Raw genomic sequence first — 144,179 nt, forward strand, 5'->3', positions numbered from 1 at the left:
TTAATTAAGTAGAACGTGTTTATATTTAAAGTTGCGCATTTTTATATGACGTCACATTTCTCAACCCCCCCCCCCCTCGTCACACATCGTCACAAATGTCTGACCCCCCCTTAGGTGCGTGACGTCATTTATGGACGGCCCCTAAGATAAAATAAACTTTATAAAACACGTACGTGCGCTGGGTAACACTTCACCAACGTACTGATGGAACAGATGGAGCAAACATCTTTTTAAAATCCTTTATATTAAGTTCGCTTGCGCGCTTACGACCGTGCAAATCTTTCGGTCGTTTTTTAACCCACTTCCCGTGATCCAATCGAGCTGACATTTTGCACACAGACTCGTTGTGCGTGACAATTAATGTTCGTGAATTTTTTTTTTCCAAAATGTTACACTTTTTAGGTAAATTTTTATTTTTATTTTATTTAAAATACCAATGTGATAAAAATGAAACTTACTCAAGAAAAACAGAAATGAATAATAAAATAAAACCGATGCCACGCATGTAAAGGATTTATAGTGAAAAACTTTTACGGGTTAGTTTTTTTTGCTCTAAGGCCACATTTCGGCGAGCCCAGGGTTCACGTCTCCCTCCCTGCTCGACTCACACGGGAAGGGAGTTTAACGTAATTTGTTTAATCCACAGTGCCGACTCACGGCGAGAGAGGCATTGCCGTGTCTGTGTATCAACAGGAGTTTAAACCACAGTGCTTGTAAGGGGCAATCCGTTTAGTGGAGGGGGGTTAACCCAAATACGTAGCTTGCGTATGGGGCGTGATGCCTCGATAATAATTTGTCTACATTGGCCTTTAAATTAGTTAGATAGTCCGACGGTGGACTATCTGTTTGCTTAAACACGTTAATATTATTAATCCTTGATCGTTTCTGTGTGGATTAAATATCGACCGTTCTATAGGATTCGGGGGGGTAGGGCTCAAGTTTTAAGATATTTTTTGCGATCGTACGAAAAGGATTGCCCCTAAGCACTTGTAGTATATGTACACAGCCCTGTATTTGTATTGTGCTTACTCATCCGTAACAAATCAATCCACCAGGCAGCGTTTTCTTATCAGGAGTGTACTTACTAAAGGCTTTGTTACTAACCTCTGTAGGTAACATCACCAAGTAAACATGCAACATTGGATGTGTACAAGGCACATAAGCCGATTTTAAAAAAAACTTGTCATCAGAAAACATTCGACTCTCTCATCAGGGCCTCCCATGGTGTAAACTTCAGTCTCATAAGTGGTATCATCATCATCATCCACCCGGCCTCTCTGGCATCTATATTTACGTCCTGTGAAGAAGGCCCATTGCCTGAAACGTCACCTATTTATTGTTCTTATCAGCAGGGGTTAGGAAGGCGAGGGCAACTGGATAAATAAGAGCCACCACACACATTGCACGCCGTGCAAACGACCTCACAACACCAAACTGATGTCACCATCACATCACCGCCACATGCGCACTACGCACACAAATGAGGTCATCATCGCACGTGGCCATTGAAACTCAAACGTGACAGACAAGCTACTTACACATGTAGTGACTTGTGCTACTAGGATAATCCGGCACTGATGTTAAGTTGAACAAATGCTGCTGGAAAATATTTCCCGTGGCAAGGTTAATATTGAAACCGATGCACTCAACATTTATGTACGTGCCACTGAATTTGCGTGAACACAAGTAGGAGAGCAAAAAAAAGTTGGCAATAAACACCCACGCACCAATAAACACCCACGCACCAATAAACACTCACGCAGCTGCATGCAAATGACTCGGACGTGAATGGACGAGACCGTTACATCATCGGTGTCCACTGACACCTCCAAATAGCACCGTTGGCTACGTACGTTGCGAAATAAGTACGACATACATAGACTCGCAGAGAGACCCATAGACTCACACAGAGACACACATACTCACATAGAGACTCATAGACTCGCACAGAGACCCATATACTCACACAGAGACCCACAGACTCACACAGAGACCCACAGACTCACACAGAGACCCATAGACTCACACATAGACCCATAGACTCACACAGAGACCCACAGACTCACACAGAGACCCATAGACTCACACAGAGACCCACAGACTCACATAGAGACCCATATATTCACACAGAGACCTATAGACTCACACAGAGACCCACAGACTCACACAGAGACCCACAGACTCACAGAGACCCAGAGAGATGCTACGCCGAGGCAGCCGTACGACCGCTTATTCCGACACACACTCAGACGCGTTATATATTTATAATAAAAAAAACTGTCCCCCTAATGCATTCGTCGCATTACATCATATCATCAAGGGGATGATGAAGAGCCCTGGCCAAGGAGAATCCAAGGGCACGAAGAGAATGAGCGACTAATTAGTTCAAAGTCTCAAGTCCCTTTGTTGTGTAGAGTGACGCAATTGCGTTGGATGCTTAATCGTCTGCGCTCTTTCAAAGGAAGAGGAGGATTATCGTCACTACTACGCAACGAACTCCCGACCCCTCCTCCCTCTCTCTCTCTCGAAGGCATCTGTCTCGTCTCGTCGTGACCAGCATCAGGACCTGGACATTGGCACTCAGCTAAAAACTGGGATTAACACTGCAAATTCGGAGAATGCGCAAGCAATGATGGGCATTGTTACTCTGAAAACGTGGCCGGGACCCACGTGTAAAAACGAGTCGCGAGACTCGGTAAAGCCTTCCCTGGGTAAAAAAAAATTTAACCCGTAAAAACAAAGTTTTTCACTATAAATCCTTTATATGCGTGGCGGCTAGAGTCTTCTCGTCCTTTGGCTTGAGATGGCTGCCACCTATGGGTCAGATGATTGCATTGCACCATTAAGCAATTGGTAATTAAATATAATATTTTTGTCCTAAAAAGTGTAAAATTTTGGAAAAAAATTTTCACGAACATTAATTATCACGCACAACGAGTCTGTGTGCAAAATGTCAGCTCGATTGGATCACGGGAAGTGGGTTAAAAAACGACCGAAAGATTTGCACGGTCGTAAGTGCGCAAGCAAGCAAGCAAGTGAACTTAATATAAATGATTTAAAAACGAGTCGCGAGACTCGGTAAAGCCTTCCCTGGGTAAAAAAAGTAATCAAATAATACAACTTTGTAACGAGATCGACGTTCTATATGTTGCGTGCGTGTCAGTGTAAGTTGGGGCTCGATAGATGAATAGTGGAGAGCGGTGGCGCAGTGGTGAGCGCACTGCGCCAGTAACCCAGCGACCCGAGGTCGATTCTCTCTCGTGGGCACCGGTGACGATTATCTGACCGGTCCATGGGTCTCCCCTAATCACTAACGTCCACTAACGTCTCAAGGCACCTTAAGTCGGCTCGGCCTCAAATGAGTAGCTGGTGGGGGGGTGTAAACATTCCCAGTGAGGAGACAAAGGCGGTCGGGCGTGGTGCTGGCCATCGACTTTGTAAAATGTAAAATAAAAGAGTTAATTTTGTTTTAGAATGCATGGAGAGGGAGGTCTTTGACCCTTGAATTCCGAGATTAGGCCCTTGTAGACTTGACGTCACCCACCAGGTAAAAGCCACCTGGTTGCCGTGGAAACGCAGTAATATTATGATCTTTTAAAAGCGTCTCCCACATTTTTTTTTTACCGTGTGAACAAAAAAATAACTTGCTTCATTTTTTGAAATTCAACGAATTTGGGAATGGATATATTAAATGTAAATGCAGTAAATCGTCGCACATCCGTGTTCAGACATTCAAAACGCCAAATAAACACCGAGGCTTCTTATTCTTAGGTTATTTCGGTAAAGTCACGTAGGTAAAACATTAGCCGCACACGCATGTGGTAAAACATGCGAACAGGCGTGCTTGGATGTGTGTTGTGTTTGAAACTGATTGACCCACACCAGAGAGACAATGCTCCCCCACGACCGTGTCTCGTCACCGGTGTTAGGTCACAGAACGAGGTCAAAACGGTGAACATCAACAACAAAGGCAATGCGGAATATCTGAGCATTTGCCGCTAGTGGCGAGCAGTTAATGAGAGGCCAGCTCCAATCCACTCTCGTAGTGTCAGACGAAGGCTGGATTCCAAAAGGGATCGATGTTAATTCGGGAGGTTAGTGGGGCCAGAGGAAGGCTACCACGTTGTTTCGGCGTTTAGAGTTTGAGAGTCGATTTTGTTTTATCCCGTTGAGCGCCACTCACACGGCTACTTTACACGGAAGATCCGTGTGGTGCGTTAGTACAGCAGCAAGCGATAAAAGCATCGATATTGCAGAGAACGAATGGGTACAGCAGGGTCCTTTACTGAATAGTGCACAACTAACTTCTTGGTTCTTTCGGTAAAGTCACGTAGAAGGGAAGTAATAAAATAATACAAATAAAAATAATTATGTTTTATTTTTATTATTTTAAAAATAAAAATAATTATGTTTTATTTTTATTATTTTATTACTTCCCTTCTACGTGACTTTACCGAAAGAACCAAGAAGATGAATCCCTGCAGTCGCGAAAGCTTTAAATCGAAAAGTGCACAACTAACAAAATGAAATAAAAGTAGTGGAGATCTGTGAAAAAGAGCATTAAAGCTCATCGGATTCCTCGAGTATAAATACGCATTTTTTTTATTCCCGATTGAAACACATACAAATAATAATAAAAATGCAACTCTTATACGAGAGTAATATGCGCCGTAAACATTTATTTACAGGTGCAAGTAAGCTGTGTTTCGTTCAAGTAGGAAAATAAACTGGGAGGACTGTATATTCTAGATTTGAAGCTTTCGTGACTGCCAGGATTCATATTCTTAGGTTTTTTCGGTAAAGTCACGTAGGTAAAACATTAAAATTAATAAAAGTAAAATAAAATAAAAATCACGACGTTTCGGAGGCAACACAACGAATGGGTACAGCAGGGTCGTGGCTGTGACGGTTCCACCTGAAGACGGAAGCTTGTGTTGCCTCCGAAACGTCGTGATTTTTTATTTTATTTTACTTTTATTAATTTTAATGTTTTACCTACGTGACTTTACCGAAAAAAACCTAAGAATAGGGCTGTATATTATTATAATGACGAGGCTACACTTTGACTGACCATTGCCAAAAGGAATGTGGTGGGATAATTCCCTAGAATACCTTGGGGAAACTCCCAGACGGATAGGAGGGGCAATTTGTGGGGCATTTCACGCAGTCACCCACTCCCTGGATTGCGTCATAGCCCTGCAGGCGGGGAGCCGAAACCAGACGATGATCTTTGCGTGATCCATCAATCCCGTCTTCACAGATTCTAAATTGCACATTGCATTGTACACGTTTGAACCCCGTTCATTTAAATTCTTGAAAGAACTTGTCATCAGACGTGGTCAATCCACTGCTTAATATACAAAGAGTATCGATTGAAAGCTTTCGTGACTGCAGGGATTTATCTTCTTGGTTCTTTCGGTAAAGTCACGTAGAAGGGAGGTAATAAAATAATAAAATAAAACAATACAATCATTCTCACGACGTTTCGGCCACAACGCAAGCAGCCGTACTCAGGTGAAGAACAGGTCTGTCGAGTAGACAGAGTCTGAATGTCGTCTCGACAGACCTGTTCTTCACCTGAGGACGGCTGCTTGCGTTGTGGCCGAAACGTCGTGAGAATAATTTTATAATGTTTTATTTTTATTATTTTATTATTTCCATTCTACGTGACTATACCGAAAGAACCAAGAAGATGAATCCCTGCAGTCACGAAAGCCTTAAATCGTTGGTTGTGTTCAAAGTTTCGGAACTCGCGATTCAGTAGACAGACAAAAAAAGTAAACAACTTGTGGGCGGAGCTTAAACAGCTAGGGGCGGAGCTTGAGTGGGATGACGCGAGATGGGCGGGGTTTAAGTAGGCGTGGGCGGAGCTAATTTGCAAGCGAACGCGCTCATTGGCCAGTCGCAACTAGCGAGCCACACCTTTTAACGGACGCGCGCGCTTGAATGCGGCCTATATAAGGCGGTGGCGCCACACGTGTTTACCGCTGAACGTCGCGATAAGTTTCAGAGTTTTAGCTGCGCGTTCTGGATGTTTTCCGGTACAGACAGTGGTACGTTCTCATTCTCTCTGGTAGCAGGAGTGGTTGGCAGCATTGGGGTGGGTGGGGAGGAGCTGATTACAACAGTTAGCGGTTTGTAAACGTGTGCTGTAACGAGTCCGGGTGAGTCGGATAACATTTGTGTGCGTATACTGCATGTGCAACATAATTGTGCATGTACAATATCTTGCAAGAGGTGTGTGTGTGCGTTGCAGCTAGTGCGTGCACGCCACTTGGCATTGTGCAAATGCACGTAGCGTAATCTGTGTGTTCGAGTGCGTTCTTAGATTGTGTGCATGCAGTCGAAAGAAAGTAGGTACGTACAGTACGTAACTTTGTAACCATTACAGTGTCGACTAATAAGTTGCGTGCAACTTTTGAACTACTTTGCTTGTCGTAGAAGTGGAACCCGGTGGGGTGGTGAGTTCTGCAATTCCTCACGGTTTGTCAACTGCCAACAACCCCAACTGGCGGAGAGAAAAGTGGCAAAGTAAATGATATCTTGCCGGGGCAGGCTGACTAACAAAGTTAATATTACATCTTTGGGGGAGGGCTGAATTGCTCCGGAAAGATTTGTGAAACTTTTTTTTAAGTTTTAGGACAATTTATAGGGTGGTTAATAGTGTTTTTAAGACCGTCACGGTGGGTATCTCGTCTGATATTTTTTTTTACGAGCCAGCCGGTTTAGCACGATTGACAACCTACGTACGGTGCGAAAGAAGTTCAACAGAAATTTTAGTAGTAGCATCAGCAGCATTTTCTGGTTAAGTTTAAGTAGAGTTGATACGTAACAAGAAGGAAATCATGAGTTACAGGGCCAGGCGTCAAATTTTGCGGCACATCATCAACAACAGCAACAGTAGCAACAACAACAGTCGCATCAACAGCAGCAGCAGCAGGTCTAACCCCAGCACCAAGTCGACTTGCAACACCAAGGGAACTCCCAGCAGCAAAGTGACCGGCAAGATTTCTAGCAGCAAAGGCAGCAGCAACATCACCAGATCCGACAGAATCAGCAAGAGCAGCAGCCCCAGCAGCAGCAACATCACCAGATCCGACAGAATCAGCAAGAGCAGCAGCCCCAGCAGCAGCAATATCACCAGATCCGACAGAATCGGCAACAGCAGCAGCATCAACAACATCACCAGATGTGACAGAATCAGCAACAGCAGCCCCACCACCACCCCCAGATCCGACAGAATCAGCCCCACCACTACCAGCAGCATCACCAGATCCGACAGAATCAACATCAGCAGCAGCAACATCCCCAGATCCGACAGAATCAACATCATCAGCAGCAGCAAGATGAGATCTGGTGGCAGTAGCGGCAGCAGCAGCAGCAACACGGTTGTGGTGGCTCGGAGGTTGGACTGGAGTCAGGATGAGGACAGCGGCTCCTCCACCGACGACTCCGCCTTCAACGAGGACAGTTTCTGCTCCCCTCCTGCAGCTATCCCACCACCACCTCCACCACCAACACCACCATCGTCTCCTCCTTCACCACCACCATCAGCAGCAGTAGCAGCAGCACCACGCTCGGCAAGCCGCGCCGTCGTCCACCATCCACACCACCAGTGGCGTGCTTTCGACCCTATGCCGGCTGTGCCCTCTTCACCCGAAGATTCGCTGCTGAGCGGAGGCTCTCCCCCACCATTCTCCCGCGGTGGCACCGACGATGACGACTGTGGTGGTGGCGGCGGTGGTGGCACAGATTACGGGGGCGACGACTTTGCCGCAGCTCGTCGACTTGACAATTGTGGCGCTGGCGAAGGTGGCAGTGACGACGGTGGTGGTGGTGCCACCTCTGCTGGTACTGCTATTGATGATGATGATGATGGCGGTGGCGGCACTGCTGATGAGGACGACAAGGAGAATCGCACCCCGCGTCGGCCCCGGCCCCGATGGGGGTTCCAGGGTGTGGGGGGCAGTCCCGGTGAGGTGGGGAGGTCAATGCGCCCCGAGTCGCCTCCACACAAGACGATGCACAAACTGCGACTCATGGACTCGCCGCATTCTCCCAAGGTAAGCGACGCCGGTGTTGGTATTTAGACATCTGGGCAGTGCATTGCTTCAAGCGAGGCTGACTGCTGATGAGACGCTGCATGTCAAAACCGGTGTCTGCATTTAAACATCTGGGCAGTTCATTGCTTCAAGCGAGGCTGACTGCTGATGACACACTGAATTTCAAAACCGGTGTTTGCATTTAAACATCTGGGCAGTCCACCATCATTGTTGGTTCATGCGAGCCTGCCTGCTGATGAGACGCTGCATGTTGAAACTGGTCCACGGTTTTCGCTTGTATTGAATGCAATGCTGCCGAAATTATGCACTCCCACAAGGGTTGCGTTGCTGATGGGATCTGTAAGAAATGCTTGTATTTGTGTATGTGCATAGAGAAAGTCGTATGCTTACGGCTTGCTTAAGTGTGTACAGACTGGTGTGAGTTATGGGTGCTCGCTGACAGCACTTTCCCCAGCAGTCTGTTTAGGCTTTATGGGGACCTTTGTCTTTGTGTGTTCGTACAGACTGGTGTGTGTATGTATGTATAGACTGGTGTATGTGTACAGACTGGTGTGTTACAGGTTGTGTGTGTGTGTACAAACTGGTGTGTGTGTGTGTATGTACAGACTGGTGTATGTGTACAGACTGGTGTGTTACAGGGTGTGTGTGTATGTACATACTGGTGTGTGTATGTACACACGTGTGTGTGTATGTTACAGGGATGTGTGTGTCCGTTTGCTGTTTGAATGGAGAGCTCCCGTCTCCCGCCGTTGACTGCAGCCGACGCGGGTAGAGGCGGCACGCTGACACCCCCACCCACTCGGCAGCCTCAGATGCACCCACCTACCCCTACACCCAGACACCTACACACTCGGACACCAACACACTCAGACACCAACACACTCGGACACCAACACACCTGTACACCCACTGACTCGGCCACCCACCACACACTCAGACACCAACACACCTGTACACTCATTGCCTGACTTAGCCACCCACCACACACTCAGACACCAACACACTCGGACACCAACACACTCGGACACCAACACACTCAGACACCAACACACTCGGACACCAACACACCTGTACACCCACTGACTCGGCCACCCACCACACACTCAGACACCAACACACCTGTACACTCATTGCCTGACTCAGCCACCCACCACACACTCAGACACCAACACACCTGTACACTCATTGCCTGACTCAGCCACCCACCACACACTCAGACACCAACACACCTGTACACCCATTGCCTGACTCAGCCACCCACCACACACTCAGATTACAACACACCTGTACACCCATTGCCTGACTCAGCCACCCACCACACACTCAGACACCACCACACCTGTACACCCATTGCCTGACTTAGCCACCCATACACCAGCCCACCTGTACACTCATTGCCCGACTTAGCCACCTATCACAGACTAATTGACCTGTGCACTCACTCACTGGCGAAGACACCCCATACGCTCACCCATACACAAACTCACCTGCTCAAGACTCTGCCATGCATCCGCCCCACCCCCTGCTGGCCATAACGTGCAACAGTGTATGACTTGTGCGCTCTACTTTTCACCAGCGTGGTGAAATATGGCCAAATAAGCCGCACGGCATGGGAAGGCACGCATCCAGCAGTGCATTGGCAACACGGGCCGTGCGTGTCCATTCAACCACCAATGCACCGATCCACCCATACACTCACCGGCTGACTCACCCACTCGCCCACAACACTAACCCATTGACGTCTGCTGGCAGACTTTAACCAGCCATACACTCACCTGTCTGTACACCTGCGACACAGTTACGCATTGAACCGTTGACTCACCCTTCTACCGTAAAACTTACAGCCCCTCCCGCAGACTCGCCTACGGAAAGTTTTGTCATTTTGTTATTTATAACCGGGATGAGTCTCATGTGCAAGGGTGACCTCATTGCTGCTGCTGCTGTGTGCGAGTGTAAATCCCAGTTAGCCGCTCGCTAACAGCACTTGCCCCCTATACGTCAGTTCCGGCTATACGGGGGATCTTTGTAATCTCAGTCGAGTAATTTGTACGAACATATTTTAGTATCGGCGCATTCGCCCATGCATTTAGAAATTTTAAAAAAGTGTTTCTATGCAGTCACCGACGATTGCCCACGATTTTGGGCTCGTAACACTTGCATTCACACAAGCCGTACTGCGCGGTCAATTTGTCGTCGATTTGTCCAGGGTTAAAGCTTGTGTGTAAAATATCAATGGGGGCGACGTGCCCTCCACCACCCGGCGATTCAAGTCGTCACGTGGTGGACAAACTAGCCCCATTGATTTGGGTTTATTGAGCGAAAACCGGTAGCGTTTGGAAGCGAGTGGAATTCTTTGAAACATTTTCTAAACGACGTTTCGCTGGCGATTGCGCACCCAGCCGCCGTCGGGTTTTGAGCCAAGAGCTGATATTTGTGGGGGGGGAGTGATTTAAAAACGTGTGACCAGGTTTGGACCTAAATGGAATTGTTACTTCGGCCTCCTGGGTCTCGTCCTGACGATGCTCGACGTAGCCACACACACGAGAGTCGTTGTATCCCATCACTACATTTGTGAGAATTGTTCGTGAACTTCGCGGGGAGCTGGAACGATGAATGCTAAGCTGGAGCGTTGTTTTAAACGCTCGTACAAAGTGCCGATTTGAGTTCGTTTTTTTTTTGCTTGCGTGGTGCGGTGGAGGGTCGTGACGACACAACTTTGGTCAAAAAGAAAACCCGACACGTTAATCATTAGCGCTGCCTTGAAAAGAAGATGATGCGAGTATGCTGTGGCGTTTCGGGGAAAAGGCCCTTCTTCATAGCATGCAGTCAAATGAGGCCAGATCGATACAAATGATACAGTAGTTCAGCGAAGTGGCTTATCGCGTGGACATTTATAGCAGCCATATTCTCCAAGCGCGTGTTGATTCGAAACGTGGAGGGGAAAACCGGAGGACCTGGAGAAAAATCCACGCGGCCACAGGGAGAACATGCAAACTTCAAATATATAGGCGTCAGGGTATGGATCAAATACACGACCTCCTGTATTCCAGGCGAGGTAATCGTTATTACTATGCAGTGGCTGTGAGTGTACGTCTATGGACTCTTAAGTATTTCTATGGGTCTCTATGTATTCCTATCGGCCTCTATGCATCTCTATGTATCTCTATGGGTTTACTATAAGGTCCATAGTTTTGGTTGTATGTCTACGCCACCCCCACGTGCGCCGTGCCGGCCTTCACAGGTGCTACTCGCCAATGGCTCCCGCCCCAACAGTCGGTGTGTCTCTGCGTCTCTGTGTCCATGTCGCAGAGCCTGAGGCAGCTGGCGCGCGCGGGCGCCGGGTTCCGCTTGGGCGCCGGCCCCACGCGGTCCACCCCCAAGGCGGGCCCCCGCATCAACTTTAACCCTTTCACGCCGGACTCCGTGGACGTGCTGCGGTCCTGCCTGCACAGAAGCCGCAAGAGGGAGTGAGTGGCTCGCAACGCACAGCTCTTCACATTCACCCCCCCAGGCCCCGGCTCCTCTGTCTGATCGATTGTCTGTCTGTGTTTGTGGGTTTGCACTGCTGATACCAATGACCGGTAGCAGTGGTGTTAAGATCGGCCTCTGTGGAGGAGGAGGCTCGTGAAGGACGCTGCTGGGAAGTTGGAGGCAGTCGCCCTCCAGCAACAACGGAGGGCGGAGGAGCGACGCTCACAGCAGCGAGCGCAGCGCCGTGCGGCTAAAACGCAGCGAGGTGGCACAGTGGGGGGCACAGGTGGTGCATCGGCCGGTCATCTCACTCGGTCAAGCCATGGCAGCTGGGTCTGCTAGCGGGCGTTGTGCACTTCACATAGCCTGGCGCCATGTAGTGGCAAATGGCGGTTTGTTGTCGTGGGCTGTGGGGAGCTGTAGTGTTGCGGTCCGCGCACTGCGCTTCGAACCCGGCAGCCCCCCGTACACAGAGCCCCCCCCTCCTACCCTTTGTGAGTCGCACCCGACTGCAGAAAGTCGATTCGGCTAATTTAGTTTTGTTGTCGAGTCCGCTTTAATTGATGAGGCCATGCAGCTGCTTCGTGCAGATTCCAACACCTGGCCGCCCTCTTCCTCACACTCGTGCCACTGTGGGTGGCGGGTGGGTGGGTGGTATGTGGGTTGGTGAGTGTGTGAGGTCGGTGGGGATGGGTTTGGTGAGTGAGTGGGTGGTTGGGTTGGTGAGTGTGTGTGGTCGGTGAGGATGGGTTTGGCGAGTGGGTGAGTGGGTTGGTGGGTGGGATAGTTGTAGTTTGATGAGTATGTGGGGTGGGTGTCGATGGGTTTTGGTAAGTGAGTGGGTTGTGGTAAGTGGTTGGGTGAGTGTGTGGGTGTATTAGAATGGATGTAGATTGATTAGTGGGTGGGATCGATTGTGGTTGTGAATTGGTGAGTGGGTGGGTATAGGAAATATATGGCCTGGCGGGTGGGTGTGTGGGTGAGTTGACGGAGTGGGAGACCTTGGCCAATTATAATCGTAATTTCGCGTATGATTCTACAGGGAATTGCAATGACAATGTTGTTTGTAAATTGAGCAAAACATTTGCTACAACCGTACTTATAATTGACCCCGGGTCTGTATGTGAAGGACGTGACTGGTGTACGCGGTGGGTTTGAGTGGGTGGGTCGGTGGGTGGGTGTTTGTGTGTTGGCAGGGGGGTGGATGGCTACTGCCAGGCGCTGGCAGCTGTCACATGTCGCACCCCTGCACCGCATGTCGCACGTCCTGGCTAATCGCTAACACGTGGCCTCCGACCCCTTGCTGCAGGGCAGGGCACGGGCCTTCAAATGAGCTCCCGGGCATGCAAGGGCAGCACATTCACTTTGTTTGCCCGCGACCGTTTATTGATCCCGCTAACGTGGACTAACAACTCTGATCCTCGCTGACGGCCTTTGAACCGGACTTGGTTTGCGGGTCACCGGTTCAATTCCTCGCCCCCCAACGAGGGGGGGGTCAAGGGGGTCAAGGTTGGGCCGTGTTTCCGTGCAGGCTCCGCGTGTGTAAGAAGTGAAACGTCGGAGCCTTCCCGCACGGATGATAAATAGGAAATCAAAAAAGTCGAGCTTACAATGCCGTTCTATTTTTTTTTTCTCTCTCTCCCAAATCCAATCGCAGTTGAGCTCTCGGCGTCGTGTCTCCTTTTTGCGGTTTAACACGCCCCGCCGGCGTTTACCAGGGCGGCCTGCCGGGGGTTCAAACCGCGGAACTCCTGCAGCTCGCGCGCCGGGAGGGGGACTTAGCGCGTTCCGTGGAGACTGTTGCGCCCGCGGCGTACCGTGCGCGCCCCCCGTACCACCTGCACCCCCTCTCCCCATCTCGTTTGCACCCCGCGTCACGGTCCCTCTCCCGCTGTACCGTCCGCAGGAGCGATGACGACCGGATGGAGAGAACGTCACAAGACGAGTGCCCGAATCCACCCAAGGTAACCGATGAATATAACTCTTGCGGGCCGACAACCCGAACCTAGATTGCATTCATAATACAGGTTTTTTTTTGGGTTGGATCACGTAAATATGTAAATGTGTCGTGAAACCCGCCACCACCCGACACAGCCAATTAGTAAGGTTTGTCACGTAAGCAGAACGTGCCAATTCGTTACGAGTACAGCACTAGTGTATAGTGTAGTGTATAGTGTAGAGTGTAGTGTATAATAGTTGTTTTGTATAGTGTAGTATACTAGTACAGCACACCGGTGTGTTGGAGAGCCAAGCCACAACATTTACGATCGGAGTACGACGTTTCGCCAGTCATTATAACCAGCATCATCAGGCGGACAGCCAGATTTGTGGAGAAGTCAATCTGTGTCGGGTGGTGGAGGGTTTAACGACACATTTATATATTCACGCGATCTAACCCAAAAAAACTATTATGGATATTGGTAGCGAAAGCCTGCTGTTTAACGAGATTTCATTATTTTCTGCGGCAGAACAGGAAGTTGATTCGTAAACCGATTTTGACCTGGTTTTGTCTTGTAACTGAGCATGTATCTCTCTTGATGCCTTTATCACCATCATCATCATCGTGGTCTATCTACTGCTGGATGAAGAGCAACGTGACGTTTCTAAGCCTGCGTTGGTTTTCTGACGCACGCGTTTTAAATTCCGCTCGTGCGTCTCCACCACCGCACTTCGCCGCCTATTTAGGTTTTGTTCCATTTTCTATTTTACTTAATTACTTTTCGTGATTTGCTTGACTTCTCTATACTTTGCACTCGTATCGTGTTGGTTTATTTTTTGGCCCGCCCATACTGCATGGCGTGCTTTCGGATGCGCTTCTGCGGCTGTCTGTAACCCCTCCCTTCTCGTATTAGGAATCCACTGCACTTTTAAATCATCTAGATTGAAAACAAATTTCTGCACAACTGCTTTTTGTCTTTCGTTTGTTGTCCTTCCCCCGCTGCCGCGCGTGTGCAGCGCATGATGAGCATGCGGGAGGCGGAGATGATGTCGCGCTTCTCCACCGAGTTCCACGAGCTGGGCGCGCTGGGACATGGCCACTTTGGCTCGGTGTCGCGCTGCGTCAAGCGCCTCGACGGCTGCGTCTACGCGGTCAAGCGATCGCGCCGGCCCGTCGCACGCTCTGCCGACGAGTAAGAGGCCCTTCGCTCGATCGCCCACGCGCTCGCTCGCTCGCCCACACGCTCGTTCGCTCGCTCGCCCACACGCTCGCCCACACGCTTATTCGCTAGCTCGCCCATTCGCTCGATCGCCCACGCGCTCGCTCGCTCGCCCACACACTCGCCCACACGCTCATTCGCTCGCTCGCCCATTCGCTCGATCGACCACGCGCTCACTCGCTCGCCCACACGCTCATTTGCTAGCTCGCTCATTCGCTCGATCGCCCACGTGCTCATTTGCTCGCCCACATGCTCGTCCACACGCTCATTCACTCGCTCGCCCACACGCTCGCCCACACGCTCCTTCGCTCGCTCGCCCATTCGCTCGATCGCCCACATGCTCACTTGCTCGCCCACACGCTCGTCCACACGCTCATTCGCTCACTCGCCCATTCACTCGATCGCCCACACGCTCATTCGCTCGCTCCCCCGTCCATCCAGTCGTTCAGATGCCCACATGCTCGCTCACCCGTTCTCTCATCCGCCGCTCGCTCACTCGGTGAAGGTGGCGGTGGTGTTGATCATGGTGGTGATTCTGGTGGCAGTGACGATGTTGGAGTGGTGCTGACTGTGGAACGGTGGTGGTGGTGGTGGTGGTGCAGGCAGAGTGCGCTACGTGAGGTGTGCGCCCACGCGGTGCTGGGGCAGCACCCCCACGTGGTCCAGTACTACTCGGCTTGGGCCGAGGAAGACCACATGTACATCCAGAACGAGTACTGCAGCGGTACGCACGCATACCACACACACCGCGCGTACCACACGCACCACACGTACCACACGCACCACGCGTACCACACGCACCACGCGTACCGCACGTACCGCATGTACCACACGTACCACACCACATGTACATCCAGAACGAGTACTGCAGTGGTACGTACGCATACCACACGTACCACACGTACCACACGCACCACACGCACCACACGCACCACACGCACCACGCGTACCACACGTACCACACACACCACGCGTACCACACGTACCACACACATCACGCGTACCGCACGTACCGCACGTACCACACACACCACACGTACCACACACACCACACGTACCACACGTACCACATACCCCACGCGTACCGCATGTACCACACGTACCACACGTGTGGCACCTCCGATTAGCACGGTTGGCTGTGTATGGTGCCATAGACGTTCTACAAGCATACGCATGCGCACACACACACCACGCGTACATCCAGAACGAGAGTACTGCAGCGATTTGTAAGGAAAGGCGCGTATCACACATACCATACATACCACACATACCACGCTTACACACGCGCTCACACTCCACGTGTACATACGAAAAAAGTACTGCAGCGGTATGCACGTACCACACGTACACACACATGAACATCCAGAATGAGCACCGCAGCGATGTTTTTCTGCACCAACGCCAGTGACGATTATCTGAACTGAGCCTGGACCTCCCCTAAGTCGACTCGGCCTCAAATGAGTACCTGGGTGTGTCGTGTAAACATCGCCACTGGGGAGGCAAAGGCGGCCGGGAGTGCCGTGCCGTCCGTCATAGGTGCTGCTACTCACTGACAGCACTTGCCCCAACAGTATGTTGAGGCTATACGGGTGGGGATCTTTGTCTTTACTTACACGTGTGTGCGTTCCGCATGTAGGTGGGAGCGTGACGGACGCCCTGCTGCGATCCCCGGGCCACGCGTTCCCCGAGTGGCGAGTGCGGCGGATGCTGCTGCACGTGGCGCGGGGTCTGCGCTACATCCACAGCCTGGGCCTCGTGCACATGGACATCAAGCCCAGTGAGCCCAGCCGCCCACCCCCCTGAGTGGTGCCTCCACGCCCTGCCGCCTCGTCAGCGAGCCACTTACCCACCCAGCCAGTCAGGCACTCGCCCACCGAGTCAGCCACCCACCCAGTCAACCAGCCAGCCACCTATCTGCCCACTCACCCATTCACCCAGCCAGCCATCCACCCACCACCCACCGACCCATCCACCCAGCCAGCCATCCACCCACCACCCACCCACCGACTCACTTATCTACCCAGCCAGCCATCCACCGACCCATCCACCCAGCCAGCCAGCCATCCACCCACCACCCACCCACCGACCCATCCACCCAGCCAGCCAGCCATCCACCCACCACCCACCTACCCACCACCGACCGATCCACCCACCCATCCATCCACCACCGACCGATCCACCCATCCATCCACCACCCACCCAACCAGTCAGCCACCCAGCCAACCACCCACACAGACTTGGTAGTCGTAGTCGCACCGTGGGATGGTAGAATGCCGCATCTGCAGCGTGATGCTGTGGTTACTCAATAATGGTGGAGCCTAGCTCGAGATGAGTTTGACCGGAGCGTTTCTCTGTACACCCCCCCCCCACTCCGTGCGGCGCCAGGTAACATCTTCATCGCCCAGAGGACGCTGTCGTCCGAGCTGGAGGAGGGGGAGCCGCAGAGCGACGCGGGGAGCGTGGGAGAGTCTCGAGACGTCTACAAGATCGGTAGGGACACGCACACGTGGACACACAGACAAAGACAAAGACCCCATCCCCCCCCCCCCCCCGTGTCGCCTGAATGGAGACCGTCGGGCAAGTGACGTTAGCGAGCACCTACGAAGGCCGGAACTGCACGCGTGGTCCGCAGCCATTCCCGGCCGCATTTGTCTCCCCAGTGGTGATGTTTACACTCCCCACCAGGTACTCATTTGAGGCTGAGTCGACCTAGGGGGAGGTCCGTAAGCAGGTTCTATATTCCTCACCCGACGTTGGTCGCGAGCGGAAATCAAACTCTGGTCACGGGGGCGGGGGGTGCGTCGCGACACGACACCCAGCCTGAGTGACGTCACCACCGGGAGGGACCACGTCGCCGCAGCCGCTGTTGTCATCACCGAGCGTCCATCATCGCCGTGTCCCCCTCCTTCCTCCGCCACCACCCCCCTATCAGGTGACCTGGGTCACGTGACGCGGGTGAACAGCCGCCACGTGGAGGAGGGCGACTCGCGGTTCCTGGCGCTGGAGGTGCTGCAGCCGGTGAGCGCACGGACGATTCGATTCGACGGACTTGTCGCCTGCCGTACATCCGCAACTCCGATAAGCACGGTTGGCAGCGTACGGTGCGAAAATAAAATTGACGTATGTACATCCATCTTAGCCATCCTCTCACGATCCTCCACCCCTCCCCCCTTACCCCGAGCAGGACTACTCTGCGTCGCCGCAGGCGGACGTGTTCGCGCTGGCGCTCAGCGCGGTGGTGGCCGCCGGCGGAGGTCCCCTGCCCCGGAACGACGCCGCCTGGAAACGGATCCGGCAGGGGTGGCTGCCGGAGGGGGCGGCCGTGGCGTCCCTGTCGCTGGAGCTGCGCACCCTCCTCACGGTGAGAGAGCGAATGAGAGAGAAGCGACGCGCGGCAGAGGTCGCAACCGGGTACCCGATACCCGTACCCTACCCGATACCCGGCTACCCGTACCCGGCCGGGTACGGGTACCCGTTTGTGACCCTGGTGCGGCCGGGTACGGGTACAAGTAAGGAATCAAAACCCGTTTGCGACCTCTGACGCGCGGGCGCGGAGACAAAGATCCCTCGGCGTGGCCTTCAGCGGACCGTTGGGGCGAGCGCGGTGTGGTTTTTGATCAGTTGTGTGCGGTTGACCAAGCGCCACGCACGCTCGCACCAGGTGTCAATTTGAAGGCCGTGTACCGTCTCTCCCACTGTGTGCCCCCCCCCACCCCCCGTGTACCCCCCCACTCACGCAGGCCATGGTGAGACCCACGGCGGGGGAGCGCCCCTCCACGGGGGAGCTGTGTTGCCACCCGGCGCTGTGCGGCACCGCGGTTTGCAGCGTGCGGTCGCTGCGCCGCGCACTGTCGTGCGAACGCCTCAAGAACGCGCACCTGCGCAGGTGAGCGAGACCAAGGATTTGCACGCCCACGCTTCTTCCCCTGGCCTTCGTACTCTCTCCACTATTTCCTCGCGCTCTCTCTTTCCCCGCTCTCCCTTCCTCGCTCTCTCTCTCTAGTGCAGAGGTCGGCAACCTGCGGCTCCGGTGCCGCCATGCGGCTCTTGTTTGTTAACGACTGCTCGTCTCGTATTGACGTGCATCGCGGCTCTTAAAATGTATATGGTGTGGACCAATCCGTTTCAAAGACAATGCACCATATACTGTCAGAGCATGTTTTTTGTTTGTTTGCATGTTCACCACAAGTATATGTGGTTAATGCAGACATGATTCCTTGCAAAGGTTTAAGTTTGGTGTTTTAACATCTTAACACCTGTTTTATTGCCAGAAAGGGGGATAACCCTATTATCATATATATTTCCATTGGTGGAAACGTTCCTTTGACGGCAGGATGGGGGCGGTGGGGGCGAGTCTCGCCATAGGCCAACCGCTGTTGATTTCCATGCAGATTGGTACTCGTTTTATGGGAATGATGATGATGATGATGGGTCCAGTCAAACCCCAACCAGGATTTGAACTCGAAATCCTTGCGATTGCAAGGCGCTCGCTCTGCCGGCCGCTGAGCAGGCCCCCGACATCGGTCTGTGAATGATGTCCCCATTGAGTAACCGTCTCCCCCACCACTTCTCTCTCTTTCTTTCTTTCTCTCTCAGAGAGCTGCAGTTGCTGATGTCCAAGGAACGTTGCCCCAGCGACCGGAAGGGCGTCGCGGGCAGATTACGCCGTTCGAGCAGCCTGACTCCCTGACACTCGTCCACGTGTTCCAGCAGACGGGAAGTGACAGAGACACGGATTCTGGCACCGTGGAGATCGTGGGTTCGGAGGCGTTTTTTTACGTGTAATATGTCTTGATAAATATGTACATAATGTGTTCTTTTTCAACAATTGAGAGTACCTAGCAGACGTCGAATTCCACACAACAGATAAGTAGACCGCACAACTGCTTTTAGAATCGTTAGTGCGCACGCGCGCAGTCTCCGATCGCGCGCAGATCAATCGGCGTGCGTGTGTAGTGTTCCGTTCGGGAGATGTTTTTAGTTGATGTTTTAATTTAATTTATTTAATCTGGCTTAGCCTGAAAGTCTGGCCTCGAGTTTTGTTTTACTTTGGCCCGTTTTCCCGACGTAATGTGAGTGCTCACCTGACGGAGGTGTGTAAATAGGTCTCCTTTTGACCTCTTGAAACACTGAGCAAACAATTGCACAGTGAGAGAGAAGTTTGGTTTCAGATTCTGGAAAGAGTTGTGCCTTCGTATATATGCGAGAATCAATTCCCGAGGTGCCTTCATTCGGCAAGGGCTGGTGATATGGGGTGTTTTATGCTTTTTTTAAAGTGTTAATGTCTGTAGCGGCTGAGGTGGGTGGGTAGGGTTATGATAATTCCCGTAACGTTGATTTATATCAATGAAAAATATTTTGTTGTAACGTTTGCGTTGCTGTTCCGGGGGGAACTTGTCCTGAGATAAAACCGGCCATGTTGATCAAGGCAAGGCCGCTATCCAAGTCCCGGTGGGTCATCTCCCGCAAACTCAAATTTGCGTGGTTGGCTACGTACAGTGGGAAAGAAATTCAATGTACATACATCGCGGCCTACCGCTTTCCATGAGCCTGCCACGAGCGCTGCCGTTGTTATTACCGTTGGACTCGTGTTGGAAAGGGTTGCAGAATCCATGCGTACGCCCGGTTGTTATTGCCAAACTCGTGAGAAGGCCCGGTGCGTTATTAACGCCGCCAAACCTTTTGAAGCGAAGTTTGCATTTTGATTTTGTGTTTTTTCTTTGTAATGTAATTTGTGGAACTCTCTCCCGACAAATGTGAATTCCGCGGGGGGTGGTTTAGATGAGAGGCTAGCCAACAGCTGACGTCAGTGTAGGGTTGCCCGCGGTGTTGAACAGTGCGATTTATAATAATGTCCTGTCTCGCATTTTCCAAAATAAATTCGTACCGCGATTATCGTCGACGCGGCGCTGACCGTATGCCGCTGGGCGGGTTTCGACGCCGGCGGCCGCCCTGATTAAAACTCCTGGCGGGGTGCCGCCGCTGCAACGGCCGTCAAAATATGCACCGTCCAACTCGCGGTGAGCGTTTAAAAGGTCCCGTGGCGTTCGCAAAAAGAGATGGCCATATGTGCGTCCGGCGACGTGGCACGCGTTTGGAAAATTGGCACCGCAAATTACTCGGGTAGAGACATCGCCCACCCCTATTGCAAGAAATAGACTCGAGTGAGACTTTCCTCGGTAGGTAAGTCTCGTCGCTCAAATTTACTTTGTCGTGAAGATTACGGAATTGTAAAGTTGCAGTGATTTAGAAGATTGGTGGCAGGCTTTTGTTCATCTTCAGTTAAGTGACCATCCTCACTGGAGGTCTGGCAAAACGCAAATGCGATGGACATTGTGAAGCACAGTGACAAAGCTGCGGGAGATTTGACGTCACGATCATCTTCACGCCATCAATCGTTTTGTAGCCTTGAGCCTAGCTTTTTATTGTGTTTTTAAGGGCGACGCGCGCGATGTTTTGCCAAACGGGTGCTGGTGATTGCAATGACAATCGTCTGAAAGGAGTGTTGCGTTGCATTGGTGTCGTTTGTTTGTTCGCGTTTTCTGCCGTAGCCTCGCTTTGTTATTTATTACTTGGCCCTTGTGGCCTTGAGCTGTTATTTAACGAACGGTGTTGTGTTGAGGTTGTGCACTGCGCAGTTTATTTTCGCCCCCTCGTTCGTTTTTGCACATTGTGAATTTTCACCGCGCTCCGCGGGAAGTTGGCTCTCGTTGCCGGATTGCCAACGGCGGCCGCTGCCGAGAGAGGTGACGAAACGTTGCCGCACGGCTTCGGTCGCTGTGGTGCTCGTCACACGCCGCGTCATTGGCACCGCAGTGGCTATGAGATGTTAACTGCTTCGCCTGGTATGGAGGAGGTGGTGGGTTCGATCCCGACCCTGACACCTGCTGCATATTTGGAGTTTGCTGTGTCTCCCTTCCCGTGGTCGCGTGGACTTTTCTCCAGTTCCTCTGGTTTTTGCTTTCGTATTTCGAATTTTCACGTGTTGTTGAACTATCACGTGTGGCAAGGTTGCTTCTGAAAAAGAGCTGCGTCGCTCAGTGGGCCTTACCTGGTGAAATAAAAAGTTTAGTTTAACAAGTAAAATGAATTTCCTACTCAAATGAGCGTGAAGGCATTGGTGCTCGTGTAGCGTTTACAGCCCCGCAGAGCCAGCGGTGGGAATTCTACATTCCTGGTTCGCCCGGTTCTGCAATTGGTCGATCGGCAAGTCGCATGCGGTGGGTTAAAGTGTGGGTAATCCCCACATCTTCTTCCAAGGCAGTCTGGCCAACGTTGAAGCGTAGGCCAAGATAAGCTCTCGATGGGCTCTCCTTTAACTAGCGAGGGGCTGTACCTAGCTAGCGCTGTGCCTTTAGCTAACTAGTGCTGCAAAAAAAGTACCGTTCGGGACTTCAAATGCTGATGATGGTGATGATGATTTTGAATGCGTTTGAAATGGGCACGGTACGAATCGAAGCCCTTGACGTTTTGCAACTGATCTGCAAGTGACTGAAGTTTACGCCGTTCTCCTGCAATGTGCCTTGACGAACTGGAGCCAAGAAAATTCTTGAAAGGGTTGTTTGACGCCCGGTCTGCAGACGTCAAAGCCACGTGGCCTTAAGTGCAAGTTGTACGGCGTTCAGATTTAGACGTTTTTGAATGTGGACTCAAAGAGACACTGTCCCTTTCGCGAGCTGCCGATCAAAGTCGATGTTTTGGTCCGTTGTTTTTCTTGTGGACGTATTTAGAATAAATCATCTTATTACAGTTGTGTCTTGTTTGTGTTAAGACGACTTCAACGCACTTCTCTTGAGATGGTTTCTTTATTTAAGGACTCACGTGCTCACCCCCGAACCGACGAAGACCCCACCGCAACAGCCCCGAGTCTCCCGCGCATCTCCCTTTTATATACGGTCTGAGGCCATACCCCCATTCCCAAACCTTCTCGCTTGTTCGAGACCGCTCGCTCTACCAGCAGACTCCACCGTCCTCTTCCGTCACCTGGCCACGCTCCTATTCTCGATCATTCCCATAGCCACCAGTCCGTTCATACTCCAGGCTGACTCCCCTGGCATTACCTAATGTGGCAACTAATCCATTCGCACTGCAGGCTGACTTCCCTGGCATTACCTCCCGTGGCCACTAGTCAATTCACACTGCAGGCTGACTCCCCTGGCATTACTTCCCGTGGCCACTAGTTCATTCGCACTGCAGGCTGACTCCCCTGGCATTACCTCCCGTGGCCACTAGTCCATTCGCACCGCAGGCTGACTCCCCTGGCATTACCTCCCGTGGCCACTAGTCCATTCACACTGCAGGCTGACTCCCCTGGCATTACTTCCCGTGGCCACTAGTTCATTCGCACTGCAGGCTGACTCCCCTGGCATTACCTCCCGTGGCCACTAGTCCATTCGCACCGCAGGCTGACTCCCCTGGCATTACCTCCCGTGGCCACTAGTCCATTCGCACTGCAGGCTGACTCCCCTGGCATTACCTCCTGTGGCCACTAGTCCACTCACACTGCAGGCTGACTCCCCTGGCATTACCTCCCGTGGCCACTAGTCCATTCGCACTGCAGGCTGACTCCCCTGCCATTACCTCCCGTGGCCACTAGTCCATTCGCACTGCAGGCTGACTCCTCTGTCCATTACCTCCCGTGGTCACTAGTCCACTCACACTGCAGGCTGACTCCCCTGGCATTACCTCCCGTGGCCACTAGTCCATTCGCACTGCAGGCTGACTCCCCTGGCATTACCTCCCGTGGCCACTAGTCCACTCGCACTGCAGGCCGACTCCCCTGGCATTACCTCCCGTGGCCACTAGTCCATTCGCACTGCAGGCTGACTCCCCTGGCATTACCTCCCGTGGCCACTAGTCCATTCGCACTGCAGGCTGACTCCTCTGGCATTACTTCCCGTGGCCACTAGTCCATTCGCACTGCAGGCTGACTCCTCTGGCATTACTTCCCGTGGCCACTAGTCCATTCGCACTGCAGGCTGACTCCTCTGGCATTACTTCCCGTGGCCACTAGTCCATTCGCACCGCAGGCTGACTCCCCTGGCATTACCTCCCGTGGCCACTAGTCCATTCGCACTGCAGGCTGACTCCCCTGGCATTACCTCCTGTGGCCACTAGTCCACTCACACTGCAGGCTGACTCCCCTGGCATTACCTCCCGTGGCCACTAGTCCATTCGCACTGCAGGCTGACTCCCCTGCCATTACCTCCCGTGGCCACTAGTCCATTCGCACTGCAGGCTGACTCCTCTGTCCATTACCTCCCGTGGTCACTAGTCCACTCACACTGCAGGCTGACTCCCCTGGCATTACCTCCCGTGGCCACTAGTCCACTCGCACTGCAGGCCGACTCCCCTGGCATTACCTCCCGTGGCCACTAGTCCATTCGCACTGCAGGCTGACTCCCCTGGCATTACCTCCCGTGGCCACTAGTCCATTCGCACTGCAGGCTGACTCCTCTGGCATTACTTCCCGTGGCCACTAGTCCATTCGCACTGCAGGCTGACTCCTCTGGCATTACTTCCCGTGGCCACTAGTCCATTCGCACTGCAGGCTGACTCCTCTGGCATTACCTCCCGTGGCCACTAGTCCATTCACACCGGAGGTGCAGCGTGCACCCCAAGTGAAGAAGAAGAATAACCGCTGGTCTCCTGCTCTATACGAACTCCTCATTATCCTCCAGCCTCAACATCATCAAGGACTGAGACTCAACACGTTGCACAAGTCTCCCTGCGAGACGCGCACACGATGCTGATAATCGACTTTGTTGAGCTGTCGTTTGCGATCGCCAGGTCGCTTATGAAAAATAATCTAATTGCTCGGTAGTGGGCTTTGCCGGGAATAGTTACAAGAGCTTTGTAGCTCATCGCATTCATCCTGCAGTGTCAATACATTTTATGATATTTGTTAAAGGAGATCGCATTACATCATTGGATTACAGCTTGACGTTATTGTATCACAGCATGACGACATTGTATCACAGCATGACATCATTCCATTACAGCATGACAGTTGCATTACAGCATGACATCATTGCATCACATTATGACGTCATTGCATTACTGCTTGGCATTGCATTACAGCATGACGTTCTCACATCGCAGCCATTACATTTTATCGCAGCATGACATTCCCTCGCCATGACGTCATCGCATCGCAGTATGACCTCATTGCATCGCAGCATGTGCATCGTATTACGTGACGTCATTACGGGCGGCGGGAACTCACGTCGAGACCACGTGGTTTGTGGTGGGGGGGGGGTGTTGGTCGTCCCCACAACCCACGTGGCCTCCTTGAACCCAGTACAGTGGCTGTCAGGGCAGCAGTAGTTCACGTCTCCCGCTCTTCGTGCTCCCAGCTCGCTGATCGTGACGGGCTCGAGAGGCATCGGGCGGTGACCACGATGGCCGAGGGAGGAGGTGACCCGGGCCGACCCAGCCGCATTAGCGACCTCCCGGGGCTGCTGAGGCTCGCGGTGGAGGCGGGGAGCGAGGAGGATGCGGCGCCGGGCCCGCAGGGTCCCCTGCCGATGTCCATTGAGGTACGGACTTAGCCGGGCCTCCCCCGGCCTTCCTCGGGCTTTCCCCCGGCCTTCCCCCGGGCCTCCCCCGGCCTTTCCCGGGCCTTCACCGGCCTTTCTCGGGCCTCCCCCGGCCTTCCCCCACATCATTCCCTGATCTCTCCTGGCCTTCCCTGATGTTTACAGTAATGTCTAGGCCTTCCCCGGTCACTCCGGCCCTTCCCTAATAACGGCCTTCTCTTGTATGATCTTATCGCCCCTGGATTTTCCTCATATTCCAACACACTCTTTGGCATTCTCCGGTCTCTTCTGCCCGTCTCGTGGCCTTCCCCGATGTCATTTCCCGTCACTCGCCGGCCTTCTCCGACTTTCTCGAACGTTCCCCAATGCCCCTCCCCCCCCAAAGCCTTCATGGCCTTCCTGCCACCCGCCCGTGCCGTTCATTCCTCCGTCGTTCAGAACGTCGCAGACTTTTCTTGAAATGGCGCGGGCTTCCACGACCTTCTTTGAAATTCTGCAGCCTTCTTTGGCATTCCGTGGCGTTCCCCGGCCTTCTCGGCCATTACTAAAAATGCAACGCGACTGAACTGACATTTGTCCACCCGTGTTGGGATACAGACTGTGTCGTCTCATCAACCACACTCTGTTCAACCACCCACACAGCACTCACCCACCCACTTAACCACTCGTTCACTCACTCACTCATCCACTCACCCACCCACTTAACCACTCGTTCACTCACTCATCCACTCACTCACCCAGCCACTCATTCACCCTATTATTCATCCACTCACCCACTCATTCACTCACTCACCCAGCCACTCATCCACTCACCCACTCGTTCATCCACTCACCCAGCCACTCATCCACTCACCCACTCGTTCATCCACTCACCCACTCGTTCATCCACTCACCCACTCGTTCATCCACTCACCCACTCGTTCATCCACTCACCCACTCGTTCATCCACTCACCCACTCGTTCATCCACTCACCCACTCGTTCATCCACTCACCCACTCGTTCATCCACTCACCCACTCGTTCATCCACTCACCCACTCGTTCATCCACTCACCCACTCGTTCATCCACTCACCCACTCGTTCATCCACTCACCCACTCGTTCATCCACTCACCCACTCGTTCATCCACTCACCCACTCGTTCATCCACTCACCCACTCGTTCATCCACTCACCCACTCGTTCATCCACTCACCCACTCGTTCATCCACTCACCCACTCGTTCATCCACTCACCCACTCGTTCATCCACTCACCCACTCGTTCATCCACTCACCCACTCGTTCATCCACTCACCCACTCGTTCATCCACTCACCCACTCGTTCATCCACTCACCCACTCGTCCATCCACTCACCCACTCACCCACCCACTCACACACTCACCCACCCACCCATACACTCACCCACCCACCCATACACTCACCCACCCACCCACTCATCCATCCACTCACTTATCCACTCACCCACCCACTCATACACTCACCCACCCACTCAATTATCCACTCACTCACCCATTCACTCATTCACCCATCCATTCACCCACCCATCCACTCACCCACTTATCCTCTCACCCCTCTATCTCGACTACTAGTTAGTAGTGTACCGTGGGTACCGGTTCCAGTAAAGTTCACGCGCCGACTCGGTCTTACAGACACTCACTGTGTTGCGTCTCCCCAACCATACTGTTCGACAAACTGCAAGTCACAACAACAACAACTCACTCATTCACTCACCAACTCACCCACCCACCCCACCAAATGACTCACTCACCCACTCACCCCCAATGCAGATCGCAGCTTCTCCCCCTCGTCCCATTACCCCGAGCTCGTACGATAATAACCGCGTGTGAACTCTCTATTACACCTTCAGCAGTGCTGTTTGTTCCTGGCCTCTTGGCGTTTTGAGCCTCAGGTGTTCATCAATTGTGAGCTCAAAAAACGAATGATACGTTTCCCTTGACGATCAGCCTTCCACGCTGGGTCTTCTCTCCGCGGTTCCCCGTGACTTTCTCTGACCCCCTATGAGTCACTTGTAGAATTTGCATTCAGCTTCTCAAACCTTCCAGACGTTTCGTAACGACACCCTTAACCACAACGTGCACGTCGGGAGTCGCGGATAATCTGGTTACGGTTATTGTTCTAGGTCTATTTGAACTTGGGGCGTCTGATGGACCTAATTGAGTTGTCTGACCCGTGTGTGATAGGTAAAGAAGGGACATTGAACGAAACGTCGCCTTTTAAATTTAATTGTTTTCTATAAAGGCGACAGTGTTATCGACGCGTGTGATGGGCAGGTAATGGCAAAGGCGCCAGCCCTTTAACTGCTTGCTCAAGCCACTGCTAACAGAAGGGCCTTGGAATAATGAGGCACTGTGAATCTATATAAGATCTGAGAGGCAGCTTTAGACAGCCGTTCTAGAGAGTACAGCAGAGATCGCAAACGGGTTTTGATTCCTTACCCGTACCCGGCCGCACCAGGGTCGCAATCGGGTACCCGTACCCTACCCGATACCCGGCTACCCGTACCCGGCCGAGTATCGGGTAGGGTACGGGTTCCCGATTGCGACCTGTGGGATGAAGCCATGTTGCAGGCGCGGGTGGGTTGATTCTAGGAACTTGAATTGTGAGAAGAGGCAAGACGTTGGGAAATGAGTGACAAACGGTGACTCACCAGTGACTCACGGCCTACCCGTACCCGGCCGCACCAGGGTCGCAAACGGGTACCCGTACCCGACTGGGTACGGGTAGCCGGGTATCGGGTAGGGTACGGGTATCGGGTACCCGATTGCGACCTCTGGAGTACAGTTATGGTCTAGACATCCCGTGAAATACTGGACATCTATGAAAAAAAGAGCTTTAAATCTCATCGGATTCCTCCAGTATAAATAAAACATTCCGATTTTGAAAGGGGTGGGGGTACCCACACTTTGCCCCCACCACGTGGGACATGCCACGATCGACTGATGGGTGGATAGAAGCGAGGTTGGGGGATGTGGGGGGCAGGCAGTGCCGGATTATCCCAGTAGCAACAGTAGCTACAAATGTTGTAGCTACAAATGTAGTAGCTACATATGTAAGTAGGAGCTACGGGCCCCGCACTTTCAAGGGCCCCGCGCTAAATGCTTTCAAGCTTGTCAATTCCGGTTCGGCGATTCTGCACTTGCTCTATTACTATAGCACTATACCACCTTCAACTTTTATGAACGACCGGGTGTTTAAGCTTAGCGATTTGTCTTATTATCTGGCTGTATAGAAAATGAAAAAATACAATTTAATATATAGTAATAAAATTGTGTTTCAATATTTACATGTTTTTTAATATTTAGGGCCCCTTTATAACATATGCTACAGGCCCCGCACTAGCTTAATCCGGCACTGGGGGGAGGGGTTCAAGAATCTCTGTCGGGGATTCAACTGCCGAGTGATAATCGTAACACCTACAGGGCAGCAGTCCGTGCGATAACCTCCTGCTCATAATTACCTCCCGCGAGAACAGGTGTCATTGGGTTTTTTTCGTTGTGAAAATCTGAACTTAATACTGGAATGCAACGTGTATCATCCCAGCACGTCGTCAGAAATGACTTGTCTTTAGACAACAGGGACGTTTGCAAGCACGTGTGTAGCTACGTTGAACTTCTTCCGCACCTCGCGTAGCCAACCGTGCTAATCGGAGGTGCGGGATGCTGACGGAGACTATGGAAACACAAAACTGATAAGTGCGCAGAGTAGCTTGGCGAGGGTGGGAGCGTACTTGCTCGGAATAATAACACTGAGACCACGGAGAGAGAAAGGAACACACGGGTCATGGAAACGTACATGTCCTTCTGCACCCTCCTCCTCTCTTGCTTCTCTTCCACTCTTCTCTCCCCTGCCTCCTCTTCCCCCCCTCCCCATCCTCATCTCCCCTCTGTCTTCCTCCCTTCTCCTCCCTCCCCTTTCCTCCCTTCCTCCCCCCCAACATTCTCCCCCCCCACACCCCATTCATGCCGTCATTCTCCAACCTCACTCCTCTCTCTCTCTCCGTCCCCGGCAGAGGAGGCAGTGGCTGCAGGAGGCCCTGTCGGTGTCCATGAGCAGCGCTCAGGACGACGTTCAGCTCATGAAGCAGGCCCTCGACATCCTGCGGGCCGGGCCGGGGGGTCATTCAGAGGCCCACCCTGGGCCGCCGCCACCGCCGCCAGAGCCCGACGCGGAGGCCCCGGAGGATCTGCCGGAGGTGACGACGCGGCTGATTAACGCGCTGGACGCTCTGCTTGACGTCACCGACAACATCGACAACGCTCAGGGTGGGTGGGCGCACACGGCTAAGGCCCCGACCCCCCCCCGCCCCTCTCCCACCCTGGTTTCTCGCTCGGGATGTTGCAGCGGTCGGCCGGTGAAGGCCCGGTCAGGCGGCCCCCGTGACCAGCAACCGCGGCTCGCGCTATGCCTAGAGGAATACCGGATGTGGAAGTGTCCTCTAGATTGAATACAACATTGCATGTATGAGTGTGTACTTGGTGCGCTACTCAGCGGGCAGCTGTCTCTTCTGGTGGTTGCGCTTTGTGCGCCCCTGTGTTTTTTTAGAACGCGTCAACTGCTACTGCCGTCGCACAGTGCGAGGAGGGACACCTGCATTGCGCAATAACCCCGTTACTCTCACGCCTTGCACCTCTCTGTCCCCTTCTTCACCCTCCTTCCTCTCCTCTCCCGCTCCCCCCCCCCTCCCCCCGGGCCAGACTTCTGCAAGCTGGGCGGCATGGCGCTGGTGGTGCAGCGCTACCTGGACGCGGACTGCGCCGAGCTGCGGTGGCGCGCCGCCGAGCTGGTGGCGACGTGCGCGCAGAACGCGCCCCGCGTCCAGGAGGCGGCGCTGGAGCTCGGGGCGCTGCCGCGGCTGCTGCGCCGCGCCGACGCCGACGCCGACACGCGCGTGCGCGTCAAGGCGCTGCTCGCCGTCTCGTGTGAGTCCCTTCGTCCGGGCGTCGTTCGCTGTGGCTGCGGGATGTTGACCACCTCGCCTGGTGCGCAGGAGGTCGTGGGTTCAGATCTTCACCCTTGGCGCCTGCTGTATGTTTGGAGTTTTGTGTCTTTCATCATCATCATCATCACGGTGGCGAGGTGATGTTAACTACCTCGCCTGGTGTGCAGGAGGTCATGGGTTCGATCACGACCCTGATGACACCTGTTGTGTTTTTGGAGTTTGCGTTTCTCATCATCATCACGGTGGCTAGGAGATGTTAACTACCTCGCCTGGTGCGCAGGAGGTCGTGGGTTCAGATCTCCACCCTTGGCGTCTGTTGTATGTTTGGAGTTTGCGTCTCTCATCATCATCATCACGGTGGCTAGGAGATGTTAACTACCTCGCCAGGTGTGCAAAGGGTCGTGGGTTCGATCCCGACCCTGATGATGCCTGCTTCTATATTTTGAGTTTGCGTGTCTCTCTCTCTCTCCCCGTGGTCGCGTGGATTTTTCTCCAGGTCCTCCGGTTTTTCCCTCCACATATAGAATCAACACGACGCGTTCAGAGTACTTGACTGCTATAAATTTCCACGTGACGATGAGCCGCTGTCATTTGTGATGTCCAGGTCGCTCCTGAAAAAGAGCTACATAGCTCAGTTGGGTGCCTTACCTGGTAAAATAAAAAAGCTTCATCGTTTTAGTCCGTCATCGTCAACGACGACGACGGACGGGCTACATGCACATGCTGCAGGTCCTCTCGCGAAGCGTCGTAGACTCGCTGGCTGGCAGGGGTCGGAGGTCGCGGGACGGACGGTGCCGCGTGTGGGTTGACCGACCGACTGAGATGTCTGGCAGATCCACCGCCTGCACTCTCCACCGTGCCGGCTCGCCACCCCGCTGCGTGTTGATTGATCGACTGAGAGAGATGATAATCTTCTCGCTTCTTTTTTGGGATGCTGCGGCCGCAGTGGCTACACCGCCGCCCCCGCCGCCGCCGCTGCTGCTGCTACACGTGGCTACCGGTAGTCCAGTCCTGTGTGGAGGTGGCAGCGAGGGTTGGTGGACCGCCGCGTAGATATTGCGAACCTCATTCTTGCGCGTGGGCGTGGAGGAGGAGCGCGTAGCCCTGGTTCGCCAGGAGAGGGGGCAGTACAGCAAAGTGCGGATGAATATCATCTGTCTCTTTCGGATGGGATAGAGTGTTGGCCCGTCGCACGCGTGCATTTCCTCACATGTAATAACCACTTGGCCGAAAAACATCTTCATATATAGAGGACCGCAGAGTTTGGGTAATCGTTGGCACTGGCTGCCCACCGCCTGGGTGCCGCCCCCTTAACCGCTCGCTTGCGGTTCCTCCTCGGCGACCGCGACAGTTGCGGTTTGTCGCGAGCGGCGACAGCGTTTTGTTTTTGTTTACTTGGTTTTACTTTTCGTCATTTTTTTATAAATAATTTTTTTGGACTTTTAAAAAAGTGAAAGAAAAATTTCTTTCTTTAACTTCATAAAATTTGCTTTCTATTTTGTACTTATTTTGACTTAATTTTTGCTTAACTTTTTTCCCTAATTTTCCGTTTTTCTCCCCAGGCCTGGTGCGCGAGCAGCCGCTGGGTCGCCGCGCGTTGGCGCAGGGAGACGGCTTCTCGGTGCTGCTGCGAGCCATGCAGGACCCCGGCGAGAGGCCGCGGGCCAAGGCCGCCTTCCTCCTCCACAGCCTTCTCATGGCCGGCACCGAGAACCACGGTGGGTTTGGCGCTGGGGTGGCGAGGCGTCTACTCCCTCGCCGGGTACGCAGGAGGTCGTGGGTGGTGCTCGATCGCGACCCCTGACGATGCCTGCTGCTGCTGCTGTATATTTGAACTCTTCTTTGGTTCTTTCGGTTAAGTCACGTCTAAAAATAAAATAATAAATTAAATTTATTTTTAGACGTGACTTAACCGAAAGAACCAAAGAATAATTCCTGCAGTCACGAAAGCTCCAAAATTAAGATTTGAACTCTTCTTGGTTCTTTCGGTAAAGTCACGTAGAATGGAAATAATAAAATAATAAAAATAAAACATAATAAAATAATTCTAACGACGTTTCGGCCACAACGCAAGCAGCCGTCCTCAGGTGGAGAACAGGTCTGTCGAGAAGGCAGAGTCTGAATGAAACACCACCAGGCTTGGAGCGACTATTTAAGCTGGGATGGAGGGGCGAAGAGCGCCTTGACAAAAGAATTTGCATATCAAGAGGAATTTAGCATATTTATGGGAAATGCAGATATGCGATTAGTACTACTTGTACTACTTAAATCGAAATGTATATTTGAAGTTTGCGTGTCTCTCTCTCTCCCCGTGGTCGCTTGGATTTTTCTCCGGCTCCTCCGGTTTTTCCCTCCACACTTAGAAACACGCGTTTAGAGTATTTGGCTGCTAATTAATTCCCACGCGATGATAATAAGCCCACTTCGTTGAGCTATCATTCGTGAGAGCCAGGGCGCTTCTGAAAAGAGCTACGTAGCCCAGTGGGGCTTAGCCTGGAAAAATAGAAAGTTTAAAGGTTCCCGCGGCACTACTGCCACCACCGCCACAATGGCGGCAGCAGCGGCAATAGCGGCAGGCAAGCGGCCCACTCGCCACGGTGAGGGTGGTGACGTCGCCGCAGCATTCGTGCCAGGCTAGGTGCACTTGCGGGTCGTCCCGTGAAGTGTCCAAGGCTTGCTTGCTAGTGGGAGGTCATGGGGGACGTACCCAGGTGGTGCCGTGCGTGGGTTGACCACGCTAGCCGAGATGCCTGGCAAGTGCACCGCCTGTGGTCCCAACTTGCGCCAACTCGCTGCGTGTTAGCCGCACACCAGAGGTCGCAAACGGGTTTTGATTTCTTACCCGTACCCGGCCGCACCAGGGTCGCAATCGGGTACCCGTACCCTACCCGATACCCGGCTACCCGTACCCGGCCGGGTATCGGGTAGGGTACGGGTACCCGATTGCGACCTCTGGGATGAAGCCATGTTGCAGGCGCGGGTGGGTTGATTCTAGGAACTTGAATTGTGAGAAGAGACAAGACGTTGGGAAATGAGTGACAAACGGTGACTCACCAGTGACTCACGGCCTACCCGTTCCCGCACCCGGCCGCAAACAGGTACCCGTACCCGTACCCGGCTGGGTACAGGGTAGCCGGGTATCGGGTAGGGTACGGGTATCGGGTACCCGGTTGCGACCTCTGCCGCACACATACAGACACGCAGGTGTGACATCCAGACGCATACGGGCGCAGAGAAAAGACAAAGGTTCCTCCGATAGGCCTTCACAGACTGGTGGGGCAAGTGCTGTTAGCGAGCACCTATGAAGGCCGGCACAGCACGTGGGTGGGTAGGTGGCTAACGCCACGCCTGGCCACCTTTGTTTCCCCAGTTGTGATGTTTACACGCTGCACCAGGTACTCATTTAATGGCGAGTCGAGTTAGGGTCGAATCAGCCTCAAATGAGTACCTGGTGCCGTGTGTAAACATCGCCACTGGGGAGACAAAGGCGGTCGGGCATGGTGCTGGCCACCCACCCCCTCGTGTGTCGTGCCGGCCTTCATAGGTGCTCGCTAACAGCACTTGCCCCTACAGTCTGTTAAGGCTATACGGGGGATCTTTGATCTTTGTACACGTGTGCTCATATGTGAATGTTTACACCCGTGTGTGTGTGTGCAGAAGAGCTGTGCGCGATGGGCATGGTACAGCAATTGGTCGCCCTGCTGCATGCCCCCCATGAACCCTTCCACGAGCACGTGCTCGGAGCACTGTTCAGGCAAGTGCCTGCACACCTACACACCTACAACATGCATGCACACCCACACACCTACAACATGCATGCACACCTACACACCTACAACATGCATGCACACCCACACACCGACAACATGCATGCACAGCTACACACCTACAACATGCATGCACACCTACACACCTACACACCTACAACATGCATGCACACCTACACACCTACAACATGCATGCACACCTACACACCGACAACATGCATGCACACCTACACACCGTGCACACCTACACACACCGACACAAAGATCCCCCGTGTCGCCTTAACAGACTGTTGGGGCAGATGCCGTTAGCGAGCTCCTGTGAATGCCGGCGCGGCACACGAAGGGGTGGGTGGCCAGCACAATGCCCGACCGCCTTTGTCTCACCATTGGCGATGTTTACACACCGCACCGGGTCCTCATTTGAGGTTCTGTCGACCTAGGGGAGGCCCAGGACCGGTTCAGATGATCGTCACTGGTGTTGGCCGTGAGTGAGAATCGAATTCTGGTCGCCGGGTTCGTAGCGCAGCGCGCTAACCGCTACACCACCGCTGTACTCACCTCGACAAAGATCCCCTGTGTAGCCTTAACAGACTGTTGGGGCAAGTGCTGTTAGCGAGCTCCGTACACACACATACACAGACACACGCACACCTGAACGTGCACACTGCATCAGCATCAACAACCTTCAAGCAACGCCTCCCACACACACAGAGCACCGTGCGCCGGAGCGGAAGAGTAACGCCCGCGCGCGTGCACCGCGCCTGTCACCGCAGCCTGGTGTCGGGGCACGGAGCGGCGCTGCGCGAGAGCCGAGCGGCCGAGCTGCGCCTGCGGGAGACGCTGCTGGAGAGGATCGGCCTCCTGGAAGGCTCCGAGCAGCACCTGGTATGGCGCCTTCCCCTCCCTCCCATCGCTCGCTCCTCCTTGCTGTGGTGTGGCAGCCTCTCCCCGCCCGCGGCGTGAAGAGCCGTTGTATTGCACTCGCACTTGAACTTTTGTGATCCTTGATAACACTGGTCAACACACTTTTTCTGGCATAAGGTATATCCAACGGTTTTTATAAGGTAAAGTTTTCCATTCTACGTGACTTTACCGAAAGAACCAAGAAGATGAATCCCTGCAGTCACGAAAGCTTTATATCGAGGTTTTAAGGTAATTTTGGGGTGCCGATTCCAAATCTGGCATCGGTTTTTGTCTATCACATCGGGTTTTTGAGATATCAAATATTGCATTTTCAATAAAAACTGCAGAAGAAAAATATTAAATAAATGTGGATATCTACATAAAATTATATTATAAACACACTATCCTAAAAATACAGCACCATATTTTAACACTAAAGTAGTTACGGACTCGCAACAACTTGCAATCATAAGTGACAGAGTTAATTTCGGGTAAAATCAATGAAAATGGGGTATGCCGATAGCATAAAAATGAGATGTGATAGAGCAAATCTGAGATCAGATTTGGAATCGGCACCCTGAAATTAGTCTAGAACAGCTGCAAAAGTCCAGGCCAGAATTTTTTTTTTTTTTGACCAGTGTAATAGTTGGTTTCAGGTGAGGACATAGACAGCAGAACTGTAGGCGGTTTTCAAACCTTTGGGCAGCAGCCGTTGAATGTTCTTGAGCCAAACTGCACACACGCACCGAATCTAGGAAACTGCTAAACGGCCGAATCAGACGCGCGCCGCAGAACTTTTTTTGGATTGCGCGACAAAGTCGCACCGATGTCGTGACGAGCCGCTGTGTGATGCCCTTTGTGACTCACTTTGTGACGAGCCGCTGTGTGATGCCCTTTGTGACTCACTTTGTGATGCGCCGGTGTTTGCGCATTGTGTAACGCGCCGGTGTGCACGCATTGTGTAACGCGCCGGTGTTTGCGCATTGTGTAACGCGCCGGTGTGCACGCGCGTCGCACCCGCAGGAGGCACTGGAATTTTGCCGGACACTGCTGCAGCTGACGGAGGCGCCGGGCGAGGAGGTGGCGATGGACCGGTGACTCCGGTGACGCCGACGTCGGCGGCGACGACCGGGAAACGCTCCCCGCGATCCTCCCATGAAATGGGCGCCGAGTTCGCGACCGCGTCTTGACGCCGCGCGTCTCCACGCACGCCACTCCCTCTTTGCACCGTGCCGCGCGCGGGCAGTGGGCCAGGTTTCTTAACCCCCTTTTCCCAGGCGGTGAGGAGAGCTGGCGCTAACGATTTCCCAAGCTCTGCGGTCCTCCATGCACGAAGATGTTTTCGGCCAATTATAACCCTCTGCCGTTTCTGAGACCGTCTTGCAAGTTGCAAGGGGCGGGCGGGTGCCCCGTTCACCGCCGACTCTCGGAACGCGGCGCGATGCGGCACGGCGATTATTTTATTTGGGGAGGCGTAGCGCCCCGTTGTTATGTTAAAGACGTCGCGCTCGCCGCAGAGAACCCAGCGACGCAGCCGCAACTCTCCGATAGCCGGCGGGCGAAACTGCGACGCTGGAGGTTTCGTACGTCTTCCAACCTGAAGACGTTGACCGGTAAAGCTTACCGCGTTTTAGTTGCACGCGCTTCACCGGAACGGAATCTGAAGAAAAGCCGACGACGTGCACGTACGTCGCGTACGTCGTTGGAACGAAGGGAGGGTTGCATCCCTCCGGCCCTTGACCCACGCAGCCGCGGTATGAACGGGGTCCACCCAGTAAAGACCGGGCAACGATCCACGCTTAACCGGCCACTCGGTGGGGAGGCCCTCGTCCAACGGCGGATGCACGCGAGGGCTCGCGTGGTGCTGCACGCGCAGACGATGGCGGCTTCGTGTGGCGCAGATGCGGTCCGAGGTCTTTGCTTGCAACCGGAAGAGAAACCGCGTGGAGAAGTTGAGGGGGGAGTGGGGGGGGTCCGTGTCAAAGTTACGCCCCTGGAGGTTCCGATTGATTTCACTCGCGGCCGGGCACACAGGGTCAGCCGACAAGCTCCACGTTGCTCATGGAACCCCCTTGTCACTGAACGTTTCCAAACGACGACGATAAATATTTTTCGTTCTGCGTCGTCGTCCGTCGACTTTCACGCGAATCGCATCGCTCGCAATCGCCGAGGAGCCGGCGTTACCAACAGTTCAGTTGCCCGAGCTCTGCATGCCTCTATATATATGAAAAGATGTTTTTCGGCCCGTCGGCAGGGCGAGTGTTTTGGACGTGCGAGAGGAAAGCGGGGGAATACCCACGCTCGCCCACGAGGAGGCAACGCTCGTATCCCCGCACGGATGGGACCGGTGATATTTAGTCCGCAATTTGCTTCAGCGCCACCGCCACCAGGCAGAGCCCCCGGGCACGGCGACCAACCCTCGCTGCTGCCTCCCAGACAGAGGTCGCAACCGGGTACCCGTACCCTACCCGATACCCGTACCCGGCCGGGTACGGGTACGGGTACCCGTTTGCGACCCTGGTGCGGCCGGGTACGGGTAAGAGTTTGTCACTCATTTCCCAACGTCTTGTCTCTTCTCACGATTCAAATTCCTAGAATCAACCCACCCGCGCCTGCAACATGGCTTCATCCCAGAGGTCGCAATCAGATACCCGATACCCGTACCCTACCCGTACCCGGCCGGGCACGGGTAGGGTACGGGTATGGCCGGGTACGGGTACAGGTACCCGTTTGCGACCCTGGTGCGGCCGCGTACGGGTAAGGAATCAAAACCCGTTTGCGACCTCTGGTGCAGGGTAGCCACCAGTACCACCACCATCTCCGGCACCCCTCCCATGAATTCGTGAACCAAGTAAATGTGCCGCCTGTGGTGTGTTGACGCTGAAGTAATCCCGAGTGCTGAACTGCGCGTGTGTTTATGTAGGGAGCGGTGGTGCAGCGGTTAGCGCTACGCTGCGCCACCGACCCGGCAGAGGCCCGAGTTAAATTCCCGCTCGCCAACACCGGTGACGATTTAACTGAATCGGTCCCGAGTCTCCCCAAGGTCGACTCAGCCTCAAATGAGTACCTGGTGTGTTGTGTAAACATCGCCACTGGGGAGACAAAGGCGGCCGGGCGTGGTGTTGCCCCCCCCCACCCCTCGTATGCCGTGCCGGCCTTCATAGGTGCTACTCGCTAACAGCACTTGCCACTACAGTCTGTTAGGCTACACGGGGGATCTTTGTCTTTGGTGCAGAGAGTGACCGCCCCGTGAAGAATTTCTCAATGGGCTCTCCCAACTGTAGATAACCGGTTCATTCATAATTCACAACCGCCCTTCCCTCCCCTATCCCCCCTCACCCCGCACATTCCCAACCGCCCTCCCCCCCATCTTCGCGTGTACGAACGTGGTATGGTCCACATGGCCCGTGTTGTTTCTCGAGCACTGTCATGCCTGTGGAACGTACCATTATTTTAACGGGGGTGATCCCACATTTTTGCTTGTCGGCATTTCTAAGCATCCACATCGCACACCGCGCACAACGCGAATGTTAATGCCTTTTCCCTGCCCTCTGTTCGAACTTGGACGCAGCCTGCCTTGTCGCGAATGTGAATCGTCACGTTGCAGTAATGCATGCAAGGTTTTCACTGTCGATACCTGGTTGAAGGCGGTGTCAAAATATATTATTTGTATCCCTCCGTTATCGATTACACGCCGTTACAGTCACTGGAGGTTGTATGACCATACTTCACCGCTTTGGTCAGAGGAGGTCGATGGGGGGTGGAGGGGGGGTGCGAGAACCGATTGAGATATCGCAATAACTCGCGTCGTCGTGGTAAAGATGAAATAAAATGCCTCCTTCATATCCAGTATCCGTGTGTCCGGGTGAAAGAAAAATACAATTTATTTAGTTTAATCATGGGACCTCCTTTGCCAGTACCAACATGTGAGAATAGGTTTTTCACCTTTTTTTCTGGCAACAAAACAGGTGTTGAGATGTTAAAACGCCAAACTGAAACCTTTTACAAGGAATCATGTCTGCAACACATTCCTGCGGAGGGAGCTGGTAGGAACGTTGGGTTGCTCGGTCAATGGCCAGGGTCAACGGCGGCGTGGTGTATTCCGCAAATATGGACGACTGTGAGGGTGGGCACAAGCCGGCGTGAGTAGGTTAAACGTTGAGTTTTATAAGGGCACCACGGGGTTACCAGCCTCTCCCCACCCAGACCCACCCCTCCCCACCCAGACCCTCCCCACCCAGCCCCTCCCTGCACGACGGACGGACACAATAATCCCCTGTGGGCTGGTGTAACCAGGAGGTTCCTAACAGTATTAACCACAATACTTGTGGTCAGAATGCAAACAAAAAAACACTGATAATCAATGCATCGTCTTTGAAACTGATTGGTCCACACCAGAGACAGCTTTCTTTGAGCCTCGTCTCAAAATGGTGTTTGACCAAAGTGGAAAACCTATTCTCATGTTTTTGGTACTGGCAAAGGAGGTCCCATGATGTAGTTGTTCCCCCTGATCCCACATTGCTCTGATCGTGCGTTGTCTTTGAGCTGTGTACGCCTTTTGGCGTCCTCTGGTCTAACACCGTTTTGAGACGAGGCTCAAAGAAAGCTGTCTGGTGTGGCCCAATCAGTTTCAAAGACAATGCATGTATTAATTTGAAGCTTTCGTGACTGCAGGAATCCATATTCTTTAGTTTTTTCGGTAAAGTCACGTGGGTAGAAAAAATTATAGATCATGACGTTTCGATCGCAACGCATCAGACGATTGCTTGCGTTGCGATCGAAACGTCGTGATAATTTTATTGTTTTATATTTTTATTATTTTATTGTTTCCCTTCTACGTGACTTTACCGAAATAACCAAGAATATGAATCCCTGCAGTCACGAAAGCTTTAAATCGAATTTTGGTGTTGAGATGTTAAAACACCAAACTGAAACATTTTACAAGTAATCGTGTCACTGCATTAACCACAACACTTGTGGTCAGAATGCAAACAAAAAACACACTGATAATATATTCATTATACTCTGGTTCTTTCGGTGGTAAAGTCACGTGGGTAGAAAAATTATTGATCATGACGTTTCGATCGCAACGCCATCAGACGACTGCTTGCGTCGCGATCGAAACGTCGTGATCTGTTATTCTTTCTACCTTCGTGACTTTACCGCAGGAGAAGGTGGTACTGTACAGCGAAGTGTGGACTAATCCCCATCTGTTCTTTCCTTCTGTACGGGGATAGAGTGTTGCCCCCTCGCACGTTGCTTGGGTTATCTATGCGGTGTCCCCGTTTCCTCCCACACGTGTAGAACAACAACAACAACATTAAACACTGGTCATGGATTTGGCTGAAACCCGCTTTAATTTAAACGCCCCCTAAACGTAATGGCAGGACCCTGCTGAAAACGTCCCACGACTCGGTGTGAATCTCCTGGCTAAACAAGTCAACGTGTAAACGACAACGTGGATTTCCGCTGCTTCAACACAAGGGACACGCACAAAAAACAAGAACGGGACTGGCTTGGACACGTGGTGGTCTCATCGGGCCGGCTTTTAATCGATGTTGGATAACTGCCCAGATGTTCTAAGGGTTCCTGGTTTCTACGTCAACTTATATATTTTTTTTAAAAACGTCACTCAAAATAATCGACAGCGTCGCCGTTTAAAAATCAAAAGAACATTAATTAATGAGAAATGTGTGTTTGGTGTCTGCTTCATACGCAACAATCCACGCGCTGTGTGGAGTCGATATAATGATAGCCGGCACTGTGGCACACGAGGGGGTGGGTGGCCAGCACCACGCCCGACCGCCTTTGTCTCCCCAGTGGCGATGTTTACTACGCACCGCACCAGGTACTCATTTGAGGCTGAGTCGACCCAGGGGAGGCCCAGGACCGGCTCCCGTACTGTATTCGTCATCGGTGCTGGTGGCCGTGAGCGCGCTAACCGCTGCACCACCACTCCCCACAGCACACAAAGACAAAGATCCCCCGTGTAGCCTGTAACAGACTGTTGGGGCAAGTGCTGTTAGCGCTGCACCACAATACACTCACAAAGACAAAAATCCCCCGTGTAGCCTGTAGCAGACTGTTGGGGCAAGTGCTCTTACCGCACCACACACATACATCACACACAGACACACGCACAGACATACAGCACACACACACATACAGTACACACACATACAGCACACACGCACACACAGACGCGCACACAGACACACGCACACACACAGACGCACACACACACATACAGCACACACACACAGACAGTACACACACACATACAGCACACACGCACACACAGACGCGCACACAGACACACGCACACACACAGACGCACACACACACATACAGCACACACACACATACAGCACACACACACAGCACACACACACATACAGCACACACACACAGCACACACACAGACGCACACACACACAGGGTGCAACAGCCTCGGCCCGTGATGACTTATTCATGCTAATGCGAGTCGAGCCAAACGGCGATCAATAGCACACAGCGGGGACTGCATCCAGAACGGCCCCGTCTCGCAGTGGGGGGGGGGGGGGCTCTGTTAGAACAGCGACGCACGTGGCGAAGAGGCGGGGAACGGAGCGGCATTGCAATGCGCCGGTGTGGGATGTGAGTTCGTTATAATTGGGGCATCGTTGTTTGTTTTTTTGTGTGTTGGCAACTAATTTCAGGCATCTTCTTGGTTCTTTCGGTAAAGTCACGTAGAATGGAAATAATAAAATAATACAAATAAAACATAATAAAATAATCCTCACGACGTTTCGGCCACAACGCAAGCAGCCGTCCTCAGGTGGAGAACAGGTCTGTCGAGAAGACAAGAGACAATACACTATACACTACACTATACACTACACCATACACTACACTTTACTCTGTCTTCTCGACAGACCTGTTCTCCACCTGAGGACGGCTGCTTGCGTTGTGGCCGAAACGTCGTGAGAATTATTTTATTATGTTTTATTTGTATTATTTTATTATTTCCATTCTACGTGACTTTACCGAAAGAACCAAGAAGATGAATCCCTGCAGTCACGAAAGCTTTAAATCGAAATCTTACATCTTATACTTGCAAGTCCTGAATAGAGCAAACACTTGCAAATTAAATGATTACTCATCGATTGTACAATTACAATAACCCCGCCTCCTCCGCCTCTGATCTCTGCACCTGCTGGGTTCTGTGATGACGTCATCTTGCTCTGTTTAAGACCGGAAGTAGGTGGATTGCTTCACCATTCTGGCAAATCGCCTGATGATGCTGGTTGTAATTACGAGTGAAACGTCACGGTACTCAAATTGTCAACGTTGTGGATTTACTCTCCGACATACCGGTGGGCTGAAGTAGTACACTACACTATACACTACACGAAACACTACACTATACACTACACTATACACTACACTATACACTACACTATGCACTACACCATACACTACACAAAACACTAGACTATACACTACACCATAAACTACACTATACACCACACTATACACTACACCATACACTACACTTTACACTAGCACTATACACTACACTATACACTACACTATACACTACACTATACACTACACGAAACACTACACCATACACTACACCATACACTACACTATACACTAGCACTATACACTACACTACACCATACACTATACACTACACTATGCACTACACCATACATTACACAAAACACTAGACTATACACTACACCATGAACTACACTATACACCACACTATACACTGCACTATACACTACACTATACACTAGCACCATACACTACACACTACACTATACACTATACTATACACTACACTATACACTAGCACTATACACTACACTATACACTACACTATACCATACACTACACACTACACTCTCCTAGTAACTAATTGTCGCGTTTTGTCTACGTGACAAATCCCTTGCTGATTGGCTGCGTCGGGTGGTGGAGGGTTACGACGCAACATTTATACTCACGCGATCTAACCCTCCAAAAAAAAAACCTTGACTGTGAACAGAATAACTCAAACTCTTTGGTTCTTACGGTAAAGTCACGTAGGTATAAAAGAAAATAAATCACGACGTTTCGGGCGCAACACAAGCAATCATCATCAGGTGGGGAAGCATGGCCTGCTTGCTGAGGCAGACTTTTAGGTGCCTGTTGAGAACTCAGTGTAAGGACCGCCCTGGATTGGAACCACATTGGGACTGCCTTCGCGAGCATCTTGTGGAGGCTATGAGATGGGAACTCCCTCGCCTGGCATACACGAGGTCGTGGGTTCGATCTCGACCCTGACGATGCCTCTTGCATGTTTGTGTCCGGGACCACCGGGGTTTTCCCCCTCCACGTTTAGAATCAACATCTCGCGTTTGGAGTATTTGGCTGCTATAAAGTATCTACGTTGAGCTATTCATTTGTGGCGGGGCTTCACCTGGTAAAATATAACAATACAGTGAAATAATTCCATCTACTCTGCGTGCTGTTTGGTATAGGCGATGTTGAATAATCCTTGCCAGGATCTTCCCCAACACACAATTGAGAGAAGAGACGAGCCTGGTGATTGCTACAATCAATGCACACGACCTATTTAAATATTTTTTTTTAAAGTGTAATCACCGGGGCATCCTTCCAATCCTGCGGAACCCGTCCCGTGACCCAGCCGGTTATAATTGCGTCACACAAGGCAGACCTGCACACACACAATTGCCACCTTCCCTCAGCAGTTCACTTGGAAGGTCGTCTCATCAGCCAGCCACACACACGCCCAGGGGATGGCCACTTCCTCCAATGTTTGAGGCGGCACTGCTCCGCCAGGGCTAACGCCACATTGCCACGTGATGACCTCTGAGCAGAGGGATTTCCCCTCCCATGAGAGCTCATAGAAATGCTCGGCAAGTCTGCAAAACATTGCTCTTGGAGGTCAGAGATCACGAGATCACCCCTGGTTCTCCTAAGGATGGTAATAGACTCGGGTGAGGCAAAGCCATTTGTGTTGATGGACTTAAAGGATCGGTTGGGATCGCGTGCTATCCAGGCATTTTTCATCTCATCGTCAAACCGCGACCGCCACTCATCCTTGCAGCGCCGCACGGCTCTCCGAACCTCTGAGCGGAGGCTGCTGTGGGCCTCCTCGTTCTTGGACGTGGGATATTGTGGCCCAGTGGTTCTCAACCAGTTGCTGCAGCCTTGCAGCACGGGTTAAAGCAATGTACAATGTTAATAACTACTTATTCTTAGGTTTTTTCGGTAAAGTCACGTAGGTTAAAAATAAAATAAAAATCACGACGTTTCGGAGGCAACACAAGCTTCCGTCTTCAGGTGGAACCGTCGTGATTTATATTTTATTTTTTATTTTACTTTTATTTTTTTACCTACGTGACTTTACCGAAAAAAACCTAAGAATATGAATCCTTGCAGTCACGAAAGCTTCAAATCTAGAGTTAATAACTACATCGGGTTCGATGAAACAAAGGAAGATGTTGCTGATGTGCTCGTGTTTAATTTTTTTTCTTTTCGATGATTTACCTTCAAGAAAAACTAATTTGGTCACAAATCGCAGTGATGCACCACCAGGCTAAGAAGACGAACCGCTGTTGTAGACGGTGGGATGTGGGCCTGCCTCGTTCTCCCAGCTGGCTACAAGACCTTCTCCATCAGCCAGGGTCTCTAGCGAGGCCCAGATCTCCACGGGTACAATGCTGGTGATCCCAGCTGCAAGCGACGATCAACTCATATCGTGCTAGTTTTTTATTTACACGCTTTTTATTGAACTCACTCTGTCTGTTGTTGTTGTATCCTCAAATATTGTAACTCAATTTTAACCCACTTCCCAATGTGGTATCAACTGCAAACTTGGTATACTTATGTCATACTGATGACAATACTATATTCTATCATTAAAATAAAATGAAATATTTTTAAACATTATTTTTACGCGCTTTTATTTAACTCACTCTGTTGTTGTTGTCGTATGTTCAAATCTTGTAACTCAATTTTTACCCACTTCCCAATGTGGTATCAACTGCAAACGTGGTATACTTATGTCATACTGATGACAATACTATATGCTATCATAAAAAAATACATATTTTAAAACATTATTTTTTATATGTTATGTTTCGGCTTGGGTCTAATTGTCCATGCTTAACTAACGTTGCCTGTAATTCGCTATGGTCCCTTACATTGTGGCAAGCCTCGGGGCCACTTCCTGGAGTCGTGGAGTTCTGCCATTACTAGTACATTTCATTAAAGCGTGTTTTTAAAAAAGTTTTTTAAAATATTACTTATTTTTAAATCCTTTATATTAAGTTCGCTTGCTTGCTTGCTTGCGTGCTTGCTTGCTTGCGTGCTTGCTTGCTTGCTTACGACCGTGCAAATCTTTCGGTTGTTTTTGAACCCACTTCCCGTGATCCAATCGAGCTGACATTTTCCACACAGACTCGTTGTGCGAGACAATTAATGTTCGTGAAAAAAAAATTCCCAAAATTTAACACTTTTTAGGGAAAACAAATTAAATATTTAATTACCAATTGCTTAATACTGGCAGACAATTATCTGACCCATAGGTGGCAGCCATCTCAAGCCAGAGGACGAGAGGACTCTAGCCGCCACGCATATAAAGGATTTATAGTGAAAAACTTTGTTTTTACGGATTTATCTTGTTTTAGTTCGAATGGTAGATGCCCGCCACCACCGCCACCACCATAATGGGAGAACGGAAGGCGCGTCTCACAGATTCCGTCACCACGTAGCCCAGCAGATGTTACGAGAATAGGTTTTACCCTTTCTGTGAATAAAACAGTTGTGTTAAGATGTTAAAACACCAAACAGAAACATTGCGCAAGCAATCATGTCTGCGTTAACCAAACAGAGTACTTGTGGTGAACATGCAAACAAAAAACGTGCTTCATTTGAAGCTTTCGTGACTGCAAGAATCCATACTCTTTGGTTCTTTCGATAAAGTCACGAAGTTAGAAATAAAATAAATCAAATCACGACGTTTCGATCTAAAGGCCTTTAGAGGCTGACTCCTTTGCCTGGTAACGACCGCTTGTGTTGCGATCGAAACGTCGTGATTTATTTTATTTTATTTCTAACTACGTGAATTTACCGAAAGAACCAAAGAGTATAAAAACATGCTCTGGTAGTATATGATGGCGCGTTGTCTTTGAAACTGATTGGCCCACACCAGAGACAGCTTTCTTTAGAGCCCAGTCTCTAACAGCCTTAGACCAGAGGACGCCAAAAGGCGACACACAGCACAAGCACAATGCCACTTATCAGGACATCCATCCAGCTGATGTTCTTGCCCTGACCCGGCATGCCTCCGTGATGCGGTGCATCAATGTTTGTGGCTCACGTTGAACTCCTATCGCCCCGTTTCGTAGCGGGCGGGGGGAGGGCGACAATAAACTAAACGCCCACAAGTATAACCCGTAAAAACAAAGTTTTTCACTATAAATCCTTTATATGCGTGGCGGCTAGAGTCCCTCTCGTCCTCTGGCTTGAGATGGCTGCCACCTATGGGTCAGATGATTGCATGGCAGCATTAAGCAATTGGTAATTAAATATAACATTTTTGTCCTAAAAAGTGTAAAATTTTGGAAAAAAAATTTCACGAACATTAATTGTCACGCACAACGAGTCTGTGTGGAAAATGTCAGCTCGATTGGATCACGGGAAGTGGGTTAAAAAACGACCGAAAGATTTGCACGGTCGTAAGCAAGCAAGCGAACGTAATATAAAGGATTTAAAAAACCCACGTGGATGATGCGCTGGTGATTCCACAAGGCCATGGGGCTGCACAGAATTCGAGCTGCCTCCTGCTGCCCGTTGTAGAGCTGATCTGGCCCAGATGCTAGCGTCATGATGCCACTCAGACCCAATAAGATGCCTCCGTCCCGAGGGGCCACTTTAGCCATCGCTTGAGACGGGAGGTCCATACAACGGCATCCGAATGATCGGCCCTGCCTCCCTGCATCAGCGTCACACAGCGGGGAGCGGTGGCGTGGTGGTTTGCGCACTTGTGCTGCGAAGCCGCCGACCTAAGTTCACACACACACACGTGTGTACACATCTTCACGCACACAGTCACACACGGACACACAATTACACACGCACAATCAGTCTTACAATAGACATAAACAAAGATTCCCCGTGTAGCCTGTAACAGACTGTTGGGGCAAGTGCTGTTAGTGAGCAGCACCTATGAAGGCCGGCACGGCACACGAGGGGGTGGGTGGCCAGCTCCACGCGATGTTTACTACACACCGCACCGGATACTCATTTGAGGCTGAGTCGACCAAGGGGAGGCCCAGGACCGGTTCAGATAATCGTCACTGGGTGTTTGTGGCCTTGGGCGGGAATCGAACTCGGGTCTCTGGCGGGTTCGCAGCCCAGCGCCGCTAACCGCTGCCCCACCGCTCTCCACACACACAGCCACAACAACAGCCACTCGCCACTAAGTGTCGGTGACGTTACCACGGCGTTTGTGCCAGGCTAGGTGCACCTTGAGGCCACATGAAGTGTCGAACGCCCGCTGGCTGGAGGTCACGGGGCAGACCCAGATGCCACGGGTCGACTGACTGAGATGACTGGCTGATGCACCACCTATGCCTCCCACTGTACCAACTTGCTGTGTTTTAGCCGCCCGGCACTCCGCTCGTTGTTGTGAGCGTCGCTCCTCCGTCCTCCGTTGTTGTTGGAGGGCGACTGCCTCCAACTGCCCAGTAGCGTCCTTCACGAGCCTCCTCCACAGAGGCCGATCTTGACACCGCTGGTACCAGTCATCGGCAAGTCCACTCAGCTCCACGTCCTCTTGTACCACATCACTCCATCTCTTCTCTATCCCGTGCTGCGCCCGTTTAGCCCCCTCGATCCGGCCGAACAAAATCTGTTTTGGCATGCGGTGGCTGGGCATGCGGGCTACATGGCCCAGCCAATGTACGCGTGTGTGGCTGGACTTTGTCCAGCCACACACGCGTACATCAACAAAACAAATCATCACACACACACCGGGCAAACGCCACACCACACGCACACATGCCCTGATTGAGGAGTAAACGCATGGTGTCCAGGGAGAGACAAAGGCGGACGTTGTCTCACCTAGAGACGAACGAGGTGATACGAGGAGACTGAGATAGAGACACACGCGGAGACGGAGACACGCAGATGAAGACACTGACACGGAGAGACAGACACACGGAGACATAGAGAGAGACACAGAGAGACAGAGACAGAGAGACAGAGACACACAGAGAGACACACAAAGAGACACACCGAGACAGAGAGACACAGAGAAACGAGCCAGAACACCGAGACAGAGAGACACACACAGATGCATAGCCGCGCAAGACCTGGCGATAGACGCAGAGACACACAGAGACAGATAGAGACACACAGACACAGGCAGAGACACAGAGACACAGACAGAGACACACAGACACAGACAGAGACACACAGACACAGACAGAGACACACAGATACACAGACAGAGACACATAGACACAGAGACACAGACAGAGACACAGAGACACACAGACACAGACATAGACACAGACAGAGACACAGACAGACACAGACACAGAGAGACAGGCAGAGACACAGACACAGACAGAGACACAGACAGAGACACAGGCAGAGACACACACAGAGACACAGAGACACAGACACAGAGATACAGACAGAGATACAGAGACACAGACAGAGACACAGACAGAGACACCGACAGAGACACACAGACAGAGACACAGAGACACAGACAGAGACACACAGACACAGACAGAGACATAGAGACACACAGACACAGACAGAGACACAGAGACACAGGCAGAGACACACAGACAGAGACACATAGACACAGGCAGAGACACACAGACACAGGCAGAGACACAGAGACAACGACAGAGACACAGAGACACAGACAGAGACACACAGACACAGACAGAGACATAGAGACACACAGACACAGACAGAGACACAGAGACACAGGCAGAGACACACAGACAGAGACACATAGACACAGGCAGAGACACACAGACACAGGCAGAGACACAGAGACAACGACAGAGACACAGACACAGGCAGAGACACACAGACACAGGCAGAGACACAGGCAGAGACACAGAGAGAGAGATCGGACACAGACAACGATACACTCAGACTGAAAAAAACCCCGAAAAAAACCGAAATGATGAACGAAGCGAAGTGCCGACTACACCGAGCATCTTCTTGTTTCCTCTGATCGTAAAAAGAAGAGAGAGACCGGGTGGAGAGGTGGAGGAGGGGCTGGGGGGGAGAGAGAGGGGAGAGGGAGGGAGGAGAGAGAGGGGGCAGAGGGGGAGAGTGGGTGAGAGAGAGAGGGGGGAGGAGAGGGAGAGGGGGTGAGAGAGAGGGGGAGGAGGAGGAGAGGGGGGAGGAGGAGAGGGGGGAGAGGGGGGAGGAGGAGGGCGGTGAGAGGGGGGAGGAGGAGAGAGAGGGGAGGGAGAGAGGGGGAGGAGAGAGGGGAGAGGGGGGAGGAGGAGGAGGGCGGGGAGAGAGGGGAGGAGGAGGGCGGGGAGAGGGGAGAGGGGGGAGGAGGAGGAGAGGGGGGAGGAGAGAGGGGAGGGCGGGGAGAGGGGGAGGAGGAGGGGGGAGGGAAGAGGAGGGCGGGGAGAGGGGGGAGAGGGGAGAGGAGGGAGGAGGAGGGCGGGAAGGGGGGAGGAGGAGGGCGGGAAGGGGGGAGGAGGAGGGCGGGGAGAGGGGAGAGGGGGGAGGAGGAGGGCGGGGAGAGGGGAGAGGGGGGAGGAGGAGGGCGGGGAGAGGGGGGAGGAGGAGGGCGGGGAGAGGGGGGAGGAGGAGGGCGGGGAGAGGGGGGAGGAGGAGGGCGGGGAGAGGGGAGAGGGGGGAGGAGGAGGGCGGGGAGAGGGGGGAGGAGGAGGGCGGGGAGAGGGGGGAGGAGGAGGGCGGGGAGAGGGGGGAGGAGGAGGGCGGGGAGAGGGGAGAGGGGGGAGGAGGGGAGCCGCTGTGGAGGGAGACGCGGGGAGGAGCGGGAGAGCACGGGGGCCCCAGGTCGCCATGGAGTCGCTCTCGGCGAGGAAGGAAATAGCGGACGACGAGGCCGCGGCGAACGTCCTCGCAACGTCGCCCGGGCGATCGTGAAGAGGGCCCGGTACCCCTCCAGCTTGGGGTAGCGAAGAGCGGCAAAGGAATAAGAAGAATAAGGGTGGACACGCAGGGAGGGAGACGCGGGGAGGGAGACTGGGAACCGTGGGCCGCATGTAATTGCATCAGCATCTTCCGTTTCATCATCATCACCACCATCATCATCATCAGCATCTTCCGTTTCATCACCATCATCATCACCACCATCATCAGCATCATCATCTTCCGTTTCATCATCATCATCACCATCATCATCACCACCATCATCATCATCAGCATCTTCCGTATCACCACCATCATCACCATCATCGGCATCTTCCGTATGATCATCATCATCACCATCAGCACCCCCATCATCATCAGCAGCAGCACCATCAGCACCCCCATCATCATCACCAGCAGCAGCATCAGCAGTGGGATTCGCGTTGCTGCTGCTGCTGCTGAATCGGAATAACAATGTCTTCGGTGCGGGAGACGGGCGGGGTGCAGCAGCAGCAGCAGGCGCAGTTCGTGGGACCTTACCGCCTGGAGAAGACGCTGGGCAAAGGGCAAACCGGTGAGTGCCTCGCCGCCTCGTCGACTCCGCGTGTCTCTCGACAGCTCTCATCATCATCATCATCAGCAGCAGCAGAAGCAGCAGCATCATCATCAGCAGTATCATCATCATCAGCATCATCAGCAGCAGCAACATCAGCAGCAGCATCATCAGCAGCAGCATCATCAGCAGCATTAGCAGCGTCAACATCATCATCAGCAGCATCATAATCAGCAGCATCATAATCAGAGGCAGGATATTTGACTTCCATTACTAACATCATCCCAGTTATCAGCATCAGCAGCAGCAGCATCATCATCAGCAGCAGCATTATCATCAGCATAATCAGTAGCAGCAGCATCATCATCAGCATAATCAGCAGCAGCATCATCATCAGCATAATCAGCAGCAGCAGCATCCTCATCAGCATCATCAGCAGCATCATCAGCAGCAGCAGCAGTAGTATTCTTGTCTACCATGAGCATTATCCCAGTCATCTGCATCGGCAGTATCTGCAGTATCATCATCATCATCACCAGCAGCAGCAGCTTCATCATCACCAGCAGCAGCAGCAGCATCCTCATCAGCATCATCAGCAGCAGTAGCATCATCAGCAGCATCATCAGCATCATCAGCAGTGTAATTATGATCCCTCTATTCCGCTGTCTTTCTGCTCATACCTATGACAATCTCGCATCTCCATCATCATCATCGGCAGTGTCATTGTTATCAGCAGCAGCAACACAACGATCTTCATAAGCACCACCAGCAAAGACAAAGATCCCCCGTGTAGCCTTAACAGACTGTTGGGGCAAGTGCTGTCAGCAAGCACCTATGAAGGCCGGCACGGCACACGCCCGTCCGCCTTTGTCTCCCTAGTGGCGATAATCACCCACCGCAGCGGGTACTCATTTGAGGCCGAGTCGACTTAGGGGAGGCTCCAGGACCGGTTCAGATACTGGTACTAGTGGCCATGAGCGGGAATCGAACTCGCCTCGCCAGGTTCGTAGCGCGGACAGTGCGCTCACCGCTGCGCCACCGCTCCCCAGCACCCCCCCCACCCACCCACTCAATGTCTCTCTCACTACCACGGCCTCGTCTCATAGCCCAGCACCAGCACCGCCGTCGTCCTCGTGATCTCCACCGCCTCGCCGCATTTCCATCATCCCCCGTCACGTTGTGTCTCCCCTCTGCTACAATCTCCACCACCACCACCTCCTCCTCCCTCCGATGGCTCCGCAGTGTCTCTCTAGCGCCAGCATGTTCCTGTCACAGCGACAGTCATCTGTGAGCGTTCCCTCCACCTCAACCTCTCGTGTCTCCACGAGTCTCTCTCTCCTCCCCCCCTATAATTTGTGCACCATTAAGATCTCCACCACCTATGGCTGTGCGTGTGTGTGTCTGTGAGTGTGTCAGTGTGTGTGTTACCTGTGTGTGTCAGTGTGTGTGTCAGTGTGTGCGTTACCTGTGTATGTCTCTGTGTGTGTCTGTGTGTGTCAGTGTGTCTGTGTGTCTGTGTTTGTGTTACCTATGAGTATGTCAGTGTGTGTGTTACCTGTGTGTGTCAGTGTGTGTGTGTGTCAGTGTGTGCGTTACCTGTGTATGTCTCTGTGTGTGTCTGTGTGTGTGTATGCTTCGTGCGGAGAGAAGCAGGATTGGAAGGATGCCCTGGTGGTCCCCCTCTTTAAGAAGGGGGACCGCACAGACTGTAACAACTACAGGGGCATCTCACTCCTCAGTGTGCCGGGAAAGGTCCTGGCAAGGATTATTCAACATCGCCTTGCTAGGCACGCTGAGGAGAGGCTTGCGGAGCCCCAATGCGGTTTCAGGAAAGGGCGGTCCTGCACGGATGCCATATTTTCTGTCCGTCTGTTACAGCAGAGGTGTAGGGAATTCCAACAAGACCTACATCTCTGCTTTATTGACCTGGTCAAGGCCTATGATACCATCAGTAGGCCTGGAGTCTGGGTTGTTCTTCGTGCTTTCGGAGTCCCTGACCCTCTGCTTACGATCATTAAGGACCTTCATGATGGTGAGCGGGCCCAGGTGAATCTACGTGGCCGGGAGTCGGAGCCTTTCCCTGTACACCTTGGGGTGCGACAGGGATGTCATCTGGCTCCCACATTATTTAACATCTATTTTGACCACGTACTTCGTGAAGCCTTCAATAGCTGTACCGGGGGAATTTCCATTTGGTACAGATATAATGGGAGGCTGATCGATGCCCGGGTGCGATCAAGGGATGGCTCTCTATTGGTCAACCACGTTATGTATGCCGATGATTTGGTAATAGCTGCTCATTCATAGGAGTTTGAGACGCTGCTGCTGAGACTGGAGCGTGCCACTAAGAGGTGGGGCCTTGCCATCAGCCCCACCAAAACTAAGCACCTGCCTGGGTATTTTGTACCATCGGGCACTCCACCCCCACAACTCCCAATCGGTGATGGGGCAGTAGTGGAGAGAGTGGAGAGTTTCCCATACCTGGGCAGTATGCTTATGACCGGCTCCAGTTTAACAGCAGAGGTCTCATTCCGAATCAGTCGAGCGGCAATATCTTTTCATCGGTTGCGTAACGCTGTGTGGAAGCTACCTGGTCTGTCGCTCCGCACGAAGCTTCAGGTCTTCTCGCCCACAGTCATTCCCTCCCTTCTCTACGCTTGCGAAACGTGGACCCCCCTAATGGAGCATCTTCGCCGGTTGGAAACATTTAGGCTGGCCTGCCTACGATCCATCCTGGGTTTAACCAGGCTGGATTGTGTGAGGAGCTCACAAATCCTTGAACGATCTGGGCAAAGTCCCATCGGTGAGCTCCTCCGGCAGGCAAGGCTGCGTTGGCTGGGTCATGTAGCCCGCATGCCCAGCCACCGCATGCCTAAACAGCTTTTGTTCGGCCGGATCGAGGGGGCTAAACGGGCGCGGCACGGGCTAGAGAAGAGATGGAGTGATGTGGTACAGGAGAACGTGGAGCTGAGTGGACTTGCCGATGACTGGTACCAGCGGTGTCAAGATCGGCCTCTGTGGAGGCTCGTGAAGGACGCTACTGGGCAGTTGGAGGCAGTTGCCCTCCAACAACAACGGAGGGCGGAGGAGCGACGCTCACAACAACGAGCGGAGCGTCGGGTGGCTAAAGCACAGCAAATTGGTACAGTAGGGGGCACAGGTGGTGCATCAGCCAGTCATCTCGGTCATCTCAGTCAGTCGACCCGTGAAACCTGGGTCTGCCCCGTGACCTCCTGCCAGCGGGCGTTCGACACTTCACGTGGCCTCAAGGTGCACGTGGCCTGGCACAAGCGTCGTGGTGACGTCACCGCCACTTAGCGGCGAATGGCGGTTGTTTTAGTTGTGTGTCTGTGTGTGTGTTTGTGTGTCTGTGTGTTTGTCCCCGCGTTCGTGTGTTCTGGGCATCCCCTAGATCGATTCCGCCTCTAATGTGTAGCTGGTATAGTGTAGTAAACATCGCCACTAAGGGAGACAAAGGCGGCCGGGCGTGGCACTGGTCACCCACCCCCTCGTGTGCCGTTCCGGCCTTCATAGCTGCTGCTCGCTAGCAGCACTTGCCCCAACAGTCTGTTACAGGCTACACGGGGGATCTTTGTCTTTGTCTGTGTCAATGGGCATGCGAGGGAGCGGTGGCGCAGCAGTCAGCGCACTGCGCTAGGAACCCGGCGGCACTTGCCCCGCTTTCCATGGCCGACTCAGCCTTAGAGGTGCACCTTGCCGCAGTGTGTAAAACAACGGACCCCCCCCCCCGTCACCTCACGTCCCATGCCGTCCTCCTTCATAGGCGCTTGCTACTCCCTCACGGCACTTGCCCCGACGTACTGTGTAGGCTACCTGGGGGACCTTTGTCTTTTGTCAATGACGTGCATAGCCACGAATCCCCGTGTCCTCCTCCCCCCTCCCCCGCGTGTGACTCTCTCGACCTCTCTCAAAGTCCCACTATGCTCCATCCCCACCCCACCTCTCTCTTCATGATCTCTCCCTCTTAATCTCTCCCATCCTCTTGTCTGTGTCAACATCTCCTCTCTCACATTCTCCCGATCGCTCTCTTATTATTATTATTATGTTTGCACGCTTTCTATTAACTCACTCTGTCTGTCTGTCTGTCGTTGTTGTTGTTGTTGTTGTCGTCGTTGTTGTATCCTCAAATCTTGTCACTCAATTTTAACCCACTTCCCAATGTGGTATCGACTGCAAACTTGGTATATTTACGTCATACTGATGACAATACTATATTCTATCATAAACAATAAAAATATATTTTAAAACATTCATTTGTACATGTTATGTTTCGGCTTGGCTCTAATTGTCCACGGTCAACTGACGTTGGCTGTAATTGGCCACGGCCATTTAACGTTGTGGCAAGCTTCGGGGCCACTTCCTGGAGTCGTGGAGTTCTGCCGTTACTAGTACATTTCATTAAAGCGTGTTTAAAAAAAAGTATTTTTAAATATTACTTATTTTATCGATCAAAGGAAACGAGAAAATGCTCGGTTTAGTCGGCACTTTGCTTCGTTCATCATTTAGTTTTTTAGTTTTTTCCATTGCTTTGCTTTATGTTTTATCATTGTGCAACCAAATCAATCTGTGCTACTTTCTTCGTAGACACACAAACATCAAGAAGCACGCTCTGCTCATCCTACTCCCTTCCCTATCTCTCTACCCCCCCTCTCTACCCCCTCTCGCTCTACCCCCTCTCGCTCTACCCCCTCTCTCTCTACCCCCTCTCTTTACCCCCTCTCTCTACCCCCTCTCTTTACCCCCTCTTTCTACCCCCTCTCTCTACCCCCTCTCTCTACCCCCTCTCTACCCCCTCTCGCTCTACCCCCTCTCTCTCTACCCCCTCTCTTTACCCCCTCTCTCTACCCCCTCTCTCTACCCCCTCTCTCTACCCCCCCTCTCTACCCCCTCTCTCTCTACCCCCTCTCTACCCCCCTCTCTCTACCCCCTCTCTCTCTACCCCCCCTCTCTACCCCCCCTCTCTACCCCCTCTCTCTACCCCCCCCCCCCTCTCTACCCCCCCTCTCTACCCCCTCTCTCTACCCCCTCTCGCTCTACCCCCTCTCTCTCTACCCCCTCTCGCTCTACCCCCTCTCTCTACCCCCCCTCTCTACCCCCCCTCTCTACCCCCTCTCTCTACCCCCTCTCTCTCTACCCCCTCTCTACCCCCTCTCTCTATCCCCTCTCACCCTACTCTCTATCTCTCTATCTGTGGCACACGGTCACGGATCACGTTTCTCTCTCCCCGTGTCGATCACCGCCCACCCCCAGCCTCCACCCTTCTTTCTCAATGTCCGAGCCCCGTGTCTATCTCTTGAATGGCTCTGGTTGCAACACCCCCCCTCTCTCTCTCCTCAATCGATCTCTAAAACTGCCACGTGTTCACATTTCTCTATCGCCATGTCTCTCAGTGTCACAGATTCTCTCAAACTCTCTCTTTCTCTCTCGCCATGTCTCTCAGTGTCCCAGGCTCTCTCAAACTCTCTCTTTATGCCACGTGTTTACATTTCTCTAATCGCCATGTCTCTCAGTGTCACAGATTCTCTCTAACTCTCGCTCTCTTTATGCCACGTGTTCACATTTCTCTATCGCCATGTCTCAATGTCCCAGGCTATCTTCAACTTTCTCTCTCTCTATGCCACGTGTTTACATTTCTCTAATCGCCATGTCTCTCAATGTCCCAGACTCTCTCTAACTCTCCCTCCGGGTGTAGTATCTCAATCTCACGGTCACCCTCTCAATGTGCATATCGCGTTTCTCGATCTCCCATCCCCTCGTCTCTCTATCTCTCTCAGTGTCTCTCCACCTCTCTCCCTGTCTCTCGCTCGCCGAAATGCATCTCAGTGTCCCCGTCACTCCCTGCCGTTTCTCTCATCACCACCACCACTACTACCACTACTACCACCTCCACCACCACTACCACATCTGTATATCTCTATGGCAGTCACTATACATCTCCTCCCTCTCTCTCACACAAATCCCGACCCGTCACGCTCATCCCATTTGTATCTCTGTGCAGCGAATATCGCCACGTCTCTCCTCGTCTCGAGGTGCCGATGCCTCTCCAGCTCTCCCCCGGATCTATCTCTTCCCAGGTCCTTATCTCCATTAGTCGACACGGTGGCTATGAGATGTTAACTACATCGCCAGGTGTGCAGGATGTCGTGGGTTCGATCCCGACCTTGACGCCTGCTTCTGCTGTATATTTGAAGTTTGCGTGTCTCTCTCTCTCCCTGTGGTCGCGTGTATTTTTCTCCGGGTCCTCCGGGTTTTCCCCTCCAAATTTAGAATGAACGTGATGAGCCACTTCGTTGAGCTATCATTTGCGATCACCAGGTCGCTTCTGAAAAAGAGTTACAAATCTCAGTTTAAAAAAAATAGTTGAGTTATTAGTTATAGTCTCGCCCACTCTCAATGGCCTTATCCCTATCTCGAATCTCACTTCAACTCAATCTCCTCTCAATGCATCCACGTCTGACTATCTGATCGCTCTATACACAATGGCCCCAACCACTTCTTACCCTCTCGGCACCCTCCTGCCCTTCTCTCTCTCTCTCTGTGTCTCTCTCTCTGTGTATCTCTCTCTGTCTGTCTCTCTCGCTATCGCTCCCTCTCTCACGATCTCTATGTATCTCTCGCGATCCCTCTCTCTCTCGGTCTATCCGTAGCAGGCTTCGCGTCCGAACTGCGACCTGCTTGGCACGACCCTCCTGCAAGGGAGTCTTGAGACTCAGGCGATATTTTTTTTTGCTGAGTAACAGGAATCGCCCCCCCCCCCCCCCAATTTTCCCCACTTTAGTGGTCATGTGATTGGGGTGTTGCCCCCCACCCCCTCCACCCACCCCCCCACAGTCAGCAGAGTCACCACTAAAAATAAAGACAAAGCTCTCCCGAATAGCCTTGAATAGCCAGTTGGGGGCAAGTGCCGTTAGCGAATACCTATGAAGACCGGCACGGCACACGAGCGCAGGGTGGGTAGGTGGCCCAGGACCACGCTCGGCCGCCTTTGTCTCCCTCGCTCCGACGGGTACTCATTTGAGGCCGAGTCGACCTATAGGGCCAAGACCAGGACCAGGACCGGCACGGATACTCGTCACCGGTGGTGTTGGCCCTGAACGGGAATCGAACTCGGCTCTCTGCCGGGTTCGTAGCGCGGCGTGGCGCTAACCGCTGCACCACCGCTCCTCGCGCTTGTAACCAAACAACCAACAACAACTCAGTGACGACGACGTCACCCACGGCGACTTGTGCCAGGCTAGGTGCACAACAACAACAACCGCGGTTCACCACTCAGTGGTGGCGAAGTCACCCATGGCGTCTTGTGCCAGGCTAGGTGCACAACAACAACCGCCGCCGTTCGCCGCTCAGTGTCAGCGGCGGCGTCACCCACGACGGTGCCTTGTACCAGGCTAGGTGCACGTCAAGGCCACGTGTGCGTCTCGGCCTCGGATTGAAGGCCCCGCATCGAAATCGCATGGCGTGCAGTCACTTGGATTCGCAGCGGAATTGAAAATAAAATAAATATTTATCCTCGTCCCCTCCTCCCACTCGCCGCCCCCACCACCAACGTGTTGATGTTTTGACAGACTTCCGCAGCACATCTGGAGAAGATGCGCGTTTGACTTTATTTAGAGTGAGCCGCTGCAGTGAGTTACCATCACGCGGATCGGCCATTTCGTTGAGCTATCGTTTGTGATCGGTCAGGTCGCTTCTGCAAAAAAGAAGGGCATGCCTCAGTGTGCTTTGCCTGCTAAGATAAACACAATAGTTTTATATTCTTAGGGTTTTTTTCGGTGAAGTCACGTAGGTAAAAAAGTAAAAGAAGTTATTGGAGCAATATTTATTTATTTACTAATTATGATTATTTTTATTTAGTACTTTTATTTATTTATTATTAATAAATAAAAAATTTGACTTTTATTAATTTTAATTTTTTACCTACGTGACTTTACCGAAAAAACATAAGAATATGAATCCTTGCAGTCACGAAAGCTTCAAATCTAGAAAAAAAAAATAGTTATGTTTTATTTATATATGTTTTAAAAGTGTTTTGTTTACCTTCCCTTTGCTTTGCAGTGCTGTCGTGTTTTTGTAACGTCCCCGACCACTGCCTCTCTGTGAAAAAGAGCTTTATATCTTATCGGATTGCTCCAGCAAACACACAACATTCTGATTCTGACTCTGGCGGCAAGTGCTGTTAGCGAGGTGACGGGTGGCTAACACCAACATGAAGAATAGTATGATGATGATGATGATGTCAGTACGACGCTTAGTGCTCTGTAACCCACTTCTTATTCTCTCTCTCTCTGTAAAACTTCAGCATCGCGATCAATCGACTGCCAGGATGAAGATCGATGTTGATGATGTCCTTAGCCCGAGTCTCTTCTCTCATACACGTGTTCCTGCTCTTCCTGTCTCTGTTCACATTTCGGTTCTGACCCCATACGATCACCAAACAAAATGAACCGATGCTTTAACAACAACAACAATCATTTTCATTGCGTTTATCATCACGCTGCTTTTGAGGGTTTTGTTGATCGATACGAGTCGTCATCCGAGACGTCTGGCGGTTAAACCCGCGACGTACAGAGTTTTTGGAGTCGCAGTCAACTGCGTTACGCGTGAGAATGACGACTTTGCGTTCAGAATTCGTAATGCGCGCGCCGATTCGGCCCCTGGCTGCTAATGCATTAGAAGCACTCCGGGCGCTGTCCGCGGTGCTGAATCATTCAGGCCGCGCGGTATTAAGAGCGCAATAGCGCCCGACCAATTGCGTTGACGCGTCTTCTTCCAAACCTCGTTATTATTTCTTATTCTTCTTCTTCCGCGACTATATTACCCTTCCTCTTCTTGGTTCTTTCGGTAAAGTCACGTAGAAGGGAAATGATAAAATAATAAAAATAAAACATAATAAAATTATTCTCACGACGTTTCGGCCAAAACGCAAGCAGCCGTCCTCAGGTGAAGAACATGTCTGTCGGGAAGAAAGCGTCTGAATGAAACACCACCAGGCTTGGAGCGTATATTTAAGCTGGGTTGGAGGGGGAAGAGCGCCTTGACAAAAGAATTTGCATATCAAGAGGAATTGAGCATGACGACTTTACCGTGTATTTTCAGTATTTGTTCAATATTTTTCATCGTCGTCGTCGTCGTCAGCCGTGATCGATCCAGCGCCGGATGGAGGTGTCCAGAATTTGGATGCCTTCATCAGATTTCATCGTCACTCCGTCTCGTCGCTCCATCTCCTCCGCGGTGGTCATCCTCTCGGAAACGTTCTGTCCTCTGCCTGCCACGGTGGCTATGAGATGTTAACTATCTCGCCTGGTACACAAGAGGTTGTGGGTTCGATCCCGACCCAGACGCCTGCTGTATATTTGGAGTTTGCGTGTCTCATCATCATCACGGTGGCTAGGATATGTTAACTACCTCGCCTGGTATACAGGATGTCGTGGCTTTGATCCAGACCCTGACGCCTGCTGCTGTATATTTGGAGTTTGCGTGTCTCTCATCATCATCACGGTGGCTAGGAGATGTTAACTACCTCGCCTGGTATACAGGATGTCGTGGCTTTGATCCAGACCCTGACGCCTGCTGCTGTATATTTGGAGTTTGCATCTCTCATCATCATCACGGTGGCTAGGAGATGTTAACTACCTCGCCTGGTATACAGGAGGTCATGGGTTCGATCCCGACCCTGGCACCTGCTGTGTATTTGCAGTGTCTGTCTCCCAGTGTCGCGTGGATTCTTCTCCAGGTCCTGCGGTTTCCCCCTCCACGTTTAGAATCACCACAACGCGTTTACAGCATTTTTGCTTTTATAAATGTCCACGTGTTAAGCCCACTTCGTTGAGCTACCATTTGTGATAACCAGGTCGCTTCTAAAAAGAAGAGCTGCATAGCTCAGTGGGGCCTTACCTGGTCAAATAAAAAATGTGTTTAGCCTCGACCATCGATCATAATCACCATCATCACCATCATCACCATCATCACCATCATCACCGCCATCCCTTCTGGCCGTGACGCATCCTACCCAGGCCCCACTTACCTCTCCTAGCAGAGTGGATGACGATGTCATGAACCCGTGTGCTTTATGTAGCCCACGTGTTCCTCTCGCCGTCTGTCAATGCAATTCCATAATATCTCTCCACACTGTGTTCTGACTTCATGACATAGTCACACAGTGTGGGCGGAATGACATTCAGAGTTTCGGCGGTGAAAACAAATCGTGCTTAGAATGAATGCAATATATTTATACGAAGTTGTAAAACACTGCCGCACACTGCTCTGTGCAAAGACTGAAACGTGAACGCGGAGCTCCGGGAAATATGTCTATTTTGCTTCAACAATAAACACATTCCTGCGGAGGGAGCTGGTAGGAACGTTGGGTTGCTCGGCCAATTGCCAGCGTCAACGGCAGCGTGGTGTATTCCGCAAATATGGCCGACTGTGAGGGCGGGCACAAGCCGGCGTGAGTAGGTTAAACGTTGAGTTTTATAAGGGAACCACGGGGTGACCAGCCCCTCCCCACCCAGCCCCACCCCTCCCACCCCACACCCAGAGGGTGGTGGTGGTGATGATTATGAGAGGGTGGTGGTGATGATGATGATGATGAGAGGGTGGTGGTGATGATGAGAGGGTGGTGCTGATGATGAGAGGGTGGTGCTGATGATGAGAGGGTGGTGATGATGAGAGGGTGGTGATGATGATGAGAGGGTGGTGGTGATGATGACAGGGTGGTGATGATGAGAGGGTGGTGATGATGATGAGAGGGTGGTCGTGATGATGAGGGTGGTGGTGGTGGTGGTGATGATGAGAGGGTGGTGATGATGATAAGAGGGTGGTGATGATGATGACAGGGTGGTGATGATGATGACAGGGTGGTGGTGATGATGACAGGGTGGTGATTATGATCAGAGGGTGGTGGTGATGATGACAGGGTGGTGGTGATGATGACAGGGTGGTGGTGATGATGACAGGGTGGTGGTGATGATGAGAGGGTGGTGGTGATGATGAGAGGGTGGTGGTGATGTGATGAGAGGGTGGTGATGATGAGAGGGGAGAAGGGAAGATGGAGAGACGAGGAAGCAGCGAGCAGTAAACGTCTGTCAAGGCTCGTACGAGAAGATCTTGGCTTTTGCTTCCCAGGGAAAGGAGCGGGGCTATGCAGCGGGGGGGGGGGGCGTAGTCAAACATAATAACCACGCCCACACACCACGTGCTTTGTTGCGCAACTTCTCGCCCAAATGTGAACCTGGGAATCTAACCCAGCTGCTGTTCCTGTCATTCCCACCCACACCCCACCCCCCACTACCCCCCACCACCCACCCACTACCCTCCACCACCCACCCACCCACACCCACCCACCCACTACCCCCCACCACCCACCCACAACCACCCACCACCCACCCACACTCACCCACCACCCACTCCACTCACCCCACTCACCCACACCCCACCCACACACAACACCCACCCAAACCCCACTCACCCCTACCCACATCCACCCACCACCCCACCCACACACAACACCCACCGACCCCATACTCATCCCTACCCACACCCACCCACACCCACCCACACCCACCACCCACCCACACCCCACACACACCCCACCCACACACAACACCCCACACCACCCACCACCCATGCACACCCACACCGCACCCACACCCACCACCCACCATCCACCACCCCACACGACACCCGCGTGCGTGTGCAGGGCTCGTCAAGTTGGGGATCCACAGCGTGACGGGACGCAAGGTGGCGGTGAAAATTGTGAACAGAGAAAAACTCAGCGAGTCCGTGCTCATGAAGGTAGCCTCCCTGTGAATCATTCCCTCTCATTCTCTCTGTGAATCATTCTCCTCTCATTCTTTCTCTCCCTGTGAATCATTCTTCTCTGATTCTCTCTCTGTTAATTCTTCTTCTCTGATTCTCTCTTCTCTGATTCTCTGTGGATCCTTTTCTCTCCCCGTGAATCATTCTCCTATCATTCTCTCTCTGCGCGGATCATTCTTCTCTGATCTCCCATCTCCCATCATCGCCCTCCAAGGCCGTAGCCATGTAGTCAACATTGGGGGGGACCAAATCTTCCAGGGTGTCTGAGGGTCGCCCCTCAGAAAATAAATCTAAATTTGAAAACGAATTTCCTACCTAAAATATTAAAAAATTCACTACCACATGGGATGGACTTTTTTTTTTACAATAATGTCTAATAGTTGTCTAATACATTGCTCTGTTTTAACTTTTTTACTATTTCTTGTTTCATTGTATGTAATGGCAGAGATTAGGGATTAATAAAGTACAACCATAACCACAAAAAAACAGAAATCGATTTTATAGCAATATATTGGGGGGGGGGGGACATTTTGAGCATATTTGAATATTGGGGGGGAATGTGCCCCCCCCAATATTTATTATAATACGAGCTTTACTACCCGGCTTCGCCCGAGACTTGGAATCTTGTCTTAGATTAATACACGGCCTACGCGGAGTGGGGGGGGGGGGGGTGCGTGACGTCAGCAGGCACACTACGTGACGTCATCAGTAACACTGCGTGACGTCACCAGGCCCACTGCGTGACGCTGCTGCATGCGGGTGACATGACACAGATGTGACGTCACAGCTCACTTGCCGTGCAAAATATATCCATTATTGCGCCCCCCCTCCCCCCCAAAACAACAAAAGTGTATTTTTATAATTTGTGCATGGTGTACAGTCTGGAAAGTACCCACATGGCAAATTTTAAGCTTGTTTCATGTCGGGAAGTACGCTAAAAATTTAGAACAGACACATATTCACAAATTTTTCTTTTTACATATTTCCCTCTTATATACAGTATATCGATCACGGCCTTGTCGGCCTCTCTGTGCGTCCGTGCGCGGCAGGTGGAGCGCGAGATCGCGATCCTGAAGCTCATCGAGCACCCGCACGTCCTCAAGCTCTACGACGTCTACGAGAACAAGAAATACCTGTGGGTGGCCCCCCGCCCCCCTCCCACCGTGACTGCGGCTGACTGTGGCTGACTGTGACTGACTGTGGCTGACTGCGGCTGCGGTGCAAGTACCTGGAACTGGAGCACGTGTCTGATTAGCTGATTGTGACCAACTGCGACTGACTGTCACCGACTGCTACTGACTGTGACTGACTGCGGCTGACTGCTACTGACTGTGGCTGGATTACGACTGACTGTGGCTGACTGCGGCTGCGGTGCAGGGACCTGGAACTGGAGCACGTGTCTGACTAGATTGTGACCAACTGCGACTGACTGTCGCTGACTGTGACCGACTGCGACTGACTGAGGCTGACTGCTACTGACTGCGGCTGGATTGCGACTGACTGTGGCTGCGGTGCAGGTACCTGGAACTGAATCACATGTCTGACTAGCTGACTGTGACCAACTGCGACTGACTGTCGCTGACTGCTACTGACTGACTGACTGAGGCTGACTGCTACTGACTGCGGCTGCATTGCGACTGACTGTGGCTGGCTGCGGTGCAGGTGCCTGGTACTGGAGCACGTGTCTGTATGTGGCTGACTGCTTGCGACTGCTTGCGACTGACTGCGGCTGTACCGCGACTGACATAGCTGCGGCTGACTGCGGCTGACTGCTACTGACTGTGGCTGCATTGCAACAGCTTGTGACTGACTGCGGCCGCTGTGCAGGTACCTGGTACTGGAGCACGTGTCTGGCGGGGAGCTGTTCGACTACCTGGTGAAGAAGGGGCGGCTCACGCCCAAGGAAGCGCGCCGGTTTTTCCGGCAGATCATCTCGGCCCTCGACTTCTGCCACAGCCACTCCATCTGGTGAGCGAGCGGCTCGCCCCAAGTGCCGGCACCACAACGCGGTTTAAACGATGATTATGTGCATGCCAGGCGAGGTAGTTAACATCTCCTAGCCACCGTGATGATGATGATGATGAGAGAGAGACACGCAAACTCCAAATATACAGCAGCAGGTGTCAGGGTCGGTATCAAACCCACGACCTCCTGCATACCAGGCGAGGGAGTTAACATCTCCTAGCCATAGTGATGATGATGATGATGAGAGACGCAAACTCCAAATATACAACAGCAGCAGGCGTCAGGGTCGGGATCGAACCCACGACCTCCTGCGTACCAGGCGAGGTAGTTAACATCTCCTAGCCACCGTGACGCCCCTTCACAGGTCGCCACCACCAGCGGTCAGCACGGTGGTCCGGATAGTTGAGCGCGATCATCGCGAATGAACGATGATACACACACACGTGTACACACACGTGTACACACACGTGTACACACACGTGTACACGCACGTGTACATGCACACGCTAAACAAAGTTCCCCCGTATAGCCTCAGCAGACTCGTGGGGCAAGTGCTGTTAGCGAGCACCTCCTGAAGGCCGGCACGGCATGTGTGTACACGTGTCTGTGTGCACGTGTGTGTACATGTGTATTGTGTGTGCGTGTACACGTGTGCGTGTGTGGGGTGCGGTGGTGTAGCGGTTAGCGCTGCGCTGCGCTACGAACTTGGCGACCTGGGTTCGATTCCCGCTCATGGCTAACAACGCCGGTAACGATTATCTGAACAACCGGTCCTGGGCCTGCTCACCTAGATCGACTCAGCCACAAACGAGTGACCTGGTGCGGTGCGTGGTGCCGGCCAACCCGCCTTCGTTAGGTGCCGCTCGCGAACGGCAACTCGCCCCCAAGGGTCCGTTGAGGCTTCACGGCTGGGGGATCTTTGTCTTTGCCTTTGTGCCAAAAGCCACAGGGACCTCAAGCCGGAGAATCTGCTGCTGGACGAGAAGAACAACATCCGCATCGCCGACTTCGGCATGGCGTCGCTGCAAGTCGGGGACAGCCTGCTGGAGACGAGCTGCGGGTGAGCCCTGCGCGGACTCGAAGGCGATCCGTCTCCACGGATGAGTCCCCTTGACCCGAGCCTTTGGGGGGCGAGTGCCGCCACGAGGGTGGCGGTGGCGTGGTGGATGGCCGCGATGCCATCCACCACGCCACCGCCGTCGACGTTGGGGAGGCCCGGTGTCGGATCATCGCCGACCTGCATCAGCATCGTCACCGCCATCTTCATCATCACTGCCATCGCCTTCATCATCATGGCCACCTTCATCATCATCATTGTCACCGCCATCATCATCAGCATCTCCGCCACCTTCATCAGCATCATCACCGCCATCATCATCAGCATCTCCGCCACCTTCATCAGCATCATCACCGCCATCGTCACCTTCATCAGCATCGTCATCGCCACCTTCATCGTCACCGCCATCACCACCCTCATCAGCATGGTCACCGCCGTCGCCGCCGTGGCCTCGTGTTGTCGCTGCAACTGCCGCCCCTCTCGTTGTCTGTGTGCAGGTCCCCCCACTACGCGTGCCCTGAAGTCATCCGCGTGAGTATCCCTCTCCTGTGTAGTGGCTGTGGTGGTGGCAGTGCGGTGGTGGTGGTGATGGCTGTGGTGGTGGTGGTGGCGGTGGTGGCGGCAGTGGCGGTGGTGGTGTGGTGGTGGCGGTGTGTGGTGGTGGCTGTGGCGATGGTGGCAGTGCGGTGGTGGTGGTGGCGGTGCGAGTCAATGTCGTTGTTATCCGTCGAGAAACGAGAGGGGAATCACGCGCGGCCTTCTCTGTGTGGCGGCGGTGGTGGCGGTGGTGGCGGTGGTGGCGGTGGTGGCGCCCACAGGGGGAGAAGTACGACGGGAGGAAGGCCGACGTCTGGAGCTGCGGGGTCATCCTCTTCGCCCTGCTCGTGGTGAGACCCCTCACCTCGCCGCGACCCCTCACCTCGCCGCGACCCCTCACCTCGCCGCGACCCCTCACCTCGCCGCGACCCCTCACCTCGCCGCGACCCCTCACCTCGCCGCGACCCCTCACCTCGCCGCGACCCCTCACCTCGCCTCGACCCCTCACCTCGCCTCGACCCCTCACCTCGCCTCGACCCCTCACCTCGCCTCGACCCCTCACCTCGCCTCGACCCCTCACCTCGCCTCGACCCTTCACCTCGCCGCGAACCCTCACCTCGCCGCGACCCCTCACCTCGCCGCGACCCCTCAGCGCTTGCCACCCCCTCGACGGTGCGTCAAGTCCACGCCGGGGAGGGCCTTTGGTCTTTGTGTCTTCCGTGTTGTGTTTGCGTCTCCGGGCCAAGGGCGCCCTGCCGTTCGACGACGACAACCTGCGGCAGCTGCTGGAGAAGGTGAAGCGCGGCGTGTTCCACATGCCGCACTTCATACCCCCCGACTGCCAGGCGCTGCTGCGCGGCATGATCGAGGTGGACGCCGAGAAGAGGCTTCAGGTGAGCTCGGGGCACTGCCCCACCCCCCACGTGGGCACTGTCACCCCCCCCCGCCCCCCCCCTCCCACGTGGGCACCATCACCCCCCCCCCCCACGTGGGCACTGTCACCCCCCACAAAGTTTCAAAGTTTATTTATTAGGTATAGCCCTGTGAGCCATTCGGCTCTTGAATCGGGTGCAACCGCTAACAAACAAAGACATGAACAAAAAAACATCTTAAAGTGAATATGTGACTAAGTGCAAACAGAAAATTCAAGAAAAGACAGCAAAATATTGCAGAAAAAAATCACCGTACACCAACGCTGTGTGCAAATATCCCAGTGGGATGCAAGTCAAACAACAACCACAAGACAACTTAGATTAAGGCCATCAGTCTAACTCTGTACTACAACAAACAAACATGGCCAAACCAATACACTTTTCGAAAATCACCAAAATCAAGCCATAAAAGCAATGAAACAGTGGTCATAGGAACTGTGACCGAATTTTCATAATAAACGACGAAAACAACATGTACTGCATGAGTCACTCCACAACAGCAGGAGCATCAGTCGGAGTATCAACATTTTTCAATGCACCTTTAAGATCAGCGCACTAAATCAAAACACAGATGATACTTTGCATACTTTGCAGCGATCATCCGGAGCAAAACATTGTATTTTAGGCCACTAAATTGCAGTGGCAACTACGTGGGGACTGTCACCCCCCCCCTCCACGTGGGCCACACGCGTGTCCGTAGCGTGTCCGTAGCGTGTCCGTAGCGTGTTCCATGGGGTTAAGAGCAGAGGACACGGGCAACGACTCCAAACGCACCTGACGCTCAGCTCGGAACGTCGACTGAGATTCTGTGTGTCTAGCTGTGTGTGTCTAGCTGTGTATGTCTAGCTGTGTGTGATGTGTGTGTGTCTGTGTGTCTGTGCGACGCTTCACGTGGCCTTAACGTGCACATAGCCTGGCACAAGGGCCGTGGTGACGTCACCGCCGCTTTGTGGCGATTGGCGGCGGCTGCTGCTGCTGCTGTTGTTGTGCGTGTCTATGTGCGTACGGGATGAAGCCCCATCGGAGACTTTGCACTGACAGATTTCTCTCTCTCCTCCTTTCTCCCCTCTCCCCTCCCATTCCTGCCTCTCCTCTGTGTCTCCTTGCATCTCCCCTCTCCGCATCTTTCCCCTCTTTTTTTAATTTGACTCTCTACCCCTCCCCCTGCCTCTCTCTTTATCTCCCACCATCTCCCCCACTCTCCCCTGTCTCTCCCCTGCCTCTCTCTTTATCTCCCACCATCTCCCCTGTCTCTCCCCTTCCCCCTGTGCCTCTCTCCCTGTCTCTCTCCCGTCTGAGCAGCTTGAACAGGTTCAGAAGCACTCGTGGTACCTGGTGTGAGTGAACACACGCACACAGATACACACACAGGTACTCACACACAGGTACTCACACATAGGTACTCACACCCACACAGATACTCACACACACACAGGTACACACACACAGGTACTCACACACAGGTACTCACACACAGGTACTCACACCCACACAGATACTCACACACACACAGGTACTCACACACACAGGTACACACACACAGGTACTCGCACACACAGGTACACACAGACAGGTAGACACACACAGGTAGACACACACACAGGTACACACACACAGGTAGACACAGGTACACACACAGGAACACACACAGGTACTCACACAGGTGCACACACAGGTACACACACAGGTACAAAGACAAAGATCCCCCGTATAGCCTTAACAAACTGTAGGGGCAAGTGCTGTTAGCGAGCACCTATGAAGGCCGGAACGGTACACGAGGGGGTGGGTGGCCAGCACCACGCCCGGCCGCCTTTGTCTCCCCAGTGGCAATGTTTACACACCGCACCAGGTACTCATTTAAGGCTGAGTCGACCTAGGGGAGGCCCAGGACCGGTTCAAATAACCGTCAACAGTGTTGGCCGTGAGCGGGAATCGAACCCGGGTCTCCAGGTTCGTAGCGCAGCGCGCTAACCACTACACCACCGCTCCCCACTCCCCACATACACACTGACACACACACACTGACACGCACACTGACACACACACTGACACACACTGACACACACACTGACACACACTGACACACACACTGACACACACACTGACACGCACACTGACACACACACTGACACACACAGACACACACACTGATACACACACACTGATACACACACACTGACACACACTGACACACACACACTGACACACACACTGACACACACACTGACACACACTGACACACACTGACACACACACACTGACACACACACACTCCTCCACGCGCATACGCGCGTCATGCAGTGCCATTCCCCACCAAGGGACACAACTCATTTAAAAATAATTATAACAATAATCGTTTGTTGTTGGTGTTGTTATTTTGTTTGTTTTATCGTTTGTTGTTGTTGATCGGTTTTTGTTGTTGATCGTTTGTTGTTGTTATTGATCGTTGTTGGTGGTGTTGTTGTCGATTGGTTGTCGTTGGTGCCGTTGTTGACCATTTGTTGTCGTTGTTGTTATTGTTGGTGTTATTGCTGATCGTTCGTTGTTGTTGTTGTTGTTGGTGTTGTCGTTGGTGGTGTCGTTGTCGCGGCAGGGGCATCAAGAACGAGCCGGAGCCCGAGCGGCCGGCCCCGCGCCGCGTGGCGCTGAGTGCGGCGGCGCTTCGCGGCGCCGGCGCCGAGGCGCTGGACCCGGACGTCCTCGACTGCATGCACTCGCTGGGCTGCTTCCGTGACCGCGACAAGCTCACGCACGACCTGCTGTGCGCGCAGTGAGCGCCCGCACCGGCACTCGCGGGCACTAGCGGGTCACTCACGGGCACTCGCGCTCACTGGCACTAGCGGGTCACTCACGGCCTCTAGCGGGTCACTCATTGGCGCTAGCGGGCTCTAGCGGGTCACTCGCGGGCACTAGCGGATCACTAGCGGGTCACGGGCACTAGCGCTCACTGGCGCTAGCGGGCACTAGCGGGTCACTCACGGGCACTAGCGGGTCACTCACGGACACTAGCGGGCACTAGCGGGTCACTCACGGGCACTAGCGGGCACTAGCGGGTCACTCACTGGCGCTAGCGGGCACTAGCGGGTCACTGGCAGGCACTAGCGGGTCACTCACGGGCACTAGCGGGCACTAGCGGGTCACTGGCAGGCACTAGCGGGTCACTCACGGGCACTAGCGGGCACTAGCGGGTCACTGGCAGGCACTAGCGGGTCACTCACGGGCACTAGCGGGCACTAGCGGGTCACTGGCAGGCACTAGCGGGTCACTCACGGGCACTAGCGGGCACTAGCGCGTCACTGGCAGGCACTAGCGGGTCACTCACGGGCACTAGCGGGCACTAGCGGGTCACTGGCAGGCACTAGCGGGTCACTCACGGGCACTAGCGGGCACTAGCGGGTCACTGGCAGGCACTAGCGGGTCACTCACGGGCACTAGCGGATTCTAGCGGGTCACCCACTGGTGCTAGCAGATGCTAGCGGGAACTCACGGGTCCTACGTGTGCTGGTGCCGGTGCATGCGCTGCGTGTGCTGCCGCTGGTGCAGGGAGAACCAGGAGAAGATGATCTACTTCCTGCTGCTCGACCGCAAGGAGCGCTACCCCAGCCAGGAGGACGAGAACCTCCCCCAGCGCAACGAGATCGGTACCAGCAGCACGCTCGCTCACACTCACTCATACTCGCTCACACTCGCTCACTCGCTAGCTCACACTCACTCACCAGCTCACGCTCGCCAACTCACGCTAGCTAACTCACACTCGCTAACTCACACTCACTAACTCTCACTCGCTAACTCGCGCTCGCTCGCTCACACTCGCTAACGCACGCTCGTTAACTCTCGCTCGCTCATGCTCACTAACTCACACTCGCTCACACTCACTCACACTCACTCACACTCGCTAACTCACACTCACACTCGCTAGCTAACTCACGCTCGCTCATGCTCACTGACTCAAACTCACTCGCTCACACTCGCTCACGCCGACTCGATCACGAACACTTACTGTGTCTCAGAGTCTCAACCTCTGAGTCTCAATGTTTCTACGTCTCTGTGTCCATGTCTCTGTCTCCACGTCTCTGAGCATGTCCGTGTCTCTGTATCCACATCTCCGTTTCATTGTCTATTCACCCGTGTCTCCGTGTCTCTGAGCATGTCCATGTCTCTGTGTCTCTATCCACATCTCCATGTTTGTGTCTCTGCGTCTGTGTCTCCCCGTGGTGTCTCCGTGTCTCCGTGTCTCTGAGTGTGTCTCTGTGTCTCTATCCACATCTCCATGTTTGTGTCTCTGCGTCTCCCTGTGGTATCTCCGCGTCTCTGAGCGCGTCCGTCGTGTCTCCGTGTCGTCTCCGCGTGTCTGAGCGCGTCCGTCGTGTCTCCGTGTCGTCTCCGCGTGTCTGAGCGCGTCCGTCGTGTCCCTGTCTCGTCTCCGCGTGTCTGAGCGCATCCGTCGTGTCCCCGTGTCGTCTCCGCGTGTCTGAGCGCGTCCGTCGTGTCTCCGTGTCGTCTGCGCGCCGCCTGGAGACCCCCCGCGCAAGCGGGTCGACTCGCTGCTGCTGCACCGCCAGGGCAAGTGGCGCCCCGAGCAGAAGTCCATGGAGGTGCTGAGCGTGACGGAGCGCGACGGCTCGCCCGTGACGGCGCGGCGCGCCCTGCAGATGGCGCAGCACGGGCAGAGGTGCAGCTCGCTCTCTCTTGCTCTCTCCCTCTCGCTCACTCTCTCGCTCACTCTCTCGCTCACTCTCTCGCTCACTCTCTCGCTCTCTCTCTCGCTCTCTCTCTCGCTCACTCTCTCGCTCCCTCGCTCACTCTCTCGCTCACTCTCTCGCTCACTCTCTCGCTCTCTCTCTCGCTCTCTCTCTCGCTCTCTCTCTCGCTCACTCTCTCGCTCCCTCGCTCACTCTCTCGCTCACTCTCTCGCTCACTCTCTCGCTCTCTCTCTCGCTCACTCTCTCGCTCACTCTCTCGCTCACTCTCTCGCTCTCTCTCTCGCTCTCTCTCTCGCTCACTCTCTCGCTCCCTCGCTCACTCTCTCGCTCACTCTCTCGCTCTCTCTCTCGCTCACTCTCTCGCTCACTCTCTCGCTCACTCTCTCGCTCACTCTCTCGCTCACTCTCTCGCTCACTCTCTCGCTCCCTCGCTCACTCTCTCGCTCACTCTCTCGCTCACTCTCTCGCTCTCGCTCTCTCTCTCGCTCACTCTCTCGCTCACTCTCTCGCTTACTCGCTCTCTCTCTCGCTCACTCTCTCGCTCACTCTCTCGCTCACTCTCTCGCTCACTCTCTCGCTCACTCTCTCGCTCACTCTCTCGCTCACTCTCTCGCTCACTCTCTCGCTCACTCTCTTGCTTACTCGCTCTCTCTCTCGCTCTATCTCACTCTCACTTTTTCACTTTCTCTCTCTCTCTCGTTTTCTCTCTTTTTTACGATCAGAGGAAACAAGAAGATGTTCGGTGGAGTCGGCACTTTGCTTCGTTCATCATTTCGTTTTTTTTGCTTTGCTTTATGTAAACCCCCCCCCCCCCTTTTTGAAATGAAAGATTTCACAAAAGATTTCACGCTCGGCTTTCTCTCTCGCTCTCTCTCTTGCTCTTGATCTCTCTCTCGCTTTCTCGCTCTCTCGCTCTCTGGTGTCGTCGTCGTCACGCCCGACGTTGGAACAAACGGAACCCGGCGCCCAGAGTTGTGTTGTCGTTGTGAGGGCCCTCTGCCACCCGGCATGGCCGCCGGCATCATGAGCGGAACGGAAGCCGGCAGGCCGCCCCACGTGTAGCGGTGCTTAGCCACTACTGTGGCATCACGTAGGGACGGTCGGGTGCCCGTGGTGGCTATGAGATGTTAACTCCCTCGCCTGGTATGCAGGAGGTCGTGGCACTTGCCCCGACACTCTGTTGTGAGGCTATACTGGGGTGCTGGGGTGGGGGGGGGGGCATCTGTGACTTTGTGTGCGTGTGTGCGCGTTTCTCGTCGGCAGGTCTCGCTCCGTGAGTGGAGCCTCCTCGTGTTTGGCCTCCAGTCCCATCAGCAGTCCCAAGGTAAAGATCCGCGCGGAGTCAGCCGGACGAACGCCAAAGAATAAATAAATATATTATTGTTTCTAGCGGGAGCTCCGTTATAGAGGCTTTTTTTTGGGGGGTTAGATCGCGTGAATATTGATGTGCCGCTTAAACCGCCACCAGCCGACACAGGCGATCAGTAAGGGGTTGTCACGTAAACAGAACGTGCCAATTCGTTACGAGTTCAGCACCACCGGTGTGTTGGAGAGTAAACCCAGAGCTCCCTCCGTCCAGCGAAGTCAAAATAATTTCCATAAAATAATTGGCGTCGTTCTCTTATTTTATATTTATAGAGCCCCTTTGTAACGTAGTTAAAATAACCAGTACAATTACCATAATTCTTTTGATGGCAGCGCCGTGCAAAGGGGTTGGGTGAGGGTGGGGGAGGGCAGGGAAGAAGTGGAGGGGTGAGGGGAGGGATGAGGAGGGAGAGTGGGCAATGATGGAGAAGAGGTGGTGAGGCTTTGAGAGAGGAACGGAACGAGGTTAAGGAGGGGGACTGCTTCATGTACTGGGGCAGTGTTGAGTCTATGGGCAGTGTTGAGTCTATGGTGCAGTGTTGAGTCTATGGTGCAGTGTTGAGTCTATGGGCCAGTGTTGAGTCTGGGGCAGTGTTGAGTCTGGTGCAGTGTTGAGTCTATGGGCAGTGTTGAGTCTATGGGCCAGTGTTGAGTCTGGGGCAGTGTTGAGTCTATGGGCCAGTGTTGAGTCTGGGGCAGTGTTGAATCTATGGGCAGTGTTGAGTCTATGGGGCGGTGCTGAGTCTATGGGCAGTGTTGAGTCTATGGGCAGTGTTGAATCTATGGTGCGGTGTTGAGTCTATGGGTAGTGCTGAGTCTATGGGGCAGTGTTGAATCTATGGTGCGGTATTGAGTCTATGGGGCGGTGCTGAGTCTATGGGGCGGTGTTGAGTCTATGGTGCAGTGTTGAGTCTATGGTGCAGTGTTGAGTCTATGGGCAGTGTTGATGCTATGCGTAGTGTTGAGTCTACGGGCAGTGTTGAGTCTGTGGGCAGTGTTGAGTCTATGGGGCAGTGTTGAGTCTATGGGGCAGTGTTGAGTCTGTGGGCAGTGTTGAGTCTGTGGGCAGTGTTGAATCTATGGGGCAGTGTTGAGTCTATGGGGCAGTGTTGAGTCTGTGGGGCAGTGTTGAGTCTATGGTGCAGTGTTGAGTCTATGGTGCAGTGTTGAGTCTATGGTGCAGTGTTTAGTCTATGGGGCAGTGCTGAGTCTATGGGACGGTGCTGAGTCTATCGTGATGCGTGTGTTATCGATGAACCTGTCCGAGCAACGTGGAATTTCCGCCGGAGAAGGTCGGCGTCGCGTCACCCCGGGAACCTTCGCGTGGTGCCGGGAGTCGCGAGGGCCGCGGTTCCATCTCCACGTTTCATTTTTAAATTATTCTTATTATCCCATCGGCGCGCTCCATGGATCTAACCTCACTCTCCATGTCTCCCATTCCTCCTCCTCCGTTCCTCCTCCTCCTGTATTGTTCCGCTTAATTTACCACCAAACAAACCCCACACTGTGCTTCACCAACCCCCCCCCACCCCCCCCCCCCCCCCGGTCTGTCCACCCGTTTGCCACTTTCTCTCCCCCCCCTCCCCATTCATTCGGCCTCGATTCTGACCGCACTTTCCTGCCACGCCACCCTGGAATGCATTCAAATCGTTTTTTTTCCCCTCCCCTCCGCCGGCCGGCGCACTTACCACGCACGGACGCACGGACGCACGCCGAACCCCTTGACCTCCTTAACCCTGACCCCCCCGCCCCGGCACCGACAAAACAAATCCCCTCCCCCCGCCAAAAAAAACCTCAACACCGCCACCACCACCGCTGCTTTTACCTCGGTCCCAGCCCTTCTGGAAACCCCACCTGTCCCCCGACATTTGGGAGAAATCTCAGAGCCTCTCCGAGCCGGACGTCAACGGCGAATCCCCTCCGGCGTCTCCCGCCAGCGCCGCCACCACCACGACCTCCGCCCGTCCCTCGTCGTCACCTGGGCCCTCCTCGGCTCCTCCAACCGTCGGGGGCCCCGGCGCCAGGACGGGGCCCCCCGGCTCGTCGCGCAACGCCTCCTCCTCCTCCGTCGAAGGGACGCGGGGCCCCCCGCTGCGTCTCTCCCTGCCGCCGCTAGGCCGCAAGAAAGCCTCGGCCGCCGCCGCGGCCGCCGCGGCTGCCAGCGGCGGAGCGGCCTTCTCTGCCGGCGTCATCCCGCGGTTTGTGTTGCCGCAGGTGACGCTGCTGCCCTCCCCGGGGAGCCCGGCGCACGCGCCGCTGACTCCGCACGGCCAGCCGGCGCTTGCCGCCGCCGGCGGCGGGGGCGGCTGCGGCGGCGGAGGCTCCGACAGCCCCCTGCAGGCGCTGTCCCCGGCCAACACCCCCCCCTCCAGCCCCAGCGTGGGCGCCGGCGGGGGCGGAGGGGCGCTCTGGAGGAACCGGCTGCACTCGTTCAAGCACACCTTCCTGGGATCGCCGCGCTTCCACCGCAGGAAGCTGCAAGGTGGGCGGGCGGCGAGTTCGGTGGGCGAGTTCGGTGGGCGAGTGGCTTGGCGGGTGGGTGGGTAGGTAGGTGAGTGGGTGGGCGGGCGGGTGGGTGGGCAGGTAGGTGAGTGGGTGGGCAGGTAGGTGAGTGGTTGCGATGTGACTGCGGTGGTTGCGGTGGTTGCGATGTGATTGCGATGTGATTGCAATGTGATTGCGCCGCGTGTCCCCACAGTTCCCACGCAGGAAGAGATGTCAGGCCTCACCCCGGACTCCTCGCCCGAGTGAGTGTCGCTCCCAAAGCACATTGTGTGTCGTGTGTGTGTCACGTGTTTGTGTGTGTGTCACGTGTCTGTGTGTCGTGTGTGTGTCACGTGTTTGTGTGTGTGTCACGTGTCTGTGTGTCACGTGTCTGTGTGTCACGTGTGTGTACATGGGGAGCGGTGGCACAGCGGTTAGCGTGCCGCGCTACGGAATTCAGCGGCCCGAGTTCGATTCCCGCTCACGGCCAACACCGGTGACGATTATCTGAACACGGTCCTGGGCCTCCCCTCGGTCGACTCGGCCTCAAATGAGTACCTGGTGTGATATGTAAACATTGCCACTGGGGAGACAAAGGCGGTCGGGTGTGGTGCTCGCTAAACAGCACTTGCCCCAACAGTCTGTTAAGGCTACACGGGGAGTCTTTATCTTCGTTGTCCTTTGTGTGCCTGTTTGCATGTCTGTGTCTGTCCGCGTATGTCTGTGTGTGCCTTGTTTAGCTATGTGTGTGTACGCGCGTGTGCGTGCGTGCGTGCATGTGTGCGCGTGTGGACCTGTCATTCGTCTCGGTCAACTAAACCCTTAACACCCGGGGTCTGCCCCGTGACCTCCTCCTGCCAGCGGCGAAACCCTTCACACTTTCAGGTGACGGCCTCAAAAGTGCACCTAGCCTGGCACGAGCGCCGTTGTGACGTCACCGCCGCTCAGTGTTCAATGCAGGGTGCTTCAAAAAAATATTAACACTCACATGGAAAAATAACGGATAATGAAACACTGTAACACGATAACAAATGTAAATGTTAATTAGCTTCAAAACGTCAACGAGTCTCCCACTTGTTCGCCATCGTTGTCAACGCGCGCCTGGAATCTTCTCCAGGTGGTCTCCAGAGCTCGGAGGGCAGCACATTTACTGCGGCGTTGTCGTTGCAAATTCCCACGAGTGTTTCTTGAAGCACCCACCCCTGGACTTCACCAAGCCTCAACTTGTCGCTAAATAAGCCAGGGGGGAGGAGGCGCGGTGCAATTCAGTGTCTCCGATAAATCGGTGAAACAACGCTCGGCAGTGACCTTGGCCCGGCTGGTCGGTGCGGAGAGGAGGTGGGGGGGAGGTTGAAGAGGAGGTGGACAAGGTAGTGAGTCTGATAATTGTTTTTTTACCCTTCTATCTGGCAACAAAACTGACACCTTTTTTTTTTACAAGGAGTCATGTTTGCACAGACCACAATACCTGCAGTCATAATGCAAACAAAAAACATAACTCTGATAATGTGCACTGTCCTTGAAGTTGATTGGTCCACACCCGAGACAGCTTTCCTTAGAGCCTAGTCTCGCATGGGTTGGACCAGATGACGCCAAAAGGCAGGTATTGTGGTCTATGCAAACATGACTCTTTGTAAAAAAAATGGTGTCAGTTTTGTTGCCAGATAGAAGGGTAAAAAACCAATTATCATATTTTTTACTGGCAAATGAGGTTCCAATGGTGAAGGTAGTGAGTCGTCTAAGACTTCACGCAAGGGGAGCGCACGAGCGACGTCATCACACCTACGCCTCTATTTAAGGAACGAAACAGGGGGACTTCTCCAACAAACTCTGGCTGTCGCCTGATGGTGCCGGTTGTAATTACTGGCGAAACGTGGTACTCAGATTTGATCAATGTCGTGGTTTTGCTCTCCAACACGCAACCGGTGAATTGACCACGTTCTGTTTCCGTGACAAACCTTACTAGTTGGCTGTGTCGGCTGGTGGCGGGTTTCACGACACGTTTATATATTTATACGCAATCTAAGCCAACAAAACCTCCATTATGTAGCGAGTCGTGTTGCTGCTGCTGCTGTGATCCTACTTGATTGTCGTGGTTGTTGTTGTGGCTGCTGTGGTTGTCGTGGTGGTTGCGGTGTCGCCGCAGGCTGGCCAAGCGCTCGTGGTTCGGTAATTTCATCGGCGCCGAGCGGGAGGAGCAGGTCCTAGTGGTGGTGCGGGACAAACCTATCAGCTCCATCAAGGCCGACCTCGTGCACGCCTTCCTGTCTGTGAGGGCCTCACCCCCACACCCCCCTCCACCCCTCCACCTCCACCCCCACCCCCTCCACCCCCCCCCCACACCCCCCCTAGCCCCTCCTCCCCCACCCTCCAGCCCCCTCCACCCCCACCCCCCTGCACCCTCACCCCCTCCACCCCCACCCCCCTCCACACCCCCCCTAGCCTCTCCTCCCCCACCCTCCAGCCCCCTCCACCCCCACCCCCCTGCACCCTCACCCCCCCCACCCCCACACCCCTCACCCCCCTCCCGCTACACCCTCACCCCCACCCAGTCACTCCACCCCCTCCCCCACCACTCCCCCCCTAGCCCCACCCCCCCGGCCCCCTCACCCTGAGTGAGCGTGTGGGTGAGCTAGTGTGGGTGAGCTAGTGTGGGTGAGCTAGTGTGGGTGAGCTAGTGTGGGTGAGCTAGTGTGGGTGAGCTAGTGTGGGTGAGCTAGTGTGGGTGAGCGAGTGTGAGTGAGCGCGTGGGTGAGCGAGTGTGTGTGAGTGCCTGGGTGAGCGAATGGGTGAGTGTGAGTGAGCGAGTGTGAGTGAGCGCGTGGGTGAGCGAGTGTGAGTGAGCGAGTGAGTGAGTGAGTGTGAGTGAGCGCGTGGGTGAGCGAGCGTGAGTGACACGTGGGTGAGCGAGCGTGTGGGTGAGCGCGTGGGTGAGCGCGTGTGAGTGTGTGTGTGAGTGAGTGTGTGAGTGTGTGAGTGAGTGTGAGCGAGTGTGAGTGAGCGCGTGGGTGAGCGTGTGAGTGAGCGCGTGGGTGAGCGTGTGAGTGAGTGCGTGAGTGAGCGTGTGGGTGAGCGTGTGAGTGAGCGAGCGAGTGTGTGAGTGAGTGTGAGTGAGCGAGTGGGTGAGTGAGTGCGTGGGTGAGTGAGTGCGTGGGTGAGCGCGAGTGTGAGTGGGCATGGCGCTTGCCCCCACCCGCCTCGTGCGCCGGCCTTCGCGGGTGCTGCTACCCTCTAACAGCACTTGCCCCAACAGTCGCTCAAGGCTACACGGGGCATCTTTGTCTTTGTGCCGCAGATCCCCAGCCTGAGCCACAGCGTGGTGTCACAGGCGAGTTTCCGCGCCGAGTACAAGTGCACGGGAAGCCCCGTCGTCTTCCAGAAACCAGTCAAGTTCCAGGTGAGAGGGCGTGGCACTCAAACGTCTGATCCACCCCCCTACACCCCCACCCACCCCCCTCCACCCCCTCCACCTCCACCCCCACCCCCCACACCCCCCCTAGCCCCTCCACCCCCACCCTCCCAGCCCCCTCCCCCCTCCACCCCCTCCACCCCCACCCTCCCAGCCCCCTCTCCCCTCACCCCGAGTGAGCGAGTGTGAGTGAGCGTGGCAAATATGCTCAAAATGTCCCCCTATCTACCCAGGTGTACATCTGTCCACATACCCATCCATTCTACTGTGTGCAAGTATCCCAATACAGCTGTCCATCGGCAAGTTGATGTTGTAAAGAGATTAGGGTGCTGTAAATAGATGAACGTGCTATTCTTTAGTTCTTTCGGTAAAGTCACGTAGAATAAAAAAAAATAACCACGTTGTCTTGATCTCAACACAAGAGGTCGTCATCCTTTTCCCGATGATGACCGCTTGTGTTGCGATCAAAACTTCGTGGTTATTTTTTCTTCTTTATATTCTACGTGACTTTACCGAAAGAATCAAAGAATTTGAATTCCTGCATTCAATGGCGGAGCCAGGATTTTTAGGTAGGGGGGGCAACCCCTCCAGCAATGAAACATGATAGAGGAGTTGTTAGTAAGTAAGGAGTTGTTAGTAAGGAGTTGTTAGTAAGTAAGGAGTTGTTACTAAGTAAGGAGTTGTTACTAAGTAAGGAGTTTTTTACACCATTGGAACCTCATTTGCCAGTAAAAAAGAAAATATGAGAATTGTTTTTTTTTACCCTTCTATCTGGCAACAAAACTGACACCTTTTTTTTTACAAGGAGTCATGTTTTCATAGACCACAATACCTGCAGTCATAATGCAAACATAAAACATAACTCTGATAATGTGCACTGTCCTTGAAGTTGATTGGTCCACACCCGAGACAGCTTTCCTTAGAGCCTAGTCTAAAAAAGGTGTCAGGTTTGTTGCCAGATAGAAGGGTAAAAAAAACAATTATAAGTAAGGAGTTGTTAGTAAGTAAGGACTTGTCCCTTGATTTTTATTCGACGCGTGTGCGGCGATGGAGGGTCGAATTTGAACCGCGTTGTGTGATCGGCATCGCGCTCGCTGAAGGTGAATGCCTTCAGGGAAGTCGTGTCCTGTATACGCAACTGTGCGCAATTCTGTGAGTCACTTATAACCGCTTTGCCGTTACTTATCGCCAATTATGGACTCAGACTATTGTCCTATCATCTCATTGAGTCCCTGGCACGTAATAATATGCTACACGGTGGCAGTGGGGGTCGCAAAATGCCGATTTATTACTAATAGACCATAATGATCCGATCGAAATGAGGGATTTCGATCGGATCATTGGGGGGGGGGGGCACGTGCCACCCCCCCCCCCCCCACTGCAGTCACGAAAGTTGAAAGTAAAAAACTGTAACGTGCTAAATGGGCGAGGTGGTTTTTTGTTGTTGTTGTTGTTGTTTACGTAAGAGCTCGGGGCTAGAGAGACGACGATGACGATGTTGGGAGAGTGAATTCCAAAGTGGAGCAGTGAGGTGATCTGCAGTGTGGTGAGTGGGTGGCTGAGCGAGTTGGAGAGTGGGTGAGTGTGATGAATACATGCCAGTGATGAATATCTTAATCGGTACCGGGCATCCCCTAGGTCGACTCGGCCTCAAATGAGCATCTGGTCTGGTGCTCAAACATCGCCACTGGGGAGACAAAGGTGGCCGGGCGTGGTGCTAGCCACCCCACCCCATCGCGTGTCGTTCCGGCCTTCATAGCTGTTCGCTAGCAGCACTTGCCCCAGCAGGCTGATGAGGCTGCACGGGGGATCTTTGTCTTTGCTGCAGGTTGACATCACCTTCGCCGGCGGAGGGTCTGGCCACAAGGAGGGAATTTACTCCGTGACCTTTACCCTCATCTCAGGTGAACTCTGACCCCCAACCCAAGCCTTTGCCCCTCATACAAATATACACAGTGATGGGCAGCCCCATCCAATCCATTTCCCTTGGGCGGCTACCCCGTGATTTCCACGAAGACCACCGTTTATCCCGTGTGCTGCGTCGCCCTTCCGCGTGCCGAACATACAACGGGCGCATGAGAACTGTGAAAGGTCGCGCTCATTGTCCACAGAGCGCTTGCCCCCAATGCGGCACGATCAGAGGTCGCAACCGGGTACCCGATACCCGTACCCTACCCGATACCCGGCTACCCGTACCCGGCCGGGTACGGGTACGGGTACCTGTTTGCAACCCTGGTGCGGCCGGGTACGGGTACGGGTACGGGTACGGGTAGGCCGTGAGGCACTGGTGAGTAACCGTTTGTCAATCATTTCCCAACGTCTTGTCTCTTCTCACAATTCAAGTTCCAAGAATCAACCCACCCGCGCCTGCAACATGGCTTCATCCCAGAGGTCGCAATCGGGTACCCGATACCCGTTTGCGACCTCTGGGCACGATACCTTGCTGATCTCGTCAAGGGGCGTAAACCATCAACACGCAGCAGCCGCAGCAGCGGCGGCTTTGAGCTGAGCCGTTGCACGAAGGCGGTGGCGGTCACCGCATCGCCGCGCGGCGCTCTCGGATGCCCTTCTGCGGCCGTCTGGAACGCTCTTCCCTTCCGATGTTAGCAAGCCACTGGAGTTGTGCACCTTTAAATCTTCATCTCGATCGACAAACTCATTCCTTTAGAACTGATCTTAGTGTTTAGTCTGTTGTCCTTCTCCCCGCACCTATAAGCACGGTTGGCTACGTACGGTGCGAAAGAAATTCAACGTACATACCATATGGAAGCACACACGCGCCGCTCAAGCCAACGGAGAACCACGTACTTCTCGTAGATGCGAGAAACCGTGTCGTACACCCGACTTAGGACATCGCCCCCACGCACGCCTGATGTCACCAACGCCTCCTGGCTACTCGCAGACACGAATGAACGTCGTTGGAGCTCGGGGGTTCGTCTGCCGCGTGGGGATCACCCTTCGCCCCCCACCTCCCCGCCCCCTCCTCCCCCCGTGTGGCCACGCAGGACCCAACCGGAGGTTCCGCAAGGTGGTGGAGGTGATCCAGGCGCAGCTGGTCCACTCCCATGACCAGCCGTGCGTACAGCAGCTGAGCGGTGAGTGGGCGGAAGCGACGTCACCTCCGGCCGATGCGCTGGTTAAAAAAAAAAAAATCCTTCATTGCTGTGGGGCCGTCCATAAATGACGTCACGCACCTGGGGGGGGGGGTGGGGTCAGACATTTGTGACGATGTGTGACGAGGGGGGGGGGGGTTGAGAAATGTGACGTCACATCAAAATGCGCAACTTTAAATAAATATAGGATTGTTATAACAACACTAATTGTTATAACAACACTCCTACAACATCAGAGTGCAGCGCCACATTAAATACGCACTACAATGACAATAGTTTTCCCCCTCCACAATTAGAATCAACATCACCACCACCACCGCGCGTTAAGAGTGTTTGGCTCCTTCTATAAATTTCCACGTGATGATGATGAAGATGACGAGGCCACTTGGCTGAGCCATCATTTGTGACGCCAGGTCACTTCTGAAAAAGAGCTACGTGGTCAAATAAGATCAGTTAAATAGTTAATAGTTTAATAACAATAATTGTTTATCTTCTTGGTTCTTTCGGTAAAGTCACGTAGAAGGGAAATAATTAAAATTAAACATAATGTTTTTTATATAATGAAAATAAAACATAATATTTGTATTATTTTATTATTTCCTTCTACGTGACTTTACCGAAAGAACCAAGAAGATGAATCCCTGCAGTCACGAAAGCTTTAAATCGAAATAATTGTTTAATGATAATAATCGTGGAACCTCCCTTCCTCTCCCCCACTCCCCCTCCCCTCCCCCGCTCCCCCTCCCCTCCCCCGCTCCCCCCACCGTAGATGAGCGGAGCAATGGCCGGGGCGCTCCGGGCACGGGGGGGACGCCGGTGCACCACCACCAACAACAACAACAACCCCGGCGCTCTCACGCCGACAACAACGGAGGCAGCAGTTCGAGCTGCGGGGGTGCTGTCGGTGGCGGCGGCGGAGACGACGGAGGGGAGGAGTCGGAGGGGGGGGCGCTCGGAGGCGCCGAGGGGCCGCACTGCTCCACCTCGTACGGTGGCGGCGGTGGCGGCGGTGGTGGTGGTGGCGGTGGCGGCGGTGGTGGTGGTGGCGGTGGTGGTGGTGGTGGTGGTGGTGCTGGTGGTGGTGCTGTGGCACAGACCCCGGCCACACCGGCCAAGAGGGCGTGAGGAGGGCCACGCGGAGTGGACTGCTGCTGCTGCTGCTGCCAAAGGCCGGCCACGCTACTCAGCCGGAGAGACACTCAGGCAGACAGACACTCAATCACACACTCAGGCAGACAGACACTCAATCCCACACTCAGGCAGACAGACAGACACTCGGTCAGATACTCAGCCACGCACTGAGCCAGACACTCATTCAGACACTCAGATAGGCACTCGACAGACACTCAGATAGGCACTCATCCAATCCCACACTCACCCAGCCAATCGCTCACCCAGATAGACAATCACCCAGCCAGACAGACAATCAGCCAACCACCCGGCTTTCTGGCTGACCGACCATTCACTCACCCACCCAGGCACCCAGCCGGCCAGCCAGCCAGCCAGCCGGCTAGCCCCCAGGTCAGTCACCCAGCCTGCCTGCCAGACAGTCACCCCGAGAGCTACCCAGAACCGAGCCAAATCCACCAGTCACTCAAGACACCCAGAGGATACTCAGCCATCCAAACAAACACGGCCCACGCGGATGTCGCGGATGGATCTCCGTCCGTACGACTCATCCCCCGCACTGCCCCCGCAGTGAGCATGCGCCCGTGCGGCGTAACCCGGTCCGTTCGCACGTCAGTTGCCGGAACCGCAGAGGCGTGCGGGGGCATTCGAACGCAGCCCAGTCTCGCCGTGTGTCCGTCCGTCCGTGCGTCTCCGCGCATCGTCGCCCTGTCCAGCGCGTGCCTTCAACACGCTGCGACGTCCCCCTGGCGACAGCAAAGGCCGAACCAAATGGCACGGCTGCGGTGGGGGGGGGGGGGGCGCGACGCCGTGCCACGCGTCCCCCCCCACGCCGCACCGTCAACGCCAAACTCACCGCTGCAATCTCAGCTGCTCAGCATTGCCGGCTCCGCGTTTTTGAATTCACCGCCCTGGGCCTCCCCCCCCCCCGCCCCCCCCGCCCCCCCCCGCCCCCCCCCGCCCCCCCCCCGCCTTCCTTCCCCCCCGCCCCCCCCCCGCCCCCCCACTCGGAACCACCACCGTCTCTCGAGGATTTGTCCAAGTTTGTCTCGTCGGGAGCGGCTATTTGGTAATCGCCAATTGGGACCTCTCTCGCCGCTCGGTCTCGGACCATCAACTCGGCCTGCCACAGGAGCTGCCTGGACTTGGTTGTGAACCCAGGTCTGTAGCAGCGACGATGGCGCCAGCCGGCGTGCTCACCGGATGCCAGAACACGGCGTCGCTCACGTTCCATCGGTTTCTACTCCGGTTACAGAGCGGCGAAGCTGCGTCGGCAAACGACTCCAAATCATCATCGCCGTCGGTTGCCGAGAAAATAATTTTAGATTTGAAGCTTTCGTGACTGCAAGGATTCGTATTCTTAGGTTTTTTCGGTAAAGTCACGTAGGTAAAACTTTCTTTACCGGTAAAGTCACGTAGGTAAAAAATAAAATTTTTATTTTTATTTTTTACCTACGTGACTTTACCGACATACCGAATGAGAAAATTATTGAGGATAAATAATTTAATCGAATGATACGCCTCCTACCGCACATCAAAATAAATACGTACATTTCTTACACTATTTAAGCTCTTTCTTCAACTATTAACTACTGTCACAAATCATCTTCTTGGTTCTTTCGGAAAGTCACGTAGAAGGGAAATAATAAAATAATAAAATAATAAAAATAAAACATAATAAAATACAATTCTCACGAAGTTTCGGCCACAACGCAAGCAGCCGTCCTCAGGTGACGAACAGGTCTGTCGGAAAGACAGCGTCTGAATGAACACCCCCAGGCTTGAACAGGGCTGTCTTTCCGACAGACCTGTTCTTCACCTGAGGATGGCTGCTTGCGTTGTGGCCGAAACGTCGTGAGAATTGCATTTTATTATGTTTTATTTTTATTACTTTATTATTTCCCTTCTACGTGACTTTACCGAAAGAACCAAGAAGATGAATCCCTGCAGTCACGAAAGCTTTAAATCGAAATTTAACCGCCACAATTGTTTTTCCCCCCCGCTGAGCCGCGTCTCTTTCTTTTTTTTTCCTGACCCATCGAAACAAAAAACGACGGCTCGGCGACAAGTGGGGGGCTCGTGCCATCGCGTGGGAAATCTTTATTTGTAACAGCAGCAGCCAAATATTCGCGCTCGAGAATAATCCTCGTGGGTGGCGCGGGAGGATGTTGCGGTGCGGCTCAAACGACGCGCTCCCAGAGGGTGCCGTGCAGACGTGGGCAAAAAAAAACTAAAACTAAACGCTCGGATTGCGCGGAGAGACGGAGGCATAAACGGTGCCGCATTTGATTCCTTTCTTTCTGTAAATGTATTTTTAGGCCGTTAGCGGAGCACGTGGCCAGGCTCGTTCTCTCCTCTATCTCCACCGGGGGTTGTAAAGATGCCGTGGTAACAGAATCCGCTCGCGCGCGTGTATGAAACTATCAACGATAAGTATATTTAAATATAACATACAATCGCTTAATAATAACGACATCATCATTACTAATAACGATGTAATATTGATCATAAGAGTCACATGCACAAATATAGCACTACTTCGGTTTTAAGTCTCGGCGGCGGGCGGGTAGTGTTTGTTAATTATTATAATAATTATTGAGAATGATGTACACTGTTAGACAGCAGACATATTTCAAGTAAAAAAGATGAAAATGGAAAAAAAAAATACGACAATATATTATACGGATATTTTACACGAAGCAGGAAATTATTCAAAGGCCGCTGTGCTTGCTGTGGGTTTCGCGGTAAGCCCGTCGCAAAAGTGCCGCTCGCAAACAATAATCTCTCACTCTTCCAGATGCATGCCAGGCGACGTGGATGAGCCGCCGTTGTCCCGGTCGTCAAATCCGGCGACGCTCTTAGCAGGAGCCGCTTCAGATATCTTTTGCTGCTGCCGCTGCCGTTGTTGATAACGATGACGATGCATTTGTTTGCGGATGCAAATTTGACGGGACGACAAAACAAAAAAAACTACTGATGCTTTTCGACGGAGTTGCGCCTCAACTTTGTTTGGGGGGGAAGAAAAATATACGGTATGCACTTTTGTGTTTGTTACGTTACAGGGCTTTGTTCTTGTCGTTATTATCGAACTTGCGTTGCACTTTTGCCTTATGGCCGGGTCCACACCTTGAGCGATCGGTTGCATACAACTTTGGTTGCACGGTTGCATGCAACTTCAGTTGCCTGTACTGCGGGAAACTTTGGCAGAGGCGCCCTCCAGAAAAATAAGTTGCGCTGCCACGCATGCAGGCTGCATCCCAGTGAGGCTTTCCTGGGTAAACAAGCGGAATGTTAACCCCTCTCCGAGACGTCTGCAAGTTGCAGAGTGTTACCGTTCAGGACGTCGTACTCACCGCAGAGAACTGTAGCGACACGTTAAATTTCGAGTTAAAGCTTTCGTGACTGCAGGGATTCATCTTCTTGGTTCTTTCGGTAAAGTCACGTAGAAGGGAAGTAATAAAATAATAAAAATAAAACATAATAAAATAATTCTCACGACGTTTCGGCCACAACGCAAGCAGCCGTCCTCAGGTGAAGACCAGGTCTGTCGGGGAGACAGCGTCTGAATGAAACACCACCAAGCTTGGCAGCGTATATTTAAGCTGGGTTGGAAGGGTGGTGTTTCATTCAGACGCTGTCTCTCCGACAGACCTGTTCTTCACCTGAGGACGGCTGCTTGCGTTGTGGCCGAAACGTCGTGAGAATTATTTTATTATGTTTTATTTTTATTATTTTATTACTTCCCTTCTACGTGCCTTTACCGAAAGAACCAAGAAGATGTAGCGACACGACCGCACTTTACGATAGCTCGCGTCAAAACTGTGCCACGCGCCCTCCCGCATGGCCTCGTAGGAGCCTCGGTACCTATAAAGTTATTTTATTAGAGTTTTTTTATTGTTCCGGTTCTGTTACGTCGAAGTATGTCATCAGAACGGAATAGAAATAAAATCCGATGACGTACGAGTACGTGAACAAGCGATCTGTTGACGTTATTCATCACGGCCACGTGTGCGGGCTGTGATTGGTCGCTGCGATCTTCACATTGGCGGAGGCTGGGTTGGGTAGGGGTGGAGCTACACGGAGAAGGGGCGGGGCTATGCATCAGTGGGCGTGACCAGACATCTTAGCCACGCCCAGACACCACGTGCTTACTCCGCAACTAATCGCCCATATGTGGACAAAGCAGTTGCGGGCGATTGAGTTTTACGGGTTTCTGGAACAATTTGGGGTTGTTCAATTGATCGCTCAGCTGTGGACCCAGCTTCAGGCTACACGTGTGTGTGTATATATATATATATGTACATTCTGTTAAGACTCACGCGTACACGCTCACAAGGCCTGCGCAGTGATCTGCGGTGGTGTAACCAGCATCCGTGCATGCTCAGCCGCCTTTGTCTCCCTTTTCCCAAACGCCGGATGTTCGTTGGATTTGAAAAAAAAAATCACACGAGTTCGGGAGGCAGAAGCGGGGCCTCTCTTTGACGTGTTGAGAGCCTGACTCATTCATTGACATAACTCACTTTTCCGCCAATGTATGTGGATCGGGCTGCCTGATTGCATTACGTCTTGGTGGAAAGGCACTTTGTGCAGACATTTGGTGGCAAATGGCAATTTCGCATTATTCCGCTCCCCCCCCCCCCCCACCAAATATAACTGTAAACCTATGTTCCGCCAACATATGAATTGGAGGTCTGCGTGTTGAAAATAATGCATTGGCGGAAAGATGTTTTGAATTTCTTTCGCACCGTACGTAGCCAACCGTGCTAATCGGAGATGCCGAGCTGGGGGGAGGGGGGGGCGGTTGAAGGACAAACAAACGAAACATTTGGCCAAACGACCATAAGATTCGGCACAAATGATAGCAATTGATCCATTTCCCATCCGACTATCACCACCACCAAAACACTGGTGGACAAAAACACCTTTCCGTCAACACGTGCGTTCGAAATCGAGCTGCGAATCGACTGGCTTACCGTAATTTCCGTACAGCCGGACCCGACTTCTATACCGACCAACCAACATTTCCTTCCTCTCCCACCTTAATTCCTTGTACAGACGGGGTTTTTTTTCTTTGCACTGCACGTTTACTGGAGAGAGCATCGTAGCCGTATGCCCCCCCCTCCCCCCCCACGTAGACGCCTATTCTCAGGTATTGTAGTGCAGGGCTGAGAACCTTGACGAGCGAGACGCAGAGGCTGTTTCTACTGCGGACAATACGGGGGTGGGGGGGACACACACACAAGGCAATGCCTTCAAATACAATGCCTTTGTAAGGGACGAATCTGAGATGTACATAAGTATCGGAGATGCGTCGTCAACGGGGAAAGGGGTGGAACAATGGGTAATTTATTAATGCGTTTTACTATTTAACATTTTCTCAGTTTTTTTTGTTATTTTAAGATGTTACCGTATTCTCCAGATAAGAAGAAGCTCCGACCAAAAAATGTTATGGGGGGTGGGGGGGGTGTCAATAAAGTTCTACAAATCTGGTCTCAAAGACAAAGATCCCCCGAGTAGCCTTCAACGGACTTTAGGGGCAAGTGCGGTTCGCGAGTGGCACCTCTTGAAGGCCCGCACTGTGGCTCACGAGGGGGTGGGTGGCCAGCACCACGCCCGGCCGCCTTTGTCTCCCTAGTAGCGATTTCTACAGAGGGGGGCGGATGGGGGAAAGAGTGCGTTATAATCGGGAGAATACGGTAATGTATTGTTGCTTATTATATTATTATTAATGTTACGATTCTGTAATAGATAATGATCCTATATTGGGGCTGAATGTTGTTGCCAAGGATTGGCACGATGCACATTTTTTTGCGATCTTAAGTAAGAAGTGAGAATATTTATTTATGCTGGAGGAATCCGATGAGCTACAAATCTCTTGTTCACAAATGTACAGTATAAGTAATTGGGTTAAATCCACATTGTAACATCACCCCATCATCTCCCCCCCCCCCCCCTGCTGCTGACAGACTATACCCGTCTGTGATAAAGAGCGCATTCGTGAATGGATGGCGCCTATACCAAAATGTACGACTGCTACTACTGCTACTACTGATCATTATTATTAATGATGATTTTTTGGGGGGGCTTATGGATGGTATTATCAGCCGGGAATTCAAACAATGTCATCTCGTTGATTTTTTTGTTGTTGTTCTTCTTCTTGTTAACAACTTGAAATAAAGTCACAAACGATTACGAAGGGTCTTCTTAGTCGGCGTGTTTCCCAGTAAACATTGAACGTTGGCCCTAACGTTACTGGGACGTTGGCCCTGACATTCAAGCCCAACGCGGTGCTTTGACATTGCGAGCAATGGAACGTTCGTCTCGAAGTTATACACGTTATGTATAAATTACATTGCAATATAGTAACCGCCGTGATTGTAGTGGTCAGCGCACTGGAGCTGTTATACAAAGCTCACTTATTTCGCCACGATCTCCAGGCGCGGCAGTTGTAACGATGATGCAAGTTTCTTAAATCTCTCCCTCCGTCCACCTCTTATCAACCCACAAGCGTGAACGGCTTGACCACAGTTAACTATAAACTATAACATATTTGTATTTATTTATTTTGCCAGGTAAGGCCCATTTAGCTATATAGCTATTGTTCAGAAGCGATCTGGCCACAAATGATAGCCCAACGAAGTGGCTCATCACGTGGAAATTCATAGCAGCCAAATACTCTAAACGCGTGGTCGTTGATTCTAAATGTGGAGGGGAAAACCGGAGGACCCGGAGGAAAATCCACGCGACCACGGGAAGGGAGACACGCAAACTCCAAATATACAGCAGCAGGCGTCAGGGTGGGGATCGAACCCACGACCTCTTGCAGACCAGGCAAGGGAGTTAACATCTCCTAGCCATCGTGATGATGCTGGTGAGAGAGAGAAACGCAGACTCCAAATACCTCACAGTCGGCCATATTTGCGGAATACACCACGCCGCCGTTGACCCTGGCCATTGACCGAGCAACCCAACGTTCCTACCAGCTCCCTCCGCAGGAATGTGTTTATTATTACGTGTGTGTATGCGCCAGGATCTCAGAGATTATGGACAGTCCTATCCGGATAGAGGGGCCTAACCGGGCGCGGCATGGGCTGGAGAAGAGATGGAGTGATGTGGTACAGGAGGATGCAGAGCTGAGTGGACTTTGCTGATGACTGGTACCAGCGGTGTCAAGATCGGCCTCTGTGTTGAGGAGGAGGAGGCTCGTGAAGGACGCTGCTGGGCAGTTGGAGGCAGTCGCCCTCCAGCAACAACGGAGGGCGGAGGAGCGACGCTCAGCAGATGGGCTGATGGCGCGCAGAATGATTAAGCCACATGCTCGTAGCCAGAGGCGATAGATCCAGAGAGAGAGAGAGGCAGTGAGTGGGGTCTGACCGATACACCGAGTGTTCATGGAGCTCTCTTGCCCGTGATAATGGTTTATTAAGAGAGGAATTCACTTGAGCGGACATTTAGCAGAGATTGATGCTGGACAAGGGTGGGAGGTTATTCGATAATTTATGGTTAAAAAAAAACACGATCAAGGCACGGGCGGGATTCGAACCCGTGGGATCTTTGGTTTATGAAACCGACGCCTTTCCGCTTTGCCACCGCGCCGCGTATCGTTTGCCATTGCGGGGTGCGGTGGTGTAGCGGTCAGGGACCGTCCATAAATGACGTAACGCGATTTTGGACGATTTTTGACCCCCCCCCCTCGTCACACGGCGTCACAAAAAGTCAGACCCCCCCCCCCTCCTCAAATATGACGTCACAAAGCTCTGCCCCCCCCCCCCCCCCAAAATAAAACATGCTTCTAATCGCTTTAAACTATTGTCATTGTAGTGCGTATTTAATGTGGTGCTGCACTCTGATGTTGTAGGAGAAAACATTTATTAAAAAGTATATTTAATTAACTAGAACGTGTTGTCTATATTTATTTAAAGTTGCGCATTTTGATGTGACGTCACATTTCTCACCCCCCCCCCCCTCGTCACATTTCGTCACAAATGTCTGACCCACCCCCCCCTAAGTGCGTGACGTCATTTATGGACGGTCCCTCAGTGACCTGCGCTACGAAACCCAGCTGGGGCCCGCGTTCGATCCCCGCTCTCGGCCAACACCAGTGACGATTATACTGAGCCGGTTTCCGGGCACTCCCCTAGGTCGACTCAGCGCTTAAAATCATTGCGACGTGTCATCATCGCCACTGGGGAGACAAAGGCGGCCAGGCGCGTGGTTGGCAACCCCCCCCCCCCACCCCGTGTACCGTTCCGGCCTTTATTGGTGATACTTGCTAATAGCAGCTGGTCCAACGGCCTGAGGCTATACGTGGGATCTTTGTCTGTGCTCTTCAAATGTACGATGAGACTACAGTGTATTTAAGTGCTATGACAAAAGAATCGTTGCCTGAAACGTCGCCTATGATGTCGTTTTGCTTTTGAGGCCACATCTGTTGGGTTTTTGTGTATTGTTACTTTTTTTACCGCTGCCAAAGAAGCATCATCATCATCAGCAGCAGCATCACCATATTGTTTAATATTGGCAAGAGATTAGGTGCATATCCGAGGATTCGGTCAAAGACTGAATGAACACAATCACCAATAATACACTGTAATGAATGATCATTCATGGTGTAGTTTAATTAATACGCAAGAGGCAGAATTAATGGTTATTGAGTGATAAAATTAGCGAATTCTTCAATTAAATGATAATTATCGTATACATACAGAATGCATAAAATAATCGATCCATGTCTGAATTAATCGAACCAAAAATCAGTCATGATGAAGCGATAGCTTAAGCCGTGAATTAATCGATGATTTAATCCACGAATTAATCGATACAATCACTCACTAAGGCATTAATTAGTTTATTCATGGAAGAAATCATTTTACAAGTCATTCAATTATTCAGGAATCGATCATGTAATTTAAACACTGAATCAATATTGCACGTATCTTTCCGTGAATGAATTTACGAACGAAGGCATTGATGAATGAATTAGGTCAATGGACCGCAATGAATGAATAACGGAAGCACAAGGAATGAGATTAATGAACCCCATTGAATGTTGGGCCATAATACCCACACGAACGCAGTCAATAAACCACAAATAATGATGGCAATGCACCGCAATAAAGCTAATGGACCAGAGCTAATGATGAAGACAAATGAAACAAACGAGAAATCCCAAACGAACCCACAAACAAACGAGAAATCCCAAACGCACCCACAAATAAACGAGAAATCCCAAACGCACCCCACAAACAAACGAGAAATCCCAAACGAACCCCACAAACAAACGAGAAATCCCAAAAGCACCCACAAATGAACGAGAAATCCGAAACAAACCCACAAACGAACGAGAAATCCCAAACGCACCCACAAACAAACGATACATCCCAAACGCACCCAAAACCGAACGATAAATCCCAAACGCACCCACAAACAAACGAGAAATCCCAAACGCACCCACAAACAAACGAGAAATCCCAAACGAACCCCACAACCAAACTAGAAATCTCAAACGCACCCACAGATAAACTAGAAATCCCAAAGCACCCACAAACAAACGGGAAATCCCAAACTAACCCCACAAATGAACGAGAAATCCCAAACGAACCCCACAACCGAACGAGAAATCCCAAACGCACCCACAAACGCACCCACAAACGAATGAATGACCGAACGTAATTTGAATCCGAGGCGTGCCGAACCGCCCGCACGAACCCTCTGCGTAAGCAACTCGCCCTGGGGGCTCTAACACCACCCTCGTCCCCGGTTCGCCTCACCCGCCCAACTGCCGCTCGGCGCTCTCGAATTGCCCCCAGGGCGTCTTTCACTTCGCGTACTTTTCCTCCGGGGGGGGCAAAAAGAAAAGGGGGGAGGGGCTCTTGAAGCCACGTAGCCGTCTCGGGACTCCAGCAAGCAACACAGCCGCCACCACCAACACCGCTTCACGATGGGAGAGGTTCACCTCGCCAGGCACATGTTCCTGTGGGGCATGGGCGCCATTTACCTGTTCGCCTTCGCCTCCCTCTACGTGCAGATCCCAGGTAAAACGAAGACGACGTTGGGGGGAGAGGAGGGGGAGAGAGCCAGATTACAACCACCCCACGCACCGAGGGTTGCGGCCTTCACCGGTGCTCGGATAGATTGCCCGGCCGAGGGAGGTGGAGCGTCTCGCCCATGGATGGGCCGGCTCTGACCGCCCGTTCGCCCGCCCGCTGAAAATCTATTGTAGAGTCGATTTAACAAAGAAAAATGTGTTTAGCAATGACATTGCGCGAATATACGAGCCGAGTATTTTATTTTTTATAATAATTGTATTGCAAAATGCACGTTTCCCCCCCCCCCCTTGTTTAGCATTGTTACGTTAGAGCCCAAATGATCCATCCATCCCATATGGCCGTTCTAACGGGGGGGAGGAATTGGACCTGCTTTGCAGCAATTTCGTGGGCATTGTCTCCTCGCGGGCCCTAAAGCTGTGTTTGCCGTAACTTTCTGCGGGGTGGGCGAATTACTCGGTTAACTCACGACGACGGGGGCTGGATTGTGATGATGATGATTTAATGGCCGAGAGAGAGAGAGTTTAAAATGCGATTCATTTTCTTTGAGGTTCCGGCACTGGCTCGTGTGAGTGAAATGAATAGGGGGAGGGGGACCCGGTGAATTTCAGAATTTGCTAGCTCGTGATTCAAAGCAATTTTGCCTCTGTGAATTTCAGAATTGGTGTGTCGCGTTAGGTAGGCATCTTATTAAACGTAGTCGACAAGTCCTCGTGGTCATTGACCAGAGGTCGCAAACGGGTTTTGATTCCTTACCCGTACCCGGCCGCACCAGGGTCGCAAACAGGTACCCGTACCCGGCCGGGTACGGGTAGCCGGGTATCGGGTAGGGTACGGGTATCGGGTACCCGGTTGCGACCTCTGTAATTGACTGGATCTTTAATGTAGTAGGTCTCATTTTGTTTTAGTCTCGGCACGATCCGACTGCAGTCCGTTGAGGTTTTTTTTTTTGGAGTAATTGTTTGGGGGCTTTGCTGACACGGTCATCATTTCTTCTCTTGGGCTTAGTCTACTCACGAAAGCCAGAGATTCAGTACAAACGCCCTTGGTTATGAATACAGTAATCATCATCGGCTTAGCCATTCGGCGAACTCTGTAAATCTGGTTCATAAGCACACACACATGCAGTCCAGACGATACCCAATTATTTTCAGTCAAACTCATTTAATTTCGTCTCGTTACAATCGACCCCCCCCCCTCGTCACACGGCGTCACAAAAAGTCAGACCCCCCCCCTCCTCAAATATGACGTCGCTGTTTGATCTTTGGTGGGTAGATGATGATGGTGATGATGGTATTGGTGGGAGACGATGATAATTATGGTATTGGTGAGTCGATGATGGTATTGGTGGGAGATGATGATAATGATGGTATTGGTGAGTAGATGACGGTTAATGGTGGGATGATGATGATGGTGGGTAGTTGATGATTATGATGGTGGGATGCTGATGATTTTGGGTAGATGATGCTGATGGTATTGGTGAGTAGATGGTGACGATGGTATTTGTGCTATTGATGTTATTTGTGGGTAGATGATGATGATAGTATTGTTGGGCAGTCTTAGTCATCGTCACGCTGGATGATTATCGTTCACTCGGTTATATTTGACTGAAATAACCAATTCACGCACCCTTGCGGGTCATAATTTTGGTGGGCACACATTAATTTTTTTTAGCTTTTGGATTTTTAATTATAAATTAATATTATGGGTTCGGAGAGAAGCGTGTATTTTTGTATCACGGGAGTGATAATTGTTAAACTCAGCTGTACATTATTGTTTTTTTTATTTACCAGGTAAGACCCACTGAGCTATATATTTTCTTTTTCAGAATCGACCTGGCCACAAATGATAGCTCAACGAAGTGGCTTATCATGTGGAAATGTATATCAGTTAAATACTCTAAATGCATGTTGATTCTAAATGTGGAGAGAAAAACCGGAGGACCTGGAGGAAAATCTACGTGGAAGGGAGAGCGAGATATGCAAACTACAAATACAGCAGGCATTGGGGTCTGGATCGAACCCATGACCTCCAGTATACCAGGCGAGGTAGTTAACATCCAGCCCATGGTGGCCAGATGTTAACCGTTACGTACATGAGAGTTCCAGATGGGCAACTTTCAACTTATTACCATGTGCCAATTGGAATATGGAATTAGGAGTGAAATTTACGCTACAGCGTTGAGGTAGCAACGTGCGGTCGTCGTGTAGCAGTCAGCACGCTGGACTTGCAATCCAATGGGTCGCCGATTTGTTTAATTTTCCCGGCGCTGCAGTTGAAGCTACGGACATGTCGCTTAAATCCTCCACCTCTGTCCACACCCTGCAGTGTACCCGGGTACCCCACACACACGCGACCACACCGAATCTATCGTGCGTGGCAGGGTACAGTGTAGGTGCTCCCACCTCTTTCGTTAAGGCGATCTGGCCAGCGTGGAAGAGTAGGCCAAACACCGTCCGCTGGGGCTATACGAACCTTGACCTGGTTGAGGTTAAATTTCGATTTAAAGCTTTCGTGACTGCAGGGATTCATCTTCTTGGTTCTTTCGGTAAAGTCACGTAGAATGGAAATAATAAAATAATAAAAATAAAACATAATAAAATAATTCTCACTTCAGACTCTGTCTTCTCGACAGACCTGTTCCGCTTGCGTTGTGGCCGAAACGTCGTGAGAATTATTTTATCATGTTTTATTTTTCTTATTTTATTATTTCCATTCTACGTGACTTTACCGAAAGAACCAAGAAGCTGATTGAGGTTGCCAACCCGCTCGACCATTCCACCGCCGCAGCATCCCTTGAACCCGACCCGACCCCCTTCCCGAATCGTTCCGCAGGTCTCTACGGCCGCGAGGGCATCCTCCCCGCACGCAAGCAGCTGAGCCCCCAGGGCAAGCCGGAGGCGCAGTTGATGTGGGAGCGCCCCACGCTGCTGTGGCTGGCGCCGCGCCTGGGCCTGGACGTAGAGCAGGGCATGGAGCTGGCGTGCCTGCTGGGCGCAGGCCTCTCGCTCGCCGCCATGGTCTTTGAGCCGATGCGCGACGCCTTCACCTTCCTGTGCCTCTGGGTGCTCTACCTGTCGCTCTACCAGGTGCGGCAAGCGATGGGTGCCAGCCACTTACCCCCCCCCCCGCCCCCGCCCACTGCAATGTTTAAACACAAATATTGGTGTGGCGGAGTTTATCGGTTGTGTTTTTTTTCCTCTCTCCATTCGGCAATGGTGACATAAATGCTGATAAGTGCTGATAACGGGACGTTTAAGGACACGGGCAGAGTGCGTGCGCAGAGTAGTGGATAGATAAAAACCATCCCCAAAACCCTCGACACATTCATCAATATCACTGTGGCTTTGAAAAGAAAAAGTACATAGTAGGTGGCATTTCAGGCAATGGCCATTATTCATGGCACATCGTAACGGTCGGCTGAGTACTAAGTCAGCCAGATGGCTTCATATATTTACTACACAGGGTCCTTTAAAAGAATGCTAACACTTACATGGGACTATCGTTTTTCATGTAAAAAGAACGGATAATGTTAGAATAGAACACGATAACAAATGTAATGTTAATAGCTTCAAAAAGACAAAGTCTCCCACTTATTTGCCATCATTGTCAACGCGTGCCTGGGATCTTCTCCAGGTGGTCTACAGAGCCCGGAAGCAGCACATGTCTCATGGTGTTGTTGCAATTTCTCAGAAGTGTTAACTATTTTTTTTGAAGCACCCAGTATTCATAGTCACAGTTGAACTCCCTTGTGACGAGGTGGTAGGGTGAGGCGGGTTGCGGTGTTCCTGTCTGCCATCTACCCAGAGTTCACCGGGAACCATTCACCAGCCCCACACCCTGCTAACTTCCACAGTATGTCCAGCCCTTAATGTTGAACTGCGGCTATTTGAGGGCCCCCCCCGCACGCCATACGCGTCTTTGGCGTTTTTGACCATACTTTACCGCACTGGTCGGCGTGGGTTGCGTGAAGGGCGCGAGAGACCCAGAACCAGCTTTGGAGACACCGCTCACTCGCCGCCGACTTTAGCCATGACCGGGAGTTGAACTCGGGCCGCCGGTTTCGATGCGCACTGCGTCGCAACGCCAGCCCTGGATTGTCTTCGTGCGTGTGCGTTCATTCTCCCGGCGCTGCAGTTGAAACTGCGGGACATGTTGCTTAAATGTACAACGTTGTGGGACGCTGTTGGCGTGAGAATGATGCGATATAAAATGAAAGTATTATTCCGTGGTCATTGCAGTGCAAACTCTTATTTAAACCAGATGGCATCCCCCTGAAAGGACATGTCTGTGTCTCCTGGTTTGTACATTAATCGTTAACAGCCATGCACAAAGAGGAGCTGAACAGGCCATATGTTTAATTCAGAATAGCATCAGGAGGTCGTAACTCCTGATTGTTGAGGATTTTGGTTGGTGCGATTTCACAGTGATAATATCTTTGTGATTGATTTTCAATGTTTTTTCTCTCATTCTCCCACAGGTTGGACAGGTGTTCCTTTATTTCCAGTGGTGAGTACAACGTTTATTCCAAATCGATACTCTTCAATCACTTCTTGAGCATGAATTAAGTAATTTGTATGGTATATTTTGTCATTACGCTTGTCAACGGCGACGTCTATGCATCGTCTCCATCTTTCCGTCTGTCCGTGACGGGAAGAGAGGGCACTGTAACTCTCGTTAGGATGATCCAGTAGGATGTAAACTTTAGTTGACTGTCGCGTTGCTATTAGAGATTTACCGCGGAGAAAACCGGGTCACAGTCTCTCTGTCCTCTCTGTGCGCTGTGAAGAAGGGTCATTGCCCAAACCGTCACCTATTATCGCTTTACCTTTAAGGCCCTGGTGTTATCAACGTGTGTGCGTGTGAGTTTATCTCGCGTATCGGACTGCGAGCTGAGGACGGCTCGATCCGATGGGCGTTGCACTGTCCCACGCAGCTATGTACATACGTGCGTTAAACTTCTTTCGCACCGTACGTTGCCAACCGTGCTAATCGGAAGTGCGGGGGAAAGACAACAAAGTAAACACAAAAAGCAGTTCTAAAGAAATTGGTTTTCAGTTTAGAAGTGCATGGCTTTCTAATATCGGAAGGAAGAGCGTTCCAGACAGCCGCGGCAGCGCACCTGAAAGCACCTCCCGATACGGTGACCATCTTTGTTTGACGGCCAGCCAAAAGCCGCCGCTGCTGCTGCTGCTGCAAGGATGACTGAGTTGGCGTGGTGGTTTATGCTCCATGACGAGATCAGCGAGGCATTGTGATGATTCACTCGCGCATTTTGTGTGCGAGTGTAACAAGCGCGACCTCGCAACGCGTTTGTTCGGCAACCGGAAACCAACAGAGCTCGGCGAACTGTGACCGCGGCCGCTTGCGCCATCGGCTGTCGCCCTCCCCCCCGCAGGGACAACCTGCTGCTGGAGACCGGCTTCCTGACGATGCTGGTGGCCCCGCTCCGGCTGATCAAGTGGCGCCCGGCCACCCAGCGGCCGCACGATGGCCTCACCTTCTGGCTGCTGCGCTGGCTCCTCTTCCGTCTCATGTTCGCGTCGGGGGTCGTCAAGCTCACCAGCCGATGCCCCACGTGGTGGACGCTGTCCGGTGAGAGATGCCCTCCAACTCCTCCTGCTAGTCTTCCTCCTCCTCCTCCAACTCCTCTGTGTAAATCTACGGTCTCTGTGCGAATCTATGGTTCTCGGTGTGAATCTATACATTTCTGTGTAAATCTGCGGGTCTCTGTGCGAATCTGTGGGTGTTTTTCTGCCCCCGCAGCGCTGAACTTCCACTACGAGAGCCAGTGCATCCCCACGCCGGCGGCGTGGTTTGCCCACCACCTCCCTGGCTGGGTGCAGCAGCTGAGCGTGGTGGCCACCTACGCCATCGAAGTGCCCGTGCCCGTGCTGTTCTTCTGCCCACTGCGCCGCGTGCGCATCTTCTCCTTCTACGCGCAGGTCAGAGTTCGAGGGACCCCCCCCCCACCACAACCCCCCCACCCGCTAGGGTGCAGTCGTCGTTGCCGTCGCTACCGCCACCACCGTCACACCACCGTCACGCCACCGTCACACCACCGTGACCACAACAGCCACGGGCCGCCGTGTGTCTACCGTTCCCACAGCCTGCCACACGCAGCCGCAGACTTTCAGTTGCTTCGGCACCCAAAGCACAGAAACTTCCCCAAGCTCTCAATGTCTTTGGCTGTTGATCGTCCGTCGTCGTCGGCCGTCATAAATCCACGTGCAAGCGCGCGCACGCGTGTCTCTCGTCGCCAGGTCCTGCTCCAGCTGATGATCATTGTTACCGGCAACTACAACTTCTTCAACCTCCTCACGCTGGTGCTGTGCCTGTCCCTGCTGGACGACCGCCACGCCTCGTGGCTGCTGCGCCAGCGTCGCCCCCCCGCCGCCGCGGCGTCCCAGCAGCTCAAGGGTGTGTGGGGCGCGTGTCGCGCGTGGCGCAAACGGACCGGGACGAGTGATCGATCGTTCGTTCACGCGGGGAGGCGGGGCGTGATGATCGACGCGCGAGCGTGCCCGGGTCTTCACGCGCGTCCCGTGTTGTGTCACGATGCCTTGGTCGACGTTTTTCTGGGTGGGATCGTACACCCACCTGCGCTCGGCGTGGCCATTGAGTAAAGTTGTCACGCGATGAACGGACGTTTTTGTGGGTCGCTCTCCCCAACACTACCTACCGCCAGGTGGTGCTCAGTGCAGAAATACGTTGTCCCCGATAAGACAGGTTACTTTTTTGTTAGTTTTTTGTGGGTTAGATCGCGTAAATGTGAACAAAACGTTCTCCACGCTTTGTTTATCACGTGACAACTTGGCTGCGTCGACGATGACTTAAGAAGGATTTACCACGCGGCATATTACACTTAGCATGGCAGTCTGACCCAGAAAAATCGATGATGAATCGTGACGGAAGTCCCTTTTGGGTTTGGGCCACGTTACCCATCCGGCCAGGCCTACAAACGCGCGCCTATGTAGCCGCCCCTTCGGCCTTAATGGGTGCTCGCTATAACAGCGGGGGACGTCTTTGCGTGCGCACGACAGGTCAACAGGCGTCGCCCTGGTTTGACCGGCTGGCGTGGCTGGCAGAGTTAGGCGTGTACGGCACGCTGGCCTTCTGGGCCATCACCTACTTCAACCTCAAGGTGGACTGGGAGAGAGGCGTCGTGGAGTCGAAGATCGGTGAGTGAGTGATGTTCACCCGTGTGTGTGTGATGTTGGCCTCCCACTCCAGAGGTCGCGTACGGGTATCGGGTACCCGATTCCGACCTCTGGGATGAAACCATGTTGCAGGCGCGGGTGGGTTGATTCTAGGAACTTTAATTGTGAGAAGAGACAAGACGTTGGGAAATGAGTGACAAACGGTTACTCACCAGTGACTCACGGCCTACCCGTACCCGGCCGCACCAGGGTCACAAACGGCTACCCGTACCCGTACCCGGCCGGGTACGGGTAGCCGGGTATCGGGTAGGGTACGGGTATCGGGTACCCGATTGCGACCTCTGTCCCACTCCCTCGTGCGCCGTGCCGGCTTTCATCGGTGCTGCTCGCTTACAGCACTTTCCCCAACAATCTGTTAAGACTATACGTGGGGGGGGGGGTCTTTGTATGTATGTGTTCTGGAGGGGAGCGGTAGTGTAGTGGTTAGCGCGCTGCGCTACGAACCTGGCGACCCGGGTTCGATTCCCGCTCACGGCCAACACCGGCTGAGGATTATTTGAACCGGTCCTGGGCCTCCCCTAGGTTGACTCGGCCTCAAATGAGTACCTGGTGCGGTGTGTAAACATCGCCACTGGGGAGACAAAGGCGGCATGGCGTGCTGCTGGTCACCAACCCCCCTGTGTTCCGTGCCGGCCTTCATAGGTTGTGCTATTCGCTAAAAGGACTTGCTCCAGCAGTCTTAAAGCTATACTGGGGATCTTTGTCTCTTATCTGTGTGGTGCGGTGTGTAAAATCATCGCCAATGGGGAGACAAAGGCGGCCGGGCATGGTGTTCACCACCCACCACCTCGTGTGTTGTGCCGGCCTCCATAGGTGCTGCTCACTAACAGCACTTGTCCCTACAGTCTGTTAAGGCTACAACGGGGGGCACATTGGTGGTTTGCGTGCGTTTGCAGGATTCACCTACTATGACTTCATGGCCTGGCTCAAAGATGCCGTGCCCATCACCATGTGGATCGGAGGCGTGTCGCTGGCATGGGAGGCTTTGGCAGCACTCTACCGGTGAGCTGCCATCTCGCGCCTCTCCCACCCCCTCGTGTGCCGTGCCGGCCTTCATAGATGCTGTTCGCTAACAGCACTCGTCGTCCTAAAATCATCATCGTCATCGTCGATGCCGACAAGGCCTCGCGGTCGCCCGCTCGACGCTTGTCGCAGAGGTTCCCCTTTCGACTCCGGTGGTTACGCGGCCGTCTGCTTTGCTGGCGTCACGGTTACGGGTTTTCCCAAATGTGAAGAATTACACCGCGAATTACTCGATTGGAAACGACACAGAAATTATCGCCCCTCCCCCCCCTGTAAAACTAATCTGTAAAACTACTGTGGCTTGGTCGGGCATTCCTGGGTAGTCCTGCTCAATCTACTGCTGGATGAAGGCCATCCCCGAACCACCCTCCTCGGCACACGCGTCCGGATAAAACCGGCACGTGTGCGAGGGAGCAACGCTCTATCCCCTGCAGATGTAACCGAGATTAGTCCGCCTTCTGGCAAGCTGTGGTACGGGCTCCTCCTCGCCGCCCACAGGAAGGGGAGGTTTACAACCCATCTGTGCGTGACCCACCAACCTTCGCCGCTGTCTCCAGAGTGCTGGGTTACAGGCAGCCCTGTGCAGCAGCGTAGCCACCACTGGCCGGCTAATTGGGCTTGCGTCATAACCATGATCAGAAACTTCTATTTAGACTGCAGGGGGTTAATCCGATGAGCTATGCAGCTCTTTTTTTTCGCAGCTGTCCAGTAGGGGTGGGTCAGCAAGTTACAACGATAAACAAATTGCATGTATATGGGCAAGGCAGCAAAACAACTACAAAAACAACATAAGTCCCAGACCACATGTAGACAACAGACGGTCCCTAAAATTATTGATGCAAGGTGGTTAACTGTGTGTGTTCGTGTGTGCCTGTGTTCGTGTGTGTGTGCGCGTGCGTGTGGGCCTGTGTGTGTGTGTGCGTGTGTGTGTGCGCTTGTTTGCGTGTGTGTGCTCGTGCGTGTATGCGGGGTGGTCTGGCTGTGGAAGCTGTGCGTGCCAGCGTGGATTCTTCTGGAAGTTTTGGACGACGCTTCAGTGCGCCATCTTCCTCTTGGCCACGGCCGGGATGTTCACCATCAGCTTGGTGAGTAGCGCGCGTGAGCGTGTGTGCGTGAGCGAGCGTGTGTGCGTGTGTGCGTGCGTGAGCGAGCGTGTGTGCGTGCGCGAGCGTGCGTGCGCGAGCGAGCGTGCGTGCGCGTGCGTGAGCGAGCGTGCGTGCGCGTGCGTGAGCGAGCGTGCGCGCGCGTGCGTGCGTGCGCGCGCGTGCGCGAGCGTGAGCGAGCGTGCTTGTGCGCGCGTGCGCGAGCGTGAGCGAGCGTGCTTGTGCGCGCGCGTGCGCGAGCGTGAGCGAGCGTGCGTGCGCGTGCGTGCGCGCGCGTGCGCGAGCGTGAGCGAGCGTGCTTGTGCGCGCGCGTGAGCGAGCGTGCTTGTGCGCGCGCGTGAGCGAGCGTGCTTGTGCGCGCGCGTGAGCGAGCGTGCTTGTGCGCGCGCGTGAGCGAGCGTGCTTGTGCGCGCGCGTGAGCGAGCGTGCTTGTGCGCGCGCGTGAGCGAGCGTGCTTGTGCGCGCGCGTGAGCGAGCGTGCTTGTGCGCGCGCGTGAGCGAGCGTGCTTGTGCGCGCGCGTGAGCGGGCGTGCTTGTGCGCGCGCGTGAGCGGGCGTGCTTGTGCGCGCGCGTGAGCGGGCGTGCTTGTGCGCGCGCGTGAGCGGGCGTGCTTGTGCGCGCGCGTGAGCGGGCGTGCTTGTGCGCGCGCGTGAGCGGGCGTGCTTGTGCGCGCGCGTGAGCGGGCGTGCTTGTGCGCGCGCGTGAGCGGGCGTGCTTGTGCGCGCGCGTGAGCGGGCGTGCTTGTGCGCGCGCGTGAGCGGGCGTGCTTGTGCGCGCGCGTGAGCGGGCGTGCTTGTGCGCGCGCGTGAGCGGGCGTGCTTGTGCGCGCGCGTGAGCGGGCGTGCTTGTGCGCGCGCGTGAGCGGGCGTGCTTGTGCGCGCGCGTGAGCGGGCGTGCTTGTGCGCGCGCGTGAGCGGGCGTGCTTGTGCGCGCGCGTGAGCGGGCGTGCTTGTGCGCGCGCGTGAGCGGGCGTGCTTGTGCGCGCGCGTGAGCGGGCGTGCTTGTGCGCGCGCGTGAGCGGGCGTGCTTGTGCGCGCGCGTGAGCGGGCGTGCTTGTGCGCGCGCGTGAGCGGGCGTGCTTGTGCGCGCGCGTGAGCGGGCGTGCTTGTGCGCGCGCGTGAGCGGGCGTGCTTGTGCGCGCGCGTGAGCGGGCGTGCTTGTGCGCGCGCGTGAGCGGGCGAGCGTGAGCGAGCGTGCGTGGGCGTGCGTGCGTACGTGGGCGAGCGTGCGTGTATCTTAGTGGCGTGAGCGTGCGTGTCAAGACCAGTGGCTGAAGTGTTTAGCGCGCTGCCCTACGAAACCTGATAAGCTCAAGTTCGATTTCTGCTCACGGCTAACCTCTGTGATGAGTATCTGAATCGGGCATGGGCCTCCCCTAGGTCGGCTTGGTCTTAAAATAAATGAACACCCCGTGCTGCGTGTAAAGACATCACCGACGGGGAGACTGCATCCTGGCATCGTGCTAGCCCCACCACCCCCACCTCGTGTGCCGTGCCGGCCTTCATAGCTGCTGCTCGCGATAACGACGCTTGCCCCAGCAGTCTGTACCAATACCCGCCATTCGCCGCCAAGTGACGGTGACGTCACCACGGTACCTGTGCCAGTCCAGGTGCACTTTGAGGCCACGCGACGTGTCGAAGGCTCGCTGACAGGAGGTCATGGGGACAGACCCAGCAGGAGCCATGGGTTGACCGACCGAGATGACCGGCAGATCCACCACCAGCTGTACCCTCTACCGCGCCTCTCCGTGGTGCTAGCCACCCACCACACCGCGTGCAAGTGCGTCCCCTGTCCGTGGCCCAGCCTCGGAATCGATCGGGCGGCTTCGTCCTTTCGACCTGCGCCGAAGCTCCACGCGACCCTCCGGGACTTCCCGGCGCACGGTCGCGCCGCGCCCTCCCTTCCCCTGCCTAGCTCGGCTGGCTCCGCGGGTGGCGACCGTCACTCTCCGTGTGCCCCCCCTCCCCATCTCCCCCCCCCCACCAGGTGCCGTACACGTACCTGCAGCAGGACGCTCATGCGGCCCTGTGGCCCGGCGTGCGTCGTGCCCACTCCTCCCTCGAGCACCTGCACCTCACGGGATCCTACGGGCTCTTCCGCCGCATGACCGGGGTCGGGGGTCGCCCGGAGGTCGTCATCGAGGGCAGTCACAGCATGAGCGGCGGCTGGAAGGTGCGCGAGCCGGTGTGGGATGGGGGGAGGGGGGGTTGGTGATGAATGGGCGGGCGATGGCCGCGGCTGGCGGACGTGCTTGTGTTTTTTTGCCGTGGTGGTGGTTGTTGTGGTGGTTGTGGTTGTGTGCGTGATGGTGGTGGTTGTGCCATTATTAGCAAGCTGCGTTGCGAATCTGGCGAACCGAGTTCATGTCCCGCTCACAGCCAACACGCTATCGGAAATGGTCCTGGGCCTCCCCTAGGTCGACTTGGTCTGGTGTTGGCCATCCACCCCCCTCGTGTACTGTGCCGGCATTCATAGGTGCTGCTCGCTAACAGCACTTGCCCCAACAGTCTGTTAAGGCTATATGGAGGGGGTCTTTGTATGTGTGTGTGATCTGGAGCAAGGCGGCAGGGCGTGGTGCTGGCCTCCCACCCCCCTCGTGTGTTGTGCCGGCCTTCTTAGGTGCTGCTCGCTAACAGTATTTCTCCCTACAGTCTGTTAAGGCTACACGGGGGGGGGGGGGTCTTTGAGATGGTGTTTGTGGTGGTTGTGGTGATGGTTATGGAGGTGGTTGCGGTGTTGGTAGCGGTTGTAATTTGTTTGTAATGGTTGTGGTTGCGGTGTTGATAGCAGTTGTAGTACGGTTGTAATGATTGTGCTGTTGGTAGCGGTTGTAGTTTGGTTATAATGGTTGTGGTTTGCGGTGTTGGTAGCCGGTTGTAGTAAGGTTGTAATGATTGTGGTTGCGGTGTTGATAGCGGTTGTAGTACGGTTGTAATGATTGTGTTTGCGGTGTTGGTAGCGGTTGTAGTACGGCTGTGACGCCGGCGGCGTCCTCGTTGTCCGTGACAGTTGTCGTTTCCCGCGGCGGCGGCGTTTTTGTTTGGCTGCGTGTGTTGGCGCTGCCAGGAGCTGGAGTTCATGTACAAGCCGGGCAACGTGAGCGCCGCGCCTCCCGTGGTGGCGCCCCACCAGCCGCGCCTCGACTGGCAGATGTGGTTCGCCGCCCTTGGGGATCAGCAGCACAGCCCCTGGTTCAGCAGCCTCCTCTACCGCCTGCTGCAGGGCAAGCCAAACGGTAATGGCGCACGCCCTGCCGTGCCCCCGTGCCCTGCCTTGCCATTCGCTGGGAGCACTTGCCCCAACGTCCGGTGTAGGCAGGATCTTTGTCCTTGATGCATCTGTGTGTGTGTGTGTCTGTGAATCAGAGGTCGCAACCGGGTACCCGATACCCGTACCCTACCCGATACCCGGCTACCTGTACCCGGCCGGGTACGGGTACCCGTTTGCGACCCTGGTGCGGCTGGGTACGGGTAAGGAATCAAAACCCGTTTGCGACCTCTGCTGTGAATCTACACGTATTTGTCTTTGTGTGGGGCCTATGTTCGTTCGCGCGTGTGTGTGTGTGTAATCTTGTTCATGAACCCGGCGACTCGAGTTCGATTCCCGCTCACGGCCAACACCGGTGACGATTATGTGAACCGGTCATGGGCCTCCCCTACGTCGACTCGGTCTCAAATGAGTACCTGGTGCGATGTGTAAACATCGCCACTAGGGAGACGAAGAAGGCCGGGCGTGGTGTTGGCCACCCACCCCCTCGTGTGCCGTTTCCGGCCTTCATAGGTGCTCGCTATAACAGCACTTGCACCAACAGTCTGTAGCGCCTGTAACAGGCTATATGGGGGAGCTTTGTTTTTGTCTTTGTATACTTTTGTGTCATTCGGTCAACCCTGGGCCTCCTGTGAACTCCCGCCAAAGAGCCTTTGACTCTTCACGTGGCCTCAAAGTGCACCTAGCTTGGCACAGATGCCGTGGTGACGTCACCGGCACTTAGTGGCGAATGGCGGCCGTTGTCGTTTGTGCGTGTGGGTTATCGCGCTGCGAATCCTGCTGCTGTCTCTGCTGTAGGCCAATCAGTGTCAAAGACAATGCCCTTAGATTATTATCAGAGCCATGTTTGTTTGCATGTTCAGCACAAGTACTGTTTGTGTGTGTGTGGTTAATGCGGTAACTTCATTCCTTGCGAAAGGTTTCATCTATTCGGTGTTTGAACATCTTAACGCCTCCTGTTTTATTGGCATTCCTGCCAAACGCCGGCGAATAAACCCACCGCGAGCGGTCTGAATGGGCGCGGCGTAGGTAGGCAAGCGAGACGTTAAATAAAATAAAAATCAAACAAAAAGCCTACGCATTTCACAAGTAGTACTAATCACATACCTGCATTTCCCATAAATATGCTAAATTCCTCTTGATATGCAAATTATTTTGTCAAGGCGCCCTTCCCCCCTTCCAACCCAGCTTAAATATACTCTCCAAGCGTGGTGGTGTTTCATTCAGACGCTGTCTCCCCGACATTGCGTTGTGGCCGAAACGTCGTGAGAATTATTTTATTATGTTTTATTTTTATTATTTTATTACTTCCCTTCTACGTGACTTTACCGAAAGAACCAAGAAGAAAAAATGTCGACGCTTACGCCGACGGTAAACACGCAAACTCCAGCTGAGCCAACGAATAAAGGCGGTGGTCACCGCTCACGGCCGCCGACGTCGGTGACGATTACCTGAACCCGGAGCGGCGTGTCAACATCGCCGCTCGGGAGACGAAAGGCGGTGACGTCCATCCCCCCCCCCCCGCGCCGTGCCCACCTTCGTAGGCGGGGGGGGGTGGGCGATCTTTGCCTTGCGTTGACGCGCGTGCCCCCCTTCTATCCCTCGCCGCCAGTGGAGCGCCTGCTGCAGGTTGACAGGAGCCGCTACCCGTTCAGCGACCGCCCCCCCACCTTCCTGCGAGCCCAGCTCTACAAGTACTCCTACACGAGCCCCGACAAGAACGGGTGAGCACGCGCGCACAGAGACGTAGACCCCCTCCTGTGCGTAGCCTCGGCGGGCTGCTTGGGGCGGGTGCTGCTCGCCGGAGTGCCGGACTTTGACGTCGCGTTCCACGTTCGCGCCGGAGGCGATCGACCTCGTGGTGGCCCCGGGGGGTCGCGGCAGCGTTTTGACCCCGGCGGGTTTCCCCCCCACCCCCCCCACCCCCCACCCAACCCCACAGGTCGATGCCGGGCGAGTGGTGGCGCCGCGAGTTGGTCTCGGAGTTCTACCCGGCCGTCTTCCTCGGAGACCCCACCTTCGACGCCGTGCTCCGGCAACACGACTTCAAGGTGAGGGGAGGGGGGGGGGCACGGCGGCACCCACGGTGGCACCCAGAGGGGCACCCACATGGGCACCCCAACCGACGGCGGCCTTAAACGAGTAGCCGGGTGCGGTGTGTGAACGCCATCGCTGGGCAGACAAAGGCTCCCGTGCGTGGCCACCGACCACGCGATCTGCTGCTCGCTGACAGCACTTGCCCCGACAGTCTGTCAAAGGCTACACGGGGGATCTTCGTCTTTGTTGTCCGTCTCTCCCCCCCCCCCCCTCACCCCCCCCCTTCCCCCCCTCCCCCACCAGGACCGCGGAAAGCCGAGGCAGGAGCCGGAGGGCGATTCTGCGTCGCCGATCCTGCAGCTGCTGAGCGGCGCGCGCGCCCTCAGCGAGCCGCACACGGGGCCCACCGTCGTCTGGTCGCTCTTCTCCGCCGCGGTGGCGGCCGTGGCGCTCGCGGCGCTCTTCAGACGGGTCCTGGCGCCGCGGCGGCACCCGGCGGCGGCGGCCGGCGGCGGCTCGGTTGGCGGCCGCGCACGCGGCGGGCGAGACAAGCCGGGCACAGGCGGCGGGCACGGCGCCGGCGACGCGCGGAAGAACGGCGGCGGAGATTCCGGCGCCAAGCAGCGCGGCAGGGCGGACGATGGCGGCAGCGGTGGCGCCCGCGGCAAGGCCGGCGGTGCCGCGGCTTCCTCTCCCAACGCCGGCAAGGGCAAGAGCAAGAAGAGAGACTGAAGCGGAGTGCGGGGGGTGGGGGGGCGGTGACGTAGCAGGGCGGCTGTCCTAGGCGGGCGGTCTCCGTGCGTGCGATTCGACGGTTCCGGTGAAACGGCACGGCCACTGCCACGGGGCACGGCACTGGCCGCGTTCGTTTCGACGCCCGGTTTGGCGAAACGGTCTTTGCGGGATTCGTTGGTTTTTTGTTTCAGACACCAAACGGCTTGTGGGGGGGAGGGAGGTTTTCTTGAGCGTGTTTTTTTGTTGCCCACGTTGCTTCGTGACGAGCGGTCGAAAGCTTTCCGCTCTGTCGCTCGCGCCCTCCTGCAAAGGCACCGGCCACTCTTGGCTTTGCACGGCACGTGCAAAAATGTTCTTATTTTTTGATGATCGTGCGTGTTTGGTTCAGATTTTCATTTTGTAATTCTTTTTAATTTTCTAAATCGGATATCCGGGTGCACGTGTTGTGTTTTTTTAGTTAAGATGATACATCAATGAACTGCAATCGCGTACAAAAACCTCCCGAGCACGTTCGACAACACTGCCCCTAGAATAGAGGTGTTCTGGGTGGTTAGATCGCGTGAATATAAACGTGTCGTTAAGCCCGCCACCACCCGACACGGCCAATTAGTGAAGGTTCGTGTCGCATAAACATATCGTGGCCAATTCGTTCCTAGCACGGCACACACCAGTTGTGTGTGGGAGTGAAAACCCACAGCGACGTTTACAATTCGAGGTGGCGTGGCGTTTCGCCGGTGATTACAACAACCGGCATCGTCAGGCGATAGCCACAGAGTTGTGGGGAAATCCTCTCCACATTTTCGGCCTTAAAAAGTCGTCTTCAATCGCGTGTTTAGTTTGCGTTTGTCTCGTTCTCGTTGCTAATTGAGCACAGACGGCACCAATTCTGATCGATTTTTTTTCTTCACCCCCCCCCACCCCCCCCCCCCCCCCGTCGCGCCCTCTCTAAACCTCCCCCTGATTTTTTAAAATCAAACTCTGCACACTTTTCGTTGCTCTTTACGTGCGTCACAGTGTTATTAGAAATCCCATGAATATAACAAAAGCTCATCACCGTGAAATTGCCACCTTTCCACAGGGTCGCATTTATAGTTGACGGGACACACACACACATATATATGCATATCTAAAAAAAATCAATCGGACGGCCGTTAGAATTAACACGTGGTCTTTATATACTAGAGGACAACACGTTGAGGTGGCAGACCGGCGCACGGCCATCTCGCTCGTTCGCATCTTCCTTCGCCGCCCCTCGTTCGTTCCGTCCAACCGTCCGTCCGTCCATGCCCGCTGATTGCACGGGTCGCGCAAAGTCGATTCCATTCTCTCTACGTGTGAATGTTCAACTTACTTAGGCACCAACGTACATTAGCCAACCGTGCTAATTGGAGGTGCGGGAGAAAGATGACAGACGATGGGTCTCTGTGTGAGTCTATGGGTCTCTTGTGAGTCTATGGGTCTCGTGTATGAGTCTATGGGTCTCTGCGTGAGTCTATGGGTCTCTGCGTGAGTCTATGGGTCTCTGCGTGAGTCTATGGGTCTCTGCGCGAGTCTATGGGTCTCTGCATGAGTCTATGGGTCTCTGCGTGAGTCTGTGGGTCTCGTGTATGAGTCTATGGGTCTCTGCATGAGTCTGAGTCTCTGTGTGAGTCTATGGGTCTCTGTGTGAGTCTGTGGGTCTCCTGTGTGAGTCTGTGGGTCTCCTGTGTGAGTCTATGGGTCTCCTGCGTGAGTCTATGGGTCTCTGCGTGAGTCTATGGGTCTCTGTGTGAGTCTGTATGTTGAACTTTTTCTTGGCACCACCGTACATAGCCAACCGCGCTACACGGCGGTGCGGGTGGGGGGAGAAGGACCACAAACTAAACACAATTTGCAGTTTGAAAGAAACGATGTTGTCAATGTAGAAGACGATTTAACAGTTGCATAGCTCCCAGTGGCTCCCTAAATATCGGAAGGGGAGAGAGCGTTCCAGACGGCCGCAGACGCACATCCGAAGGAGCCGCGCGATGATGCGGTGATCACCGCCTTTATTCGTTGGCTCAGCCGGAGTTTGCGTGTTTGCCGTCGGTGTAAGCGTCGACTTTTTGTTCTGTTTTTAGTTTATTTAACGTCTCGCTTGCCTACCTACGCCGCGCCCATTCAGACCGCTCGCGGCAGGTTTACTCGCCGACTTTTGGCAGGAATGGCAATAAAACAGGAGGAGTTTAGAAGTTCAAACACCGAATAGATGAAACCTTTCGGAAGGAATGAAGTTACCGCATTAACCACACACACACACACAAACAGTACTTGTGCTGAACATGCAAACAAACATGGTTCTGATAACAATACATGGGCATTGTCTTTGACGCTAATTGGCCTACAGCAGAGACAGCAGCAGCCTTATTCATGGCCCATGCTCACCGGTGTGTCGCCTTTTGGCGCTGTTCTCTGGTCTGACACTGGCGGTGAGACTAGGCCATAAAGAAGGCCGCTGTCTCTGCTGTAAGCCAATCAGTTTCACAGACAATGCCCAGAAATTATGATCAGAACCATGTTATGTTTGCATGTGCACCACAGGTACTGTGTGGGGCTAATGCAGTAACTTGATTCACTTGTAAAAGGTTTCCTCTATTTGGTGTTTGAACATCTGAACACAACTCCTGTTTTATTGCCAGAAAGCGTAAAAAAACTCTTCTTGTTTCTTCATACTTTGATGATGGCAAAAAGGTCCCGTGTTGTAGCTGCTCACCCCGAGTTGTTAATTTTCTGAGTGCATTCTCCTTGTACTGCTCTCTGGCGTGACACTGGCGGTGAGACTGGGCCCTAAAGAAGGCCGCTGTCTCTGATGTAAGCCAATCAGTTTCACAGACAATGCCCCCATGTGTTATTATCCGAGCCACGTTCGTTTGAATGTTCACCACAAGTACCGTGTGGGTGTGAACATCTTAACACAACTCCGGTTTTATTGCCAGAAAGGCGTAGAACCCATTCTTATTTTTCGTGCTTGGACACTGGCGGAAAGGCTGTGTCGTTACCCACGACTTTCGACAGTGTTATGCGTTGCACTCTCTCATCGCGCTCTGGTGCCATGGCAGACGTAGCTGCCCCCCACCACACGTGGAAGTGTATCGATTATGATGATGATGATGATAATAATCATTTAGTGTACTAACTCGTTTTACTTTGGGGGAGCGAAATACAGCCGCGGTGGTGTTAATGGTTGGCAGAGCAGCTTGACCTGCAATCCCAGAGGTCGCCGGTTTTAATCGGATCTCCCGGCGCGGCGGTCCAGACAACGGTTACAGGTCGTTGCTTGTGTCAAACCGGCGGTATATGAATGGGCAGCTCGGTGCGTGTGGTGGTGGGGAGGGTAAATTGTGCGCGCTGCAATTTCTTCAAACATCCTCGCGTGGAGGCGGCTTCTGCCAGCGGTGTTACGACGAGGAAATTGCAGCTTGGCTCGTGCCTGTACCTTTTTTTTTTTACTTTACTTGACTTTACTTCTGCCTTGTTGTTCATCGCATTTCTAAGGCTTGTTAAGCCACCTGCCAGGGCCGCTGGGGCACAGGGGTCTGTTGGTTGCGAGGGTTCTCGTTGCCGCGAGCGCCGCCGGGAACCCCCGGACTATCGCGATCGATCGGCGTCTGTCTCAACGAGGGGGGCCCTTCCTTGGTTTGTAAAAGTTCTCGCTAATCATGGAAGGAACACGCAGCACGTGGGGGGGGGGGGGGGGCGGAGGGATCAGGGGGGGGGGGTGGCGAAAAACGTCGGACGATCGCACCGGTGGGGGACAGACGCGCGATACGAAACGCGACAACGCGTCGGGCGGAGAGCCACGGAGAAGTACAGAATTATACCGTCGAGGACTCTACGAAATAATCTGTGCGCCGCGCAGCTGATACGTGACACGGACTCGCGGGTTAGGGGTCGCGCACTTTCCGTTGGCGTCGTGATCGCGTCCGAATGCTCTAGGCGTGAAGTTTAGCGTCGTGCGGTGGTCCTGTTGTAGTTCGTTGGGTCTTAGCTGTAGCCAGGGTGCCGTCTACTCGCGATCGGATGTGTTTGCATCCTTCGCCGTGTCTGTCGGTGAATCGTTCTTCGCTGTAGCCGGGTTAAGTTGCATCGTGTAAAAATAACAATATTTGAGATATATGTACGTACGCATGCACGCGCGCGCACGCACACATATATATATAAATGACGCGCTAACGCCACGAAACATCGCGGTTGAAGTTACGGCAAGCTGACGCGGGGTCGGAGTGGTGGACTGTTCACCCGGCGCGACCGAAGGTGCCGTGGCCCCTTTTGTCAATCGGCGCGTGCGGAGGGACGCTCGGAATTTCGCGGGGAGGACGTGGGGGCAGCTTTGTAAGTTGTGGAGTGTAACGTGGCGAGGTGGATGCAGTGGTGGAAGAGGTTGCGGTGTGCGGGAGACGCGTCGTGTAGAGGGATGGTGGGGTGAGCGACTTGTAGGTTCGGAACGCAGCGGGGGAGAGCCTTGTAATGGGAAGCAGGAGGAGGTAGTGATGGGTGGGACGCGTGGTGAGCAGGGTGAATGGAGGAGGAGGAGGCGGCCAGGTCAGAGAGACGTCAACTGCAGTGGCACCCAGAAGTTGACAACCTGAAGTGAGGTGTAGATGGCGGTGGCGGTGGTGGTGGTGGTGAAACTGTCGGTGCGTTCCTTGGAGAGGCAGCTGCTGTAACAAACTGCAGGCTAGCGCAGAACGCAGGGCGTGTGGTGGCGTCCTCCAACGCGTCACGCCACAGCGCCCTTGACTTGTGTGTGTATGTGTATATATATATAAAACGTCCGCTAATGATTTACGTACGCATCATGTGACTTATTAAAAGCCCCCCAGCATCAGCTGGGCAGAGATCGTGACCGATTCTTACAGCTCAGCTGGAGCATAGCAAACGCCCCCTTCCACCCCATGCTTTGCTGTAATTCCCCAACCCTCTCTACTTTCTGCAGTTCCCCTGTTGGCCAAATCTGTCGGGGGATGACGAGTCCACGGGGGTCATGGACTCCCACGCGACCTTGAGAGACGAGTCACTCTGCCCTGTCGCTCGCGTGCAGTTCTGTCGTGAAGGTCCAGACGTAGGTGATGGTCCAGATGTGACGGTCCAAACGTAGGTGACGGTCCAGATGTGACGGTCCAGATGTGACGGTCCAGATGTGACGGTCCAGATGTGACGGTCCAGACGTAGGTGACGGTCCAGATGTGACGGTCCAGATGTGATGGTCCAGATGTGACGGTCCAGATGTGACGGTCCAGACGTACGTGACGGTCCAGATATGACGGTCCAGAGGTGACGGTCCAGATGTGATGACGGTCCAGACATAGGTGACGGTCCAGATGTGACGGTCCAGACGTAGGTGACGGTTCAGACGTAGGTGATGGTCCAGACGTAGGTGACTGTCCAGATGTGACGGTCCAGAGGTGACAGTCCAGCGGACGGTCCAGACGATGTAGGCGATGCGAAAAGTGTTCCCGAAATGTCAGTAACCGCGGTCGAGCGAAAGCGCGTTTCCTCGCCTGAACAACCGGCCCACACGTTCAGCGAGGACTCCGCCGTGCGGCGCAAGCGCCACGATCACCGTCGATCGGCCGTTCGGCCGAGTTTCCAGAACCGCTACATCCACGATTCGTCGTCGCTCATTCAAAACGCGGATTATTTCTTCCCCGACTGTGAAATAAGAGCAGCTGTTAACCCGTTTTTTTTTTACCGGAGGACCCGGAGAAAAAATCCCACGACCACGAACTCCAAATGTACAACAGGCGTCAGGGTCGGAATGGAACCCACGACCTCCCGTACACCAGGCGAGGTAGTTAACATCTCCTAGCCACCGCGGCGCCCCTACGCTGTACTACGGTACAGCGTCGCATATCCGACAGTCGCGTGTGCCCGCCCCGACCCAGTTAACCGCCCACACACCGCAGTGCGCTTTCGGCGCGTGGTGTAACTCTGTCGTGTTGCGTACTCGCGGTCAGAACGTCCAATAATGTAATGGCACGGTGACGCATCCTCTGCCTCGCGCGTAGAGTCGCTTCCAAAGCACGGCGAGGTGTCGTTCCCCGTGTCCGCTAACCTGTTTGTGCACCCTGTGACGAATTGCCGAATGGTGGGTCGCGTATCCGACCCTGGTTCGCGTATCCGACCTTGGGTCGCGAGCCAAGGTGAGAGACATTATACCTGCGATGAAGTCGACAGGCTTGATTCATAATTGTAACCGGGGCTTAATCCAACACCATGGAACCTTCCTGGTTGAATCTCGCGTCTGTGGGTTTATTGTGAAGTTCCCGGACGATATGGCGGGGCCTGTGAGTGGTAAGATGATGGATAGATTGGAGAGGCACCCCAGCACCAGGGTTGATATTACTCCTGCTGCTGCTGCTGCTTTGTCTTGGTACTATACGCCCCTACTGCTTCACAGTGGTCGTTAAAGGATCCCGGTGACGTCCTGCGGAAGAGTAGGCCAAGTGTGTGTGTGCGCGCGCCAGCGTCACGGTCCACGTTGTTGTTAAATTGAGTAAATATCACAGCGGAAAAACTAAAAAAATCATCACTACATTTTTTGAATTTTCACAACAGCAGCAGCAGCAATTATCGCCACCCCTCCTGCGAAAACGTGGCAGGACCCTCGTGAAAAAACGATTAACGAGACTCGCTGAGGCTTGCCCCCGGGGTAAGCGACCGTTGTAATAATAACAATAATACCCTAAAATCTAAATAATGATGATACCGTAAACATCTAAATAATGATAAAGCGACCCTAGGAATAATGATGATACCGTAAACATCTAAATAATGATAAAGCGACCCTAGGAATAATGATGATACCATAAACATCTGAATAATGACAAAGCGACCGTAAGAATAATGATACTAATCAAATATAAACAAATCGAGAATTTCCATGGCGCCGTCTCGCGTGTCTCTGGCAATGGGCCCCCCTGAGTGACCACGTGCTGTGTGTAGGGGGAGCTTGGTGTGGAGGGGAGGAGCGTTGTGGGGGGCTGACGTCACAACGGCTTAGGTGACGCGCACGTGACTGTGACGTGGAGTGACAGCTGGCAGACCTCGTGGGCGTTAGCGTTGTGTCACGCGTGTCGATCCGTCTTTCGGTGTTCGAGACATTCACCACTATATTAAATCCTTCTGATTAAACATGCGCGCGTGTGTTTGTGTGTCTTTGTGCGTGCGAACCCGAGTTCGATTCCCGCTCACGGCCACCACCAACACCAGTGACGATTATCTGAACGGGTCCTTAGCCCTTGCCATCGGTTGCGAGCATGGTGAGCGAAAGGAAACATTGAGACGATAATTTTTATTTTATTGTGTTTTTTTACGCGAGGGTGGACCGGGAATTTTAAGCAAACGGCACTTCCAACCTCGTGCTGTCAATGGCGCAAACCTTGAAAATCCTCGCTGGGACCCACAGAGGGCAACATTGCATCTTCAGCAACGGCCGCTTCCGCAGCTCCACACACCAGAGGTCGCAATCGGGTACCTGATATCCGTACCCTACCCGATTACCCGGCTACCCGTACCCGGCCGGGTACGGGTAGGCCGTGAGTCACTGGTGAGTAACTGTCACTCATTTCCCAACGTCTTGTCTCTTCTCAGAATTCAAGTTCCTAGAATCAACCCACCCGCGCCTGCAACATGGCTTCATCCCAGAGGTCGCAATCAGGTACCCGATACCCTACCCGTACCCGGCCGGGTACGGGTAGGGTACGGGTACGGCCGGGTACGGGTTCCCGTTTACGACCTCTGCCACACACTGGCCAGCCGCCTTAAACAATCCACCCACTCATTGTATCGTCCGTTCCCTTATCTGTGGTGGGTCGTGGGTTGTAGCAAAAGCAGTGATTAGCAATCGCATCTCAAATATCGCCCAAAATTGGCACATAGAGACCCCATAGCCTTAAACAGAGCGATAGACTCCGCAAAATCATATCCATATATTAGCACGGTTGGCTTCGTATGGTGCGAAAGAAGTTCCCACCATAGGTAGCCATGAGTCTATAGACTCGCATAGACCCATGGCCTCATACAGACCCATGGCCTCGCGTAGAGACACATGGCCTCGCGTAGAGACCCATGGTCTCGCGTAGAGACCCGTTGCCTAGCGTAGAGACCCGTGGTCTAGCGTAGAGACCCGTGGTCTAGCGTAGAGACCCGTGGCCTAGCGTAGAGACCCGTTGCCTCGCGTAGAGACCCGTGGCCTAGCGTAGAGACCCATGGCCTTGCGTAGAGACCCGTGGCCTAGTGTAGAGACCCGTGGCCTAGCGTAGAGACCCATGGCCTAGCGTAGAGACCCATGGCCTAGCGTAGAGACCCATGGCCTCGCGTAGAGACCCATGGCCTCGCGTAGAGACCCATGGCCTAGAGTAGAGACCCATGGCCTAGCGTAGAGACCCGTTGCCTAGCGTAGAGACCCGTGGTCTAGCGTAGAGACCCGTGGTCTAGCGTAGAGACCCGTGGCCTAGCGTAGAGACCCGTGGCCTAGCGTAGAGACCCGTTGCCTCGCGTAGAGACCCGTGGCCTAGCGTAGAGACCCATGGCCTTGCGTAGAGACCCGTGGCCTAGCGTAGAGACCCGTGGCCTAGCGTAGAGACCCATGGCCTAGCGTAGAGACCCATGGCCTAGCGTAGAGACCCATGGCCTCGCGTAGAGACCCATGGCCTCGCGTAGAGACCCATGGCCTAGAGTAGAGACCCATGGCCTAGCGTAGAGACCCATGGCCTAGCGTAGAGACCCATGGCCTAGCGTAGAGACCCATGGCCTAGCATAGAGACCCATGGCCTCGCGTAGAGACCCATGGCCTCGCGTAGAGACCCATGGCCTAGAGTAGAGACCCATGGCCTAGCATAGAGACCCATGGCCTAGCGTAGAGACCCATGGCCTAGCGTAGAGACCCATGGCCTAGCGTAGAGACCCATGGCCTCGCGTAGAGACCCATGGCCTCGCGTAGAGACCCATGGCCTAGAGTAGAGACCCATGGCCTCGCGTAGAGACCCATGGCCTAGCGTAGAGACCCATGGCCTCGCGTAGAGACCCATGGCCTCGCGTAGAGACCCATGGCCTAGAGTAGAGACCCATGGCCTCGCATAGAGACCCATGGCCTCGCGTAGAGACCCATGGCCTAGCGTAGAGACCCATGGCCTAGCGTAGAGACCCATGGCCTAGCATAGAGACCCATGGCCTAGCGTAGAGACCCATGGCCTCGCGTAGAGACCCATGGCCTAGCATAGAGACCCATGGCCTAGCATAGAGACCCATGGCCTAGCATAGAGACCCATGGCCTAGCGTAGAGACCCATGGCCTAGCATAGAGACCCATGGCCTAGCGTAGAGACCCATGGCCTAGCGTAGAGACCCATGGCCTAGCGTAGAGACCCATGGCCTAGCATAGAGACCCATGGCCTCGCGTAGAGACCCATGGCCTAGCGTAGAGACCCATGGCCTAGCGTAGAGACCCATGGCCTAGCATAGAGACCCATGGCCTCGCGTAGAGACCCGTGGCCTAGCGTAGAGACCCATGGCCTCGCGTAGAGACCCATGGCCTCGCGTAGAGACCCATGGCCTCGCGTAGAGACCCATGGCCTCGCGTAGAGACCCATGGCCTCGCGTAGAGACCCGTGGCCTAGCGTAGAGACCCATGTAGCCTCACGTAGTATTGAGCCTGTGTCCTCACGACATCTGTATCTTGGTTACATCTCTTCTATCATCTCACTCGGAGTCTACACATTGAAAGCGGGGAGTGGGGGGGGGGTGGGGGGCAGCCCCCAGCACTTCGAGGGCACGGGCCGTGACTCGAGTGGTCCACCAGCGTCTTGACCTCAAGAGTCCTGCACCTCTCCCCCATCTCTCTCCCCCATCTCTCACCATCTCTCTCCCCATCGCTCTCCCCCCTCTCTCCATATCTCTCCCCATCTCTCTCCCCATCGCTCTCCCCATATCTCCCCATCTCTCTCCCCATCTCTCTCCATATCTCTCTCCCCATCTCCCCATCTCTCCCCCCCTCTCTCCATATCTCTTCCCCCCTCTCTCCCCATCTCCCCCTCTCTCTCCCCCTCTCCATATCTCTCCCCCTCTCTCTCCCCCGATCTCTCCCCCTCTCTCTCCCCCTCTCCATCTCTCTCCACCTCTCTCTCAAAAACTCCAGCTCCGGAAATTGGCGTCCGCCTCACAATGCCGCTGGCTTCTCAAGTGGCGCACGAAGGCCCCGCGCTGGGAGAGCGGTGGAGGTGTTTTGGTGGTCGTCGTGGTGGCGAAACGGGGTCATTGTGCAAAAATTCAGCCATTCAGCCGCTGTGAATAGGAGTTGTTTAAATTGAAAAAAAAAACTTTTACCCCGCGGCTTTGTGAAAGTTAAACACACGAGCGCGCGCGCGCGTCTTAATATTCGCAAAGTTCCATTCGCGGATGTGGCCTTTTGTTTGGGGGGGGGGGGGATAATGAAGACTGCAGGTTAAAAGGCGCAGCACCTGCAATCGCCTGCTCACGTCACTGCTGGCGGAAGGATCATCCACTGAAAGAGCCTCTCTGTAGGGTAGCTTGTTCGAGGGTGCTTTGGCCTACTCTTCCACCCTGGCTAAACGCCTGTGTCATTGCCAGAAAGGATTACACTTCTTTTTTTTTATATACTTTGATACTGGCAAAAAGGTCCCATGTTGTAGCTGCTCACACCGAGCTATGAATGCCCTGATGGTGGTGGTGGCATTGCCCTTGTACTGCCCTCTGGGCTGACACTGCTGATGAGACTGGACCATGAAGAAGGCTGCTGCTGTCTTTGGTGTAGGGCAATCAGTCTCACAGACAATGTCCATAGATTATGATCAGATCATGTTTGTTTGCATGTCCACTAGAAGCACTGTGTGTGTGGTTATTGCAGTAACTTGATTCCTTTGCAAAATGTATCCTCTATTTGGTGTTTGAACATCTTAACAACTTGAAACGACTCCTGTTTTATTACTCTTAGGTTTTTTCGGTAAAGTCACGGAGGTAAAAAAATATAATAAAATAATAGCAGTAATTATAGAAATCAAATAATAAATCACGACGTTTCGGAGGCAACACAAGTCTCCGCCATCGGGTGGGACCGTCACAGCTAAATTTAAATCCTGTTTTATTGCCAAAAAAAAGTAAAACCTCTTCTTGTTTTTTCATACTTTGATGCTGCCAATAAAGGTCCCACGTTGTAGCTGCTCGCCCCGAGCTATGAATGCCCTGATGATGGTGGTGGCATTGCCCTTGTACTGCCCTCTGGGCTGACACTGGCGGTGAGACTGGACCCTGAAGAAGGCTGCTGCTGTCTCTGCTGTAGGACAATCGGTCTCACAGACAATGCCCCCGTGTATTACACTGATCAACACACTTTTTCTGGCATAAGGTATCCCAACGGGTTTAAGGTAATTTTGGGGGTGCTGATTCCAAATCTGGCATCAGTTTTTGTCTCTCACGTCAGGTTTTTGAGATATAAAATATTTCATTTTCAAAAAAAACTGCAGAAGAAAAATATTAAATAAATGTGGATATCTACATAAAATTATATTATAAACGCACTATCCTAAAAATACAGCACCATATTTTAACACTAAAGCAGTCTGACTCGCAACAACTTGCAATTATAAGTGACGGAGTTAATTTCGGGTAAAATCAATGAAAATAGGGTATGCCGATAGCATAAAAATGAGATGTGATAGAGCAAATCTGAGATCAGATTTGGAATCGGCACCCTGAAATTAGTCTAAAACAGCTGCAAAAGTCCAGGCCAGAAAAAAAAGATTTTTTTTTGTTGACCAGTGGAATCATCAGAGCCACGTGTGTTTGCATGTTGACCACAGGTACTGTGTGTGTGGCTAATGCGGTAATTTGATTCCTTCGTAAAAGGTTTCATCTATTTGGTGTTTGGACATTTTAATCGCAGCTGCTGTTTTATTATTGCCGGAGAGGCTAAGCACCGATTGTTGTTTTTAAATCCTTTATATTAAGTTCACTTGCTTGCTTGCGCGCTTACGACCGTGCAAATCTTGCGGTCGTTTTTTGACCCACTTCCCGTGATCCAATCGAGCTGACATTTTGCACACAGACTCGTTGTGCGTGACAATTTATTTTCGTGAAAATTTTTTTCCAAAATTTTACACTTTTTAGGCAATTTTTTTTTTATATTTAAATACCAATTGCTTAATGGTGGCAGGCAATCATCTGACCCATAGGTGGCAGCCATCTCAAGCCAGAGGACGAGAGGACTCTAGCCGCCACGCATATAAAGGATTTATAGTGAAAAACTTTGTTTTTACGGGTTAATTTTTTCATGAATGAAGTCACCACCACCACGATGTGTAGCTGCCGGGCTCTTGTCGTCTGCGGCAACGGCGTCCCGAATGTACGCAAAACAACTGCACGTTGAACTTCTTTCGCACCGTACGGTGCCAACCTAATGCGGCTCAATGGTTCGTCAATGCAGCCTTGCCGTGCCCCCCCCCCCCGCGCGCCCACCGCGTCTCTTTGCCGTGAACCCGATCGGTGGTGGGGGTGGGTGGTGAGACCAGTGGGAACTAAGTTGTTGTTGTTGTGGTTGTTGTTGTTTGTTGTTGATGTTCCCACACGGCGAGCGCCATTGGCAGCCAACCGCCAGACGTCACCGCATTCATCATCATCGTCATCATCATCATCGTCGTCATCGTCATCATCGTCATCATCATCGTCATCATCGTCTCGTCATCATCGTCATCGTCATCATCATCGTCATCGTCATCATCGTCATCATCATCGTCATCATCATCATCATCGTCATCATCATCGTCATCATCATCATCGTCGTCATCGTCATTGTCGTCATCGTCATCATCATCGTCATCATCGTCTCGTCATCATCGTCGTCATCATCGTCGTCATCGTCATCATCGTCATCGTCATCATCGTCATCGTCATCATCATCGTCATCATCATCATCGTTATCATCGTCGTCGTCATCGTCATCATCATCATCATCGTCATCATCATCATCGTCATCATCATCGTCATTATCATCGTCATCATTGCCGTTATCGTCATCGTCATCATCGTCATCGTCGTCCAATTACCATCAATCGACATCATTATTATTCATTTCCATCAATCACCATCATCATCATCATCGTCGTCGTCGTGATCATCATCTATCACGCTACAACATCATCATCCATTATATATTTGCCTCTATCATCATCACCATAATCATTTTCATAATTATTAGCAGCATAAATTGCATTATTGCATCATTAGCATTGGTATCCAGTATGCTTCATTATAATCATCATCATCCACTACCCGCCACTATCATCAATGTCATAATTACTGTCATCATCATCATCATTGTCATAATTACTGTCATCATCATCATCCATGATCCTCCATCATCATCATCATCATCTAACATCCTCCATCATCATCACCATCATCATCATCACCATCATCACCATCATCATCATCATCCATGATCCTCCATCATCATCATCTAACATCCTCCATCATCATCATCACCATCATCATCATCACCATCATCACCATCATCATCATCATCCATGATCCTCCATCATCATCATCTAACATCCTCCATCATCATCATCATCATCCATTAGCCTCCATCATCATCATCATCCATTGCCTTCAATCATCAACCCATCATCATCATGATATCACGCAGTGGCAACGCTGACGTTCCCCACGCCGCTCGTTGTATCAACATCGTTGCCCGTAAAGTCGCGTGACGTACGGGTGGCCAGCGTTGACGCAAACGTCGCCACGAGCTCGCATATCTCTCCGAATTATAACAACACCAACACACTCACACACACGCGCACACACACACCCACACACACACACCCACACACACGTACACACGCACGCACACACGCACGCACACACGTACACACGCGCGCACACACGCACGCGCACACACGCACGCACACACACCCACACACACGCACACACACGCATACCCACACACACGCACACGTACACACGCGCACACACACGCACACACGCACGCACACACGCACACGCACGCACACACACGCACACACACACCCACACACACGCACACACACGCATACCCACACACACGCACACGTACACACGCGCACACACACGCACGCACACACACGCACACACACACCCACACACACGCACACACACACATACCCACACACACGTACACGTACACACGCGCACACACACGCACACACACACGTACACACGCACGCACACACACACACGCACACACACACGTACACACGCACGCACACACACACACGCACACACACGCGCACAGATGTAACAGGGGACGGTTTTTTTAATTTTCCAATTTTACGTGCAACATGTTGGTTCAAATAATAATTATTAGACCGCATCCCACATGCAAACACTCCGTTTGGCGAACAGCAGAGCGAAAGAATGTCCCATCAGACATTCTCGGAAGGTCTCTCACTCTCTCTCTATTTCCGCCCGGGAATTTTTTTTTTTACAAAAAGCTTCCCCGTGTAGCCTGCAACAGACTGTTGGGGCAAGTGCTGTTAGCGAGTAGCACCTATGAAGGCCGGCACGGCACACGAGGGGGTGGGTGGCCATCACCACGCCCGGCCGCCTTCGTCTCCCCAGTGGCGATGTTTACTACACACTGCACAAGGTACTCATTCGAGGCTGAGTCGACCTAAGGGAGGCCCAGGACCGGTTCAGATAATCGTCAACGGTGTTGGCCGTGAGCAGGAATCGAACTTGTCTCAAAAATGTCTCAAACATTTCTCAAACATGTCTCTAACATGTCTCAAACATGTCTCTCGCTCCAGCGCGCGCGGATGGATTGGAGGGACGGGCAGTGAGCGAGTGGTGGTGGTGGAGGTGGATGTGGATGTGGTGGTGGTGGTGGTGGATGTAGAGGAGGTGGTGGTGGTAGATGTGGAGGTGGTGGATGTGGTGGAGGTGGTGGTGAACATGGTGAATTTGAAGGTGGATATGGTGGAGGTGGTGGTGGTGGATGTGGAGGTGGTGGATGTGGTGGTGGTGGAGGTGGTGGTGGATGTGGTGGTGGATGTGGAGATGGTGGTGGATGTGGTGGTGGTGGTGGTGGGGCAGTGAAGAGAGGTGGTGGATGAGCGAGGAGTGGTGGTGGTGGTGAGCGAGTGGTGGTGGTGGTGAGCGAAGAGTGGTGGTGGTGAGCGAGTGGTGGTGGTGGTGAGCGAGGAGTGGTGGTGGTGAGCGAGTGGTGGTGGTGAGCGAGGAGTGGTGGTGGTGGTGAGCGAGTGGTGGTGGTGGTGAGCGAGGAGTGGTGGTGGTGGTGAGCGAGGAGTGGTGGTGGTGGTGGTTAGCGAGGAGTGGTGGAGGTGGTGAGCGAGGAGTGGTGGTGGTGGTGGTGAGCGAGGAGTGGTGGTGGTGGTGGTGAGCGAGTGGTGGTGGTGGTGGTGAGCGAGGAGTGGTGGTGGTGGTGGTGAGCGAGGAGTGGTGGTGGTGGTGAGCGAGGAGTGGTGGTGGTGGTGGTGAGCGAGGAGTGGTGGTGGTGGTGGTGAGCGAGTGGTGGTGGTGGTGGTTAGCGAGGAGTGGTGGTGGTGGTGAGCGAAGAGTGGTGGTGGTGGTGAGTGAGGAGTGGTGGTGGTGGTGGTTAGCGAGGAGTGGTGGTGGTGAGCAAGTGGTGGTGGTGGTTAGCGAGTGGTGGTTAGCGAGGAGTGGTGGTGGTGGTGGTGGTGGATGAGCGAAGAGTGGTGGTGGTGGTGAGCTAGGAGTGGTGGTGGTGGTGAGCGAGTGGTGGTGGTGGTGAGCGAGGAGTGGTGGTGGTGGTGGTGGTGAGCGAGGAGTGGTGGTGGTGGTGAGCGAGTGGTGGTGGTGGTGAGCGAGGAGTGGTGGCTGTGGTGAGCGAGGAGTGGTGGTGGTGGTGGTGAGCGAGTGGTGGTGGTGGTGAGCGAAGAGTGGTGGTGGTGAGCGAGGAGTGGTGGTGGTGAGCAAGTGGTGGTGGTTAGCGAGGAGTGGTGGTGGTGGTGAGCGAAGAGTGGTGGTGGTGAGCAAGTGGTGGTGGTTAGCGAGTGGTGGTGAGCAAGTGGTGGTGGTGGTGAGCGAGGAGTGGTGGTGGTGGTGGGGGGTGGAGGTGGAGGGGGTCACGACGTTTGTACCCCAGTTGTAAACATTGAGCCGGAATAAACTGTGACCCGTCATTGTCATCTTCGTCATCGTCGTTCATTACCTTGCACGAACATCATTCTCATCATCATTCAGTCATCTCAATCATCATGTCTGTCTGTGTGTGAAGAATAGGGGGTTTCCCCTTTTTTCTGGCAACAAAACTGAAATGTTTTACAAGGAACCATGTCTACATTAACCACAATACTTGTAGTAAAAATGCAAACAAAAACCACACTGAAAATATTTGCATTGTCCTTGAAACTGATTGGTCCACAATTGAGACTAGGCTCAAAAGAAAGCTGTCTCTGGTGTAGACCAATCAGTTTCAAGGACAATGCAAATATTATCAGAGTATTTTTTTGTTTGCATTTTGACGACAAGTATCGTGGTTAATGCAGCTACATGATTCCTTGTAAAAGGTTTCAGTTTTGTTGCCAGAAAAAAAGGGAAAACCCCTATTCTTAAATTTTGGTACTGGCAAAGGAGATCTAATGATATGTGTGTGAACTTCTTCCACACCGTACGTAGCCAATCGTGGCTACTCGGAGGTGCGGGGGAAGTACACAAATTACGGGTCTCTGTGTGAGTCTATGGGTCTCTGTGTGAGTCTGTGGGTCTCTGTGTGAGTCTATGGGTCTCTGTGTGAGTCTGTGGGTCTCTGTGTGAGTCTATGGGTCTCTGTGTGAGTCTATGGGTCTCTGTGTGAGTCTGTGGGTCTCTGTGTGAGTCTGTGGGTCTCTGTGTGAGTCTACGAGTCCCTGTGTGAGTCTACGGGTCTCTGTGTGAGTCTGTGGGTCATCATCCTCAATCCACCACCACCATCACCTTTAACCACCACCATCATCACCATCGTCTTCACGCAGGAGGCTGAATAACATCAACAGAGACGTCGTGTTCTTGGGACATCTGGCAATTGAAGTCGCGTAAATTTGTAAAAAAATATTTTTCTTTCTTATTTCCGTTTATTTTATATATATATATAAATAATCGTGTTTAAGCAACGTTAACCAACCGGCACGGCATCTGCCACCGAGCAAATCTCGAGAACAGCCGGGGGCGATCTTCAATTCTCTCGACGTGACTCAGCAGTCGGACAGCGACAAATCTCCTCCGCCACGTGTCATGGCCTCGGCCAATGAGACGGCGCCTTCGCGGTTCGACACCGGCCGGCGGCCCGGGCCGCCCTGGTTAACACCGCGGTCAAACCGCGCACGGATACTCGCTCGTACGTGCGCTACCGCTCGCTCGCTCGCTCCCTCGCTCCCTCGCTCCCTTTTCGAGCGGAGTGCGAAAACGATGCTCGTGGAGTTGTTAGTAAAACAATAAAAATGGGGGGCTCCCCCAGCCCCCCCCCCCCAGCCTCCCCCCAGCCCCCCCCCAGCCCCCCCCCAGCCTCCCCCCAGCCCCTCCCCCAGTCCGTAGGTCAGAGTTCACATTGACCGACAATATTTTTGTACTATGAGACCTCATTTACCAGTGGCAAAATATAGTAATAGGTTTTTACCCTTTCAACTGGTACAAAACTGACACCTTTATACAAGGCATCATGTTTGCAATAACCACAACACAAGCAGTCAAAATGCAAACAAACAAAAAAAGAATAATTATCAGAGTTGTTTCTTTTTGTTTGCCTTTTGACTGCTTGTGTTGTGGTTATTGCAAACACGATGCCTTGTATAAAGGTGTCAGTTTTGTACCAGTTGAAAGGGTAAAAACCTATTCCAATATTTTTGTAGGTTTTTTTTATTTTCACCACCGGACGTCACTCAATTGGAATTAAAAGATAGGGGAGGCAATGTCCACTGCTGCGACAACTTTGGCAGGAAAACCTCTTTCCTGGCGTAAACAAGCGAGTGTAAAAATAAACATTTCAGTAGATAATGAAAAAAAATAACATCAGCATGTCTTCAGGAATTTTTTTTGTGGAAAGCCAACATTGTTTGTCATGCGGAGCCAGACTGGGCCCCTGCCATAGGAATGTGGAATCGCCACCAGCCACACGTGGCCGTAGGAGGCACGGGAGCCAATTGCGACTCTCTGCATCAGGCGGTGAAGTGTTAAAGGCGCGGCCCTGCAAATTCCTTGCTCGTGTCACTGCTAGCGGATAAGGGCCTGGCCACTAGAGGGAGCTCTACAGAGCCCCTTCAGTGGTGGGTGGGTGGGGGGGAGGGGGGCGGGTGGTTTGGCCTACTCTTCCACGTTGGCCGAACGTCAGGGGAGAGGTGGTACAACAAACTATGGGTCTCTGTGTGAGTCTGTGGGTCTCTGTGTGAGTCTATGGGTCTCTGTGTGAGTCTATGGGTCTCTGTGTGAGTCTATGGGTCTCTGTGTGAGTCTATGCGTCTCTGTGTGAGTCTATGGGTCTCTGTGTGAGTTTATGGGTCTCTGTGCGAGTCGATGATGCCTCCTTCATTGAGATCTTTATGTGAGGCTATGGGTTTCTGTGTGAGTCTATTGGTCTATGTGTGAGTCTATGGGTCTCTGTGTGAGTCTATGGGTCTCTGTGTGAGTCTATGGGTCTCTATGTGCATCTACAGATCTCTGAGTGAGTCTATGGGTCTCTATGTGCATCTGCAGATCTCCGACTGAGTCTATGGATCTCGATGGAGCGCGGTGAGTGACCTTTCCCGACCCCGCAATCGCTCTCGTCGCTCTGCCCACTCATCCCTCTGGCATCACTCTCAACACGCCCGCAGAGCCACGGACTCTCCGTGTCCCTCGCCTCGTGACTGCTGCTACGATCGCCGGCGAAGTTCCATCCTCTCCAGCCGGCGCGGCGGTTTTCGCAGCACTCCCGACGATTATCTGAACCGGTCCCAGGGCCTCACCCCCCCCTCTCCTCTCCTAGGTCGACTCAGCCTCAAATGGTTGGGTGCGTAAAAACATCGCCACGAGGGAGACCAAAGGTGGCCAGGCGTGGTGCTTGGCCACCCAGCCACCCCTCTTCGTGTGCCACCGTGCCGGCCTTCATAGGGTGCTGCTACTCGCTAACAGCACTTGCCCCGGCAGTCTGTTACAGGCTACACGGGGGACCTTTGTCTTTGTGCTGTTGGCCACCCACCCCCTCGTGTGCCACCGTGCCGGCCTTCATAGGGTGCTGCTGTTCGCTAACAGCCCTTGCCCCGGCAGTCTGTTACAGGCTATGTGAGGGTGATGGGTCTCTATATGCTCGTGTGTTTGTACATTACAGAGTGCTTCAAAAGAATGTGAACGCTTCCGAGAATTTGCAACAACAACGCCACGAGAAATGCACTTCCTCCGGGCTCTGGAGACCACTTGGAGAAGATTCCAGGAATGCGTTGACAACGATGGCGACGCTACGAACGTACGTGTGCTTGGAGTATCATTGTCGTCCGCTCTTTTTCCATTAAAAACCATAGTCCCATATAAGTGTTCACGTTGCTTTTGAAGCACACCTGCGTACGGGCCGCGGGAGGCAAATCAGTGGTCGGTAAACCATGGGGGGCCCCGTGGGAAATTGGGGGTTAGGGGAACGCTTGCCGCGTTGAGGCTCGTCACAGCTTAACCAACTCGCCTCTTCATTGACTACGAACACCGAGTGAACCCCAATGCGTTGCACAATAGGAGCTCCCAAATCCTTGAAAAAGCTGGGCAAAGTCCCATCGGTGAGCTCCTCCGGCAGGCAAGGCTGCGTTGGCTGGGTCATGTAGCCCGCGTGCCCAGCCACAGCATGCCTAAACAGCTTTTGTTTGACCGGATCGAGGGGGCTAAACGGGCGCGGCACGGGCTAGAAAAGAGATGGAGTGATGTGGTACAGGAGGGCGTGGAGCTGAGTGGACTTGCCGATGACTGGTACCAGCGGTGGCAAGATCGGCCTCTATGGAGGAGGCTCGTGAAGGACGCTACTGGGCAGTTGGAGGCAGTCGCCCTCCAACAACAACGGAGGGCGGAGGAGCGACGCTCACAACAACGAGCGGAGTGCCGGGTGGATAAATTACAGCAAGTTGGCACAGTAGGGGGCACAGGTGGTGCATCAGCCACTCAGTCATCTCGGTCATCTCAGTCAGTCGACCCGTGGCACTTGGGTCTGCCCCGTGACCTACTGCTAGCGGGCGTTCGACACTTCACGTGGCCTCAAGGTGCACATGGCCTGGCACAAGCGTCGTGGTGACGTCACCGCCACTTAGTGGCGAATGGCGGTTGTTATTGTGTGTGAATGAGTGTGTGTGCATGAGTGTGTGTGCGTGAATGAGTGTGTGTGTATGAGTGTGTGTGTGTATGAGTGTGTGTGAGAATGCATGTGTGTGCGTGAATGAGTGTGTGTGTGTATGAGTGTGTGTGTGTATGAGTATGTGTGCATGAATGTGTGTGCGTGAATGAGTGTGTGTGCATGAATGTGTGTGCGTGAATGAGTGTGTGTGTGTATGAGTGTGTGTGTGTATGAGTGTGTGTGCATGAATGTGTGTGCGTGAATGAGTGTGTGTGTATGAGTGTGTGTGTGTATGAGTGTGTGTGCATGAGTGTGTGTGCGTGGGGAGCGGTAGTGTAGCGGTTAGCGCGCTGCGCTATGAACCTGGCGACCCGGGTTCGATTCCCGCTCACGGCCAACACCAGTGACGATTATCTGAACCGGTCCTGGGCCTCCCCTAGGTCGACTCAGCCTTAAATGAGTACCTGGTGCGGTGTGTAAACATCGCCACTGGGGAGACAAAGGCGGTCGGGCGTGGTGCTGGCCACCCACCCCCTCGTGTACCGTTCCGGCCTTCATAGGTGCTCGCTAACAACACTTGCCCCCTACAGTCTGTTAAGGCTATACGGGGGATCTTTGTCTTTGTGCGTGCGTGCGTGCATCGAGGCAGAGGAATTCGCGAGGAAGACCCCGAGCGAGTCCTGGACACTGGGGCGGCGGGGAGCTCGGGAGCGTGCCTCGATCCCGCGGAGAGAGAGAGAGAGAGACTCCAAGACACCCCTCGGGACACTTCAATGTTCTGTGCGTCTCCCCCCCACACACACCCCCACACCCCCCCACCCACACCTCTTCCTCCCCACCACCCCCACCCCCCTCCCGTTCACTCTTTGGCGGATTTAGGATTTTGTTTTTGTCTTTCGCCCGGAAATTCCAGAGGCTCGCAGGGGCCACGAGAAGCCACCGAGAGGATGATGGCGATCGCGACGATGATCGTGATGATGATCGTGATGATGATCGTGATGATGATCGCGATGATGATCACGGTGATGATCGTGATGATGATTGATTGCGATGATGATTGTGATGATGATCGTGATGACGATCGCGATGATGATCGTGATGATGATCACGACGATGATCGTGATGATGATCGTGATGATGGTCGTGATGATGATCGTGATGATGATTGCGATGATGATCGTGATGATGATCGTGATGATGATCGTGGTGATGATCGCGATGATGATCGCGGTTACGATTGTGATACAAAACGTGCAAATGTTGGGATGGTCAAGAGTGTGCAAAGAAGCAACGGGGAGAGACGCCCGCTGATTGTTACACCAACATATCAACACAATTACCTCGTTATGAACTTATGAAGCTGGCCACACATCTCTCATGAATGTTGGCAGGGGGGAAGGGGGGGGGGAAATCAATGAACACCCGCAAATTTACTCGATTGAGATCGCTCCCCCTAACCGCTAATTAAAAAAAAAACGACTTGGCAGGACCCTCTTGAAAATGAGTCTTGAGACTCGGTGAGCCTTTTGCTGGCTGAAACAACAACGTAATAAATTTCGATTTAAAGCTTTCGTGACTGCAGGGATTCATCTTCTTGGTTCTTTCGGTAAAGTCACGTAGAATGGAAATAATAAAATAATAAAAATAGAACATAATCAAATAATTCTCACGACGTTTCGGCCACAACGCAAGCAGCCGTCCTCAGGTGGAGAACAGGTCTGTCGAGTCATTCAGACTCTGCCTTCTCGACAGACCTGTTCTCCACCTGAGGACGGCTGCTTGCGTTGTGGCCGAAACGTCGTGAGAATTATTTTATTGTTTTATTTTTATTATTTTATTATTTCCATTCTACGTGACTTTACCGAAAGAACCAAGAATATGAACAACGTAACAATACACAGATTCATTTATATAATTGGTATTGGCGCCGAAAGTCTTAAGGAGCCATCGCGACTCTCAGGAAGTCACCTGGAGCTTGTGGACTTTCACATCTGAGAGCCACATTTTTATTTTTCTCCCCCCCCCCCCGCGCGCTACGTACGGTGCCAAAGAAGTCCAACGTTCACAAGGTTCACGCGGTAGCGTCAGAGTAGGGACAAGATGTCGCTGCTGTTGTGAGCGGTGGCGCAGTGGTTAGCGCTACGCTGCGCTACGAACCCGGCGACACGGGTTCGATTGCCGCTCACGACCAACACCGGTGACGATTTTCTGAACCGGTTCTGGGGCTCGACTAGATCGACTCAGCTTCAAATGAGTACCTGGTGCGGTGTGGAAACATTGCCACTAGGGAGACAAAGGCGGTCGGGCGTGGTGCTGGCCACCCACCTCCTCGTGTACCGTTCCGGGCTTCATAGGTGCTCGCTAACAGCACTTGCCCCTACAGTCTGTTAAGGCTACACGGGGGATCTTTGTCTTTTTTTGTCTGTGTGTGGGGAGCGGTGGTGCTGCGGTTAGCGCTACGCTGAGCTACGAACCCGGCGATCCGGGTTCGATTCCCGCTCACGGCCAACACCCGGTGACGATTATCTGAACCGGTCCTGGGCCTCCCCTAGGTCGACCCAGCCTCAAATGAGTACCCGGTGCGATGCGTAAAAATTGTATGTCGAACTTTTGTCTTTTTTTGTCTGTGTGTGGGGAGCGGTGGCGCAACGGTTAGCGTATGTAGCCATCCGCGTTAATCTAACATCGCCTCGATGGAGATAAAGGTGGCCGGGGCGGCCTTCCGTGGATGCCTCGCTAAGAGAACTTTCCCGAACAGTTGTTAAAGGCTACACGGGTGATCTTTGCCTCTGTATGTGTGTGTGTATATATATAACATAATTTCTCAGTACCCATAATTTAATTTTAATTGTAACCTCCCTGGACCAAACAACCTACAACACCACAAACCCACGCACAGAATCCCCAAAGACACATCCTTGCCACAGACACACAATAAAACACACACACACACCACCGCGCACACCCACACATAACCATCACACACACCCACACATACCATCACACACACACAGAGACAAAGATCGCCCGTATAGCTTCAACAGAGTGTTGGGGCAAGTGCTGTTAGCGAGCACCTATGAAGGCCGGCACGGCACACGAGGAGATGGGTGGCCAACACCACGCCCGACCGCCTTTGTCTCCCCAGTGGCGATGTTCACGCATTGAACCACTCACGGTCATCAACACCAAGTTGATAACCGTGAGTGCACCAGCATTGAGTCCAGCAAAGTCTGACTGCTGATGATACACTGAATGTCAAAGCCAGCCCCCGACCTCTAAACATCTGGGCAGTGCACCAGCATTGAGTCCAGCAAAGTGTGACTGCTGATGATACACTGAATGTCAAAACCAGTCCCTGACCTCTACACATCTGGGCAGTGCACCAGCATTGATTCAAGCAAAGTCTGACTGCTGATGATACACTGAATGTCAAAGCTAGTCCCTGATCTCTAAACATCTGGGCAGTGCACCAGCATTGAGTCAAGCAAAGTCTGACTGCTGATGATACACTGGATGTCAAAACCAGCCCCCGACCTCTACACATCTGGGCAGTTCACAAGCATTGAGTCAAGCAAAGTCTGACTGCTGATGATACACTGAATGTCAAAGCTAGTCCCTGATCTCTACACATCTGGGCAGTGCACCAGCATTGAGTCAAGCAAAGTGTGACTGCTGATGATACACTGGATGTCAAAACCAGCCCCCGACCTCTACACATCTGGGCAGTTCGCCAGCATCGTACCCCGGGGTACTGCCATGAGGATAAAATAAGCAAAGCACGCGCGTGGATTCCTTTCGCGATTCCTTAGCACTGCAAAATTCCTCGGCGGCAGGAGGAATTCCTCAGCGAGCCTGGCGAAGACTCGCGTGAAAACTCAATTAAAACTAAATTTTTTGGTTTTTTGACCAGGTAATGCCCCACTCAGCTTGATGCAGCGCTGTTTCAGAAGCGAAACTGGCCACAAATGACAGCTCAACGGAGTGGGATTCATCATCATCGTCATCATCGTCATCATCATCGTCATCATTATCGTCATCATCATCGTCATCATCATCGTCGTCGTCATCATCGTCGTCATCATCATCGTCATCATCATCATCGTCGTCATCGTCATTATCATCATCATCATCGTCATCATCGTCATCATCATCATCATCATCATCGTCATCATCATCATCATCATCATCGTCATCATCATCGTCATTATCATCATCATCGTCATCATCATCATTGTCATCATCGTCATCATCATCGTCATCATCATCATCATCATCGTCGTCATCATCATCATCGTCATCATCATCGTCATCATCATCGTCATCATCTTCATCATCGTCATTATCATCATCATCGTCACCATCATCATCGTCATCATCATCGTCATCATTATCATCATCATCGTCGTCATCATCATCATCGTCATCATCGTCGTCATTATCATCATCATCGTCATTATCATCATTATTGTCATTATTGTCATCATCATCATCATCGCCACGTGGGAATTTACAGCAGTCGCCAAATGACTCTAAACGCGTGGTGACGTCGATTCTAAATGTGGAGGGAGGATCCGGAGGGGCCCAGAGAAAAATGCGCGCGATCACGGGGAGGAGAGAGAAAGAGAGACGCAAACTCCAAATATACAGCAGCAGCAGCAGGCGTCAGGGTCGGGATCGAACTCACGACCTCCTGTATACCAGGCGAGGTAGTTAACATCTCCTAGCCACCGTGATGATGATGAGAGACACAAATTCCAAATATACAGCAGGCGTCAGGGTCGGGATTGAACCCACGACCCCCTGTATACCAGGCGAGGTAGTTAACATCTCATAGCCACCGTAATGATGATGAGAGACGCAAACTCCAAATATACAGCAGCAGCAGGCGTCAGGGTCGGGGTCGGACCCACGACCTCCTGCACACCAGGCGAGGTAGTCAACATCTCGCCATCATCTCCAATGAAGAGGTCTCAAGTCCGCTAACGACAACTCGATCGAGCTCGTGTTGAGATGTTCACCGAGTGTTTTTTTTACTTTTAAAACCCCCTATAATTCATGGCATCGTTCAATATACCGATTACTGGCAACATGGTTTCCCATAGATAACGGCCCTAAGCTATGAACATCTGGGCAATTCACCAACATTGATTCAAGCAAAGCCTGGCACTGCTGATGCGACACTTAATGTCAAAACCATTCTATGATCTTAGAAGATCTGGGCAGTCCACCAGCCGAGGGAGAGCGCCACGTGCCACTGGGCTGAACGTTTCGACGGAACAACTCCAGCATTTGACGTTTGCCGAGTTGAGATTTGAAATCTTTTGGGGGCGCGATTTGCACAGCGCACAACGGCTCTCGCACCTTTTGCTTACCTGCACGCAGAAAGGCGCGTGAAGATACGAAATAATAAGTAATATTTAAACATACTTTTAAAAAAAAAACACGCTTTAATGAAATGTACCGTACAAGCAATGGCAGAACTCCACGACTCCAGGAAGTGGCCCCGAAGGTTGCCAACGTGAGTTGAGCGTGGACAATTAGACCCAAGCCGAAACATAACATATACAAAATTTTGATACATTTTTTTCTTCTATTTTTTTTACGATGGAATATAGTATTGTCATGAATATGGCATAAGTATACCAAGTTGGCAGTCGATACCACATTGGGAAGTGGGTTAAAATTGAGTTACAATATTTGAGGATACGACAACAACAACAACGACTACAACAGACAAAGTGAATTAAATATAAAAACGTGTAATAATAAAAATAAACCAACCCCGAAGTAAGCCTCAACGCAGACTGTTGGGGCAAGTGCTGTTAGCGAGCGGCAGATACGAAAGGTGGCACGGCACACGAGGGGGTGGGTGGGTGGCCAGCACCACGCCCGGCCGTCTTTGTCTCCCCAGTGACCATATATGATGCACATCGCACCAAGTACTCTTTTGAAGGCTGTGTCGAGCTAGGGGAAGGCCCAATACCGGTTCGGATCATCCGTGACCGGTGGTGTTGGCCGTGAGCGAGAATCGAACCCGGGTCGCCGGGTTCGTAGCGCAGCGTAGCGCTAACCGCTGCGCCACCGCTCCCCAACGTGAACAAACAAATACAAAGATCGCCCGTATAACCTTTAGCAGACTGTTGGGGCGAGTGCTGTTTGCGAGCATCCACAAGAACACACACGTGAACACACGCGCAAACATGAACACACCCATGAACACACACACATGCACACACACATGCAAACATGAAAACACACACATCAACACACACACACATGCAAACATGGAAACACAAACACATGAACACACACGTATACACACACACACGAGCGCACACGAATACACACACGAACACACACATGAACACACACGGACACACACATGAACACACACGCAAACATGAACACACAACAACAACAACAACCGCCATTCGCCACTAAGTGGCGGTGACGTCACCACGACGCTTGTGCCAGGCCATGTGCACCCTGAGGCCACGTGAAGTGTCGAACGCCCGCTGGCAGGAGGTCACGGGGCAGACCCAGGTGCCACGGGTCGACTGACCGAGATGACCGAGATGACTGGCTGATCCACCACCTGTGCCCCCTACTGTGCCAACTTGCTGTGCTTTAGCCACCCGGCGCTCCGCTCGTTGTTGTGAGCGTCGCTCCTCCGCCCTCCGTTGTTGTTGGAGGGCGACTGCCTCCAACTGCCCAGTAGCGTCCTTCACGAGCCTCCTCCACTGAGGCCGATCTTGACACCGCTGGTACCAGTCATCGGCAAGTCCACTCAGCTCCACGTCCTCCTGTACCACATCACTCCATCTCTTCTCTAGCCCGTGCCGCGCCCGTTTAGCCCCCTCGATCCGGCCGAACAAAAGCTGTTTAGGCATGCGATGGCTGAACACACACACACATGAACACACACACGAGCGCACACGAACACACACATCAACACACACGAACACATACACATGAACACACACATATGAACACACACACGAGCGCATACGAACACATACACGAACACACACGCAAACATGAACACTCGCACAAGAACACACATGAACACACATGAACACACACACGTGAACACACACACGTGAACACACACACGAACACTTGAGTTTGAATTCGGGCGATTTTGACACAGCGTTGCTCGATTGTTCTCAGTACAAAACACAATGAGAGCGAAGCCACTCCACGGCAGAGACACACAAGGACAAAGATTCCCCGTGTAGCCTTACCATACTGTTGGGGCAAGTGCTGTTAGCGAGCACCTATGAAGACCGGCACGGCACACGAGGGGGTGGGTGGCCAGCACCATTCCTAACCGCCTTTGTCTCCCAAGTGGAGATATTTACACACCGCACCAGGTACACATTTAAGGCTGAGCCGACCCAGGGGAGGCCCAGGACCGGTCCACGTAATCGGTCACTGGCGTTGACCGTGAGCGGGAATCGAACTCGGATGGCCAGGTTCGTAGTGGTGCAGCGCGCTAACCGCTGCACCACCGCTCCCCACATGAGCACACACGTGCACACACGCACACAAGTTGCGTTAAAGAAATCAAAATTGGACTTCAACTCAACCGCACACCCACGCATCCTCACGCCCGCGTGTGTGCGCGTGTGTGTGCGTGTGTGTGTATATATAGAAGTTGTCGAGCCACGGGAGTTAGGATCACTTCTAAAGTTCGCCTCCAGCAGGCGACACGAGGACCTGGTAAGGGAGTCGAACCTACAGCCCCTTCGCTTGGGGGGCACTCAGCAGGTGTGTCCCCACGTGTCTCAGAGGTGAGTGACGCAAAGGTGAGAACCGTTCGCGACTCAATGCCGCTTGCCGTTCTCGTTTAGCCGTCACGAAACCATCTGTGAGTCTTCTTCTGTGAGCTTGCTTCTGTGAGTCTCCTATTCTTTGGTTTTATTCGGTAAAGTCACGTAGGTAAAAAAATAGATTAAAAAAATAAAAATTAAAAACAACTAAATTAAATATTTAATTTAAAAGATACAAATGAAAACAACTAAATTACATATTTAATTTAGTTGTTTTTCATTTTTTTTATTTTGTTACCTACGTGACTTTACCGAAAAAACCCAAAGTATGGATTCTTGCAGTCACGAAAACTTCAAATCTAGAGTCTACTTCTATGAGTCTACTCCTACCATGGGAGTCCAGTTTATGATGGGAGTCCAGTTTATGATGGGAGTCCAGTTTACCATGGGAGTCCAGTATACCATGGGCAGGGGTCTCTGGATCAGCATTGCGGCCCATTGAGGACTCTGCTGCTTCGGACCGTCATGTCTAGTGAAAGACCCAAACACCACCGTCTCGTATTCACCACCATCACCACCACACCCTACCACCACCATCATCATCACCACCACCACCATCATCATCACCACCACCACCACCACCACACACCACCACACACAACACCAGCACCACCATCATCACCACCACCACACACCACCACACACCACCACCATCCAGACACACCACCATCCAGACACACCACCACCATCCAGACACACCACCACCACACACAACACACAGTGGCATTGGCGGTGGTGGTGTTCATATTTTTACTGCAAAATTCGACAAAATGCTTCTCTTGTTGTTGTTGTTTGGGTTGCCAACCTCCTCTCGAGATCCTCCCCACCACCGCCGCCTCTAGAAGTGGAGGCCGTGGTGGTGGCGGTGGTGGTCGTGGTGGTGGTCGTGGTGGCAGTGGTGGTCGTGGCAGCGGTGGCAGTGGTGGTCGTGGTGGCGGTGGTGGTGGCGGTGGTGGCGGCGGTGGTGGCAGTGGTGGCGGTGGTGGTCGTGGTGGCGGTGGTGGTGGCAGTGGTGGTGGCGGTCGTGGTGGCGGTCGTGGTGGTGGTCGTGGTGGCGGTGGTGGAGGTGGTGGTGGCGGCGGTGGTGGCAGTGGTGGCGGTGGTGGTCGTGGTGGCGGTGGCAGTGGGGGTGGCGGTGGTGGCAGCGGTGGTGGTCGTGGTGGCAATCGTGGTGGTGGTCGTGGTGGCGGTGGTGGTGGTCGTGGTGGAGGTGGCGGCGGTGGTGGTGGTCGTGGTGGCAATCGTGGTGGTGGTCGTGGTGGCGGTGGTGGTGGCGGTGGTGGTGGTCGTGGTGGAGGTGGTGGTGGCGGCGGTGGTGGCAGTGGTGGTGGTCGTGGTGGCGGCGGCGGTAGTGGTGGTGGCTGCGATGGTGGTGGTGGTGGCGGTGTCTCTACCTCCAGCAGTGTCTGGGTGTCGGCATTCTCAGGCCTGCGCCCTGAACGCTCCTGGCTTAGCAATGGTCCCGTGGCACCGGCTATAAACATCTGCGGGGGCTAGCGGCTTGGATTTATACTTCGAGCGAACTTGTGCCGCTGAGAATATGCGTGTTTGTGTGTGCGTGCGTGTGTGTGTCTGTGTGTGTGTGCGGGTGTGCATGTGTCTGTGTGTGTGTTTGTGCGCGTGTGTGTGTGTGTCTGTGTGTGCGTGTGTGTGTGTGATAGTGTAGTGGTTAACACGCTGCGCTACGAACCTGGCGACCCGGGTTCGATTCCCGCTCACGGCCAACCCCGGTGACGAATATCTGAACCGGTCCTGGACCTCCCCTAGGTCGACTCAGCCTCAGTTCTTGGTGTGATGTGTAAACATCGCCACTGGGGAGACAAAGGCGGTTGGGCGTGGTGTTGGCCACCCATCTCCTCGTGTGCCGTGCCGGCCTTCATAGGTGCTCGCTAACAGCACTTGCCCCGACAGTCTATTAAGGCTATACGGGGGATTTTTGTCTGTATGTGTCTGTATGTGTCTGTGCGTGCGTGTACACCCATGTGTATTGTAAATACGTAGCATTTTATTTATTATTTTATCTCCACATAGAACATTGGCAGCAGCGATACATGCCAATGTCTATGTAGGTTAATAACATTCAAGACATGTACGCGTGCACGTGAGTGTGTGTGTGTATGTGTGCGTCTCTGTGTGTGTGTGTATTTCTATGTGTGTCTCTATGTATGTGTGTGTATGTGCGTGTGTGCGTCTGTGCGTGTGGGGAGCGGTGGTGTAGTGGTTAGCGCGCTGCGCTACGAACCCGGCGATCCGGGTTCGATTCCCGCTCGCGGCCACCACCAGTGACGATTATCTGAACCGGTCCTGGGCCTCCCCTAGGTCAACTCAGCCTCAAATGAGTACGATATGTAAAAACATTGCAACTAGGGAGACAAAGGCGGCCGGGCGTGGTATTGGCCACCCACCCCCGTGCCGGCCTTCATAGGTGCCGCTGGCTAACACTGCCTTGTGTTGTGGTGGCTAGGAGATGTTAACTACCTCGCCTGGTCTGCAGGAGGTCGTGGGTTCGATCCCGACCCTGACGCCTGCTGCTGCTGTATATTTGGAGTTTGCGTGTCTCTCTCGTCATCACGGTGGCTAGGAGATGTTGACTACCTCGCCTGGTCTGCAGGAGGTCGTGGGTTCGATCCCGACCCTGACGCCTGCTGCTTTATATTTGGAGTTTGCGTGTCTCTCTCTCTCGCAAAACCCCGCAGGTCCTGCGGGGTTTTCCCCTCCACTTGAAGAACCGACGAGTCATTTGGCTGATATTTCGATTTAAAGCTTTCGTGACTGCAGGGATTCATCTTCTTGGTTCTTTCGGTAAAGTCACGTAGAATGGAAATAATAAAATAATAAAAAGAAAGCATAATAAACTAATATAAAAATGATTTTATTATTTTTTTATTTTTATTATTTTATTATTTCCATTCTACGTGACTTTACCGAAAGAACCAAGAAGATCATTTGGCTGATGTCAATTTGCACACGATAAGCCACTTCGCCGTACTTTCGTTTGTGGCCAGGTCGCTTCTGAAAAAAACGAGCTGAATTAAATGACACAGCTTTTATTTATATTTTTGAGCTCACCACCACCAGACAGATATTAGACATACCACCACCAGACAGATATTAGACATACCAGGCGAGGTAGTTAACATCTCCTAGCCACCGTGATGATGATGAGAGACACGCAAACTCCAAATATACAGCAGCAGCAGGCGTCAGAGTCGGGATCGAACCCACGACCTCCTGCAAGCCAGGCGAGGTAGTCAACATCTCCTAGCCACCGTGATGATGATGAGAGACACGCAAACTCCAAATATACAGCAGCATCAGGTGTCAGGGTCGGGATGGGGGTGGGGGGGCGATGGGCGGTTTCGCGAGATCAGAGATATGTCGACGACTCGTGAGAAGACGCGTCGTAGCTGAGATGACGCCAGCGATGTCCGTGCGCGCTGTGCGGCAGAGACGTTCCACCAGCCATGCTCATCCACCGCCCGTGGCTCTGCCGACTGCTGCTGCTGCTGATGATCGCTGCCCTCTGCCGCCGCCGCTGCTGCTGCTGCCGGCAGCCGGAGCCGTCTGACTCCCACAGCCCCTCGAGGTCGAATATTCCCGCAGCAGATCGCGTCTCAAGGTGAGCGTGGGGGGTGTGGGGGATGTCATGTCTTGTTAGGGATGTCCACTGAATGAATGAAGCACGTGGGATGGTGAGTGATGGGATGACGTCATGTCTTGCAAGGGATGCCCACTGAATGAATGAAGCACGTGGGATGACGAGTGATGGGATGACGTCATGTCTTGCGAGGAATGTCCACTGAATGAAGCACGTGGGATGACGAGTGATGGGATGACGTCATGTCTTGCTAGAGATGTCCACTGAATGAATGAAGCATGTGGGATGACGAGTGATGGGATGACGTCATGTCTTGCGAGGAATGTCCACTGAATGAAGCACGTGGGATGACGAGTGATGGGATGACGTCATGTCTTGCTAGAGATGTCCACTGAATGAATGAAGCATGTGGGATGACGAGTGATGGGATGACGTCATGTCTTGCGAGGAATGTCCACTGAATGAAGCACGTGGGATGACGAGTGATGGGATGACGTCATGTCTTGCTAGGGATGTCCACTGAATGAATGAAGCACGTGGGATGACGAGTGATGGGATGATGTCATGTCTTGCTAGAGATGTCCACTGAATGAAGCATGTGGGATGACGAGTGATGGGATGACGTCATGTCTTGCTAGGGATGTCCACTGAATGAATGAATCACGTGTGATGACGAGTTATGGGATGACGTCATGTCTTGCTAGGGATGTCCACTGATGAAGCACGTGGGATGACGAGTGATGGGATGACGTCATGTCTTGCTTGGACTGAATGAATGAAGCTCGTGGGATGACGAGTGATGGGATGACGTCATGTCTTGCTTGGACTGAATGAAGCTCGTGGGATGACGAGTGATGGGATGACGTCATGTCTTGCTTGGACTGAATGAAGCTCGTGGGATGACGAGTGATGGGATGACGTCATGTCTTGCTTGGACTGAATGAATGAAGCTCGTGGGATGACGAGTGATGGGATGACGTCATGTCTTGCTTGGACTGAATGAATGAAGCACGTGGGATGACGAGTGATGGGATGACGTCATGTCTTGCTTGGACTGAATGAATGAAGGAAAGCCCCCAGGTGTAACGAGAAGGCCACAACCTTCGTCTCTGCGCGTGTCGCCCCTCCTCGGCAACAGGCCACTCGTAGCGCCATGCGAAGAGGTGGACGAGGCAGCGTCCTCACCTCCTCAACTCCACCACCACCACCACCTCCTCCTCCTCATCCTCCTCCACGACCACCACCCTCGCTCCACCATCTCCACCAGCAGCGAGCAGCCCACGGAGTTGCCTCGAGGCGCCAGGTGACTGTTGTTTCGTTTTTGTGGCCGAGCGCTGTGGAGGGAGCAGCGAGGAGGGTTGGTGGATCACTGCCGGAGCCGTCCCTCGGGTACTAACTCGCTATTAAAATATGTTTTTTTTTTATTTAGCAGGTAAAGCCCATTGAGCTACGTAGATATTTTTATTCATCTTCTTGGTTCTTTCGGTAAAGTCACGTAGAAGGGAAATAATAAAATAATAAAAATAAAACATAATAAAATGATTCTCACGACGTTTCGGCCACAACGCAAGCAGCCGTCCTCAGGTGAAGAACAGGTCTGTCGGAAAGACAGCGTCTGTTGATATGCAAATCCCTTTGTCAAGGCGCTCTTCCTCCTCTAACCCAGCTTAAATATACGCTGCCAAGCTTAGTGGTGTTCATTCAGATGCTGTCTTTCCGACAGCCCTGTTCTTCACCTGAGGACGGCTGCTTGCGTTGTGGCTGAAACGTCGTGAGAATTTATTTTATTATGTGTGATTTTTATTAATTTATTACTTCCCTTCTACGTGACTTTACCGAAAGAACCAAAAAGATGAATCCCTGCAGTCACGAAAGCTTTATATTGAAATATTTTTATTTGGTTTACAGAAGCGAGCTGGCCTGCAAATGATGGCTCAACGAAGTGGGCTTACTCTTTAGTTCTTTCGGTAAAGTCACGTAGGTATAAAAGTAAATAAATAATAAATATTATAAATGACAAATAACAGAACAAAATCTAAATAAATCAAATCGCGACGTTTCGGAAGCAACACAAGCTTCCGTCCTCAGGTGGGACAGCCACAGCAATAAATAATTTGCTGTAGTGGGCAAAAAGCAATTTGCTGTAGTGGGCAAAAAGCAATTTGCTGTAGTTGGCAAAAAGCAAATTGTTTCTTGCTGTGGCTGTCCCACCTGATGACGGAAGCTTGTGTTGCTTAAAAAACGTCGCGATTTGATTTATAAAAAAAAAAAAATTGTTATTTTTAATTTACTTTATTTTCGAAAGTGAGCGGCCCGCGATCAATCGGAAAAAATAAAAATCCGTAGAGTTCAAATCCCGGGACGGTGGTTCAAACTCATTAGGTGATTGGGTGCCATTCGGTGGGGAAGTCCTGCGGGGAGACTCGCCACTGCCATAGGAACGTGGAGTGTCTGCAACTGGCTTCTTCGGGGCAGGAGAGCTGCACCGCCTCGTTTGCTCACCTGGGATTCCGACGATGACAAAAATAAATAAACAACGAATTGACCGCGACCTCTCCCTTCTCGCTCTCTGTCCTCCTCCACTACCTCCACCATATCCACCACCTCCACCATATCCACCACCTCCACATCCACCACCTCCACATCCACCACCTCCACCATATCCACCACCTCCACCATATCCACCACCTCCACCTTCAAATCCACCATGTTCACCACCACCTACACCTCCACCGCCACCTCCACATCCACCACCACCACCCCCACCACATCCACTTCCACATCCACCATTATCTCCACATCCACCACCACGTCCACATCCACCACCACCTCCACCACCACCACATCCACATCCACCACCATCTCCACATCCACCACCACGTCGACATCCACCACCACCTCCATTCACACCACATCCACCACAACGTCCACCACCATCTCCACGTCCACATCCACCACCTCCACCACCACCTCCACCACCACCACCACCACCTCCACAACCACCACCCCCCACCACCACCACCACCACCACCTCCACTACCACCTCCACCACCACATCCATCACCACCTCCACATCCACCACCTCCACATCCACCTCCACCACCACATCCACCACCACATCCACCACCACCACAGCCAAACCTTGCAACGTAGCCCTCGCCAGAAGCGCCGCGCGTCCCCCTCCTCCTCGCAGCCGGCCCACGTGCAGCAGCTGCACCACGGCGGCAAGGGGGGGGGCCTGTCCAGCGGCTGCTCCCTGAGCTCGTGCCAAGTGCAGAATCTGAGCCACCGCCTCTACCGCCTGCTGGGCGGCAAGGGCCGCGGCTCCGAGACGCAGCGCTCCGCCGGGAAGGCCACGCGGAGCCCCAACAGCTTCGGACGACGCCGGAGGAGGAGGAGGCGGCGGCGCTCGGCGACTCGAGTCGTGGCCGCGTGGCCTCGCGAAGGCCGCCGGCGGTGGCGGTGGCAGCGGTGACGGTGGCGGCGGTGACGGAGGGAGGAAGGAATTGAGGAGGAGGAGAAGGAGGAGAGGGAACGGCGCGTCGGACAAAGGGCCGGGAGGAGGAGGCGGTGGCCGTCTGTCTAAAAACTTTTGGACAATAAAATTTGTCTTCTTGGTTCTTTCGGTAAAGTCATCACGTAGAAGGGAAGTAATGAAATAATAAAAATAAAACATGAAAAATACAATTCTCACGTTTCGGCCACAACGCAAGCAGCCGTGCTCAGGTGGAGAACAGGTCTGTCGGAAAGACCGTCTGAATTTTTTTTTTTTAACCCTGCGCTAAATGATTTCAAGCTATCGATTTCGGGTTCGGTGATCCTGCACTTGCTCTATTGCTATAGTACTATACCGCCTTCGACTTTGTTGAACGACCGGGCGTTTGAGGTTAGCGATTTGTCGTATTACCCGGGCTGCA

General features: G+C 53.2%; 4 protein-coding genes across 4 annotated transcripts; all 4 read left to right on the plus strand.

The window, feature by feature from the left end:
- Window positions 1-5,659: 5,659 nt before the first annotated feature.
- On the plus strand, window positions 5,660-22,441 carry LOC144737026 (wee1-like protein kinase 2). Its single transcript, XM_078619678.1, has 11 exons — window positions 5,660-8,063; window positions 11,373-11,530; window positions 13,441-13,498; window positions 14,490-14,665; window positions 15,295-15,416; window positions 16,329-16,469; window positions 17,078-17,182; window positions 17,625-17,710; window positions 17,877-18,053; window positions 18,433-18,578; window positions 19,289-22,441. Exons 1-11 carry the CDS (start codon window positions 6,846-6,848, stop codon window positions 19,380-19,382), a joined length of 2,481 nt encoding a protein of 826 aa, XP_078475804.1. The 5' UTR covers window positions 5,660-6,845; the 3' UTR covers window positions 19,383-22,441.
- A 2,451-nt stretch (window positions 22,442-24,892) lies between these two features.
- HSPBP1 (HSPA (Hsp70) binding protein 1) lies at window positions 24,893-38,705 on the plus strand. The gene is made up of 7 exons (XM_078619680.1): window positions 24,893-25,230; window positions 29,261-29,513; window positions 29,946-30,170; window positions 31,753-31,908; window positions 33,848-33,944; window positions 34,731-34,842; window positions 35,884-38,705. The coding sequence occupies exons 1-7, from the start codon at window positions 25,093-25,095 to the stop codon at window positions 35,956-35,958; spliced, it is 1,056 nt and encodes a 351-aa protein (XP_078475806.1). The 5' UTR covers window positions 24,893-25,092; the 3' UTR covers window positions 35,959-38,705.
- Window positions 38,706-49,900: 11,195 nt separating this feature from the next.
- On the plus strand, window positions 49,901-84,254 carry LOC144737049 (serine/threonine-protein kinase BRSK2-like). Its single transcript, XM_078619698.1, has 22 exons — window positions 49,901-50,575; window positions 62,274-62,368; window positions 63,442-63,527; window positions 64,220-64,360; window positions 65,301-65,417; window positions 65,912-65,945; window positions 66,233-66,301; window positions 66,698-66,844; window positions 68,186-68,220; window positions 69,477-69,653; window positions 70,427-70,524; window positions 71,402-71,555; window positions 72,850-72,910; window positions 75,166-75,433; window positions 75,650-75,698; window positions 77,582-77,705; window positions 78,731-78,832; window positions 80,673-80,748; window positions 81,850-81,939; window positions 82,727-82,966; window positions 83,702-83,804; window positions 84,218-84,254. The coding sequence occupies exons 1-22, from the start codon at window positions 50,476-50,478 to the stop codon at window positions 84,252-84,254; spliced, it is 2,403 nt and encodes an 800-aa protein (XP_078475824.1). The 5' UTR covers window positions 49,901-50,475.
- Window positions 84,255-92,961: 8,707 nt separating this feature from the next.
- On the plus strand, window positions 92,962-115,668 carry LMF2 (lipase maturation factor 2). The gene is made up of 14 exons (XM_078619655.1): window positions 92,962-93,119; window positions 95,967-96,220; window positions 97,612-97,640; window positions 98,530-98,726; window positions 98,898-99,076; window positions 99,395-99,551; window positions 100,175-100,312; window positions 101,248-101,353; window positions 102,363-102,459; window positions 104,464-104,649; window positions 105,544-105,712; window positions 107,357-107,468; window positions 107,687-107,795; window positions 108,085-115,668. Exons 1-14 carry the CDS (start codon window positions 93,026-93,028, stop codon window positions 108,511-108,513), a joined length of 2,256 nt encoding a protein of 751 aa, XP_078475781.1. The 5' UTR covers window positions 92,962-93,025; the 3' UTR covers window positions 108,514-115,668.
- Window positions 115,669-144,179: the final 28,511 nt, after the last annotated feature.

The sequence above is a fragment of the Lampetra planeri genome, chromosome 64, assembly GCF_965212315.1.
Source record: "Lampetra planeri chromosome 64, kcLamPlan1.2.h2, whole genome shotgun sequence".
NCBI classification, from domain to species: Eukaryota; Metazoa; Chordata; class Hyperoartia; order Petromyzontiformes; family Petromyzontidae; genus Lampetra; species Lampetra planeri.

Excerpts from the sequence above, each read along its gene's own strand:
- LOC144737026 (XM_078619678.1), top strand. The coding sequence starts at position 6,846 with ATGAGTTACAGGGCCAGGCGTCAAATTTTGCGGCACATCATCAACAAC. Across the intron at positions 11,531-13,440 it reads CACAGAAGCCGCAAGAGGGA|GAGCGATGACGACCGGATGG; the intron begins GTGAGTGGCTCG and ends TACCGTCCGCAG. Across the intron at positions 17,711-17,876 it reads CGCTGGAGGTGCTGCAGCCG|GACTACTCTGCGTCGCCGCA; the intron begins GTGAGCGCACGG and ends TACCCCGAGCAG.
- HSPBP1 (XM_078619680.1), top strand. The coding sequence starts at position 25,093 with ATGGCCGAGGGAGGAGGTGACCCGGGCCGACCCAGCCGCATTAGCGAC. Across the intron at positions 30,171-31,752 it reads GGCGCTGCTCGCCGTCTCGT|GCCTGGTGCGCGAGCAGCCG; the intron begins GTGAGTCCCTTC and ends TTTTCTCCCCAG. Across the intron at positions 31,909-33,847 it reads GGCCGGCACCGAGAACCACG|AAGAGCTGTGCGCGATGGGC; the intron begins GTGGGTTTGGCG and ends GTGTGTGTGCAG.
- LMF2 (XM_078619655.1), top strand. The coding sequence starts at position 93,026 with ATGGGAGAGGTTCACCTCGCCAGGCACATGTTCCTGTGGGGCATGGGC. Across the intron at positions 98,727-98,897 it reads CACGTGGTGGACGCTGTCCG|CGCTGAACTTCCACTACGAG; the intron begins GTGAGAGATGCC and ends CTGCCCCCGCAG. Across the intron at positions 107,469-107,686 it reads ACGAGCCCCGACAAGAACGG|GTCGATGCCGGGCGAGTGGT; the intron begins GTGAGCACGCGC and ends CCAACCCCACAG.
- LOC144737049 (XM_078619698.1), top strand. The coding sequence starts at position 50,476 with ATGTCTTCGGTGCGGGAGACGGGCGGGGTGCAGCAGCAGCAGCAGGCG. Across the intron at positions 65,418-65,911 it reads CTGCTGGAGACGAGCTGCGG|GTCCCCCCACTACGCGTGCC; the intron begins GTGAGCCCTGCG and ends GTCTGTGTGCAG. Across the intron at positions 81,940-82,726 it reads GTGCGTACAGCAGCTGAGCG|ATGAGCGGAGCAATGGCCGG; the intron begins GTGAGTGGGCGG and ends CCCCCACCGTAG.